Source organism: Bos indicus x Bos taurus, chromosome 2 (genome assembly GCF_003369695.1).
Source record: "Bos indicus x Bos taurus breed Angus x Brahman F1 hybrid chromosome 2, Bos_hybrid_MaternalHap_v2.0, whole genome shotgun sequence".
In the NCBI taxonomy this organism is placed as follows: Eukaryota; Metazoa; Chordata; class Mammalia; order Artiodactyla; family Bovidae; genus Bos; species Bos indicus x Bos taurus.
In genome coordinates, this window is record NC_040077.1 from 6,654,567 (window position 1) to 6,798,745 (window position 144,179).

General features: G+C 39.2%; 1 protein-coding gene and 1 pseudogene across 1 annotated transcript; one reads left to right on the forward strand and one right to left on the reverse strand.

The window, feature by feature from the left end:
• The window catches only part of LOC113880724, a 2,215-nt pseudogene extending 294 nt beyond the window's left edge, over positions 1-1,921 (forward strand).
• A 32,376-nt stretch (positions 1,922-34,297) lies between these two features.
• WDR75 (WD repeat domain 75) lies at positions 34,298-75,170 on the reverse strand. The gene is made up of 21 exons (XM_027555651.1): positions 75,048-75,170; positions 68,581-68,710; positions 67,737-67,802; positions 66,795-66,885; positions 64,497-64,621; positions 56,716-56,786; positions 53,316-53,435; positions 52,777-52,865; positions 48,557-48,715; positions 47,618-47,677; positions 47,412-47,527; positions 46,071-46,246; positions 44,763-44,920; positions 44,111-44,291; positions 42,945-43,039; positions 41,696-41,791; positions 40,931-41,100; positions 40,358-40,417; positions 36,262-36,411; positions 35,821-35,912; positions 34,298-35,541 (listed from the first exon to the last, which is right to left on the reverse strand). The coding sequence occupies exons 1-21, from the start codon at positions 75,131-75,133 to the stop codon at positions 35,337-35,339; spliced, it is 2,496 nt and encodes an 831-aa protein (XP_027411452.1). The 5' UTR covers positions 75,134-75,170; the 3' UTR covers positions 34,298-35,336.
• Between the last annotated feature and the right edge of the window lie 69,009 nt (positions 75,171-144,179).

Consider the following 144,179-nt stretch of genomic DNA (forward strand, 5'->3'; position numbering starts at 1 on the left):
TCATTCTTAGAAAAACCCTCTATGATGTTGAAGTCTGTTCATTTTATGAGTAGTGAGACAAATTGTTCATACAGGCAGTTTGAACTCTTTACAAAGTCAGTCTCAAAGGAAGACATAAAACAGAATGCCTTAGTCAGGAAAAAAAAAATTCTTGGTGCTATGCTCCTGCAGAATTTCTCAGTGTTGGAATGAGCATCTGTGAGGAGCAGTGCAGCCTCCAAGCCAGCTAGCCGCATGAAATCAGCCTGTCCAATTAGTGCTTCCCTTTTAAACTGGCTGTCAGATCTAACCAGTAGGCATGTCCACTGGGAGGGAAAAAAAGACATATAATGAACTTAAGAGCACAGTAAAAATCCTTGATGACATTTTTCCTTCTTTGGTAAAAAATGTCTTTCTCTGATTTATGTAAGAACCTCAAGGGCACAGGACATACCTGGCATTCTATGCTCTTTACTGCTGACCGTGGGAGTAATTGCTTTCAGTACTTGCAAGATCCCAATATTAAGAGCAATTGGAATGTGTTCAGAGAGTACTGGAAACAAGGGCAACCAGCCATCATAAACTGGACACTGAATTTTGGAAACCCGACTCCTTCAGCAAAGTGTTTGGTGACCAGGAAGTAGATCTACTAAACTGTAGGACTGTTCGAGTTGCTGTAACAAAATACCATAGACTGGATAGCTTAAAAAAACCAAACATTTATTTCTCACAGTTCTGGAAGATGGGAAGTTCAAGGTCAAGGCGCCAGTAGATTTGGTATCTGGTGAGGGTCCACCTCCTTGTTCATAGGTGGCTGTCTTCATGTGTCCTCATGTGGTGGAAGGGGGTGGTGGAGCTCTCTGGGGTCTCTTTTATAAAGACACTAATCCCATTCATGAGGGCTCTGCCTTCAAACCTAAGGCCCCACCTCCAAATACCATCACACTTGGGGATTAGGTTTCAACATACAAATTTTGGGAGGACACAAACATTCAGGCTATACCAAGGAACAATGAAATCGTCACAGAAGCCACAGTAGGATACTTCTAGAATGGATTTGAAGATTTTCCAAATCTCTTGGAAAATGAAAAAGAATTAATGATGTTGATACTTAAGGACTGACTATTGAGGAAGTTCAGAGATGCCATGTCCTCCAGCTTTGATGGCCAAACCAAAGCCAGCATCCCGTTACTTGAGTATGCAGGGTGAGCTGACAATTGAATTTTGTCTCTAGGCTGCCTAACTACTTTATTTGCTCAGACTGAGGTCCCATAATGGGGTCCATAATGCTTATGGATTAATTACTCCAGAAGATTAAAAATGTGGAGCAATGTCTTTACTGAGACATCAGATACGGCTAATGTTCTGGTCTATGTGGGAATTCTCAAAGGACAGTGTGACCAGGAAGTCCTTAAAGTTGTGCAAGATGGAAATTCTCAAGAACTCACAATAAAGCAATTTATTGGAAGAGAAGCCAGGAGCCTTCTGGCAAATATATGTTAATTAAGACATGAAAAAGATATGAAGATATGAAGATTCTTTAAAAAGGCATCAAAAGAGAATGTTCAAGAAAACCCTGCAACCATGATCTTATCAGTGATTAGAGCTGGTATTTAGATTGATCACTAAGAAAATATCTTCATAAAAAATATGGAACTCAAGGCTGGGCTATTATACAGTTTATACAGTTCCTAGAGATGTGGCATTTATCCCAGCTGGAATTACATGCAAGGTTCATAACTTACATAGTCACATCAAAGTGTTTGAAGATCTTGTTTCTCCAGAGCATGTTAATGCTTCTGACTAACTAGGAATTCTGGTATCTGTCACAAACTTATACTAATCATGAAGATAAATTAAGGTGAAGAATGTTATTTACCACAGAGTGAAAGATGCACTTGCTATACTGAAGACCAGAAAATCCAGTTTGGACAAACCCTAAGGGTCCCAGAGATGCCTTAACTCCTGCACAATGAAGATAAACCCTTCAGGCAGGATTCCCCTGGACCTTGAAAGTCATGTTACTTCATCCTTTTTAAAACCTACCCAACTTTTGAAGAATACATAGACCTACCCTGTCTAACATATTTCTAGTGTTTATAGACACTAAATGTATATATGTAATTTCTATTTAAAGAGCATGCATTCTTAAACTGTGACAAAGTTTTTACTAAGTACTTAGTATAAAGCTTTTACTAAGCTGTAAAAACAAAACTTAACAGCCCGGGAGCACTGTATTTGGATTGTGTTTTGCTTTGTGTCTGTCTGATTACTCCCTCCACTGCCCTTGAGTGAAGAATAGTGAAGATGCAGTTCTCATTGTATCGCATAGGATTGGCATTATATAGAATTATATAGCAGAAATGAAATAATTCTTGGAGTTAATCATCATTGTTTAATAAATTTTTTTATTTAAATAAAGCTTCGATAATTTTAAATGCTAAGCATTTGCATTAAAGTATTCATATAATTTTAAAAATTATACAGGATACCTTTGCTTAAAAAAAAGTGATGCAGCATTAGAACATGTAAGGCATAAGCTAAGGGGGTTACAAGGAGAAATAGATGAATCCATTATCATAATTGGAGATTTCAGTGTCCCTCTATCAGAATGGACAGACCCAGAAGGCAAAAAAGCAGTAAGGACATAGTCGACCTCAATCAGTTGAACCATAGTTGAACCATCAATCAACTGGATATAATAACATCTACAGACCACTTCATCCAACAATAGTGAAATATACAAGGACTTCCCTGATGGTCCAGCGGTAAGACTGTGCTCCCAGTGCAGGGATCCTGGGCCTGGTCAAGGAACTAGATCCCACATGCCACAACTAAAGATCCTGCATGTGGCAGTTAAGACCCAGCACAGCCAAAACAAACAAACAGCAACAACAACAAAAAAACCCCACAAAAAACAAAATTAAAAAAAACCCATAAAATATGCATTCTTCTCAATCTCACAGGGAACATTCACCAAGACCACATTCTGGAATACACCTTAACAAATTTAAGAGAATAGAAATAATGAAATGTCTGCTCTTTGACTATGGTGGAGTCTACTAGAAATCAAGAGAAAAAAAAGGTAATTGAAAATTTCCAAAATATGCTATGATTAGGCACCATTTCTAAATAACACATTAGTCAAAGAAGATATCTCACAAGAATTTAAAAAACACTTTCAACTGAATAAAAATTAAAATGCAACTTATTAAAATATGTGAGATACAGTGAAAGCAGTGCTTAGAGGAAAATTTATAGTATTGAATGCACATATTAGAAAAGAATAAATTTCTATAATCAATAATCTAAGTTTCTACCTCAGAAAACCAGAAAAAGAAGAGTGAATTAAATTAGTAAGCAGAAGAAAAGAAATAATAAAAATTAGAGCAGGCATCAATGAAATTAAAAGAAGTTACTATGGAAAACTGGAGGTTTCTCAAAATATTAAAAATACAACTACCATATGATCTAGCAATTCCACTTCTGGATATTTATATGAAGAAAACAAAAACACTAATTTGGAAAGACATATGCACGCCTCTGTTCATTGCAGCATTATTTACAATAGCCAAGATACGGAAGCAACTTAAGTACCAGTTAATAGCATACATATATATAATTTATATAAATTATATATTTTATATAATATAAATACATTTATATATTTTATATAAATAATATACCAAAATATTTTATATATATATATATATATATATATAATGTTGCTCAGCCATAAAAAAGAATAAAATCTTAACATTTGCAACAAAATGGATGGGCCCCAAGGGGTATTATACTAAGTGAAATAAGTCAGACAGATGAAGACAAATACTGTATGATTTCACTTACATGTGGAATCTAAAAAACAAACATGGCAAAACAGAAAGAATCATACATACAGAGAACAAATGGGTGGTTGCTCGAGGAAAAAGGAGCGGGGAAATGGGAGAAATAGGTGAGGGAGATTAAGAGGCACAAACTTCCAGTTAGCAGATAAATGAGTCTTAGGTATGAAATGTACACTGTGGGGAATATAGTCAATAAAATGTCATATCTGTAGGAGATGACGGATATTTACTAAACCTATTGTGATAATCATTTCATGATGTATGAAAGTAGAATCATTATGCAGTACACCTTAAATTTATACAGTGCTGGATGTCAATTATAGCTCCAAAAGATCCAAAAACAGAGCAAAAATAAATGAAATTAAAAACAGGAGATCAATAGAGAAAATCAGTAAAACCAAAAGCTGTTTCTTTGAAAATATGAATAAAATTGATAAGCGTCTAGCCAGGCTAAGAAAAAGAGCACACAAATTACTAACATTAGAAATGAAAGGAGAGACATCCCATGATCATTAAAGGGATAATCAAGCAATACTATACAACTCTATGCCCTTAAATTTGATAACCCAGATGAAGTGGACCAATTTTTTGACAGACATATTCTGCTAAAACTCACACAAGTAATACAAAATCTGAATAGACCTATATCTATTAAAGAAAGTGAATAATTAATAACCTTCCAAAATGGAAAGCACCAAGCTCAAATGAGTCAACTGGTGAATTCTACCAAACATTAAGGAAGAAATTATACTAGTTGTTTATAATTTTTTTCAAAGGACAGAAATAGTGGGGATATGAAGAAATACTTCCTAACTCATTCTATGAGGTCAGCATTACCCCAATACCAAATCAGACAAGACATTATAGGAAAAGAAATCTATGGACTGATGTCTGTCATGAACATGGATGTACAAATCCTAAAAAAAAAAATAAAAAAAGAAATGAGCAAATCAAATTCAATAACATACAGTTGTGCCATAATATCCACAAGGGATTTGTTCCGGGATCCACTGCAGATACCAAAACCTATGGATCTTCAAGTCCCTTGTATAAAATTCTGTAGCATCTGCAGATAACCTGCATGTATCTTTTTGTATATTTTAAATCATCTCTAGATTACTTATAATACCTAGTACAATGTAAATGCCATATAGATAGTTGTAAATACAGCTTAAATGCTAAGTAAAGAGTTGCTGATGCCCAGAAAATTCAAGTTTTGCTTTTTGGAACTTTCTGTACTTTTTTCTAATATTTTTGGTGCCAGGGTTGTTTGAATCTGTAGATATGAAACCCATGGATATGGAGGACCAACTGTATAAATGTACTATACACCACCACCAAGTGGAATTTGTCTCACATATGCAAGACTGGTTCAACATTTAAATATTGACTAATATTACTCTGTCACTAAAAGAGAACAATCTAATGATCATATCAATAGATGGAAAAGCTTTTGACAAAATCCAATACTCATTCATGATAAAAACACTCAGTAAACTATGAATAGGGGGACCTTCCCCAACTTGATAAAGAATATCTACAAAAACAACCAAACCAATAAACACAAAATACAGCTAACAGCATACTTAATGCTGAGAAAATGGATGCTTTCTCACTAAGATTAGATATAAGGTAAGGCTTATATCTGACCACTCCTTTTCAGCATCATAAAACACTGTTATTCAAATTATAAAAGAATTCCTAAAACTCAACAGTAAGAAGATAGTTTGATTGAAAAATGAGTGAAGACCTTAATAGACACCTCACAAAGAAGAAATACTGATGGCGAATATGCATGTGAAAAGAGGCTTCACACCATAAGTCATCAGGGAAATGCAAATTAAAACAACAGTGTGATACCTCTGCACTCCTATTAGAATAGCCAAAATCCAGAACACTGACAACTTTAAGTGTTGCCTAGGATGTGGAACTTACTAGTGGGAATGCAAAACTACTTTAGAAGTCAGTTTGGTAGTTTCGTAGAAAACAAAACATTCTTTTACAATATAATCCAGCAAACACACTCCTTGGTATTTACCCACAAGAACTGAAAACTCACACAAAAACCTGCACATAGATGTTTACAGTAGCCTTACTCATAATTGCCAGATCTGGAAGCAACCAAGATGCCTTCAGAAGGTGGATGGTAAATAACCTGTGTGATAGCAAGACAAGAGCATATTATTCAGTGCTATAAAGGAATGAGCTATCAAGCTATTAAAATACACAGGGGAAAGTTAAATGCATATTACTAAGTGGAAGAAGATAATCGGCAAAGGCTGTTTAATGTGATTCCATCTATGACACAAAACTATGTAGACAGTGAGAAGATAGGCGGTTGCCAGGAATTGTCGGGAGAGGAATTAAAAATAAAGTGATGTCATCTTAGATTATCGTGTACTCTACTATCCCACTTACTGCTGCCACTTTCCAGTGTTTGACTTATGCCATATGGTAACGTTAGGACTTCAGTGAATTCTTCCACGGTTTCTTAAACTGGTCTAGTTTAAGAATTTTTAACATTTTCATGTCATCAGAACTTGGATGAGATATACTGTAACTATTGCATTAATTAACATTATGATATTATAAACATTATTGATTACTTACATAGAATTACATAGAATTCACTTTGTGAAAAGGATTCAGGTTTTGTGATCAAAGATCTGAATCAGAATTTGATTTCTATTTTTCATTCATCACTTTGGGCAAGAAACTTCACTTCTTCTGGACTATACTCTTCTGACTGATTTTTATGGAGATGAATGAGCTGTTTTACGGGCATTGCATTTTGTGAACTGCAGAGGGGTCCAGATAGATAAGTTTCTATTAATAGTACAGGTCTTCAGGCGCTCTGTGTGCAGTGACAGTGAGGCAGCAATTTTCATGTGGTTGATCTGAGGTAAAATATCTGGTTAGAATCTTTTCTTGCTATGTGACAGTTAGCCTGCCTGTATGTGATATTGATGTGTCTGCTCTGAAACTGTAAGCACTAGTTTCTAGTCCCATTGGCCTGTAATAACTTGACTGCATGCACCATTGCAAATTAGGAATAATATCTTACCTTTTCACAAAGTATAAACTCAAAAGTTTATTGAACAAAATTAATTTTTTGAACATCAGAAATTTCTAGGCACTCCTTGGGTTAGAACATGGTGAGTGTTTACAGGAAGATAAAGGTTTCCTGGCTTTCATGGTGCCCTGCAAAAAAGTCCAAGCCTCCTGGCACTTTTCCTAGACCATGTGAATTAGATCTGGATCCACCTGTCTGGGTAATTGATTTGATCTGAAGTGATAATACAATTTCTCTTATGTCCCTGAGAGAGCTGAATTGTTACAACACAGACTCGGTCCCTAGGTTGAGCCCCAGGGTGCTGGCATGACCACTGGCAGTGCTAGCTCTGGTTTGCCGTCCAGACCTTGGAGACGTCTCTAGCTCATAAATGGGGTTATGTGGCTCCTAGAGTTATTTTAGTCACATAAGGAGCAAGGACTCAGATATATTTCTAAGGAGACTATTTCAGGAAGGGAGGGGGACAGGCACTACCCTTCCTTTTTATAAGCAAAAGAGAAAAACCACTGTTCGTCATCACTCCCTTACAGAGGGTCCAGCTACTTGTGTGAGACACTTGACCTGGCTCTTACTGTAATACCCTAGGTGGGGGGTCAGTGTATTTCTTGTATGAACACTGATCCAGAATACCTCATGTTCATATTCAGGATACAATTGATAAATATTGAAAACCTCAATGGTTTTGCCGTAGTTATAAACTGATCTGCTGAGTTTCTAACCAAGCTCACTGATGATAAAGATACCCCTGGACTGTAGACGTCTCTTCATTCCGCCTTTTAAAACATGCTTCCCGGGTGGCACTAGTGGTAAACAACCCGCCTGCCAGTGTAGCAGATATAAGAGACCTGGGTTCGATCCCTGGGTTGGGAAGATCCCCTGAAGGAGGGTGTGGCAACCCACTCCAGTATTATTACCTGGAGAATTCCATGGACAGAGGAGCCTGGAGGGCTACCATCCATGGGGTTGCAAAGAGCTGGACAAGACTGAAGTGACTTAGCACACACAAACACACACATGCACACATGGCTAGTAACTTTATTTAGGGAGAAACTTAAGGGTATGGGGCAGGGTGTAAGTAGAAGCTTACAGTGAGTAAGAAGTGAAAGGGTGGAGGACTAAAGGCCAGCCAGGACTTGGGGGAAGGGGTAGAAGACCCCACTCTGTCAGGGCACACTGTGACAGATTGAAGGGGACACAGAAACCAGAGGTCAGAGGTCCTGGAGGTGAAGGCTCTTTGGTAACTTATCTGCTGAAGTTCTAGGAGTCCTGCCCCTGGATGGGAGTGGGGTGTTCCAGAGATTGAGAGGAAGGTGGGTGTGTGTCCCGTCAGGTCCAGGGAGGCTCCTCCCCCAGTAGCAGCTGGTCCTCTCAGAGAGACTGTTTTATCAGGACAGAAAGCTGCCTTTCATGGTAGGTCCTCAGCTACAGCTCTACCACCAAGGGGAGGATGTGAGCAGGAGCTCCAACTTCCAGGGGGTGGAGGGGGGATGAAGATGTAGAAACCTCAGAGTATCACTTCTGGCTCCAACATCCAAAGATGGGAACACCGGCAGCAGAGCCCAGAGTGGGAGTCAGAGTCAACCTCAAAGCCGACAAGCATCACTATCTCTCTGATGACTCCAGTTTAATAAGAGAGGAAGTCTCCATTGTTCAGAGAGTCTTCAGTCTTCTATTGTCCTCAGAGATAATTCTTGGCGGGATGTTCAGAGGCTCCTGAAAAGTTAGAGGAAGGGGCAGAGCAAGGCACTATGTAAGGGCTGGAGCTCTTACACAGCAGCCTCCCACCTTCATTCAGCAAAGGGCCAAGGCTGGGATGGCCCAGCCCACATGCTTGTCAATGTTGGGGATGATGTGGGCTCTCCAGCAGGTGGGGATTAGGGCCAGGATTGGGATGAAAAAGATAATCCCAGAGGCGAGGACCAGGAGGACCGTGGACTGCCTGTCTTCTACGAAGGTGTTATACCTGGCCCTGCTATACCTGGCAGACAAGCAGGCTCAGCAGAGCCACAAGGAAGATGGTGATGCAAAGGGGTGCGGGCAGCCTTGCACTGCCTCTGACTCCTGCTCTGTACACAGAGGACATCAATAGCCTCTCCCATACAAGCTGGGTTGGCGATGATTCTGTTTCTGAGGCAGGTGGGCACCTTCCACAGGGGCAGCATCCAAGCATTGTACCCAGGTGAGCAACATTAGGACAATTGATGCCCTGGATTTGCCAGTCCATCGAGCCTATGGTGAGTTTGGGAAGAGGTACAAAGGAGACCAAAGAGCCTCCAGTGGTACGGGCAGAAGTGGGGATTGCTAGACCACTGCACAGCCATGGAGGAGGAATAGAGGCCCCAGCTGTGACCCAGCTTCACAAGACGGAATACACCTCATACAGGAGGTGCTAAGTTTGCAGGAGGCCCCAGCGTTGTAGTGAGGAAACCCACCTGCTGGCTTTGGGGACCACAGTAGTTCTTAAAAGAGCAGGTCCTGGAGCCAAATGGAGCTTAATATCCACTCTGCCACTTACTAGTACTATGGACTTGGGAAAGTCACCTCACTTTCCTGGATTATAGTATCCCACTAAGATCCTTAGTGTTCTACTCTGAAAATTAGAGATAAAAAGACTGCATTTTAACATGTAACTAACATGCTAAGGCATGGGCTAAATGGCACGTGGTGAGCCCTAAAAAAATGCTAGGTATTCCCATGATTATACCTCTGAAGTCCCTAAGACAGAGAGGTGGAATTCTCGATGTGATTCAGTGCTTTATGTTTGACCCTCCCTGTGCCATTCTGCACCCTGCACCCTCCCAACTCCATCACCATGCAGGTGCACATGTCCAGACTAGAGCACTGGGAGGGCAGAACCTGGAGTGCGTCTCTGTGGCCTGTACAGAGGTGTATTTGTTGAATTGTGATGCCTTTTAATTGTATAGAGAATTCTGCACACCATTTGTCTGTTAGTATATTCAACAATGAATTATTGCTATCAACGCATGGGTGCTTAGGCCCTCAGTTGTGTCTGACTCTTGGTGACCCCGTGGACTGCAGCCCTCCAGGCTCCTCTGTCCACGGAGATTCTCCAGGCAAGAATACTGGAGTGGGTTGCTATGCCTCCTCCAGGGGATCTTCCCAACCCAGAGATCAAACCCAGATCTCCCACATTGTGTGCAGATTCTTTACTGATTGAGACACCAGGGAAGCCCAGGAACACTGGAGTGGGTAGCCTATCCCTTCTCCAGGGGATCATCCCAACGCAGGAATCAAACTGGGGTCTCCTGTATTGCAGGCAGATTCTTTACCAGTTGAGCTATCAGGAAAGCCCACCAAGGTATTACCATCTTAATTGTAGAAGATTTTATGTAGCATCCTTGTGATCAGGGACTGTCAGGGCTAGAAGGTATCTCAGTGATGACAGCCTTCTCCTGCCTCACTGATGAGTAAACAGATGCTTATGCAAGTTTAATATTTTGTCACTGCAAATCATTTATTAAAACAAAGCAATGCACAGTGAAAAAAATCCTATTAAACTTTTTTAGTGGGAGTAGGATGTGACAAGGAAGGTATAGGGACGGATGGAGACAGCAGAGCCAGTTGTGACTGAGTTGAGGGTTGAGCTATGCTTTCTTTGCCCTCGAAGAGCTGCTCACAGGGGAGAGTGTATAGCATCCTGAATGGGAAATACAGGTCTATAGTGACGGGCGTATAGATTACTCCTGCTGGAGATCTTCCAAATGATGCAGAGATATTCAGGGTGGCTGAAGTTCCCATTAAAAGTTGGAAGTGTTAAAAGACTGAGGTAAAATGTAAAATAGTGATTTATTGTCCTTGGTTTGAGATATTCCCAATTATTGGACATACCAATAAAGATGCACTTTCTGGTTAGTTTAGCTTCAATAGCCAATCATATCCCCATGATCCTTTATTTAAGGGACATGAACACATCAGTATATTTTGTGGTGTTCATTATTTCCTTTAAGTTGGCTTATATAGTCAATAGGATATTTTCTATCTAGGTTATGAATTGGGGGGATGAGAAGAGTTTTACACAGTTCGGATACACCAAAGGGATAGAGTGGAATGGATTTAGGCATATTCAGTTAGCAGGAGTTCCAAAGATCTTCCAGGTTTCGGGACTAGAGATAAAGCAGAAATGTAGAACGAATTATGTCACATAAGGGGAACCATTTGAGTAGGAGAGCTTAGTGCTCCTGCAGGAAAAATGGGAAAGGTCAAGATCTCAGAAGTCAACTTGGAGGATGACATCTGGTCCTAATGCAACAGAATAGGAGAGAAATGCGAAGGAGGCCAAAGGAGCAGAGAGTAAGGTGAATAAGCAAAGGTGGTGTTATCAGAGCTGAAGCTAGATAAACTGCTTAAGAGGAAATGGTGGAAAGTCATGGGTTGTAAAACTCCAGGAGAACAGAATGAACTCGTTAATTAACACACTTACCAAGTGAAGAATCTCAGTGGTTCTGGAGACAAACTAAAGATAGCTGAACAGAGCTGCAAAGATTTGGTCCTGCAATAATAGAAACAGCAGAAGTAGAAAATTTATACAATTTTAAACTTTTTTTTGTATTTTCATTTTGAAAGCTTTCAACCTATGAAAAATTTGCAAGAAAAATACATCGAGTATCCACATACTCTTTATTAGATTTATTATACAATGGTTAACATTTTACTAGATTTGCCTCTATCTATCACATACACACCTTTTTTTTTTTTTTCCTGAACCGCTTACATTATCTGTGAATTTTTGTCTATATCACACTTCATGCCTGAATATTTCATCATCTGTTTCTCAAGAACAAGGGCAGGGCTATGTGACAACAATTCACTTACCACTTTCAGGAAGTGTAACATGGATATAATTCCATGTCTAAAATGTGTATATATTCCAATTTCCCCAGGTGTTCCCAAAATGTCCTTTGTATCTTTTTCTTCAGTTCAGGATCTGACCAAGGGGCAGACGTTGCATTTAGTTTTGTCTGTTTTGAAAGTGAAAGCGTTAGTCACTCAGTCGTATCCAACTCTTGGTTACCCCATGGTAGCCCGCCAGGCTCTTCAGTCCATGGAATTCTCCAGGCGAGAATACTGGAGTGAGTAGCCATTCCCTTCTCCAGGGGATCTTACCCAGGTCGCCCGCACTGCAGGCAGATTCTTTATCGTTTGAGCTACGTCTGCTTTAGTCTCCTTTAATCTGCAGGAGTTGTCTGTCTTCTTTTCTTTCAAGACTGCTACTTTGGGGTCCTGAGTTCAGCTGTTCTGCAGAATCTCTGCCTGTTTTTTCATAATTGGATTTAGGTTAAACTGTTTTTGTAGGAGTACCACATAGGTGGCATGGTAGACAGCAAGCTTCGCAGTAAGTCATGATGCACCACAAAGTCCTATAAGCCTGCTGTGATTCTGCTTGCATCTTGAATATGTTTTGAAAAGAACAAGTGGGACGATTCTTCGGTGAACGAGGGATGTGCTGACAGTTGTGCTACACCTCCGTGACGTAAGTTGGATTCATCTTAAAATCCTACCTTACTCTCTGCTCCATATAGTATTTCAGGAATCAGAGGGCTGGCTTCTGTTACTGATTACCAGATCTTTTTATTCTAGAGCTATACTTTGCACTTTTGTTTTCTTAAAGGAATGGATTTGAAAAACAGATACATTTGGCAATGTACATGTCAAGTGTTAACCTCAAGTTAGATGTATTATTGATGTAATTTATCCTCCAAGTGAAACTGAAATCCTTTTGTTGTTCAAGGGGATACATTTTAAGTAGTGTGGCTAAATATACCAACTGGTTTGCTCAGCTTTTATACAAAAATTTGTATTTTTATGAAGAACTTACCATTCAGTTCCCTTCAGTCCAGTTCAGTCGCTCAGTCATGTCCAACTCTTTGCGACCCCATGGACTGCAGCACGCCAGGCCTCCCTGTCTATCACCAACTCCCAGAGTTTACCAAACTCATGTCCATTGAGTAGGTGATACCATCCAACCATCTCATCCTCTGTCCTCTTCGCCTCCTGCCCTCAATCTTTCCCAGCATCAGGGGCTTTTCAAATGAGTCAGCTCTTCGCATCAGGTGGCCGTTTCAGCTTGGAGTTTCAGCTTCAACATCAGTCCTTCCAATGAATATTCAGGACTGATTTCCTTTAGGATGGACTGGTTGGATCTCCTTGCAGTCCAAGGGACTCTCAAGAGTCTCCTCCAGCACCGTAGTTCAAAAGCATCAATTCTTCGGCACTTAGCTTTCTTTTCAGTCCAGCTCTCACATCCATACATGACCACTGGAAAAACCATAGCCTTGACTAGAAGCATCTTTGTTGGCAAAGTAATGTCTCTGCTTTTTAATATGCTGTCTAGGTTGATCATAAATTTTCCTCCAAGGAGCAAGTGTCTTTTAATTTCATGGCTGCAGTCACCATCTGCAGTGATTTTGGAGCCCCAAAATATAAAGTCTGACACTGTTTCCACTGTTTCCCCATCTATTTCCCATGAAATGATGGGACCAGATGCCATGGTCTTGGTTTTCTGAATGTTGAGATTTAAGCCAACTTTTTCACTCTCCTCTTTCACTTTCATCAAGAGGCTCTTTAGTTCCTCTTCACTTTCTGCCATAAGGGTGGTGTCATCTGCATATCTGAAGTTATTGATATTTCTCCTGGCAATCTTGATTCCAGCTTGTGCTTCATCCAGCCCAGCATTTCTCATGATGTACTCTGCATATAAGCTAAATAAACAAAGTGACAATATACAGCCTTGACATACTCCTTTCCCTATTTGGAACCAGTCTGTTGTTCCAAGTCCAGTTCTAACCATTGCTTCCTGACCTGCATACAGGTTTCTCAAGAGGCAGGTCAGGTGGTCTGGTGTTCCCACATCTTTAAGAATTTTCCACAGTTTGTTGTGATCCATACAGTCAAAGGCTTTGGCATAGTCAATAAAGCAGAAATAGATGTTTTTCTGGAACTCTCTTGCTTTTTTAATGATCCAGCAGATGTTGGCAATTTGATCTCTGGTTTCTTTGCCTTTTCTAAAACCAGCTTGAACATCTGGAAGTTCACGGTTCACGTATTGCTGAATGTTAATAACCACATGACATTGTGAGATGACTGAAGCCTCAGAGAGGAGACTAGGGTAGTCCCAAACCTTAACCACACTCACTGTCCTTTGCTTGTTGAGAGTAGTTTTCAACCACACATATTAATACACGACCTTCCTGTTTGCCTGAGAAAGGGGATTGTTTTCAGAATTGGTCACTAGAAAGATCGGGTTACCAGAGAGTTCAGATTAATTGAGATCTTGAAACCTACAACAATTTTTACAGAATGAGGGACAGTCTTAAAAATATCATCTTTATTTATTGTTTTAGTTTTATGTTACCTAATACATTAAGATACTCATTTACTCATTGAGTTCTCAAACTTCCATTTGGAACTGACTTTGCTAGATGCAGGATGACAAATTGGCTATGATACCTGTTGGAACATATGAATATTTGCATGACCTTAGATGCAAGTCTAAAGATTTAAAACAGCTTACAGAAAACATATGATTTAACAACAACAACAGAAATAAGAAAAAAGGAAGCAAGTGCAACTGGGATGAAAGAAAATGCCAACACTGACATTCGTAACATGACACAGTGTAAGCTGTGTGATTATGTTTTAAAAGTTGACAATATCAAGTGTAAGCATGTTCTTACACCAAGTGGGAAGGGGACAGTGAAAATTATAGAACAGTTGGAAGTGATGATTGCTGGGCAAGGTCCCAAGCAGACTAGAAAAAGCAAGATAAAAGCCAGGAGGGTGAGAGTAAAAAACTCAAAGATGTGCTCCTACACAGGATGAAATAGCATCCTTGTTAAAGGTCAATGTGGAAGAGAAATCAAGCTGACCTCCTCCCATCTCAGTGCTAGGGGCTCAGACATCCTGGGAAGTTCTATATTTTAAGACTGGAACATTCCATGTTCTTCTGCTAACTCCACCGCCTGACTAAAATTCATGGACTGGGCTACTTGTGTTGCAAAATATATAGTTCCTCAGTGGTTTCTGGGAGCACTTGGAGCCTGGGAAATAGATTTGATGAAACAGGGCATCTCTGGCTTTTTATTTTCACCTTGACTTTGAATATAAGTAAAAACGATAAGTGTCAGCCTGTCTTCTCTTACCTTCCTTATGGTTTCACTCAACAAATGTGAGCACCTCTTGTGTGTCACATGACCTGCTGCTCCTTCATGCCGTGCATCTTTTTTTTTTTTTTTTTTTGGCTTTTGTTTACAGTTTCTGGGAAAATTGCTGGGAGCTCTGATTCTAATCTGGTGTCTGGGGTGAGGTCTGCAGGCTTAAGCCAAGGGCATCTTGAAACTAAGCAGGTGCAGTCCTCTCTTATTCAGAAATGGAATCTGTTTGAGCTACTCTTTCCTCTTCTCCCCACCACCAGTGGATGCTGTGATGAAGCAGCCAAGCCCCACATATCTGTATGAGCAGGGCCAATAGAATTCTGGGCATTTGGAAAATTACAACTTGAGGGACAAGAATGGGCCTCAGAGGACCATCTAGGGAAACACAGTTTTCTTATTTTAGAGATTAAAAAAAAAAAATTAAGGCCTCAAATAAACTTAATACGAGAAGAAACCTAGTAGGAGGCCAAGCTGGCATGGGGGTCTTCTGACTCCTAGGGCAGTGGTCTTTCTGGCATGAAACACTGCTCACCAAATGAAGTTGGGCTAAGGGGCTCAAATTTTACAACTGCAGACAGGCATTTTTGACGGAACAAGAAGTTTATATTTATTTTCCTATGTTAGCTAGAATATAAGATCAATATTTGCATTTAAAGTGCTTATTTTCAGAGCACGTACATTCATCCTTCCGTTAAAGCAGGTGACCACTGAGTGAAAGGATTATCAAAACTCAGCCCAACAATGGGAGGAACTGGTGTGCCTTCATGTCTGGCTGTTTCATTTTGTGAACTAAGCGCTCTGATCTCCAAAGAAGTTTCCAAGCCAGAGGTATGTCATGCTTACATGTTTACATAACAGGTACCACACATTAGTATTTGTAAGACCAGATCCTTGGTGTTTTGGGGCGTGAGGTGGCGGTGGAGGCTATAAGACACCAGTCTGACATCTTAGTTCTGTGGTCAGAGTATTGCAGCTAGAAGAGGTCATTTTGCCTAATTATGAAATTTAGATGAATGAACTGTAACTCAGAGGTTAAGTGGTTTTGCTCATGGTTTTAGAAAAGCAGAAGCAATTTACACAATTTAATCACTGACTGCATCTGCATCCCTCTGCAGGCTTGTGTTGTATTCACACTCCCCACTGCGTGGTATACTATCAAATCCCAGCTCCATTTCCATTTCTCTTTAATCCCAGTGATAAGGAATCTTCCTGGGATCACATAGCCTTCCTGGGGCTTACCTTTTACCATTTCATTTAGGCCTGCATGGTGACACAGAATCTTGACTTTGGTGTGTAGGATAATCTTGCCATTTTCATGGCTATCAAGCAGCACCCAAGCTGACAGAGAAAGCACAGTTTCCTGTAGTTCAGATAAAGTAGCCTCACAGAAAAATCAGTGCCATGTACAAGACTTCAGTTAAACATAACCATTTGGTTAAAAGCAATTAATACGTTTCTTTTAAAGGCTCCATTATTGTCATACTGCAAGACCTGAAATTATTTAAGACACATTATACATATTACATTCTATAATTTCTATACTGAGTGCTAGTCTGTGAAAAGGGAACAAAAATAAAGAGGAATTGCTTCAGCATAGGAACAGTGAACCTTACCTAATTAATATGCAGCTATTTAATTAGCCTAGATTTTTCATTAAAATTTGGCATATAATCAAGTGCATAAGGGGGCTTCCTTGGTGGCTCAGACAGTAAAGAATCTGCCTACAATGCAGGAGATCCAGCTTTGATCCATGGGTCAGGAAGATCGCCTGGAGAAGGGAATGGCAACTCACTTCAGCATTCTTGCCTGAAGAATTCCATGGACAGAGAAGCCTGGTTAACTACAGTCCATGGGGTCACATTTGGAGAAGGCAATGGCAACCCACTCCAGTACTCTCGCCTGGAAAATCCCATGGGCGGAGGAGCCTGGTGGGCTGCAGTCCATGGGGTTGCACAGAGTCGGACACAACTGAAGCGACTTAGCAGCAGCAGCAGCAGCAATGACTAATACATGACCTCCCCCATGACTCAATTGCATAATCTCATACAATATCCAATTATACTTTTCCTATATTTAGAACATAATAGTACTAGCCAGACACATGAATAGGGAGGGCACACTTCATCTTACAATGGGGGAGGGGAGCTGAAGCTCAGACAGATTAAAGGACTACAGCCTGGTCTCAGAGCCAGAGAGTTCTTGTTTGCAGCTGGGACTGGCCCTCAGTTCAGTTCAGTTCAGTCGCTCAGTCGTGTCCAACTCTTTGCGACCCCATGAATCGCAGCACGCCAGGCCTCCCTGTCCATCACCAACTCCCGGAGTTCACCCAGACTCACATCCATCGAGTCAAGACTGGCCCTAAACCTGAGCTATTCATCCAAAAAAATTTTAATCACAACTCCTTCCCCATTATAGATACGTTTATAATGCTAATTAGTTGCTTAAAGTGTCTGGGAGACAATGGATTTTCTATACAGAGCATAAGATTTGGTATTTGACGGATGAGGGGCTCCTATCTTAGCCCCGCTTCCTGAGAAGGCAGTGACCTAGACACCAGGTACTTGTTCTCTATGGAGCCAGTTTTCCTCATTTGTCAAATTGGAGTAAATATCTGACATGGAGTTGGTGGAGTCCCAATGTGATGTGTGTGTGGAATACGCAGACACGGTAGGTGGTTAACATGTGGTCCACCCACAGTGAGGCTGAAGTTGTCTACTTTCTGAAGTACAGGATGCACTAATGACAGCACCGAGTAATGGATTCATGCTTTGGCAGATGAACTAGACACATGAGGGAGGCTGGAAGGTGAATAATCCTTACGGGTTTGCTTACTATCATAGGACAGAAACTGAGGGATGGTGCTACAGACTTGCTGGACCGAGATCCAGATTTTAAGCGAGATTGGCTATCACCCTTTTATCTGTATAGCTGTCTCTGGGAAAATTTTAATTTATTTCTGGTATTGGAGAATAACAAGGTTGTCATGTTTTAGTGTGAGAGATCAACTCCTTGGAAAACTCCACATTTATAAAGCAATTATTCAGATTATTTAATAATCATTTTAAAAAGCTTTTTAAATACTTTGATTTGAAAGTATGAAGCCTTTCAAACACAACTGTAAAAAATAAGCACTTCTTAAACCTAGAGGTGCCATGTCAGTGTTTAAATATGGTAAAATAATTAACTGGTAACTAGGTCAGCTCTACTCTCCAGGCTGAGAATACTGGTCACCTGGCTGGCCTTGCCCCAGATAGTTAGGGCAGAGGTTCCAAATCAGGAGAGACAAAGACGAGAGGTTACTGTCTCTGCTGTTTGTAAAGCAGAGGTGTCATTCTGACATCCAGAGAAGGGTGGCTGAGAGATTTTGCCCAGGGACAAGAGACAGCTCTTAAGGATAGAGTTCTGACATTATTTTAAATAGAGTGAAGTTCAAGCCTAAGGTATTCTTGAAAATAATGGAGATTTTGGTGGTAAGCAACTAAGGCTAGTAGCTCTAGCAGAGTAGCAAGATAATCCATAAACCAGCTAGTTTACCAAAAGGAACCAGAAGAGACAGCTAAGGAGTCCTCCCAGGAATCTCAAACACTGGCCTCAGAGACTAGCTAACCTTGCAAAGGTACCTAAATTTAATGGATCAGACTGTGGAACAATTTATGTCCTACACAATGCAAAGAATGTTAAGTAATGGAAAATGGTGCAGCTGGCTTGTAAAAATTGCTTTGTGATTCTTTAGAAAGTTAGTTACCAATTGAGTCAGTAATTTTGTCCTAGATATATAACCAGGTGAAATGAAAATAAAAAGAAATGAAAGTACTGATATCTGCTACAGGATGAATGCTAAGTGAAAGAAAGTACTAATAAAGCCCACATATTACACAAATATTTTTATGAAATATCCGGAGTGGGCAGATTTACAGACACAAACCGCTGCCTATAGTGCCATAGTGGCTGCCTATGGCATGGGGTGGCACAGGCTCGGAGTAATGGGGAGTGACTGGTAATGAGTTGAGTTTGGGGGTGATGAAAACGTTCCAAAATTGACTGTGGTGATGGTACATGACTTTGAATATACTAAAAATGGCTGAACTATACACTTTAAATGAGCAAATTGTACAGTTTGTGAGTCACTTATATCTCAGTCTAGCTGTTTAAATGAAATGCATAGGCCTTACTTGGATACTGATACAGACATAAAAAGCTACTTATAGAGAACAAGATGGCGGAAGAGTAGGTGGACATGGAGCACATCTCTCTCCACACCTTCAGACACAGAAGTGCACACAGAACACCAGCTGAGAGCAGACAGGAGTATGTGACCAGAGGAAAAGAATATATAGACCCACGCAAAACTCGGGAGGATGAAGGAACTAGGGGGGAAACAGGAGTGTTGGTAGGACCGGACCTGCCCTCGGCGGGTGGGGGAACTGAGGCAGGGGTCTGATCCCCACACTGGGGGCAATTGTCTGAGTCAGAGGAGAAACATTTAAGGCTGAGAACGAAACAGCTGCTCTGTGGCAGCCTAAATGGAATGAGAATCAGACAGTCCTTGCCGCAGCCATACCAACCCCGGACAGTGACACTGGTCCCCTGGAAGGCACAGTGGCTTGGACCTGGAGTTTAGGGGTTATGGAGCAATCCGGGGGGAGGGCTGCTGTTGACTGTGGAGAGTCAGATGGAGGGGATATGTGGGAGGAGATTGTGGGGGAAGTGCCTGTGGAGGAAAGCCAGGCATCCATGGAAGCAAGGAGATACTGCTGAGTCACGTATAGGGGGTGGAGCCATTACCATAGGCTCTCCACACATGCCCCCATCTGCAGCTGAACAATAGAGAGGCTGGCCCATCAAACGCCTGACGCACTGAACTACAGATTAGAACCCCACTCAGGGTGTCCCTTTAAGTGCTTGACGTGCGGATCTACAGAGTAGGAGCCCAGCCAGGGGGGCCCCTCTATGTGCCTGATGCACTGAACAACAGAAAAGGAGCTCTCTAAGTGCCTGAATGGAGCTATGGAGAAAGACAGGTCAAAGAGACCTTCTGATCGCCAGCTACAAGAGGCTCCAAAAAAGACTGATAGGGCCATAACTTCTGTGGCAGAGGCAGTCCGTGTCCCTGCACAGTGCCGCCAGGGACCCCGCAAGCCAAGCAGCTGAGCCACCTTCTCGCTCAACTCTCACTGGGGCAGAGCTGCCACAGGCAAAAAGTCTAGCGTCTATGCGCAGAGTCACTTTGGTCATGTCCAACTCTCTCTTTGTGACCCTGTAGACTGTGGCCTGCCAGGCTTCTCTGCCAGGATTGGGCGGGGGATGGGGGGGGGGCTTCTCCAGGCAAGAACACTGGAGCGTATTGGCCAATACTGGTTGCCATACCCTTCTAGAGCACTATATTTCCTGCTGCCCTAGCCACCAACTCCCCTGAGTACCTGGTTCTGCCAGAATCCCTGCGACCCAAGCAGCTGCACCACCTCCACACCTGACCCTCACAGGGGCAAACCCAAGTCCTCCAGGGCAGCCTCAGAGCAAACTCTGGTGGATGACCCACATGCAGAGGTGGAAATAAAACCACAATTGAAACCCAGGGGCAGTGTAGCTAAGGAAGAAGACTTAAAACCATCCCACCAGTTGTACAAGCTACAGATTAAATTGACACAATCAAACTAGGCAGACTCTGTGTCTATGGAAAATATAAAAGGTCATTGAGAGCGCTCACAAAAGAAATCACACTAGTTCTGATAGACATGGACATTGGAGGCAAGAACACACAGGACTAGGACCAGATTAGAATCTGAGCTGCACCCACAGCAGGTCCAGAGATCATCACAACGTTGAGGGCATCCTAGGGAGGTGAGGTGGACTGTGACTGCCAGCAACGGAAAGGACTCTGACAGCAGTGACTCAAGAAAAACATTTATTATTCTTATGTTTTGACTTGTTCTGTAGATTCTTTTGGGCTTTTTTCTTTTCTCCCCTACCTCTGTTGTAGTTGTTGATTTTATTGGCACTATGAAATCTATTTTAAGCTTTAGAGTTTTTTTTTTTTTTGCTCACATTTTTTTATTGTTATAAACCTCTGCTTCTATGCTGAGCTTTTGCAGTTCTGTGGTTTTCCTTTTTTTCCCTCCTTTCCTAATAATAATAGGTTTAAATATAAACCTATTAAGAATGAAGGGATGGAGCCAAAGCAAAAAGAATACCCAGCTGTGGATGTGACTGGTGATAGAAGCAAGGTCCGATGATGTAAAGAGCAATATTGCATAGGAACCTGGAATGTCAGGTCCATGAATCAAGGCAAATTGGAAGTGGTCAAACAAGAGATGGCAAGAGTGAATGTCGACATTCTAGGAATCAGTGAACTGAAATGGACTGGAATGGGTGAATTTAACTCAGATGACCATTATATCTACTACTGCGGGCAGGAATCCCTCAGAAGAAATGGAGTGGCCATCATGGTCAACAAGAGTCCGAAATGCAGTACTTGGATGCAATCTCAAAGACGACAGAATGATCTCTGTTCGTTTCCAAGGCAAACCATTCAATATCACAGTAATCCTAGTCTATGCCCCAACCAGGAACGCTGAAGAAGCTGAAGTTGAACGGTTCTATGAAGACCTACAAGACCTTTTAGAACTAACACCCAAAAAAGATGTCCTTTTCATTACAGGGGACTGGAATGCAAAAGTAGGAAGTCAAGAAACACCTGGAGTAACAGGCAAATTTGGCCTTGGAATACGGAATGAAGCAGGGCAAAGACTGATAGAGTTTTGCCAAGAAAATGCACTGGTCATAACAAACACCCTCTTCCAACAACACAAGAGAAGACTCTATACATGGACATCACCAGATGGTCAACACCGAAATCAGATTGATTATATTCTTTGCAGCCAAAGATGGAGAAGCTCTATACAGTCAGCAAAAACAAGACCAGGAGTTGACTGTGGCTCAGATCATGAACTCCTTATTGCCAAATTCAGACTTAAATTGAAGAAAGTAGGGAAAACCACTAGACCATTCAGGTATGACCTAAATCAAATCCCTTATGATTATACAGTGGAAGTGAGAAATAGATTTAAGGGACTAGATCTGATAGATAGAGTGCCTGATGAACTATGGACTGAGGTTCGTGACATTGTACAGGAGACAGGGATCAAGACCATCCCCATGGAAAAGAAATGCAAAAAAGCAAAATGGCTGTCTGGGGAGGCCTTACAAATAGCTGTGAAAAGAAGAGAAGCGAAAAGCAAAGGAGAAAAGGAAAGATATAAGCATCTGGATGCAGAGTTCCAAAGAATAGCAAGAACAGGTAAGAAAGCCTTCTTCAGCGATCAGTGCAAAGAAATAGAGGAGAACAAGAGAATGGGTAAGACTAGAGATCTCTTCAAGAAAATCAGAGATACCAACGGAACATTTCATGCAAAGATGGGCTCAATAAAGGACAGAAATGGTATGGACCTAACAGAAGCAGAAGATATTAAGAAGACACGGCAAGAATACACAGAAGAACTGTACAAAAAAGATCTTCACGACCCAGATAATCACGATGGTGTGATCACTGACCTAGAGCCAGACATCCTGGAATGTGAAGTCAAGTGGGCTTTAGAAAGCATCACTACGAACAAAGCTAGTGGAGGTGATGGAATTCCAGTTGAGCTATTCCAAATCCTGAAAGATGATGCTGTGAAAGTGCTGCACTCAATATGCCAGCAAATTTGGAAAACTCAGCTGCGGCCACAGGACTGGAAAAGGTCATTTTCATTCCAATCCTAAAGAAAGGCAATGCCAAAGAATGTTCAAACTACTGCACAATTGCACTCATCTCACACGCTAGTAAAGTAATGCTCAAAATTCTCCAAGCCAGGCTTCAGCCATATGTGAACTGTGAACTTCCTGATGTTCAAGCTGGTTTTAGAAAAGGCAGAGGAACCAGAGATCAAATTGCCAACATCCGCTGGATCATCGAAAAAGCAAGAGTTCCAGAAAAACATCTATTTCTGCTTTATTGACTGTGCCAAAGCCTTTGACTCTGTGGATCACAATAAACTGTGGACAATTCTGAAAGAGATGGGAATACCAGACCACCTGATCTGCCTCTTGAGAAATTTGTATGCAGGTCAGAAAGCAACAGTTAGAACTGGACACGGAAAAACAGACTGGTTCCAAATAGGAAAAGAAGTATGTCAAGGCTGTATACTGTCACCCTGCTTATTTAACTTATATGCAGAGTACATCATGAGAAACGCTGGACTGGAAGAAACACAAGCTGGAATCAAGATTGCCGGGAGAAATATCAATAACCTCAGATATGCAGATGACACCACCCTTATGGCAGAAAGTGAAGAGGAACTCAAAAGCCTCTTGATGAAAGTGAAGGTGGAGAGTGAAAAGGTTGGCTTAAAGCTCAACATTCAGAAAATGAAGATCATGGCATCTGGTCCCATCACTTCATGGGCAATAGATGGGGAAACAGTGGAAACAGTGTCAGACTTTATTTTTTGGGGCTCCAAAATCACTGCAGATGGTGACTGCAGCCACGAAATTAAAAAACACTTACTCCTTGGAAGAAAAATTATGACCAACCTAGACAGCATATTCAAAAGCAGAGACATTACTTTGCTAACAAAGGTTCGTCTAGTCAAGGCTATGGTTTTTCCGGTTGTCATGTATGGGTGTGAGAGTTGGACTGTGAAGAAGGCTGAGCGCCAAAGAATTGATGCTTTTGAACTGTGGTGTTGGAGAAGACTCTTGAGAGTCCCTTGGACTGCAAGGAGATCCAACCAGTCCATTCTGAAGGAGATCAGCCCTGGGATTTCCTTGGAAGGACTGATGCTAAAGCTGAAATTCCAGTACTTTGGCCACCTCATGCGAAGAGTTGACTCATTGGAAAAGACCCTCATGCTGGGAGGGATTGGGGGCAGGAGGAGAAGGGGACGACAGAGGATGAGATGGCTGGATGGCGTCACTGACTCGATGGACGTGAGTTTGAGTGAACTCCGGGAGTTGGTGATGGACAGGGAGGCCTGGCGTGCTGCGATCCATGGGGTCGCAAAGAGTCAGACATGACTGAGCGACTGATCTGATCTGATCTGATTACTTTTCTACATTTATTCCTTTGTTAGCTTTTCCTACTGTTCTTATATAAATCTTTATGTACCTCTCTAACTTTGCATATCTATTCTTTTCTTTCCTCTCAACAACTTGATAGTTTTATTCTCATTACTTTATTCCCCAATTGGGACCTTGCTTTAGTTCTGTAATCCAGTTTGTGCTTTAGTTAGTTTTGTTCTGGTAGATATAATTTTTGGTTTCCTTTGTTCGCTGGGTCAATCTATTGTACTTTTTGTTGGACAGTTTTGATTTTGTTTATGGGTGCATATGTATAGGTGTATATTCAGTCTCTTTTTATTGTTGTGATAAACCTCTGTCTCTACATTGGACTTTTGCAGTTCTGTGGAGTTTTCCTTATTTTTTAAACCTATTATATTTTTTCTACAATTATTCCTTTGTTTGCTTTTCTTACTGTTCTTTCCCCCTTGCAGTTAAACTTATATAATTTTTGATTTCCTTTGTTCGCTGGGTCAATCTACTGTACTTTTTGTTGGACTGTTTTGACTCTGCTCATGGGTGTATATGAATATGCCATTATTTTAATTATTGTTTGCCTGCCTGATTTTGTAATTGCCATTTGTCTTGGGTTCATCTTTAGTTTCTCATTTTTGGATATTTGTTTCAATCTCACATTTAATGCCATAACAAACCACTTGTGGAATCTTCATTCCTGACCAGAGATCAAGCCCTGAGCCTTTGGAGTGGGAGCACTGACTCCAAGACCCTAGACTACCAGAGAACTAATCCTAGGGAGTATCAAATAGTGAGAACTCACACAAAGGAAACCACTTGAAGGTAAGACCTGGCGTCATCCAACCACCATTAGCACCCTGTGCAGGACGCCTCCTCTAAACAAACAAAACAAAAATACAAACCCAATCATCAACAGATAGGATTACCAACTCACTCAGCCTTGCCCATCAGAGGAAAAAAACACAAAAACTCAGCACAAATCTCACCCTATTTGAAGCTTACACAAACCACTACACCAACCTTAGGAGGGCAGAAACCAAAAGGAAGAAAGAATTCAACCCTGAAGCTTGGGAAAAGGAGACCTCAAAATAATGAAAAGGCAGAGAAATACTACACAAATGAAGGAACAAAGTAGAAACACAGAAATTCAAATAAATGAAGAGGAAATAGGCAAATTGCCTGAAAAAGAATTCAGGATAATGATAGTAAACATGATCAAAAACCTTGAAAACAAAATGGAGAAAATGCAAGAATCAGTTAACAAAGACTAGGAGAATTAAAGAACAAACATACAGTATTGGTGTTTTTCTTTCTGGCTTACTTCACTCTGTATAATAGGTTCCAATTTCATCCACCTCATTAGAACTGATTCAAATGTATTCTTTTTAATGGCTGAGTAATACTCCATTGTGTATATGTACCACTGCTTTCTTATCCATTCATCTGCTGATGGGCATCTAGGTTGCTTCCATGTCCTGGCTATTATAAACAGTGCTGCGATGAACATTGGGGTACACGTGTCTCTTTCCCTTCTGGTTTCCTCAGTGTGTATGCCCGCTGGTGCACTGGGACAATCCAGAGGGAGGGTATGGGGAGGGAGGAGGAAGGAGGGTTCAGGATGGGGAACACAGGTATACCTGTGGCAGATTCATTTCGATATTTGGCAAAACTAATACAATATTGTAAAGTTTAAAAATAAAATAAAATTTAAAAAAAAAGCAACATTGAAAATTAAAAATATTTAAAATTCAAAAAAAAAAAAAAGAACATAGAGAGACAAACACATTACTGAAATTAAAAATACTCTAGAAAGAATCAACAGCAGAATATTTGAAGCAGAAGAACGAATCAGTGAGCTGGAAGATAAGAATGGTGGAAATAACTTCTGAAGAGCAGAATAAAGTGAAAAGAATGAAAAGAACTGAGGATAGTCTCAGAGACCTCTGGGACAATATCAAACGCACCAACATTCGAATTACAGGGGTCCCAAAAGAAGCAGCCCCACTGCAGTACTCTTGCCTGGCAAATCCCATGGACAGAGGAGCCTGGTGGGCTGCAGTCCATGGGGTCGCTAAGAGTCAGACAAGACTGAGCGACTTCACTTTCACGACTGAGCGACTTCACTTTCACTTTTCACTTTCATGCATTGGAGAAGGAAATGGTAACCCATTCCAGTGTTCTTGCCTGGAGAATCCCAGGGACAGGGGAGCCTGGTGGGCTGCCGTCTATGGGGTCGCACAGAGTTGGACACGACTGAAGCGACTTAGCAGCAGCAGCAGAAGAGAAAAAGAAAGGGTATGAGAAAATTTTTGAAGAGATTATAGTTGAAAACTTCCCCAACATAGAAAAGGAAACAGTCAATCAAGTCCAAGAGGCACAGAGAATCCCATACAGGATAAACCCAAGGAGAAACACACCAAGACATACACTAATCAAACTAACAAAGACTAAAAACAAAGAAAGAATATTAAAAGCAGCAAGGGAGAAGCAACAAGTAACATACAAGGGAAACCCCATATGCTAAACAGCTGTTCTTTCAGCAGAAACTGCAGACCAGAAGGGAATGGCAGGATATATTTAAAGCACCGAAAGGGGAAAATCTACAATCAAGATTACTCTACCTGGCAAGGATCTCATTCACAATTGATGGGTAAATAAAAAGCTTTCAGACAAACAAAAGTAAAGAGAATTCAGTACCGCCAAACAAGCTTTACAACAAATGTTAAAGGGACTTATATAGTCAAGAAATACAAGGGAAGGAAAAAGATTTACAAAATGAATGCCAAACAATTAAGAAAATGGCAATAGGAACATATATATCAATAATTGCTTTAAATGTAAATGGATTCAATGGTGCAACCAAAAGACACAGACTGGCTGAATGGATACAAAAACAAGACCCATATAAACACTGTCTTACAAGAAACCCACTTTGGACCTAAAGACACATATAGACTGAAAGTCAGAGGATGGAAAAATATATTCCATGCAAATGGAAAGCAAAACTAAGCTGGAGTAGCAATCCTCAGTTCAGTTCAGTTGCTCAGTCGTATCTGACTCTGAGACCTCATGGACTGCAGAACGCCAGGCTTCCCTGTCCATCACCAACTCCCAGAGCTTACTCAAACTCATGTCCAGTGAGTCAGTGACACCATCCAACCATCTCATCCTCTGTCGCCCCTTCTCCTCCTGCCTTCAATCTTTCCCAGCATCAGGGTCTTTTCAAATGATCAATTCTTTGCATCAGGTAGACAAAGTACTGGAGTTTCAGCTTCAGCCATCAGTCCTTCCAATGGACACCCAGGACTTTAGGATGGACTGGTTGGATCTCCTTGCAGTCCAAGGGACTCTCAAGAATCTTCTCCAACACCACAGTTCAAAAGCATCAATTCTTTGGTGCTCAGCTTTCTTTATAGTACAACTCTCACATCCATACATGACTACTGGAAAAACCATACCTTTGACTAGACGGATCTTTGTTGGCAAAGTAATGTCTCTGCTTTCTAATATGCTGTCTAGGTTGGTCAAAACTTTTCTTCCACGGAGTGAGTGTCTATTTGTTTCATGGCTGCAATCACCATTTGCAGTAATTTTGGAGCCCAAGAAAATAAAGTCTGTCACTGTTTCCCCATCTATTTGCCATCAAGTAATGGGACCGGATGCCATGATCTTGGTTTTCTGAATGTTGAGAGCTTTAAGCCAACTTTTTCACTCTCCTCTTTCATCAAGAGGCTCTTTAGTTCTTCACTTTCTGCATAAGGGTGGTGTCATCTGCATATCTGAAGATATGATTCCAGCTTGTGCTTCATCCAGCCCAGTGTTTCTCATGGTGTACTCTGCATAGAAGTTAAGTAAGCAGGGTGACAATATACAGCCTTGACATACTCCTTTCCCTATTTGGAACCAGTCTGTTGTTCCATGTCCAGTTCTAACTGTTGCTTCTGGACCTGCATACAGATTTCTCAAGAGTCAGGTAAGGTGGTCTGGTATTCCCATCTCTTGAAGAATTTTCCAGAGTTTGTTGTGGTCCACATAATCAAAGGCTTTGGCATAGTCAATAAAGCAGAAGTAGACATTTTTCTGGAACTCTCTTGCTTGATATCCAGCAGATGTTGGTAATTTGATCTCTGGTTCCTCTGCCTTTTCTAAATCCAGCTTGAACATCTGGAAGTTCACGGTTCACGTACTGTTGAAGCCTGGCTTGGAGAATTTTGAGCATTACTTTACTAGCACGTGAGTGCAGTTGTGTGGTCGTTTGAGCATTGTTTGGCATTGCCATTCTTTGGGATTGGGATGAAAAGTGACCTTTCCCAGTCCTGTGGTCACTGCTGAGTTTTCCAAATTTGCTGGCATATTGAGTGCAGCACTTTCACAGCATCATCTTTCAGGATTGGAAATAGCTCAGCTGGAATTCTATCACCTCCACTAGCTTTGTTCATAGTGATGCTTCCTAAGGCCCACTTGACTTCATATTCCAGAATGTCTGGCTCTAGGTTGATGATCACACCATCGTGATTATCTGGGTTGTGAAGATCTTTTTTGTATAGTTCTTCTGTATACTCTTGCCACCCCTTCTTAATATCTTCTGCTTCTGTTAGGTCCATATCATTTTTGTCCATTATTGTGCCCATGTTTGCATGAAATGTTCCCTTGGTATCTCTAATTTCTTGGAGCTCTCTAGTCTTTCCCATTCTATTGTTTTCCTCTATGTCTTTGCACTGATCACTGAGGAAGCCTTTCTTCTATCTCTGCTATTCTTTGGAAGTCTGCATTCAAATGGGTATATTTTTCCTTTTCTCCTTTGCCTTTTGCTTCTCTTCTATTCACAGCTAGTTGTAAGGCGTCAGGCAACCATTTTACCTTTTTGCATTTCTTTTTCTTGGGGATGGTCTTGATCTCTGCCTCCTGTACAATGTCACGAACCTCTATCCATAGTTCTTCAGGCACTCTATCAGATCTAATCCCTTGAATCTATTTGTCCCTTCCACTGTACAATTTGATTTAGGTCATACCTGAATGGTCTAGTGGTTTTCCCTACTTTCTTCAATATAAGTCTGAATGTGGCAATAACAGAATGATCTCTGTTTGCTTCCAAGGCAAACCATTCAATATCACAGTAATCCAAGTCTATGGCCTGACCAGTAATGCTGAAGAAGTTGAACAGTTCAATGAAGACCTTCAAGTGCTTCTAGAACTAAAACCCAAAAATGATGTCCTTTTCCTTATGGGGAAATGGAATGGAAAAGGAGACAATCAAGAAATACCTGGAGTAACAGGAAAATTTGGCCTTGGAGTACAGAATGAAGTAGGGGAAAGGCTAATAGAGTTTTGCCAAGAGAACGCACTGGTCATAGCAAACACCATCTTCCATAGCAAATACCCTCTTCCAACAACACAAGAGAAGACTACATACAGACATCACCAGATGGTCAATACTGAAATCAGATTGATTATATTCTTTGCAGCCAAAGATGGAGAAGCTCTATACAGTCAGCAAAAACAAGACCAGGAGCTGACTGTGGCTCAGATCATGAACTTCTTATTTCCAAATCCAGCAATCCTTATATCAGACAAACTAGACCTTAAAATAAAGATTATAAGAGATAATGAAGGACACTACCCAATGGTCAAGGGATCATTCTAAGGGGAAGACATAATTGTAAATATCTATGGACCCAACATACTAGCACCTCAATACATAAGACAAACACTAACAGACATAAAAGGAGAAACTGACAGTAACAATAATAGTAGGTGACTTTAACACACCACTCACACCAATGGACAGTTCATCAAAACAGAAAATTCATTAAAAACCACAAGTCTTAAATTATACATTAGATGAGATGGATCTCATTGATATCTTCAGGACATTGCATCAAAATGTAGAATACATCTTCTTCTCAAGTGCTCATGGAACATTCTCCATGATAGACCACATCTTAGGTCACAAATCAAACCTCAGTAAATTTAAGAAAATTGAAATCGTGTCAAGCATCTTCTCTGACCACAATGCTGAGACTAGATATCAATTACAAGAAAAAAACTGTAAGAAACACAAACACATGGAGATTAAACAATACATTTCTAAGTAACCAACAGGTTACTGAAGAAATCAAAAGGGAAATTTTTAAAATCTAGAAAAAATGACAATGGAAACATGACAACTCAAAACCTATGGGATGCAGCAAAAGCAGGTCTACGAGGGAAGTTTATAGCAATACAATCCCAACCTAAGAAACAAGGGAAAACATTAAATAGAGAAACTAACTTCATACCTGAAACAACTGGAAAAAGAAGAACCAAAAAAATCCCAAAATTAGAAGGAAATAAATCATAAAGATCTGAGCAGAAGTATCTGAAAAAGAAATAAAAGAAACAATAGTAAAGATAAATAAAACTAAAAGCTGGTTCTTTGAGAAGATAAACAGAACTGACAAACCTTTAGCCAGATTCATGGAGAAAAAAAGAATCAAATCAACAAAATCAGAAATGAAAAAGGAGAGGTTACAACAGACACTGCAGAAATACAAAGGATTATAAGAGACTATTATGAACAACTATATGGCAATAACATGGATAACCTGGAAAAAATGGACAGATTCTTAGAAAAGTTCAATCTTCCAAGACTGAACCAAGACATAGACATCATGAACAAGCCAATTACAAGCACTGAAATTGAAGCTATGATAAAACAAAGCCCAGGACCAGATGGCTTCACAGGAGAATGCTATCAAACACTTAGAGAAGAGCTAATGCCTATCCTTCTAAAACTCTTTCAAAAAATTTCAGAGGAAGATACACTTCCAAATTCATTCTATGAAGCCACTATCACCCTGATACCTAAACCAGACAAAGACAATATGAAAAAAGAAAATTATAGGCCAATATCACTGATGAACATAGATGCAAAAATCCTCAACAAATTTTAGCAAACAGAATTCAGCAACACATCAAAAAGCTCATACCCCATGATCAAGTTGGGTTTACTCCAGGAATGCAAGGATTCTTCAATATACAGAAATCTAGTCAATGTGATACACCATATTAACAAATTGAAAGATAAAAACCATATGAGCATCTCTATAGATGCAGAAAGCCTTTGACAAGATTCAGCACCCATTTATGATTAAAACTCTTCAAAAAACGGGCACAGAAGGAACCTACCTCAACATAGTAAAGGCCATATATGATAAGCCTACAGCAAATATTATTCTCAATGGCAAAAAACTGAAAGCATTCCCCCTAAGATCAGGAACAAGACAAGGGTGTCCACTTTCAACAATATTATTCAACATAGTTCTGGAAATCCTAGCTACAGTAATCAGAGAAGAAAAAGAAATAAAAGGAATCCAGATCAGAAAAGAAGTAAAGCTCTCACTGTTTGCAGATGACATGATACTGTACATAAAAAACCCGACAGATAGTATCAGAAAATTACTACAGCTAATCAGTGAATTTAGAAAGTTTCAGGATACAAAATCAATACACAGAAATCACTTGCATTTCTATATACTACTATGAAAAATCAGAAAGAGAAATTAAGGAATTAATCACATTCACCATGGCAACAAAAAGAATTAAATATCTAGAAATAAACGTAAGGAGAGAATAGAACTGTGCACAGAAAAGTATAAAACACTAATGAAAGAAATCAAAGATGACATAAACAGATGGAGAGATATTCCATGTTCCTGGGTAGGAAGAATCAATATTGTGAAAATGACTATACTATCAAATGCCATTTACAGATTCACTGAGACCCCTATCAAATTACTAATGGCATTTTTCACAGAACTAGAACAAAAAATTTCACAATTCATATGGAAACACAAAAGCCCAAGCCAAGGCAGCCTTGAGAAAGAAGAATGGTGCTGGAATCAACCTTCCTGACTTCTCATTACACTACAAAGCTACAGTCATCAATACAGTATGGTACTGGCACAAAACAGAAATACAGACCAATGGAACAAGAGAGAAATCCCAGAAATAAACCCATGCACCTATGGGTTCTTTATTTTTGACCAAAACAGAAATACAGACCAATGGAACAAGAGAGAAATCCCAGAAATAAACCCATGCACCTATGGGTTCTTTATTTTTGACAAAGGAGGCAAGAATATACAATGGGGCAAAGACAGCCTCTTCAATAAATGGTGCTGGGAAAACTGGACAGCTACATGTAAAAGACTGGAGAAGGGTATGGCAACCTACTCCAGTATTTTTGCCTGGAGAATCCCATGGACAGAGGAGCCTGGTGGACTACAGTCCATGAGGTCGCAAACAGTCAGACACGACTGAAGCGGCTTAGCACGCACACACGCACTTGTAAAATAACGAAATTAGAACACTTCCTAATATCATTCACAAAGATAAACTCAAAATGGATTGAAGACCTAAATATAAGACCAGAAACTATAAAACATAGGCAAACATAGGCAGAACACTTGATGACATAAATCAAAGCAAGATCCTCTTTGGCCCACCTCCTAGAGTAACAGAAATAAAAACAAAAGTAAACAAGTGGGACTTGATTAAACTTAAAAGCCTTTGCACAGCAAAGGAAACAATAAGAAGGTGAAAAGACAACCCTCAGAATGGGAGAAAATAATAGCAAACAAAACAACTGACAAAGGATTAATTTTAAAAATATACAAGCAGCTCATACAACTCAATGCCAGAAAAACAAACAACCCAATCAAAAAGTGGGAAAAAGTTCTAAACAAACATTTCTCCAAAGAAGACATACAGATGGCTAACAAACACATGAAAGAGGATCAACATTGCTCATTATTAGAGAAATGCAAATCAAAACTACAATGAGGTATCACCTCACACTGGTCAGAATGGCCATCATCAAAAAGTCTACAAACAATAAATGCTGGAGAGGGTGTGGAGAAAAGGGAATGCCCTTGCACTGTTGGTGGGAATATAAATTGATACAGCTACTATGGAAGACGGTATGGCGATTCCCTAAAAAACCAGGAATAAAAGTGCCAAATGACCCACTCCTAGGCATATACCCTGAGGAAATCAAAACTGAAAAAGACACATGTATCCCATTGTTCACTGCAGCACTATTTACAATAGCTAGAGCGTGGAAGCAAACCAGACGCCCATGACAGATGAATGGGTAAAAAAGTCGTGGTACATATACACAATGGAATATTACTCAGCCATAAAAAGGAACACATTTGAGTCAGTTCTGATGAGGTGGATGAACCTAGAACTTATTATACAGAGTGAAGTGAGTCAGAAAAAGGAAGATATAGTATTGTAATGCATATATACAGAGTCTAGAAAAATGGTACTAAAGAATTTATTTACAGGTCAGCAATGGAGAAACAGACATAGAGAATAGACTTATGGACATGGGGAGAGGGGAGGAGAGGGTGAGATGTATGGAAAGAGTAACGTGGAAACTTACATTGCCACATATAAAATAGATTGCCAACAGGAATTTGCTGTACGGCTCAGGAAACTTAAACAGGGGCTCTGTATCAACCTAGAGGGGTGGGATGGGAGGGTGACGGGAAGAAGGTTCAAAAGGGAGGGGATATATGTATACCTATGGCTGATTTATGTTGAGATTTGACAGAAAACAGCAAAATTTTGTAAAAATTATTCTTCAATAAAAAAAATTAAAAAGGAAAAAAGAATGTAATACGTTAAAGCACAATAATAAAAAAGGACTTACAATGCTATTTTTTTAAATAAAATAAACATTTGCGTGAATATTGAAAGCCACATTCAGTTGAAACAGAGATCAGAAGAGAAAATAGAGCAGAGGCTCTAAGGGAGTGAATGGCTAAGAGCAAAATGTTCAAGGACACTTCATTTCCTATGTTCTTTCCTAGTAGCTCCTTGGCCAGATACCTCAGTTCTGCCATCTTCTGCATCTTCTGACTAGAAGTGATGTATTCAATGAAGCTAATGAATTAAGTGAGACAAAAAATTAAGAAAATATAAAGGCAATTTTAAGATCACAAGCTATACCCTCAAGAAGTTGAACTGAACCTCAAAATAGAGCTTTCAACAAAATTACAAGAGGACAAGTGCAGGGATCAAGTCTGTAATCATCATTTTTCCACAACCCTTTCTGAAAAGAACTGAGCAAGGGACACTGTGTGACAAGAGAAAAAAAAGATCCATAATTGTTCTGCTTTGTACCAATTTATTCAGCAGTGTTTAGCATCCATGAAAACCAACAAAACGACCAAATAACTGGAGTGGCCATAAAGAGACATGAAAGGACGTTTAACCACCATAGTAGACAGTCAGTAGAAGACACTCTCTAAGTCCATAAATCATATAGATGTTTAAGCATATTATAGAAATTTATAAGGTTACTTTCAATGAGTACCAGTATAAAAGTGTAAACTCCAAAAACAGTAGAAATAGAATCTAAAAAAATAAAAATATTAAAAAAGCCACTTATAGCAAATTTGTGAACATTCCCTGAGATATGCACTTATGATGTGTCCACTTGTTTTTGCATTAACTTTTTAATATAGATTTTACAGAAGAGTATCATTGAATTGGAAAACTCCTAAGTGATTGTTACGTGACTCAGTAGACAACAGTAACACGGATAGAGTAACACAAGCTCTTCTTATTGGCTCTAAGGCTGTCATGAAAACTGTATTTACAAGTATAGTACAAGTATAGTAGACACCTTCTCAGAAAGGTACGGGGTCAGATGATGTGAATTTAGAATTTTTCAGATTTTAGGCAGCTTGTATTATATAACATTCTCAATGAAGTCTGTGAAATACCACCATAATCATTTCCCTAAATTTCTCTATGAAAAATATACAAGAGGGATGAAATCAAGACTGTAGAGAACCTCACATCAGTTCAAGTCATACTTGGCCACCAAATGAATTCTGAAATTAAAACACTATCTACAAAACCTTAAAAAACTTTTTATATCTCCAAATTGCAGATAATGGGACTTATGCTATTTAAGTTCAACTTCCAGCTCTCCTTTAGGGCTGATACGTGATATGGCAACTGTAAAACATGATGTAAACCCAACTTCATATTACCAGTTATTTAAAAGTAAAGCCTGTTAATATTTAACATCTTAAGAACAGAAAAAACATTTAAATAGATTTGTGGAGTATCAACATACAATGAAAACAAATCAAAACGCGAAAACAAAGTGCAGAACCCTCCCGCATCCTCCAAGGCTCAAAGAGCAGCTATCCAGCTGTAGTCTACTTTCCTAAATTTTTTCAGTTCTTTTTCTTCTGATTTTGACAACTGATATATAATGTCTTCTTCCGAATCTGTGTTATTTGTATCCTGGATCTTTTCAGTGAAATTATTTTCTTCATCTGAATCATCACTTTCTTTTTCTTCCACCATATCGACATCATCAGGATGTTCTTCAGCACTTTTAACAATAACAGAATAAAATGCAATTACTATTGAAAAATATTTCTAAACAATAACTTTCTAATTTAAGATACTTATGAAAAAAATCATATGAACAAAATTAATGAAAATTGTTGTTACTGAATACACTTTTATTTGACTTAGTAATTCTATACTCTGTAAATACAGATTAAAGCTGAAGGAGAAACACAGGGAAAGAATATTCTGATCAATGATATCACAAATCATCCTGTTTCTCAAAACAGAGTATCTGAACACATGTGATAAACTGCCTTACCTCTTAGTCTCCTTAGACAGCAGGAGTGAGTTTACAAACATGGAGCAGAGGAAAGAAGCAGATGGCAGGACATGGGCTGGAGTGCGAAGAAGCTAGAGTGAAACAGAAACAGGGTTTCATTTAAAAAGAGGAAATGCCCAGGCTTTTATCAACACCAGGTTCTGTTGATGAAAAACCAAAGAACTCCTATTTTTATGCAAACAACCCCTCCTCCAACCTCATCAGAAATCCTAAATTTTATGCCATTTAGTTTGAGAATTAAAGTTGCACAATATACAAATGATTATCCAAAAATTATTTGTTACAGATTGATTATCCAAAAATTCCAACTTCAGTTAAAGTCCTTTACTGCATTTAACCCCTGTCACATAGGTATAAGCAATTAATTTATACTGTTAGTTTCAGTATTATAATAAACTTATGTAATTAATAATTACTTACCTCACTAATTGCAGGTATGTTTTCTGTTAAGGGCAGCTGTACCAGCTCATTCTCCAAAGCTTCATTTAACTTGTCATTCTGTTGTTCCTTCCTGTGCTTTCCCAATAAGAAATAAAATGGGGTTGTTGGAAGACTTTCTTCTGCTAAGAGCTATAAGGGTTAAAGAACAGGGAAATAGTTTCAATAAAAAAGGAGGAACTGCCTCTGATCCAAGTACTACAGTAATAAAATAACAGGGATGAAAGGAATTGTAGGTTATCTTGTATGATTCTTTCACTTCACAAGTAAAGCAACTGAAACTAGTCCATTTACTCTGAGAAAAGCCAACGTGGACACTTAAGATGACTGTTGGGGGCTGGTGTGAGGCACTCCACCTGTGGCAAAGGTCATGAGGAAGGAGGCTCGACATACGCAAAGGTGGGATCGAGCCTCAGGAGTCCCCCTGGAAATCCTCAAGCATCTACCCCCATAACCAGAGCCTGCCTACTTTACTACTTTGTGCTCACCTACACCTCTGACTTTACGGGGGGCTGTCCCCCACCACCTCTTTCGGAGAAGGAGTTAACTTAGAGCTCCAGTTAATAATAATTCCTGGGCGTGATAGGAGTGTTTCAACCTACAAACTCCTCTGAAGGTTCTCTAGCCTGCCTGACAGGCTTGTCCGGCCACATGTGATTGCTCACAGCCTCCCAACCGTGAGAGGCACGGGATGCTTTAAACCTTCTAAAAACAGGTTCCTTAGAAAAGTTAGAAAACCATTAGTATAAGTATAGTTGGCTGATTAGAAATTGTATTGGTGAAGGGTTTTTCATTTGTTGAGCCAATGTTTGTTGCTAAGTCTCCACATCCCTTGCCCTTATACACATTAATGAATATATAGAAGAAATAAGTATTAACCTTTGATATTAATCACATTAGACCTTAGGCTAAGTAAATTCTTTCCTTAACTAAAACCCACTACACCCTTACCCTACAGGAATGTAACTTTATTTGGGTGGCGTCTGTTTTAAGAATAATCACCCCTGGAGAAATAAGTGTCCTGGTTGACTGACCGCCGTCACAAGGAGAGGGTCATAAATTGTCAGCAGGCCCCCTGGCCAGAAGATGATGTAACACCCCTAAGACCTCTGTATACATTTGTATGAAGCACCTGACTTTGATAAAAGTCAGGACTGCTGACCCCACGTGACTTTTGCATAACATCTCAGTGTATAAAAGTAGACCATGGAAAATAAAGAATTGGGATCAGTTTCTCGAAATACTGGTCTCCCCATGTCTCTCTCTCTCTCAAACTCTGGCTGAGTCTCCATCTGGAGCGCGGAACCCGCCATGCTTACTAATTATGCCTGGGCTTCTAAGATCTGACCGGGGAGGCCTCAGTGTCTCCTCTCCTTCAGGAGAATGGAAGGATGCCTGCGGCCTACGTAAGTGGTGCAAGCTTCTTGTCTTGAAGTTTTATTGGTCTCCTGCGTAAACCAAGCTATCAGCCTCTTTTCTCCACTGAATTTTCCTGCTGAGCTATCCTCCTTCTATTACTCTTTATATCTCTAATATCTAATTGAAGCTATTGTATCCTGATCCTCTCTGACGCCGTCCCCGCTTCGAACTCCCTGGATCAGCCGGGGCTGGACCCCGGCAGATGACAGAACAATATGTACACCTACCACTACTTCTACCCCCAGTCCTACAAAAACAGCAGCAAGGGGTTTTCAGAAGGGCACAGATCTACAGTAATAAAGAAACTGGGTGATGTGGAAAGTGGAGAGCAGGCTGAGGGGTGCTAACTGACCTAGCAGACCCAAGAGAACAGGATTCTAAGCTGGTGGTGGCCAATGCTAAGAAGCACCCCAATTTATGCTGTGGTGGTGGTTTAGTCACTAAGTTGTGTCCAACTCTTGTGACCCCATGGACTGTAGCCTGCCAGGCTCCTCTGTCCATGGGATTCTCCAGGCAAGAACACTGGAGTGGGTTGCCATTTCCTTCTCCAAATGTATGCTGTAGAATCTCACAATGCTCAAGAATTGGTACTAATAGTGCTTCTGAAAAAGGCTAAAAGAAAAAAAAGAAGAAAACCTGTTAGCCTGGTTACAGTCTATCTCTAGAGCTCTCAGATTTCCAGATCTCCTCAGCCTCAGCAGAAGGCTGGCAAAACCAAGTGTGTCTTTTGCTCCTTGAAGAGCAAAACCAAGTGTGTCTTTAGACTAGACAGCTTGGTGTGTGGAGGGTGAGGGTGGCCGCGCAGCTGAAGGCAGCTGTGGTCCATAGAGGGTGTTTCCTGCAGTGCTGGCAGTCAGGTGACGCCTTTCAGGCAGGAATTTGGAAGAAGTTTATCTGGGTGATAATGACCAGTCTAAGAGAAAAAGTTCTAAAAGTAATGACTTCAGAGATTTTCTCCTAATAGCTCAGTCAGCTAGTGGAGACCAGAGGTCAAGTTCCATCCAGGCGAACTTTCAAAGGTGACCTTGCTCACTTTTAATTAAAAGCAGACAGCCAAGAATCATCAGACTCTGATGAAAATCTCCAAAACAGATTGAAAAGAAAAAACCTAATGAAAATAAACCATACAAGAGAGACCAAAAAAAAAAAAAAAAAAACCCAAACATATACATAAAAGATCAGATGAAAAACAAGAAATCTCTCATACTATAAAAAATGGGAAAAAAAGAATTACTTTCTAAAATACTATATATTTTAATGTTTATTATCTGTACCTTCCTATTAGACTGTAACACTACAAATTTATAGAGACTTGACCCTTCCATTCACTGATACCCTAAATGTCTAGAGCATACAGTAATGATCAACAAAAAAAATGCTAAATGAATTCAATGAATTTTCAGAGACAACTAAGTCAGGTTACAGATAAAGTGTAACAGTATCTTCAAAGTTCTGAGACAAAATGATTTTCAACCTAGAATTCTACGTAACCAACCAATCAAATGAGAGAATAAAAACAAGTCCAAACCTGCAATGTCTTAAATTTACTTCCCATGGAGATATTTACCAAAGCAAAGGAGTAACCAAAGCAAGTGATAAACCACAGGATCTATTACAGGAGAGGTGACTGAACCCCCAGAATGGCAGCAAATGCAGATCCTAAGATGACCACTGTGCAGCAGGTGTTAGGTTTATAACAGGGCAATCAGTTCAGAGTAAAGCAGGTCAGAGGCTCTTGAAAACACTTCTTCAAGCCCAGCATACCTAATATGAAGACCATGAGAGGACGCACACACTGGGGGAACTAGGTGCCCCCAGTGCAGGAGGCCCAGGCTCGATCTCTGGGTCGGCAAGACCCCTGGAGGAGGGAATGGCTGCCCACTCCAGTATTCTTGCCTGGAAAACTCCATGGATAGAGGAGCCTGGAGGGCTACGGTACATGGGGTCACAAAGAACTGGGCATGACTGAGCGACTGACACTCTCACTTTCACTAGATGAGAATAGGAAACTGAGCAAATGAAAAGATAAGCAATCATTAACTCCAGATAAAAGAAGCTGGTCATAAAAGGAAAAACAACCTGTTTGTTACTGCATGGCTCAGTTATCAATGGTGTTAACATTTTTAAGGATGAACAATGATCTAAGATAAATTTATCTACACTGCAAAGATTAGGGACAGAATGTATGTGGGTGTATGTTGTGTATTTGGGGGGAGGGATGTGAAAGAAATTTCAACTTCAATAGATCAGAATTAGAAAATACCAAGTCTAATGCCTAGATGTGAAAAATCCAGAATTAGCAATATAAACATGTTTCTTAGAGACACAGAGGTAAATAAAAACTTCAACTAAAAAGTTGTGAGTGGGTATCTGTGTGGGTCATCTCACTTGGTGGTGAAGTTCAAGTTTTCTCACAAACGTCTCATAAAACTATTTGATTCTTTGGATCATAAGCATACATTACTGATATTACAAATTAAAACTACATTTTCAAAGACCACTATGACACCAAATGAAGCAAGAAGTTTCTAAGTATATAATTTAAAACTCCACTTCAGGGCAGGTAAAACATTTTTGTCATAGCTGAGTATTGAAAGATAAACTTATCTTTGCAGGGAGGCAATGTGCATGATCTGAGCGACAAGTGACCAGAACGTACCTGTTTGCTTGTGGGTGTGAGTTTCTCTTCTGGAGACTGTGTACTGAATGTCAATAAACTCTGAAAAGAGAGGTCAATTAATGATGCAAAATATAAACTGTAGATATTACAGTTAGAAAATGATGTCAACTTTTCATGCTTATATATATATGCTCACAGAAAATGTATTTAGTAACTGCTGTGACAGTTGTAAGATCGTTCTGAAAGATATATATATAGATATATATATATATATATATAAAAAAAGTCAATTGATAGATCTAATTTAAGCCACTGATTTCTTTATGGTAAATCAAATTAAAAAGTTAAAAAAAGGCCATTCTAACAAATGCAATTCAAAATACTCTAATTATCTTTTAGATCATATCTTTTTTACTGTCATGGAATGAATGAATACAAGAAAGAGCCTTTAAGGTGGGGGCTAATATACTCCCACCAATAATATGACTGTACTGAGCATACTAGATAGATGATTTGGCAGTGGGTTGAGGTGGGTAGGGAGAGAAGGGGTAATCCTTAACAATACTATTTCACATATACTAAATGACCGCCTTTTCTGAGGTGGATGGTTACCTGTGATTTTGTTAGGAAGTAAAACTGGGATCTGTTCAGCCACTGGTAAGCTTCTGAGGTGAACGATTCAGGGACATCTCGGGGAACAAACACTCCCCACAAGACTTCCTCTCTGCAGATATTCTTTTGAATATACAATGGCCTTGGCTCGCTAGGTTTAAATACAAACACTAGAGGAAAAAAAAACAGACAATAACATTTTGCTGGCAAAGGTTAGTTCTAGCCTCAGATTGGAGGCCCACACTCACCCTGGGACTTACCCCATTGAATAAATGGCCCAGGTCATGATTATTTTAGGCTTTGATTCAACAAGTATCTGTGATGCCTACTATGTGTCAAGTAGGTTAGGAATGAGGGCTTTGAAGATGGAAAAGAGAAAGAAAAATTCCTATTTCTGAGAGCAGAGCCAACTGCAGAAAACAGACACCAAAACACTACAGAAGTACTTTTTGTCTTAAGCTCTAGAACAGACATCTGTAGAGCTTTAAGATCACAGAGAAGGAATGATTAAAGCTCCTTGGGGGTTGGGGGGTGGTTTCAAAATCCTTTAAGGAGGTGAAATCTCTCTTGGATTTTGAAGACTGAGTAGGAGATGGATGACATGCTGAAAAATGAGGGACGTCCTCAAGCTGGAACTCAAGGAAGAGCAGTGGTCAGGCAAGTGGCTTCTGATCCAAAGTTAAGTTTAACTCAAATTACATTAAAGATGTTAAAAAGAAAATTTAGGGAACAGATTTCTTTTCTCAAAGAAATGTGTGTACTTACAGTCTGAACCAACAGAAGACTGAGCGATGGCAGCAATATTCTCTGAATTGGGATCAGGTTCCATAACTCTCACATTTAATTTCGTACTCCATTCCACTGGGGGAAAAAGGGATTCACTTTTAAGAAGAGGTTTACCAAAATCTTCTTAAAGTAGGTACTCAATATTTATTGGGACAATCAATTTTCTTATTCTTAGGAAGAGGGATTTTATGCTTCCAGATAACACACAGTCAACATACTGAAATTATCTGTGGAAATCTACATTAAGAAGAGGGGCAGGAAGCAAAAAAACAGTATTCTTCCACATGCAATGAAATGGTTATTATTTCAGTGCAACTATGGTCTCATGTTTTTCCATTACTGCTAAATGTGGGCAATGTTAACCAGAATTGTCATAGAGAATGTTAAAAAAGTTATAAACATTCATTACTAAGCAACTACCATGTGTTCCAAACATACTTGAATAAGTAAAATGCCACAGAGTCCATGTTTGTTAGGAGGACTGTTAATAGGCTTCATTCAAATTTAATGCTGACAGGGGCACTGCAGGTTAATATGCATTATGAATTAGAGAAACTTTCCACAAATTGTTATGAGGATGGAGAATACGGAGGGCGGCAGAGTTGTACACACTGAAGACTGGGGAAAACAGCAAGGACAATGGAAGTTGATTTGCTGAAAATTGGGCAATTTATAAACACCGCTGACCCTGAATAACACGGATCTGAACTGAGCCCGTCTGCACGTGTGTGCTCTCAGTTGTGCCCACTCTCTGTGGCCCCACGGACTGTAAACCTGCCAGGGTCCTCTGTCCATGGACCTTTCCAGGCAGGAATACCACAGTAGGGTCCCATTTCCTACTTCAGGGAATAAACCTTCTTCCAGAGAACAAGGCTGAGTCTCTTGCATCTCCTGCGTTGGCAGGTAGATTCTTTACCACTAGTGCTACCCGGGAAGCCCTTTATAAATACAGCTGACCCTTGAGTAACACGAATTTGAACTGAGCGGGTACACAAACATAGAGACTTTTAAAACAGCAAATGTTACAGCACTGTTCAACCCAAGGCTGGTTAAATCCACAGAAGGTTGTCTCTAAGTTATACGTGAATTCTTGATTGTGCAGAGGGTCAATGACCCTAACTCCTGCATCACTCAAGAGTCAACTGTAATCAAAGTCTATTATTACAGGCATAGCACTCCAAATTTTCCTATGTGCTCTGATACTACTTTATAGCAAAAAATATCTTACATGCACAACTGAGCAGATTCCAACAGCACAGAATGCCATTTTCAGTGACACCAAGAAGATACTTGGAACAAGTCAATCTCCCAAAGCAAAGGTGCCTAGATTAAAACAAGGAAGTTAACAATTTAGTTCTACCACACTCAGGTACAAAGGACTGCAGACTTTCCGCCCTACATTAAAACAAGGAGGGTAACAAGTTAGTTCTGCCATACTCAGTTACAAAGGCCTGCTGACTTCTTGCTTTATATTAAAACAAGGGAGGTTAACACGTTAGTTCTACCACACTCAGTTGCAGAGGACTGCAGACTTCTCGCCCTAGATTAAAACAAGGAAGGTAACAAGTTAGTTTTATCACACTCAGTTACAGAAGCCTGCAGACTTCCCGCCCTAGATTAAAACAGGGAAGTCAACAACAGTCAGTTCTATCACCCTTAGCTGCAAGGGACTGCAGACTTCCCGCACAGTACTAGTTTTGTGCAAGGCCGACTTTTAGATACACACGTGTTTTTATTCATAATTATCCTGCAGAAAAAGGGGGTAAGGAGCACAAAAGGAAAGGTTTATTCAGTTACTTTGTGTCTTCAGGAAAACAGATTTGACGACCAATTCTTTTCTAATATGCTGTACAGTACAGTAATTGGCACATATAGAGGACGTGTATGTGAAACATACTAAGTTACTTAAAACCTTTTATGCTTTTTTTTTGCCTCAAGAGGCAGATTTGCAATATGAATTGTGAAGTTTTATAAAGTAAATTCAGAATTAGATATGTTAGAAATTAGGAACAATTAGCCATTCTGTCCTCAAATGCTCAAGTGACCTGAAATAAAATGGAAGATATTATTGTTAATTCCCTTGCCATTATTAAAAATAATGAAGTTTGAGCATAACATTGCTTTTTTGAAGATGCAGAGAAAGTAAACATTGTCTGGATCTACTGAGCTTATGCATGGCATCTACTGTTGTGTAGTACAACCGAGAAAACTAATGCACAGGGTTTACAAACACAGCATTTCTTAGCTTCCCAGTATTTTGCTGAGCTGCTGGCACCACTGACACACCGGATACCTTTGGAGAAGGCATAAATTATTACTAAAGTTTATGTAGAAAGACTTGTTGAATTAAAAAAAAAAATCCAGCAGTTTACACTCTCCCAATTATTTACCTACCTTATTTTCCCAGCTCGTTGACAAAATGTACATTTAAGTTCCCAAGTCTCTGAATCCCATATTGTAACTATTTCTTCAAAACTGACTGCTAATAACGAGCCATCTTCAGAGAAACAACAGTTAGTTGCTTGGTATTTATGATAACTACCCACAAAGTCACAGGTCCAGCCAACAGCCTTTTCTGTGGAAATGTAGAGCATAGAAATAGTATAATGCTAGATAACATTTTAGGGAATTTATTAGACACACAGATTAAAAAACAAGGAAGCAACAAAAAACTTTCCTCCCCCAAATTTAGTTACAAATCATTGACTGACATGAAATTTGTATCCCTTCCAAGAGACCTTGGCCTTCCCTCTAGTGCAACAGTAAAGGGAGTAATTACAAAAGGAGTTAACTTTTTTTTAAAACTCTTTCCTCATAAAATGGAGTAATTAGCACACAATTAATCAAGAATGTCATAAAATAAGTAAAGATTTGGGAAAGAAGGAATGTAAAAATGTTATTTCCCAAATCATTTGAAAGTAGGCAGTGGTCTACAGAATTATAGTTGAAAAAATCCTCCCAGAATGGATATAATTTTCTTGAGTTAAACATACCAATTCTTAAACTTGTACACTACATATGCATATACTATATTTAAGCAACTTACTGTATATATCAGAATCATCTGTTAATATCCACACTTTGAAGTGGCCATCTTTACTTGCTGTAACCAACGTGGAGCTTTCAGATTTTTCTGCATTACAGAAACAGAGAGCTGTGATGTGGTCCTCATGTGGCATGTTAACCTTTGTATTAAGAACAAACCTAGTAGGAAGGAAACCAATTTATTTTTATACCAGGACAATATGAGATACTATCACTGAATATTAAGAATTCCTTACAAGTTGTACATTTTCCAACAGAATCATTAAGATTAGGCAACTTATATATTACTACCCATAAGGAGCAACAATTGAGTGCTCTGTCACTAACAGACAAAAGACGCAAAGAGTTCCGGCACATTACCTCTGGCCTCGTGTAACTTACATTAACACAGACGATTACGTAGTGTCAACTTACTGGTACACAGTGAGTATAAAATAGGGGTCTGTCCAAACATGACACTTGAAAGGCTACTACCCTAAAGTACAGGAAAACTGCAGAACACATATACCTATTTTGAAAAAAAAAAAGCAAAAAAGGAAAGGGCTATAAAGCCCCTCCTTGTGGCAAGAAGGTACAGAAACACTACCTATTTCAAACTGCCCTGGTCAGTATTTAATAAGTCACCCAAACTACCTCCCAAAGTTTGTTTCTGCCTCGACAGAACACTGGTGTGAATGAAAGGAACTCATGCTAGCCCTGTTTTCTAGAATATCAGGGCAGTGGTCCTGTCTGGCTGACAGATTTTTTAAAAGTCCAGGTTATGAGAGTGGTATGGAGGGACTGTTTCCTCACCTGTAAAATGCAACAACAGGCTTATCTTGTGAAGACTCACAAGATAACTGGCACAGAGAACTAAGCCTAGGTCTTGACAAGCAAGGACTTGCTTGATAAATAGCTATTACAGCCATACTATGAGAAACTAGTGGGCTCCTTATCTAGTCGAAACTGCACCACATCACACTTCCACCACCTGCTACTGTCATTTTTCCCAAAGAAGGTAGTATAACATCAATGAAAAAGCCAAGGAACAAAGACAGCTGCATTCTAATCCTGGATCTGCCTGCAATTAGGTGTGTCCTTGGGGGTGCCACTTCTCCACGTTTCCTCATTTATGCAATGAAGTGACTCATAACTTGGAGGACACCACTGCTTTCTCAGAGCAGAAAGCTTAAAGGCTTTATTAGAAGAGTAACACTTCCTTCATTTCTCTTAATATAAATGTATCAAAAAGACCAATAATTGAAACCACAAGCTAGAAAGTCAAATAATTTTCTGCTCTGAAATTAAACAGCTATATAGGTAATCTTACCCTTGTGTTTTCTTATTATACATCCATAGTTTCATTTGCAATTCAAGCTCAGTTTCCTTTTCTTGACGTTGTTCCACCGTTGCAAGCCAATTACCATAGCAGCCAAATGCAGCCTTTGTTAGCTCAATTTGGATCAGACCAGAATCATTGATATATTCCTGCTGTATAATATCTAACTGATAGGTTAAAAAAAAATCCAAAATTTTTATTAATGTAAATATGTAAATGTTAAAGCATTCAAGGAATAATAAATAACCACATCATAAATATCTTCTGGAATCTAGAGTAACAGGCTTTTAGACAAAAATGAACTAACCATTTATGGTGATCAAAACTGCTGTTAAAAAATGAAGCATATTATATAACATAAATTCAGTGGTGATAATTTTTCAACAATCTTGAATTTTAGTAATGATTATGCTCCATTTATAGATCTTAGAACAAAATCTTAGATTACAGTAATGTTTTTCTTTTGTTTCAAATAGTTTTATATAAAATCTCAAAACTAGATTTCACATCACTAGAAACAAAGAGAGCAAAAATAAAACCTACAATTTTTAAGGAGTGAAAAAAGAACAATACTGTAAACAGACGAGCATTTATAATTGTTTCCTTTATTTCCTCATCTACATCTAAAAATGTATTCAGTGTCTACTATTTCCAGGCATTGTATTAGAATGTACAAAGATCAGTACATTCTCTTTCTTTGAGAGGTTAAAAGGTGTTGGAGGAAAAGAGACAAAGTGTTAGAGAGGCTGTAATAGAAATCTATAAAGGGTACTAAGTTGCTTCAGTCGTGTCCGACTCTGTGTGACCCCACAGATGGCAGCCCACCAGGCTCCCGCATCCCTGGGATTCTCCAGGCAAGAACACTGGAGTGGGTTGCCATTTCCTTCTCCAATAAAGGGTACTGTGGGGCACAAAAGAAAAAGTGCAAAGTCTAGACTGCATTTATTAGGATTACAGAAAGTGTTCTTCTTTAATCTACACTGAAAATTTTATCTTCAGTATGCACATATGACACTGTTTTGCCACAAAACACAGACGTGTCTGTGCTGTCAATCCACATATTCTCATATCCCATCCTTGTGACACAAAGGTAGAGATGTGTGTAACAGTTAATTAGTGTTGTCTGAAACAATAAAATAAGAGCCTACACAACAGCGCTGACTGGCTTTTACAGGCAGACTTCATCTGCAACTGTGGCTGTAAACAACTGATAATACAATGTTTGAATAACACAGGCACAACATCTTGAGAAGTCATAAAAGCTACCTGACCCCAGTGGGTGCTATAAAACTTCCACTAGTTTTAAGATTAGTTAATGCATCAAAATCTTACATTGTATAACTGTTTATCACTTTGGAGAGAATAAAACTGCAGGTGGCCAGGTTTCCCGTTCAAAACCAAAGCTTTAGTTCTTGGGTCAATCATCAAACCAGTAAAGATACTTCTGTCTGCAAAAGAAGTGATGAATAGTAGCTGAAATCAGAAAAATATTCACTCTAAAAAATGTACACCATTCCACAGCCAAAGGTCTGCAGTACCTTTTACCAGGCCTTGAATTACTGCAGACGCCTCAAGGTTTCGGTGAATGATTGTTATCTCTGTGGGTAAAAAAAACAGTTAAACATAAATGAGTCAAATTTCAAGGCAAAAAAAAAAAAAAAAAGGTGAATTTATATTCTTCTGATATATACCAGAATACAGAAGACAAGTGAGTTATGTTCTTGGGGTGTGACTGGAGAGTTAGGACTACTTTGTTATTTAACAGAAAAACCAGGGGTGTGATGAGGGCTTTTCATCCCACCTTTCAGTCCCTGTTGGAACCTCTAAGTTTTCTGCTGTGACTATGACTACACTGAAAATGTTAACTCAGAAACTTATTTGCCCCAAAAGAGATGGTTACAGTTTACTTTGAAATGAATCACTGCATTAATGGGTTGGTTGGCTATGCTCTCTGTTGAGGGGAAACCAGGCAGTGGGCTATGGGATTCACATCTCAGCTGAGTTATAACAGGATGACTAAATGTGTTGGAGGAATCACAAGACTGCCTCCATTTCTATCAAAATCCCACACTGAGATAATAGCTCTCACACTGAGATAATGGTTATACCAAAGGAAAATCTCATAGCATTCTTACAAAAATGCCATTATATTGTAAAAACACAAACGCCCATTTCAAAACCCTTCTTTCATTCCCCCAATCATCCTACATGAAAAAGATCTTTAAATGTAAGTGGCATAACAATAACTAAATACACTTAGCCATATAGTCTCATAAAAACAACTCTGGAAATGTAGGATTCTGGTGGCATCTAAGGGCAAGAAAAGGATGGAGAAAAGATGAGAAATGGAAGAGAAAAAAAGGCTGGTTAAATCCTATGCTACTCTTAGTTTGCTATTTTCCATTCCCTACAGACGCTAGCTAATTTATGACATTACACAAAATCATATTTCCTCATGACAACAAATTCAGACCTACTGTTATCGGAATGTGAAGTACAGAACAAATCCCCTGCTGGTGACACTGAGATATGTTCAATGGTAGCTCCTAAGCGGGGGAGGAACTCCTTATTCTTCTCTGCCGCCTCACGCCACTCTACGAGGACAGACTCACGGCCACCGCTCAGCAGACTGCTGCCTTCTCATCCACCCAAAGAAATGAGAAAGACAGAAAAAATACGAAGATATAATCAATGTTGTGATTTTTCCTATGTTAGAGAAAAACTATTTAAAAAAACGTGCAAACAAGTGTCTTTATATCTTTTAATAAACTTGGAAGACAAAAGATTTAAAGATCACTGATTCATGGATTTTTTTTTCTTTCTGTTTATGTCATTACTTCATTGCTGACCATTTCTGCCAATAACTAGAAAATCTGGGTAACACAAACATCCTCCAGGCCCAAATGGCTTCACTAGTGAACTTTTCCAAACATTTAAGGAAGAAATAAACCAGTTTTACTCTCTTCCAGGTAACAAAAAAAGAAAGAACACTTCCCAATTTGTTTTGAAGACCAGCATACTTCAGCACCAAAACTAGTACACTCTAAGAAAAGTGCAAGCCAATTTCTTAACAGGCAAAAACCACCACATGAAAACAGCAAGCTGAATCCAACGATACACTAAAAAGACAGGACATCATTGCAGGGTAAAGTGCACTGCAGCAATGTGAGGTTATTTTAACATCTGAAAAATAAGCCAATGTAATGAACTCTACTTAGAGATAAAGGAAAAATAAATCATCAGTATTTTACTATAGATGCAGAGAATGTAAATGATATTATTCTAGACCCATAATAAAAACTCAGTAACCAAGTAGTGAGACCTTTAAAATTTCACCAAAACACCTATAGAAAATCTACAGGTAATTTAGTGGTGAAACACTGAAAACCTTCCCCCTGTGTTGGGAACACCATACCACTTTTATTCAACGTTAACCTGAGGTCCTAGAGCACTGAAATAAAAAAGGCTTAAAGATCAGAATGAAGTAACAAATTAGATGCTAACAAGGTGGATGAACCTAGAATCTGTTATAGTTAAGTAAGTCAGAAAGAGAAAAACAAATACAGTATATTAACACATATATACAGAATCTAGAAAAAGTGATACTGATGAGCTTACTTGCAGGGAAGGAAAGGAGATGCAGATGTAGACACAGAATGGGCTTGTGGACAGTGGGGGAGGGAGAGAGAGGGATGAATGGAGAAAGTAGCATCAACACGTGTGCACTCTCGGGTGTGAGGTGGACAGCTGGTGAGAAGCTGCGTGCAGCACAGGGAGCCCAGTGTGGTGCTCTGTGATGGCCTGGAGGGATAGGATGGGGGCAGGGGAGGGGGCTAGGGAAGGCAGGGATGTATACCTGATTTGCATTGTTGTACGGCAGAAACCAACACAACATTGTAAAAATTAAAAAAAAAAAAAAATTAACGTGATTCAGCATTATTAACTGAAGTACAGATTTTGTTCACATCTCACAGAATTTTACGTTAGTGTCCATTATTTGTTTTCATACCTTATTCAAGACTCTGCTGCTGCTGCTGCTGCTGCTAAGTCGCTTCAGTCGTGTCTGACTCTGCGACCCCACAGACGGCAGCCCACCAGGCTCCCCCATCCCTGGGATTCTCCAGGCAAGAACACTGGAGTGGGTTATTCAAGACTCTACATTGTATTTAATTGCACTGAGCAGTATCAGCTGCATGCAAAAAATTCTGCTGAATTCTCTTTTCACTTTTATTCTATTAAAAATATTTTGTAATTTTCCTTGTTATGGCATCTTGGATGTACCTCTCATTCAAAAGTGGACATTTAATTTCCAAATATATGGGATTTTTAAAGGAGCTTTGCTATTCATTTCTCATTTAAAAGATTCTCTGCAATCACCCTCTGTGTTTTTTCAGTCCTCTAACTTTATTGAGTCTTTCAATGGCTAAGTCAAAGATCTCTTGGTAAAGGTCACACTGCACTTGAAGAAAACATGTGGGTTATTTTCAAATATATTTTGATATTGATCTCTAACATAATTAAACAGTAAAAAGAGAACAGACTGTATAATATCAATACTTTATGACTACAAAATTTCTGCACCTGGTCTTATGTCTGGATATATCTCCTAGTTTATAGTCTATGGGAACTTGAATAAAACTTATATCCTACTGTTGTGTGAAAATTGTATTAATCTTAATTACGTCAAATTGGTTCATAGTGCTTTTCAGGTCGTCTATATTCTTGTACTCCTCTGTACATTCATTCTAATAATTTCTGAGAGTTTGATATTGAAACTCTAACTAAAAATCTTAATTTATCGACTTAAAACAGACAATTGTAATATATATGGTGAAACTACATGTAACTTTGTTTTGTATTTTCCAGGTCTCCTGTAAATGTGTTGTTTTCATAATTTAAAAAACAATAAAACTTAGATGCTCACAGACAGCATGACTGGGTTCAAAGTGGAGCCAAAACAGTTTATACAGTTAATATTTAACCTAACTTATAAACAGTTCTAAAAACTGTTTGCACAGACAACTAATTTCTTTCTTCAGTTAACTCTTATACATATTCAGGGTCAATTCTAACATTTCAATGACAACCATGTACTATATTACTTCTTATTTACAAACATTCATGTGATTTTAAAAAATGACATCAAGAATTCAGCTCTATTAGCCAAGATGATCTGCAGTACCTCCTGTAAGAAAGCCCTGGTTCACAGTAGAGGCACTTGGTATTCGTTTTTTCTTTCTTTGAGTGCCAACTAATCTAACTATGCCTTCTTCCCTAAACCCAACCTGAAAAGGCCGATCCTGAATGTTCCAGGGCTTAAGGATAAGTAAGGCTATCAAGAAAGCTATGACTAATAACTAGCTTGACAGGCAGTGGGCAAGATGGGTAAGGACAACAAAAGAGAAAAGTCACAATGACAATATTTATCAGTTGATCTTGGTCCTGATTTGAGCAGGGGTCACAGCAGAGAAAAACAAACTGAGTAGGAAGGGCTAAAGAAACCGCCCTGGGTCAGGAAACAATAAAGACACAGCCTGAAACATTACAGACGCATACATACAAAACGCCACAAACACCCTCCTTTGTACTCTGGGGGCTGGGGTGGGGGGGGGTGGTTAAAGAAAAGGTGGCCTATGTCTTCCATCCACAGGGTTAACACCCTCTTCCTTCTCCTTTTGTTCTCAGTTCCCGTGGACTCCAGCTGTACTACTCTAAGTATCAGGCTGGGTCCCACCCTTCCACACACCACTCCCCAACCCCCAAAACCAAAAGCGCAAGTGGGCTGAGGATACCTTCTACTTCCCAAAGCTCCAGTGAGTTAAACCCAAGAAACCCTGTAGGAATCCAGAGCCCACAGTACTAAGACTTGTCCTGGCCGTCTCTAGGAAGACCTGCAGGAAGAAAATCCACTTTCTCCAGGGACATCGACCCCTGGAGCATGCAGCACCCCGTCCCCTGCATTGTTCGGAACCAGCCAAAATATGATGACATGATTTTCAGCACACAGGTGTAGGGATGCTAAAGTAACCAAAGACAAAATGTACCCCATATTTCTGTTGTAGGTCATCCTATTTCCAAGGGGGTGTTTTTACTCATTACAGCCACTCTCATGCAGCTTAAATGGAACGAAGGACTGAATTAACTTCAAACAGTGAATGTGGTGATCTTATAGGTAAAAAAAGAAACTTTTGAACTAGATCTAGGTCCAAATCGAACTTACTAGCCATGTGACCTTTTAAGCAACTTAGTTCTCAACTATAAAGCTCATTTATGGCATCTGTACGACAAGAATAAAGGTGCCTATTATTTTTGGAGTCAACGTAATGAGATAATGGATGTGAAGCATCAGCAGTCACTTGCTCTTGATAAACTGTAGTTAGACTCATGGACAACAAGCACTTGACAATGTGCACATACATTAAAACAAAAAAGTAATATAATTTAAATAGCTGTGTATTAACAAGAGGCTTTATGACAGGTGTACACTTTGATACTCTGAAGGGCTCTGAAACCTTCAGCAAATGGTACTGTGCAATAAGCGTCGTGCTAACTATGCCTAAAACACGGGTAATATATAAGCGCTTAAAATTCATTTTGCCCAGGCAATTCTAAGTCTTTCAGACTATAAATACAATGAATTAAAATACTTGGTTCACACATTTCAAAAGTTCATTTTAATTATTAAATCTGCACTTACCTGTCACTGAAAAAGCCAAATCCATAACCAAATCATGATGCCAATGTAAACATGTATATGTATATTTCTTTTCATCATCAAAATTCCTCCTGTTGGAGAAAACCAACATTCTTAATTTGGTCAAAGGGGTATGTTTATCAAGCTCACTGGTTTTAATGTGCAAAAAGAACACTTTCTATTTCTAAACCAGTCACTTCTGCAACAGGCCATCACAGTATCCTACCAGTTCAATATTCACTGTTGTTACTCTTTCCATTTTACTTAAAGGCTGACAAAAAGCTCTCTTATAGATAAAATGCACCTTTTTAACTCCTAGGGCCAAGGGTGGAAATCTTAAAATAGTAAGTGTGCAATGAAGAGTATAGTAATATACAAAAGGGAGAAAAAAAAAAGACAGGGAGGACGCCAGCAAAGCCTCATCTACTATTAGCAGCTGCTTTTCGGTTCTGTCCTTCTCCCTGTACCCAGGTATACCCCTGTTCTGCAGGACTAATCCAGAAGAAATAAATGATCATCAAGCTCTTCAAGAGTAAACCGACCAAAGACGAATTTTGCCATCCTTGTGACCAGTTGCTATGCAATCTTCCTTTGGGTGACATGTTACACATGTAAAGTTGTTCCTAGCATGTTTCTTATTTCTTGATGATGATAAGGTAAACCTAGAAGAAAAAAATTTTACCTTGATTATTAAAGACTTGGTGGGTGTGATATAGTTAAGTAAAAGGAGGTCCATCCTTATCAAGCCAAACTGGTGAGCTCTCAGAATGCACTGAATATAAATGTATGATTTTTAAGAAAAACTGTGACCAGGAATCATCAATTACATTTTATAAACATTTATTATTAAACAATATAAACTTTATGTGAATAACATTCTACCATAATTACTTATCCATGGAGGCCACTGAGAGTGAAATAAAGAATAGACAGTCCTTTCCGTGGTTTTCTACCTGGCCAAAGTTTGTTAAAATTTCTTGTTTAAGCTAAGTTTTTAGTATTAAGTATGGATAAGCCTCAGAAATTATATCTGAGACAGCTGGATAATCTGTTCAAAGATGTAAGGATCCTTCTTATACTGCAAAGGAAAACAGATGTTAATCTTCAGGCAGGGTTCAAGAGGACAGCGTCATTTGAAGAGTGACTTCTCATGCTTAGCACTGTGTTGCTGTGTGCTGGGCTCAGTCCTGTCTGACTCTTCGCAATCCCACAGACTGCAGCCTACCAGGCTCCTCTGTCCATGGGACTTTCCAGACAAGAACACTGGAGTGGGTTGCCATTTCCTTCACCAGGGAAACTTCCCAATCCAAGGATCAAACCCATGTCTCTAGTATCTCTTGCACTGGCAGACAGATTCTTTACCAATGTGCCACCTGGGAAATCCCATGCTTAGCACTAGCCTCTTTAAATATATTATCTCAGTCATCCTTACAACTCTGTTCAGTTCAGTTCAGTTGCTCAGTCGCGTCCGACTCTGCAACCCCATGGACTGCAACACACCAGGATTCTCTGTCCATCACCAACTCCTGGACTCAACTCATGTCCATCGAGTTGGTGATGACATCCAACCAGCTCATCCTTTGTCATCCCCTTCTCCCCCTGCATTCAATCTATCCCAGCATCAGTCTTTTCCAGTAAGTCAGTTCTTCGCATCAGGTAGCCAAAGTATTGGAGTTTCAGCTTCAGCATCAGTCTTTCCAATGAATATTCAGGACTGACTTCCTTTAGGATAGAATGGTTTGATCTCCTTGCAGTCGAAGGGTCTCTCAAGAGTCTTCTCCAACACCACAGTTCAAAAGCATTAATTCTTCTGTGCTCAGCTTTCTTTATAAACTCTCACATCCATAAAAGACTACTAGAAAAACCATAGCTTTGACCAGACGGACCTTTGTCAGCAAAGTATATCTTTGCTTTTTAATATGCCATCTAGATTGGTCACAACTTTTCATCCAAGGAGCAAGTGTCTTTGAATTTCATGGCTGCAGCCATCATCTGCAGTGATTTTGGAGCCCCCAAAAATAAAGTCTGTCACTGTTTCCCCATCTATTTGCCATAAAGTAATGGGACCGGATGCCATGATCTTTGTTTTCTGAATGTTGAGCTTTAAGCCAACTTTTTCACTCTGCTCTTTCACTTTCACCAAGAGGCTCTTTAGTTCTTCACTTTCTGCCATAAGGGTGGTGTCATCTGCATATCTGAGGTTATTGATATTTCTCCCAGCAATCTTGATTCCAGTTTGTGCTTCATCTAGCCCGGCATTTCATATGATGTACTCTGTATATAAGTTAAATAAGCAAGGTGACAACATACAGCCTTGATGTACTCCTTTCCCTACTTGGAACCAGTCTGTTGTTCTATGTTCAATTCTAACTGTTGCTTCTTGACCCGCATACAGATTTCTCAGGAGGCAGGTAAGGTGGTCTGGTATTCCTATCTTTTGAAGAATTTTCCACAGTTTGTTGTTATCCACACAGTCAAAGGTTTTAGCATAGTCAATATAGCAGAAGCAAATGTTTTTCTGGAGCTCTCATGCTTTTCTGATGATCCAACGGATGTTGGCAATTTGATCTCTGGTTCCTCTAAATCCAGTTGAAAATCTGGAAGTTCATGATTCACATTCTGTTAAAGCCTGGCCTGGAGAATTTTGAGCATCACTTTGCTAGTGTGTGAGATGAGTACAACTGTGCGGTAGTTTGAACATTCTTTGGCATTGCCTTTCTTTGGGATTGCAATGAAAACTGACCTTTCCCAGTTCTGGGGCCACTGCTGAGTTTTCCAAATTTGCTGGCATATTGAGTGTAGCACTTTCACAGCATCATCTTTTAGGATTTGAAATAGCTCAACTGGAATTCCATCACCTCCACTAGCTTTGTTCATAGTGATGCCCACTTAACTTTGCATTCCAGGATGTCTGGCTCTAGGTGAGTGATCACACCATTGCGGTTATCTGGTTATCTGAAGATCTTTTTTGAGTAGTTCTTCGGTGTATTCTTGCCACCTCTTCTTAGTATCTTCTGCTTCTGTTAGGTCCATACCCTTTCTGTCCTTTATTGTGCCCATCTTTGCATGAAATGTTCCCTTGATATCTCTGATTTTCTTAAAGAAATGTCCAGTCTTTCCCATTCTATTGTTTTCCTCTATTTCTTTGCATTGATCACTGAAGAAGGCTTTCTTATCTCTCCTTGCTATTCCTTGGAACTCTGCACTCAAATGGGTGTATTTTTCCTTTTCTCTTTTGCCTTTAGTTCCTCTTCTTTTCTCAGCTATTTGTAAGGCCTCCTCAGACAACCATTTTGCCATTTTTCATTTCTTTTTCTTGGGGATGGTCTTGATCACTGCCTCCTGTACAATGTCACAAACCTCCATCCATAGTTCTTCAGGCACTCTATCAGATCTAAATCCTCGAATCTGTTTGTCACTTCCACTGTATAATCGTAAGGTGTTTGATTTAGGTCATATCTGAAGAGTCTAGTGGTTTTGCCTACTTTCTTCAACTTAAGTCTGAATTTTGCAATAAGGAGTTCATGATCCCCATTTAATGGTATCATCCCCATTTAAAATGTATGTTAATCTGAAGTGCAAGGTGGTTCAATAAACTAATTTGAATCATGTTAAGCCCAGATATCCGAAAGCCTATATTCATCTCTATAGCCACAATATAAATGAGGATAATCTAGAAAAGACTTTGGAAACCACATCTCAATTCTGACAGCAGAAATCTATGTGTGGATGGAGTTTTAGGCAGACAAGCTCCCTAGGATTTTGTGTGTAATAATTTTAACTCACTGTGGATTAAAAATTCTACCTTTATATCTTGTGGTTTCATAATTTTAATATGGTATAGAAATAGCTTTGGGTCACAGGATGAATAAAATTAAGATAAATAAAATTACAATAAACTCTTGAGTAAATAAAATAAAGCTATCAAAACGGAATTCTTACCTTGTTGTTGTTTTCTTTTTGAAAAAATAAACAGACAAGTAGAAGTCCCGTACTGCAGCAACATACTCCCCCTGGTATTGCAAAGAGAAGATAACATTCACAGTTAACAGTTAACACCCTTTAAAAAGAAATATTCTCATCACAATAGTTAACAAAGCAACAAAACTGTTTTGCTGATCAAGATTAATATGAAATGATATATTACAGTTTAACAATGGAAAGGATGTGCAGTTGCTTAGTTGACTCTTTGTGACCCCCCATGGACTGTAGCCCACCAGGCTCCTCTGTCCATGGGGATCTCCAGCCAAGAATACTGGAGTGGGTTGCCATGCCCTCCTCCAGGGGATCTTTGCAACCCAAGTCTCCCACATTGCAGGCAGATTCTTTACCATCTAAGCCACCAGGGAAGCCCAAGAATATTGGAGTGTGTAGCCTATCCCTTCTCCAGGGGAACTTTCCGACACAGGAATTGAACTGGATCTCCTGGGTTGCAGGCGGATTCTTTACCAGCATGATTATTGTATGGAAAGGATACTCCTACTTTTATAATAATCAGAAACTTAAAGATTAATGTAGATCCTATATCCTAAAACTAGAGTCTCGAACTTTAAGTATAATGATTAAAACTTTTTTCTATTATGGCATAATTTATAAACAGTAAAGTGCAATGTCTGACATGTATCTAACCACGTAACCATCACCACAATCAAGATTTAGGACATTTTCTTTGCCTCAGGAGCGCTCATTTGTTCTTTATTCCAGTCAATCCCCAATGCCCCTAGCCCTGCCAGCTATCACCATGGCTTACCTCTCGGCCTGTTCTATAACAGAACGGTAAATATTAGGTTGGTGCAAAAGTAACTGTGGTTTTGTATTGTTGAACTTTGCCATTTGATATTGGAATACATTCTTAAATACACGTGGTTATGTTATACATCATTTTAATGCATATTTCTCACTTGATGTTTTTTGCTAACAACTTATTGCTTGCTGTTTATACTTATTTTTAGACTATAGAAACGGTATTAGACGAAAAGCAAATTTATGTGATTCTCTTATTTGAGTTCGAAATAGATCATAAAGCAGCAGAGACAACTCACAACATCAATAACACATCTGGCCCAGGAACGACTACTGAATGTCCAGTGCGGTGGTTGTTAAAGAAATTTTGCAAAGAAGATGAGAGCCTGGAAGATGAGGAGGGTAGTAGCTGGCCACTAGAAGTTGACAATGACCAACTGGCAGCCATCATCAAAGCTGATCCTCTTACAACTTCATGAGACTTTGCCAAAGAACTCAATGTCAACCATTCCGTGGTCATTCGGCATTTGAAGCAAATTGGAAAGGTGAAAAAGGTCAATGAGTAGGTGTCTCAAGAGCTGACCAAAAGAAAAAAAAAATATATATATATATATATGTATCTATATATACTTTTGGCACACAGAGCGCAGCCGAGAGGAGCTACCCTACGTCCGAGGTCAGGGGCAGTGGCTGAGACTGCCAGGCTGCAACTGCATAGGAACGGCCAAGAGGAGCTACCCCACGTCCGAGGTCAGGGGCAGTGGCCGAGACTGCCAGGCTGCAACTGCATAGGAACGGCCAAGAGGAGCTACCCCACGTCCGAGGTCAGGGGCGGCAGCCGAGAGGAGCTACCTCGTGTCTGAGGTCAGGGGCGGCGGCCGGGAGTGCCAGGCTGTGACAGCGTAGGAGCAGCCGGGAGGAGCTACACCATGTCCCAGGCCAGGGGGTGGAGACAAGCAACCCCAAGTCCAATGAGCGTGGGCACAGAAGGGCCTAGAGGAGCTATTCCACTTTCAAGGTCAGGAGGGGCGTAGGTGAAGAGATTCCCCTCTTCCAAGGTAAGGAGCAGCAGCTGTGCTTTGCTGGAGCAGCCGTGAAGAGATACCCCACGCCCAAGGTAAGAGAAACCCAAGTAAGACGGTAGGTGTTGCAAGAGGGCATCAGAGGGCAGACACACTGAAACCATACTCAGAGAAAACTAGTCAATCTAGTCACACAGACCACAGCCTTGTCTAACTCAATGAAACTAAGCCATGCCCGTGGGGCAACTCAAGATGGGCGGGTCATGGTGGAGAGATCTGACAGAATGTGGTCCACTGGAGAAGGGAATGGCAAACCACTTCAGTATTCTTGCCTTGAGAACCCCATGAACAGTATGAAAAGGCAAAATGATAGGATACAGAAAGAGGAACTCCCCAGGTCAGTAGGTGCCCAATATGCTACTGGAGATCAGTGGAGAAATAACTCCAGAAAGAATGAAGGGATGGAGCCAAAGCAAAAAGAATACCCAGCTGTGGATGTGACTGGTGATAGAAGCAAGGTCCGATGATGTAAAGAGCAATATTGCATAGGAACCTGGAATGTCAGGTCCATGGATCAAGGCAAATTGGAAGTGGTCTACAAGAGATGGCAAGAGTGAATGTCGACATTCTAGGAATCAGCGAACTGAAATGGACTGGAATGGGTGAATTTAACTCAGATGACCATTATATCTACTACTGCGGGCAGGAATCCCTCAGAAGAAATGGAGTGGCCCTCATGGTCAACAGCAGAGTCCGAAATGCAGTACTTGGATGCAATCTCAAAAACGACAGAATGATCTCTGTTCGTTTCCAAGGCAAACCATTCAATATCACAGTAATCCAAGTCTATGCCCCAACCAGTAATGCTGAAGAAGCTGAAGTTGAATGGTTCTATGAAGACCTACAAGACCTTTTAGAACTAACACCCCCAAAAAGATGACCTTTTCATTACAGGGGACTGGAATGCAAAAGTAGGAAGTCAAGAAACACCTGGAGTAACAGGGTAATTTGGCCTTGGAATATGGAATGAACCAGGGCAAAGAATAATAAGAGTTTTGCCAGGAAAATGCACTGGTCATAGCAAACACTCTCTTCCAACAACACGAGAGAAGACTCTACACATGGACATCACCAGATGGTCAACATCAAAATCAGATTGATTATATTCTTTGCAGCCAAAGATGGAGAAGCTCTATACAGTCAACAAAAACAAGACCAGGAGCTGACTGTGGCTTAGATCATGAACTCCTTATTGCCAAATTCAGAGTGAAGTTGAAGAAAGTAAGGAAAACCACTAGACCATTCAGGTATGACCTAAATCAAATCCCTTATGATTATATAGTGGAAGTGAGAAATAGATTTAAGGGACTAGATCTGATAGATAGAGTGCCTGATGAACTATGGACTGAGGTTCGTGACACTGTACAGGAGACAGGGATCAAGACCATCCCCATGGAAAAGAAATGCAAAAAACCAAAATGGCTGTCTGGGGAGGCCTTACAAATAGCTGTGAAAAGAAGAGAAGCGAAAAGCAAAGGAGAAAAGGAAAGATATAAGCATCTGAATGCAGAGTTCCAAAGAATAGCAAGAAGAGATAAGAAAGCCTTCTTCAGTGATCAATGCAAAGAAATAGAGGAAAACAACAGAATGGTAAAGACTAGAGATCTCTTCAAGAAAATTAGAGATACCAAGGGAACATTTCATGCAAAGATGGGCTCGATAAAGGACAGAAATGGTATAGACCTAACAGAAGCAGAAGATATTAAGAAGAGGTGGCAAGAATACACAGAACTGTACAAAAAAGATCTTCACGACCCAGATAATCACGATGGTGTGATCACTGACCTAGAGCCAGACATCCTGGAATGTGAAGTCAAGTGGGCCTTAGAAAGCATTACTACGAACAAAGCTAGTGGAGGTGATGGAATTCCAGTTGAACTATTCCAAATCCTGAAAGATGATGCTGTGAAAGTGCTGCACTCAATATGCCAGCAAATTTGGAAAACTCAGCAGTGGCCACAGGACTGGAAAAGGTCAGTTTTCATTGCAATCTCAAAGAAAGGCAATGCCAAAGAATGCTCAAACTACCGCACAATTGCACTCATCTCACACACTAGTAAAGTAATGCTCAAAATTCTCCAAGCCAGGTTTCAGCAATACGTGAACCATGAAATTCCAGATGTTCAAGCTGGTTTTGGAAAAGGCAGAGGAACCAGAGATCAAATTGCCAACATCTGCTGGATCATTGAAAAAAGAAGAGAGTTCCAGAAAAACATCTATTTCTGCTTTATTGACTATGCCAAAGCCTTTGACTGTGTGGATCACAAGAAACTGTGGAAAATCTTCAAGAGATGGGAATACCAGACCACCTGACCTGCCTCTTGAGAAATCTGTATGCAGGTCAGGAAGCAAGTTAGAACTGGACATGGAACAACAGACTGGTTCCAAATAGGAAAAGGAGTACGTCAAGGCTGTATATTGTCACCCTGCTTATTTAACTTATATGCAGAGTACGTCATGAGAAATGCTGGGCTGGAAGAAGCACAAGCTGGAATTAAGATTGCCAGGAGAAATATCAATAACTTCAGATATGCAGATGACACCACCCTTATGGCAGAAAGTGAAGAGGAACTCAAAAGCCTCTTGATGAAAGTGAAAGAGGAGAGTGAAAAAGTTGGCTTAAAACTCAACATTCAGGAAACGAAGATCATGGCATCTGGTCCCATCACTTCATGGGAAATAGATGGGGAAACAGTGGAAACAGCATCAGACTTTATTTTTATGGGCTCCAAAATCACTGCAGATGGTGACTGCATCCATGAAATTAAAAGATACTTACTCCTTGGAAGAAAAGTTATGACCAACCTAGATAGCATATTCAAAAGCAGAGACATTACTTTGCCAACAAAGGTTCGTCTAGTCAAGGCTATGGTTTTTCCTGTGGTCATGTATGGATGTGAGAGTTGGACTGTGAAGAAAGCTGAGCACGGAAGAATTGATGCTTTTGAACTGTGGTGTTGGAGAAGACTCTTGAGAGTCCCTTGGACTGCAAGGAGATCCAACCTAAAGATCAGCCCTGGGATTTCTTTGGAAGGAATGAAGCTGAAGCTGAAACTCCAGTACTTTGGCCACCTCATGCGAAGAGTTGACTCATTGGAAAAGACTGTGATGCTGGGAGGGATTGGGGGCAGGAGGAGAAGGGGATGACAGAGGATGAGATGTCTGGATGGCATCACTGACTCGATGGACCGGAGTCTGAGTGAACTCCGGGAGTTGGTGATAGACAGGGAGGCCTGGCGTGCTGCAATTCATGGGGTTGCAAAGAGTCGGACATGACTGAGCGACTGAACTGGAATATACTTTTTATTCTATGCAACAACAATGAACCATTTCTCGATCTGTGACATACGAGGAAAAGTGGATTGTATACGACAACCAGCAATGACCAGCTCTATGGGTGGACTGAGAAGCAGATCCAAAGCACCTCCCAAAGCCAAATTTGCATCAAAAAAAGGTTGTGGCCACTGTTTGGTGGTCTCCTGCCTGTCTGATCCACTACAGCTTTCTGAATCCAGGTGAAACCATTACATCTGAGGAGTACGCTCAGCAAGTTGACGAGATGCAGTGAAAACTGCAATGACAGCAGTCGGCACTGGTCAACAGAACGGGCACAATTCTAACCCAAGACAACGCCTGAGTACAGGTCACACAAACAACACTTCAAAAAATGAATGATTTAGGCTATCAAGTTTTGCCTCATCCATTATATTCACCTGACCTCTTGCCAACCAACTACCACTTCTTCTGGCATTTCAGCAACTTTTTGCAGGGAAAATGCTCCACAACCAGGAGGCAGAAAATGCTTTCTTTGAGTTGACGAATCTTGAAGCATGGATTTTTATGATACAGAAATAAGCAAACTTATTTCTCATTGGCAAAAATGTGTTGATTGCAATGGTCCCTAGTTTGATTAATAAAGATGTGTTTCACGTGTATATGTGTGGTGGATTCATGTTGTTGTATGGCAAAACCAATATAATATTGTAATTAACCTCCAATTAAAATAAATAAATTTACATTAAAAATAAATAAATAAAAAATAAAAGGAAAAAAAATAAAGATGTGTTTCAGCCTAATTATAATGATTTAAAATTCATGGCCTTATGATCCAGCAATCCCACTGCTGGGCATACACACTGAGGAAACCAGAAGGGAAAGAGACACGTGTACCCCAATGTTCATCACAGCACTGTTTATAATAGCCAGGACATGGAAGCAACCTAGATGTCCATCAGCAGATGAATGGATAAGAAAGCTATGGTACATATACACAATGGAGTATTACTCAGCCATTAAAAAGAATACATTTGAATCAGTTCTAATGAGGTGGATGAAACTGGAGCCTATTATACAGAGTGAAGTAAGTCAGAAAGAAAAACACCAGTACAGTATACTAACGCATATATATGGAATTTAGAAAGATGGTAACAATAACCCTGTGTACGAGACAGCAAAAGAGACAATGATGTATAGAACAGTCTTATGGACTCTGTGGGAAAGGGAGAGGGTGGGAAGATTTGGGAGAATGGCATTGAAACATGTAAAATATCATGTATGAAACGAGATGCCAGTCCAGGTTCGATGCACGATAGTGGATGCTTGGGGCTAGTGCACGGGGATGACCCAGAGGGACGGTATGGGGAGGGAGGAGGGAGGAGGGTTCAGGATGGGGAACACATGTATAACGGTGGCGGATTCATTTTGATATTTGGCAAAACTAATACAATTATGTAAAGTTTAAAAATAAAATAAAATTAAAAAAATAAAATAAAATTCATGGTCTGAAACTGCAATTACTTTTGCACCAATCTAATACCTCCCAATGGTAGCTCAATATCACCTTTCTGAGATTCACCCACACTCTTAAATGTATCATCAGTTCCTTTTTACTGTTTAGCAGCACCCAGTGAATGCATATGTATTACAAATCGTTGATTCTCTTATTGACGCACACTTTCTCGTACGTGTCATTTGGTGGCCACGCTTTCATGTTGCTACCTATAGGCAGAACTGCTGGGTCACAGTAAGGCACATGCTTAACTTTACCCCATATTCAGCCACCACTTGGTACTGTCACTATCTGTTCTAGTGGACGTGAAGTAGTATCTCATTGTGCTTTTAATTTGTATTTAACTGATGACTACGCTGCTGAAGAGTAATGACGTTTATAATGTTAAAAGTGTTTTCTCTAAGAAATTAAACCTTTTTAGAACAAAGCCAAAATAATGTTATAAAACTTAAGACTAAAGAAACATGCCATCACAATGATATTTAGGGGCTTTCTATGGTACTTGATTTGATAGCTAAATAAATTATTGTATGAACATCATACAGTCAGTTTCAGATAAAAATTTAAGTATACACATGCTGCAGTGCTAAGTGAAGAAAAAAAAAGATAAAGCCCTCAGATAATTATTCAGATTGGGAAGTTATTTTATACATATTTAAGAAAAAGTCTAGAAAAACATTCCTCAAATATTATTGCCTGTTGAGATTTCATTTCTTTACTTTTCTGTAAAAGCATACTATTTACAGACATGGAGGTCATATTTTCAAAAGACATATATCTATAATCAAGTGGCTACAATATCTACAATCAATTTAAGTGGCTTTTACATGGTATAGGCTAAGAAGTACAGAAAATATGTCAAACCATTGATTTTTCTGAACAATTACAGAGTTTATAAGAGCAGTAAGATAATATACAAAATAAGAATGGCCCTAAAAAAATCTATACTGCAAACATATGCTAAAGCTGCAAGACAGTTTTTTTAGCTACTAACAAAGGCACTGTAACTCAAGGCAATATTAAATGACTGTAACATAAAATACTCAGAGGAAAGATCGCAGGAAAGAGATTTTATGTACACAAAAGAAAACCAACAAAGCAAATTTTACCTCATTTCCAAAGGCAATGCACTTGGGTGACTGGTTTACGTAATCCAAAACAAAGGAGAGCTCCTTAGCTTCTATTTCCTGACTTGATGATTTTGGTAGTTTCACTGAAGCCAGCTGAAAGACATCTAGCCAAAGGCAGCTATATTAATAGAAAGCTTCTCCAGAGAAAGCATGTGTGTTTGTTCATATAAAACCGTTTATCAGAACTCCAGAGTTCACTTGATGCCAAGATCATCGTTCTAGGCTATCTGAACAAGCTGTACTCTTTATTTCAATATACAAGTTTTAACAGAAGTCTAATCTCAGAACTCATTTATGTACACAAGCATCATATGTACATTCAGAACATTTATGTACACACAAGCATCATATATGTAGAAATAGGGAACAGTTTCTTTTACTGGTGCATTTTGCTTTCCAAAGTGCTGAGATGAGCTTTAAAATGGAGACAGAATATGACATACTGGTGAAATGAGCAGCCACAAGCAACAAATCATCTGAGAGCTTTCACAAATGCTATGGACTTGCCACACATACATAGGACAAATCTTTTCTGTAAACTGGCATGCTTTTCTCTTTGCATTCTGTTAAAATAGCTTCTCCTTAACAGGAAACAGTTATATTTCACTGTACTATTTCTTCCTTGTCCTCTACCAGGGAAGCCCCCTAGATTTTATAATGAATACAAAATTCTGTAACGCGTTGATCTACTATTTTTTTCTGTTTTCCAGTCTTTCTTACAGCCTTTTCAGTCATCTCAAACTTTATATGCCTAAATCCTAAACACGTATTTTCTTTTCTAAAGTTAAGTCTTCCCCACCACTGCCCACTTCAACTGAGGAATCATGTGGTGAGTATGGGGAGTGGCTACCAAACCACAGTGATGAGCAAAGCCACCTAGGAAGACACAAAAAATGCTCACTCCTAGACCAAATCTCAGACCCAGTGAATCAGAGTTCAGAAACATGAATTTTTAAATAAGCATACACATTTAAGAATTAAGATAGACATTAAGATGCAGAAGGAAATGGCACCCAACTCCAGTATTCTTGCCTGGAGAATCCCATGGACAGAGGAACCTGGCGGGCTACAGTCCATGGGGTCTCAAGAGTCGGACACGACTGAGTGACTAAACAACAACAAGAGACATTAAGAATTCACATATTTATGTACAGGCAGAACCTAAATACTGAAAAGTGCTATTTTAAACAGTCACCTGATAAGGCAACAATCATTTTAAGAAATATATTGCCATTTCCAGATATTTTTTGAAATGTCCCTTAAAGATGGTTTATGGGCCACATAAGAAAACTCATAGCTTTTTATTCTTTCATGTCACATTTCTGATAGATAAAAACATTACTCCTTAACACGGTTGGTACCAAATGACTTCTAGCTAAAAGCGATTTCGCTTTCACAGTTGTGACTATTCTCAAGTTACTTAAAAGTCCATGACATTAGCAATCTGCAAACTGTTTCAACAAAAGAAACAACAACCCCCCTCCCAAATCCCAAAAATCTGACTATCAACACTCCCCAAAAAACAAACCAAAAATCCCCCCAAAACTTCCAAACCACCCCCATCATGGAAAGGATTACTTAGTAAATGAGTTGTGAGCCAATCTCACTGACCACCCAGTTACAAATTTAAAGCTGGTCTGTACTTTGAATTCTGAATACAACTCTATTTTAAGGAGGACGCACACAGGTTGCATTGGGATTCTTGAAGTCTGAGATTAGAAAAATGCTTTGGATATATTCTTCATATCAATGTTGGGGTATTAAACTTGCTAAAGGATAATTACTTGTAACTACTGAAGATATTCTAGATTTCCTAAAATGCTCTGAAACAGCAATTTCAGTGAATAATGTTCCAATGATAACAAAAACATAAAAATAACTTAGCCACCCTCTTAGCTGCTAATAATTTGTTTTCTATACCATTTCTTCCAGATTCAAGGTCAACAAATGGGTGGTGTTTGAGGATGGGTAAAATGATAGGGATGCTTAAAAATGACATTTGTTCAGTAGCAAGACACACTGTAGCTCAAAATAGCTTTAAAATTAGAGTTAGGTTGTCCATTATCACAACCATATTTTAAATAATCATTCCCTCATCAATACTTCAGAAAGTAATACAAACCCTCCCCCAAATGACTGCAATAATGATGAAACCAATTTAAACACCAGCTCCAAAAACTGACTTCAGACTAAAATGAAAATGTTAAATTTGAGACATTGTAAAAAGAAAAAAGCCACTCAAAGCTATATAAGTCAAAATAAATTAATTTACTGTACCTGGTTTTTCTTTATTTATTGTAACAAAGACAGAATCCTCAGCGTGGGAAAAAGTAAAAAGGGCGTGAAGTTCACACCCAACTCTGAAGGTCTGAAAGATGAAGAGCATAATATTATTTATTCCGTCCACCCCCTGCAGAAGTTTTATTAACAGGAGGGATTTTTTTAAATCATTTTGCTCACTGCTATATTGCCAACATCAGAAGAAAACTTGGCCTAGGGAGACACTCAGTATGTATTTACTAAATAACCTTTTAAGTGAATATCTCTAGATCTACCTGGTTCTTTTCCATGGGTGCACAGTATTCAATTGAATGAATATCCAATTTTAACTTGAGTAAATTCAACTTTTTTCTACCATGAACAATGTTTAATGTTTTAAGAATCATATGTACCTGGCATTATTTCAACAAGAGATTCCTAAAGGTGAGATTGCTGGAGCAAAGGTATTCATTTTCAGTTTCATATACTGACTATATACAAAAATGTATATTTCTCTATATTTTATCACTATATATTTTCAATTTGCAATTTGTCTAAACTGACAGGGAAAAATGCGGTTGTTATCTCTTAATTTACATTTAACTATTAACAAGGTTAAGAATCTTTTCATGTTTATTGGCTATTTCTTTTTAGTGTATTACATATTCCTACTCTATACCATCGTTTTTTTCCTGTGGGGTCTAGTTTTTCCTTATTGGTTTTTGGTAATTTTGTGTATCACTGATAATATCTCTTGTAAATATGTTCTTTCACTGCTCATTTTTTGGTTAAAAAAGTTTAAAATTTTATATAGTCAAATTTATCTTTTATGATGAGTGAATTTCATGACATTTTAGGAAGGCTATCTAAAAGATGAGACCTTAGAGAAGAAACAAAACACATCTGTCTTATGTTGCCATTCCTCTTCACATAATGAAAATGGAAACTCAATCCACGTACCTTTATCAAAATGCCATCTATATAGTCCCACAGTTTAATTGTGCCATCAACGGAACAAGAATACAGCTAAAAGGGTAAAAACAGTACAAAACTGATTAAGAAAAAGAACTACAATAAGATTATCAAGTAACTTAAGTGCTGATACAGAAGGTATTGCCTATTCATTAATCTATTATTAGCTTTAAAGACGTGAAGTCACTTATACTCTTTTTGCAAAATGAAAAATCTTATCACAGCTCTTTGTGGAAATGAGACCTATCAAATTTTAATTAAAAGAAGGAAAAAAGTCAACCCTCTACTTTCAAGAGGGAGATGATAAGGTACTGAGTAATAAAAAACTCTTGAGAGCTTGTGACTATTATCCCAGAGCTCAGTTCTTTACCAGCAGAACTACTTTTATCTTGCACGGGTATCAAAGGAATGTAGGGTAACAGTCAATTTCTACGTTTATCTCATTGTAACCAACAGTCTGTGGGCCAAACTCTGGTAACACCAGAATGCTTTAGTAACATGTTTTTATTTTGGTTTCAGTGGACCGAGTTTTACTAAGGTTACACTGAACTTCTGTGTGTGATATTATTGTGAAAACAATTTACAAGAAAGATGGTGGAGTACGACATGCAACTCATCTCATAAACAATGTAGTTCCAGGCTGTGAACCCATTTTAATAATTTACTTTTAATTTTAATAATTAAAAATAAGTGAAAAATACCCTGAATCAGAAAATCAAAATAGATATTTCCTTGATCATCACCTAGAAAGCTTCTCAGCCAAATTCAATTTAAATTACTCTGGCAACAGTAATGCCAATATTAAAAGATTCGATTGTGAATTGTTTAACACCTGTAGATGGTTGTTGGGATTGAGCTGGATTCCGGTCACCAGATTTCTGTGTCCTTGCAATATATGCACACATTCTTCTGTAGCTGTGCTATAAACTTTAATAAAGTCTCCAGAGACACAGAAGATATACCTGGAAATAAGAGAGAAAAACAAGATTCACTTTTCCATATAGTATAATCTGTCTATTGTCCATGAAAAACTAAAACATGCAATGCAGATTTCATTCAAAATAAAAGTTCAAGAACTATATACTCAAATTGTGCTGCTCACACCTGTAGGGACATCTAAGACCATTTAGTTCATTAACTCTCAAAAGTAGATCAATGATGCCAAAAATCACATCTCTGACCTGTGCCAGGGGCAGAGGCTATATGGCATCATCCTGCAAAAACGGCTGACCTAACCAAGCTGCCTGCTCGCTAACGGATGCAGAGACTGTGCTGTGCACCACCAGTTACTCTTCTGTGGGGTGTGGCCAACAGCAGTCTTGCCTTGTCCTCCAATACTCCATCATTCACTGTGGACACCAGTTTAAAGCACGAAGTCAAAGATTCTCTACTCAGTGAGGTCTCTCATGTAGCAAAGTGTAAAGACTTTATGGCAGTTCTTTTTCTTGCTGCTAAAATGCTGATTTTGCCTTTGTTTTTCTAGATTTGTGGCTTTCTCCCATATAGCAGAGGCTACTAAATTATTAATTGTGGTTAATCTGGGGTAATATTTGACTTTTTTCATAGTAGGTATAACCATAAGACAAAGCTCAGAACTGCAAATATTCTAGTATCAAATAAAAAATGTTTGTTCTGTGCCTATTAGATCTGACACTGTACATGCCTAATATGGTGCTTCCTCATACACTATAGAAGGTAAAAACCACAGAATCCTTAGACTGGACCTCTCTTTACTCTGTGATCCCAAATCATTTGATCTATTTTTGAATTGTGTTGAAATTCCTCATTTATCTAAATATCCGTCTCCCTTATGTAGCCATAAGCTCCTGTAGGGCAGAGGCCTTACTTATATTTGATTTCCAATGTCCAATCCAGTCTGTCAAACAGAACTTGCCCAATCTTCAAAGGTTTTATAAACTATTTAAATAAAATGAACCAGTGAAAGAATTACTACCAAATAATCAAAGGGTAAATCTATGCTGACTAGGGCTGCTACTACCCTATTTTATCATTTCTAAGACACTTGAGTTTTCACACATACATCTCTGAAATCAAGATGCCTCTTCCAAGTGCTGTGACCAGAGGACACAGTTGTGTTCAACTGTTTAATAAGATCAACAAAGAACAAGCAATGAAGCAACCGAGGCCCATGGACGCCCCTGCTGGCTGGCTCCTCCTCTCCACGCCCATGAGTACCCAGGTTCTCACCATCTTCAGCCCAGACCACTCTTTTAAGGGCCCCCTTCAGTCTCCAGGTGCGGCTCTTCAATTCACTTTTCTTATTCATTTTTACAAACTTGACCATATTATTTCCTTAAATAAAGACTAAATTAAAATCCTTCAAGGTTTTTCCACTGCTTTCAGGATATGATCCAATTCCTAAGTTTGACTCCAATCTGACTAGAACATTTTCACTTGAACAGTAGGCCAAGTGGTTCAAAATTCCAACAATCTGCCCAACCCCCCTCCCCCCCTGCATTAGCAGGTCCTTTAGGCAGTACTTCCTTGAGACGGTGGTGGGTGAGGGGGTACTGAAAACTCACCCTAGCTGATTTTGATACTCTTCTCTAGAGGAAAGTCATTTCCTCTCTCCTTGCTCCTCAGCACAGAATAATGGGTTTAACTACCAATATTTGAATACAAACCCCTAGAGGAAACATTCCATGCCTTTGCACATTCTGCTATCCTTGGAGAATGAGAACATTTTCTACATCTTTGACACTCAGTTAGGGTGTCTTTCTACTGGAAATCTTCTCTTGCGGTTGCTGCTAAGTCGCTTCAATCGTGTCCGACTCTGTGCGACCCCATAGATGGCAGCCCAACAGGCTCCCCCGTCCCTGGGATTCTCCAGGCAAGAACACTGGAGTGGGTTGCCATTTCCTTCTCCAATGCATGAAAGTGAAAAGTCAAAGTGAAATCGCTCAGTCTTGTCTGACTCTTCGCGAGCCCATGGACTGCAGCCTACCAGGCTCCTCCGTCCATGGGATTTTCCAGGCAAGAGTACTGGAGTGGGGTGCCATCGCCTTCTCCAAACCTTCCTTTATTTTGTTCCAAATCAGTGCCTGTCTTAACCTGCTTCCACAGGGTGCAGGGCTCAGCTCTACTCTGGCATTTTCCACACAGTGTTATGAGAGACCTTCCCGACCAGACTATGAGCTCTTTGAGGGGAGCAATTGTGTTTACTTATTACAAATAATAATGGAAATACAGTGTGGTAGAAAAGAATGCATTTTAAAGAAGTCAAGCCCAGATGGGTTCGAATGTCAGCTTTTATCCATGTATGGGCTGAATGATGTTGGAGAAGTTACTTAATCTCTTTAAACCTCACTGTTCTCTACTCATGGGTTATTATAAGGATTATTATAAGATTTTTATAAGGGTACATTGAGACAATGTGTGCAAGTGCAAGCTGTGCACAGACAGCTAACACTCAATAAATCTTCTGTAAAATGAGGATAACAAATACCTAAACCATGCAGACAGGAGTGCACATAAAGCACCACCACAGTGCCTGTCACAGGGGACTCCAGTCATCTTTGTTGATAAAGTGTTGACGAAATTAATGATGTTTTCAAGCAGGAAACAGGATTTATATGAGATTTTGAAGAATGTATGATTAAAGGGCTGGGAAAGAAAAACGATGCTGCTAAAATGCCACGATTCTGTCATTTCATTTACTATTTCAGCTTTTTTGATAAACTCTTTGAAGTAAAATACAACATTTCCTTATTCCTTTTTGTATAAGTTAGCCAACTCCTTGTAGTAGCTTTTAGATAATATTCAAGTCCTCAGCGATTTCATTATAACCCTGTTAATTTGCTAGAAAACTGGCTTTAATTATTAGCTTATATATATATATATATATATACATGAAAAAAAGTTATCTCTAAATCTTGACCAAGTTCCTATTTTGAATTTCTACCTAAACACCTGCTACATTCACATTTATTTTCAAGGTACTTTAAACTCAAGAGTCCCGGTATGAACCCAACATCTTTTCCGTGTTAATCCTATTGGCTAAAGCACTCCAAAGCTCTGTCTTTTCTCTTCACCTTCAACAGTATCTTAATTTTGGCCAAAGTCATCTCTTGCTTGGATGCCTGGATTAGCCTTCGGAGCCCTGGTCTATAACCTTCTAGACTCTTCTCCCACCACTTCCCTTCACCCTATGCTGCAGATATACTGACCCCACAGCCATGATAACCCTCTACCTATTCCAATTTAAGTTGTTTGCTTTGCTTGATCTCCCTGCCTCCCAATATATCACAGAAGGAGCAAACTCCTACTGGTTTTGCAAGATCCTACTGCTGAAGGGAAACTTTCTCACTGTGTAACTCCCTCTTCTATGCCAGCTTGTACCTTGAGTATGCTTTCCTACTCTCTTCCATCTCTCCACCATGTATTATACAGCCTTATGCTTTTGAACTCTGGTGTTGGAGAAGACTCTTGAGAGTCCCCTGGACTGCAAGGAGATCCAACCAGTCCATCCTAAAGGAGATCAGTCCTGGGTGTTCACTGGAAGGACTGATGTTGAAGCTGAAACTCCAACACTTTGGCCACCTGATATGAAGAGCTGACTCACTGGAAAAGACTCTGATGCTGGGAAAGATTGAGGGCAGGAAGAGAAGGGGACGACGAGATGGTTGGATGGCATCACTGACTCAATGGACATGGGTTTGGGTGGACTCTGGGAGTTGGTGATGGACAGGGAGGCCTGGTGTGCTGCAGTTCATGGGGTCGCAAAGAATTGGACACAACTGAGTGACTGAACTGATACATTTTTCAGATTCATATTCTGAAACACAATCTTATGTTATCACCCCCTGCCTGAGTATACCTTATCTAGAGAACTAAAAAAACACACTCTCTTTGGACCAAACAACAACCAAGAACTGATTCTACATTTTCTTTCGAAACTAACATCCCCAGCTCTCTCCATACACCATTTCTACTAGCTAACTGTACCACAGTTCTCATGCTTATACTGTGCCCCCTATCCCATCTTCCATCTATATCCTCTAGTCAAAATACCATCCATTTGTTGTAGTTCAGTCGCTCAAGTCGTGTCCAACTCTTTGCGACCCCTTTGCCTGCAGCAAGCCAGGCTTCCCCATGGTTCACCATCTCCCAGAGTTTGTTCTATCCCTGTCTAGCCTAAACATCACTTCCTCATCAACCTTCTCCATCCTTTTGGTCTGAAACACTGTTTCTTATGGGCTTCCAAAGACGCTTACTCCTTGGAAGGAAAGTTATGATCAACCTAGATAGCATATTCAAAAGCAGAGACGTTACTTTGCCAACAAAGGTCCGTCTAGTCAAGGCTATGGTTTTTCCTATGGTCATGTATGGATGTGCTGAGTGCCGAAGAACTGATGCTTTTGAACTGTGGTGTTGGAGAAAACTCTTAAGAGTCCCGTGGACTACAAGGAGATCCAACCAGTCCATTCTGAAGGAGATCAGCCCTGGGATTTCTTTGGAAGGAATGATGCTAAAGCTGAAACTCCAGTACTTTGGCCACCTCATGCAAAGAGTTGACTCACTGGAAAAGACTCTGATGCTGGGAGGGACTGGGGGCAGGAGGAGAAGGGGACGACAGAGGATGAGATGGCTGGACGGCATCACTGACTCGATGGACGTGAGTCTGCGTGAACTCCAGGAGTTGGTGATGGACAGGGACGTCTGGCATGCTGCGATTCATGGGGTCGCAGAGAGTCGGACACGACTGAGTGACTGAACTGAACTGAACTGAAAGTGCCACTGTATGAAACATGTTACTGGTTATCTTCTTTTCCTCATTAGGTTTGAAATTCTTGAAGGTAGGATCAATCCTGGAATTATCTTAGTTTTTGAAATATCAGTTTGTTACTAACACATAGATGGTAAACACTTAAAAATTAACTGCACAACTAAGGAAGTGAAAAACATTAGATCCCAATATAACGAATAACTTGTAGAAATAGTACACTGGAGGAAGAAACTGGATATAAGTCCAAAGTGGCAGAACTTTGGCAATCTCTTGAAGCCTCAGTTTCCTCCTGACTCACAAGTTGAGTATCAACAAAGCCCTTTGTATTGTAAAGACCAAAAGATTTTTTTTTTTTGCCTCTAAGGCAATTTACAGAAGTTTCTTTAAGTCATGCATGCATTCAATAACTATTGCCATACACCCATAAGATATTGTGGCAATATAAACTTTCGAAAGATACTACCTCTGCTTTTCCAAGACAGAAAGGGTGTTTGATAAGTGTCTATCCCTGAGTGACTTGGAAACCTTTTTATATTGTATCATTTCTAAATGATGTTCACAATATAGCAATGATGGTAAGAGCTGACATACACCGAGCCATTCAACGACAAGCATTGTTTGACATGTTCTATATATACTTTGGCCACCTCATGTGAAGAGCCATTGGAAAAGATCTTAATGCTGGGCAAGACTGAGGGCAGGAGGAGAGGCGGGGTGACAATGGATGAGATGGCTGGATGGTATCATCGACTCAAACGACATGAGTTTGAGCAAATTCCGGGAGACAGTAAAAGACAGGGAAGCCTTGGTGTGCTGCAGTCCATGGAGCCGCAAAGGGTCGGACACGACTGAAGGACTGAACAATATGTATTAAGGTATTTCATCCTTTTATAACAACCCTATGAAATGAACTACTAAATATCATTCCCGGTTATAGATGAGGCAACTGAAGCGAAGATTAAGAACCTCGCGAAAAGCACACAATAGATGAACCGGGCTTAGTTACGCTTCCAGCTACACTGAACTCCTGAGCAAGGCCATCAGGGCTTACGCATATATTTATCTCACACAGAATCTAGTATCAGTTTTTAGAGAGAGCTCCAAAAAGGCTATCAAAACGCATTTTTTTAGGTGATAGGGAAGTGCAAAGAAATCGGAACCTGCAGTAATCCAAGTCACGATTCGGTCCGAAAGAAGGCTGTTTACTCCTGGTTTTTCAAGAGTAGCGGCGTACACATCTGTGCCTGAACTATGTTCCAGCCTCTCCAATGCAGAGCCTATTCTAGACACAAGGGTCAGCCCGGGGGCCCCCTCAACCTATCTGCAGGTCCAGGGAGCCAGGAAGCGAGCGCGCCCCAGCCTGCGGTGCCTCTGGATTAAGGGGCTTCCGACTCCTCTTGCAGCACCCGGACCCCGGCTCCCTCCCGCGCGCGCCGCTTCCTCGAGCCAGAAGCGCCGGCTGGCCGGTCCAGACGCGCCCGGCAGTTCTCGCCCCCCACCACCCGTGGACTCACGCCCCTCAGCCGGGCCGGCAATTACCCATGGCCTCATACTTAGAATCCGCAGAGAACACCGCTCTCCTGAAGTTCAACTCGCTGCCGCCACAACGAACCACGCGGATGCCCTCTTCCTCCACCATCTTCGCGCACGCGCAAGGACTCTCTACCGCCGGGCCAGCCACGAGCTTCCTCAACGGAAGCCGGTGGATAGGGAGTCTGTCCCGGCCCACAGGCCGCCAAGAGGGGGCATTCTAGGACTCAGTCTCTATGGTAGGTTTCTACGGTAAGACCCAGCGCCTGTGCGGCCATCTTTGGCTTGGGCAAGTAACATTGAAAAGTGAAAGTGAAGTCGCTCAGTCGTGTCCGACTCTTTGCGACCCCATTGACTGTAGCCTACCAGGCTCCTCAGTCCCTGGGATTTTCCAGGCAAGAGTACTGGAGTGGGTTGCCATTTCCTTCTCCAGGGGATCTTCCTGACCCACATTAGGACATGTGTAAAAGGTAAATGAGTTTGAATAAACTCCGGGAGTTGGTGATGGAAAGGGATGCCTGGCGTGCTGCGATTCATGGGGTCGCAAAGAGTCGGACACGACTGAGCGACTGAACTGAACTGAAAAGGTAAAAGCGAAACAGAGACATAGACACAATGTATTTATATTAGATTCCTCTAAACTGTTGCTTATTATAGATACATTTCTCTCCTGCTTTGTTAACCCTTCTCTATAGTTTCTTCCGCCGGAAGAGAAAGGAGGCCCAAAGTGTCAAGTGACCTCCAGTCTTTCCCCAAACTCTTCCAGTCTTTTTTGCCTTTCTCTTACCTCTGATTTGGGCGCTGCAAGATGACGCCAGCGTTTCAAGCCAACAGCTTGCTTGGTCGCGCAAATTGAGTTCTTGGGTGGAAACGTAGCGTTCTGTATTTTGCACAGCTGTTAGGACCTCTCGTTAGTCGTCCCGTAGTCGTCTTCCTCTGAGCATACATTCCTACAGAACCCTTATAGCTTCATGAGCCTGGCTTTTTCCTTTGGACACCTGGCTCCTACCCCATCTCTCCCACGTTCATTAAATCTTCTCGGCTTTACCCTGGCTAAGGGCTTTAGCCTGCCCCCTGGTTGCTGCTGTTTCGCTCGAGTTTCTGTGGTTTTAGCTTCCCCAGTTAGTCAACCGAATCCCTGAACTCTGAGAATGTTTATGCCTCTCATCTCCATTCCCTTTTGTAAGCTTATATGTTACATATTCGTGGTCCCTATATATTAGGGGGTGCTTCTCTTCGTTGTTTCATTCATTCAATAAACATTTACCAATCTCCTCTGTAATTCTCTTAAGTGTAAAGAGCCACAGACAGCATAACTATAACAGGAACAGGAACAGGAACTGCGTTGATTCTGTAGAAAATTACCACATCCCTCCAGTCTTTGTGGAGGCAAATAATTATTGAGAGCCTTCTATATGTGAGACACAATTCAAGACAGATGTGATCCCTGTCCTGTTACCTTCGATGGGAGCAAGGCAAAAATCTTTAACAAACAAAATTATCACAGATTGTATACTGAAGAAAATAAAATAGGAATATAAGAGAGAGAATAGTTTTCTCTGAGGAGGTTTAGGATTGACCTGATGAATATGTGTTAAGGTTGTATAGTTTAAAAGGTAATAGTTTAACAATTCAATGGTAATACAAATTTGGTATAAAACCAGTGCAGAAATAGAATGGTCCCTCTTGATCCTATTCTCTGTTGCAGAAAGGGGGACCCCTTCCAGGGTTTGAATGGGGGCTCTTGTCTAACACTCGGAAATGAATTGTCTGAGGAGACACACATGCTGATAAAGCGGAGGCTTTATTGGGAGGAGGCACCCAGGTGGAGAGCAGTAGGTAAGGGAAACTGGGAGGACTGTTCTGTCACATGGCTGATGGTTTTCTCTGTCCAATCATTCTGAGTAGGGTCCTTCCTGTTGGCGCATGTATTGCTCAGCCAAGATGGATGCAAGTGAGAAGGATTCTGGGAGGTTAGAGGACGCGTGACATCTCCTTTTTCCCTTTCCTTAACTCTTCCACTTGGTGGCTTATCAGTTCCCATGTTCCTCAACAGGACCTTCTGTCATAAAATAAGGCATGGAAGTAGTTACTATGGTGCTTGGCTGGAGTGGGCAGTTTCAGTCAGTTTCCCCTAATATCTCCACCATAAAAAGTTTGGTGTATGTGCTTCTTGATATTTTTATAAGCATACATAGATCAGATCAGATCAGATCAGTTTCTCAGTTGTGTCCGACTCTTTGCGACCCCATGAATTGCAGCACGTCAGGCCTCCCTGTCCATCACCAACTCCCGGAGTTCACTCAGACTCCGGTCCATCGAGTCAGTGATGCCATCCAGCCATCTCATCCTCTGTCGTCCCCTTCTCCTCTTGCCCCCAATCCCTCCCAGCATCAGAGTCTTTTCCAATGACTCAACTCTTTGCATGAGGTGGCCAAAGTACTGGAGTTTCAGCTTTAGCATCATTCCTTCCAAAGAAATCCCAGGGCTGATCTCCTTCAGAATGGACTGGTTGGATCTCCTTGCAGTCCAAGGGACTCTCAAGAGTCTTCTCCAACACCACAGTTCAAAAGCATCAATTCTTTGGCGCTCAGCCTTCTTCACAGTCCAACTCTCACATCCATACATGACCACAGGAAAAACCATAGCCTTGACTAGATGGACCTTTGTTGGCAAAGTAATTTCTCTGCTTTTGAATATGCTATCTAGGTTGGTCATAACTTTCCTTCCAAGGAGTAAGCGTCTTTTAATCTCATGGCTGCAGTCACCATCTGCAGTGATTTTGGAGCCCCAAAAAATAAAGTCTGACACTGTTTCCACTGTTGCCCCATCTATTTACCATGAAGTGATGGGACCGGATGCCATGATCTTCGTTTTCTGAATGTTGAGCTTTAAGCCAACTTTTTCACTCTCCACTTTCACTTTCATCAAGAGGCTTTTTAGTTCCTCTTCACTTTCTGCCATAAGGGTGGTGTCATCTGCATATCTGAGGTTATTGATATTTCTCCCGGCAATCTTGATTCCAGCTTGTGTTTCTTCCAGTCCAGCGTTTCTCATGATGTACTCTGCATATAAGTTAAATAAACAGGGTGACAATATACAGCCTTGACGTACTCCTTTTCCTATTTGGAACCAGTCTGTTGTTCCATGTCCAGTTCTAACTGTTGCTTCCTGACCTGCATACAAATTTCTCAAGAGGCAGGTTAGGTGGTCTGGTATTCCCATCTCTTTCAGAATTGTCCACAGTTTCTTGTGATCCACACAGTCAAAGGCTTTGGCATAGTCAATAAAGCAGAAATAGATGTTTTTCTGGAACTCTCTTGCTTTTTCGATGATCCAGCGGATGTTGGCAATTTGATCTCTGGTTCCTCTGCCTTTTCTAAAACCAGCTTGAACATCAGGAAGTTCACGGTTCACATATTGCTGAAGCCTGGCTTGGAGAATTTTGAACATTACTTTACTAGCGTGTGAGATGAGTGCAATTGTGCGGTAGTTTGAGCATTCTTTGGCATTGCCTTTCTTTGGGGTTGGAATAAAAACTGACCTTTTCCAGTCCTGTGGCCACAGCTGAGTTTTCCAAATTTGCTGGCATATTGAGTGCAGCACTTTCACAGCATCATCTTTTAGGATTTGAAATAGCTCAACTGGAATTCCATCACCTCCACTAGCTTTGTTTGTAGTGATGCTTTCTAAGGCCCATTTGACTTCACATTCCAGGATGTCTGGCTCTAGGTCAGTGATCACACCATCGTGATTATCTGGGTCGTGAAGATCTTTTTTGCACAATTCTCCTGTGTGTTCTTGCCATCTCTTCTTACTATCTTCTGCTTCTGTTAGGTCCATATCATTTCTATCCTTTACTGAGCTCATCTTTGTGTGAAATGTTCCCTTGGTATGTCTAATTTTCTTGAAGAGATCTCTAGTCTTTCCCATTCTGTTGTTTTCCTCTATTTCTTTGCATTGATCACTGAGGAAGGCTTTCTTATCTCTTCTTGCTATTCTTTGGAACTCTACATTCAGATGCTTATGTCTTTCCTTTTCTCCTTTGCTTTTGGTTTCTCTTCTTTTCACAGCTATTTGTAAGGCCTCCTCAGACAGCCATTTTGCTTTTTTGCATTTCTTTTCCATGGGGATGGTCTTGATCCCTGTCTCCTGTACAATGTCACGAACCTCAGTCCATAGTTCATCAGGCACTCTATCTAGTTTCCTTAATTAAAAATAATCTAATCTGACTATCTGCCCTCTTTGTTGCAAACTTCTATGTAAGCTGACTCCTTCCTCTGCCTCCTCGGAGCAGTTTCTTAGGCTACTTGAAATTCTGTCTCCCAGGCTTGAAGTACTAACAATTGCCACCAAATAAACATACAGCTCTCAACTTTTAGGTTGTGTGTGTGTGTTTTCAGTTGAGAAAGCTAAAAGAATTTCACGATTTAATGAGGACTGTTCACAGATTTGCAGATACCACTCTAATGGCAGAAAGTGAAGAGGAACTAAGGAGACTCCTGATGAGGGTGAAAGGAGAGTGAAAAACCTGGTTTAAATCTTCAAAAAAATGAATATCACCCCACCTGGTCCCATCACTTCATGGCAAATAGATGGGGAAACAGTGGAAACAGAGGCAGATTTTATTATCTTGGGCTCCAAAATCACTTCAGTTTGTGACTGCAGCCATGAGATTCAAAGATGCTTGCTCCTTGGAAGAAAAACTGGCAAAACTAGACACCATATTAAAAAGCAGAAACATCACTTTGCCAACAAAGGTCTATACAGTCAAAGCAATGGCTTTTCCAGTAGTTATATATGGATGTGAGAGTTGGACCATAAAAAAGGCTGAGTGCCAAAGAATTGATGCTTTTGAATTGTGGTGTTAGAAAAGACTCTTGAGAGTCCCTTGGACTGCAAGGAGATCAAACCAGTAAATCCTAAAGAAAATCAGTCCTGAATATTCATTGGAAGGACTGATGCTGGAGCTGAAAATCTTAATACTTTGTCCACCTGATGTGAAGAGCCAAGTCATTGGAAAAGACCCTAATGCTGGGAAAGATTGAAAGCAGGAGGAGAAGTGGGTGACAGAGGATGAGATGATTGGATGGCATCACTGACTCAGTGGACATGAGCTTGAGCAAAATCCAGGAGATAGTGAAGGAAACGGAAGCCTGGTGTGCTGCAATCCATGGGGTTACAAAGAGTCAGACATGACTTAGTGACTAAACAAGTGCAAAATAAGCCATTAAGTAGAGTCTCAAGTCCTACCCACATAAAAATCAACTTATACAAAACACTATACTTTTAAGTACTTAGCTTTAATAAATGTTTTATGCTATTTATATCTCCAAGGGTATTCTAGCTATTCATTACAAGCTTTTACTAAATTTGCCTTACTATATATAAAGGTGTAATTAGCTACACATGGGCTTCCATCGTGGCTCAGCAGTAAAGAACCCACTTGCCAATGCAGGAGATGTGAGTTTGATCCCTGGGTTGGGAAGATCCCCTGAAGAAGGAAATGGCAACCTACTCCAGTATTCTTGCCTGGAAAATCCCATGGACAGAGGAACCCGGCAGGTTACAGTCTATGGGGTCACAAAAGAATAACTTTGCGGCTAAACAACAGCAACTACAGCAACAGAATGACCAGTCACTGACTCTGCTGAGGGCCTGATTTCATGAATCTTTTTTTGGAGCTTCTCTGACCTTAGTCCTTTTCATGTCTATTTGGTTTTGTGTTTATAAGAATTTAGTACACTACTGTGGACACATACACGCACACACGCACATATTCTTAGCCTGTGTGTATACATATATTTGGGGGTGCATTCTAAAATTGTTTCTTCAACTATTAGGGTGCAGAGTTTAACAAGATTACAACCTGGTTGCTAAGAAACAAATGTGAATATAGAGAACACTTTTGACATTTTTAATACAGTATTTATTATTTTTAAACCTGAATTCTAAATTGGTTTCCCAGATACTGCAGAACTTTAAAAAGTTCTTATTGTTTACATACAACTGATGTCTACTCTTTTGTTTCCTCATTTTTGAATTAAATTATGTTGATTAATGTATAATTCATAAAATCTGAATTAGATTAAATAATTATCCACTGATACTTGCAATCATGAAATTTAATTCAACATGTAAGATGAATTGTCTGAAAATAAATTGTGTTTCTGCATTATTCAAAGTAATGAATTTCTAAGGCCTTTTTTTTTTTTTTCAAGATACAGTGTTTTTCAACACCTTAGAGTAGACATACAGCCTTTGTGAATTAATTTAGTTTAGAAATTTGACAATTTTTGAAAAACAAGTGAAAATATAAAAACATTAAACAATTATGAAATAGTATATACTATTATATAAAGTAGTTCATCCATTTAATCTTTTAAAAATCATCTTAATAGGTGTATTCAGTTCAGTTCAGTCACTCAGTCGTGTCCAACTCTTTGTGACCCCATGAACTGCAGCACGCCAGGCCTCCCTGTCCATCACCAACTCCTGGAGTCCACCCAAACCCATGTCCATTGAGTAGGTGATCCCATCCAACTATCTCATCCTCTGTTGTCCCCTTCTCCTCCTGCCCTCAATCTTTCCCAGCATTGGGGTCTTTTCAAATGAGTCAGCTCTTCGCATCAGGTGGCCAAAGTATTGGAGTTTCAGCTTCAGCATCAGTCCTTCCAATGAACACCCAGGACTGATGTCCTTTAGGATGGACTGGTTGGATCTCCTTGCAGTCCAAGGGACTCTCAAGAGTCTTCTCCAACACCACAGTTCAAAAGCATCAACTCTTTGGCGCTCAGCTTTCTTTATAGTCCAACTCTCACATCCATACATGACCACTGGAAAAACCATAGCCTTGACTAGATGGACCTTTGTTGACAAAGTAATGTCTCTGCTTTTTAATATGCTGTCTAGGTTAGTCATAACTTTCCTTCCAAGGGTAAGCGTCTTTTAATTTCATGGCTGCAATCACCATCTGCAGTGATTTTGGAGCCCAGAAAAGTAAAGTAAGCCACTGTTTCCACTGTTTCCCCATCTATTTGCCACTAAGTGATGGGACCGGATGCCATGATCTTTGTTTTCTGAATGTTGAGCTTTAAGCCAACTTTTTCACTCTCCTCTTTCACTTTCATCAAGAGGCTCTTTAGTTCTTCTTCACTTTCTGCCATAAGGGTGGTGTCATCTGTATATCTGAGGTTATTGATATTTTTCCCAGCAATCTTGATTCCAGCTTGTGCTTTCTCCAACCCGGTATATAATTGTGTTTTAATGTATACTCTCCTAGTGACTTAAATTTTTTAAAATTAACTTTTTCTAGAGCAGTTTTAGGTTTACAACAAAAGTGAGAGGGAGGTATAGAGATTTTCCATATACTGTGCATAGAAGAGGGGGGGCTTCCGTAGGCATAGCCTCCCCTCTTATCAACACCACTCACCAGAGTTGTACATTTTTTTTACCATGGATGAACCTACATTGCCACATCATAATCATGCAAGTTCCTAGCTTACCCAAGTGTTCACTCTGACTGTTGTATGTTCTATAGTTTTGAACAAATTTGTAATGACATCTCCAGCATTATAATATCACACAGAATATTTTCACTGCCCTAAAAAATCCTTTGTGCTCTGCCTGTTCATCTTTCTTCCTCACCCCCACACTTGAAACCACTGATTTTCTTATTGCTTCCATCCCTAGCCTTTTCTAGAATATCATATAGTTGAAGTCATACAATATGTAGCATTTTCAGATTGACTTTTTTTGCTTAGTAATATTCATATGTTTCCTTCACGGTTTTTTATAGCATGATAGCACATTTCTTTTTAGTGCTGAATAATAATATTCCATTATCTGAATGTACAGTAGTTTATTTATTCATTCACTCGCTGAGGATGTGACATCTTGGTTGCATCCAAGTTTTAGCAATTATGGATAAAGCCGCTATCACATCCATGTATAGGTTTTGGTGTAGATGTAAGTTTTCAACTGCTTTGGGTAAACACCAAGGATTGCTATTACTGAACTGCTTGGTAACAGAATGTTTAGTTTTGTAAGAAACCTCCAAATTATTTCCAAAGGGGTATACTAATTGGCAACCCCACCACAATGTATGAGGATTCTTATTGCTCCATATTCTTGCCAGAAGTTTTTGTTGTCAATGTTCTGGATTTTGGCCATTCTGATAGGTGTATAATTTTATTTTTTAAATAACATATTTTGCTTCCTAATTCAACAAACATTGAATATTTAATATAAGACAGTGTCCTAGTTCCTGGGAATACAAAGATGAGTTAATAAGATACGATACTTATGTTAAGAGTCTCATATGATATTGAGGGATATGGACACAAAAGTGATCATTATGTTATGGTGTAATCAAGTGCAAGTGTCATATATACATGGTGATGTGGGTTTACAGAAGGCCCCGTGACCTGATCTGAATTTCTGAGGGAAGTGACGATTCACCTGATTCTTAAAGGATGAATAGAAGTAAGCCGACTCTGTAAAGAAAATTCCAGGTGGATGAACAGCATAAACAAGACCTCAGCTTTTCCCCATGATTTCTCACATGTGAAGATTGAGGAACTGTTATTTGAATCTCCCCCTGGAGATCTTTTATTCTTCATGGTGCTCTGTAAGTGCATGTTAAAGAACAGATCAATTATAGCATCCAGTAACATATGACCCACAATAAATTTTCTATTTTAAAAAAATTTTACATCAACCATTTGAAGAAAACTGACCTGGTGCTGGAGTCTTCACTTTTACCTGGCCATCGAAGTCTCACCTAGCAACTGTCCTAGTCCTTCATTCCTTTACCTGACTCTGCTCTTCCTCAATACACACTACATTACACTCTGCTTCCAAAGGGGCCTATGAGTCTAAATTTCTTCTCCTTCCCTACAACACTCACCCATCCACTCAGAACAGATCTCCGTAAAATACTAGGAAGAAGGTTTCATATCCCATTGGGTTCAGTCACTGTCCATTTTAGTATTAATTTTTTTTCTTTCTGGAGTGATTTATTGGTTGACTTTGGTTTCAGGGCTTTGTAATCTCAAATTACCTATTCAGAGTGCAATATTAAAGGGCCTGACTTGTTAGATTATTTTCAACTTGGGAAATAAATTATTTTCACATAAAGTAGATGTTCATATGGCAGACGGATTCTTTCTACAGTGGTAAATAAAAGCATGATAATTTGAATCAATGATTCCTTATGAGCTATAGGTAAAATCTAGGCTTCTTGATCTGGCAATGAAGTTCAGTTCTATTCAGTCATTTAGTCGTGTCTGACTCTTTGAGACCCCATGGACTGCCACACAACAGGCCTCCCTGTCCATGACCGACTCCTGGAGTTTACTCAAACTCATGAACACTGAGTCTGTGTTGCCATCCAACCACCTCATCCTCTGTTGTCCCCTTCTCCTCCTGCCTTCAATCTTTCCCAGCATTAGGGTCTTTTCAAATGAGTCAGTTCTTTGCATAGGGGGCCAAAGTATTGGAGTTTGAGCTTCAACATCAGTCCTTCCAATGAATATTCAGGACTGATTTCCTTTAGGATGGACTGGTTGGATTCTTCGGCGCTCAGCATTCTTTATAGTCCAACTCTCACATCCATACACGACTCCTGAAAAAACCATAGCCTTGACTAGATGGACCTTTGTTGGCAAAGTAATGTCTCTGCTTTTTAATATGCTGTCTAGGTTGGTCATAAATTTTCTTCCAAGGAACAAGCGTCTTTTAATTTCATGGCTGAAGTCACCATCTGCAGTGATTTTGGAGCCCCCGCAAAATAAAGTAAGCCACTGTTTCCCCATCTATTTGCCACAAAGTGATGGGACTAGATGCCATGATCTTAGTTTTCTGAATGTTGAGCTTTAAGTCAATTTTTTCACTCCCCTCTTTCACTTTCATCAAGAGGCCCTTTAGTTCTCCTTCACTTTCTGCCATAAGGGTGGTGTCATCTGCATATCTGAGGTTATTGATATTTCTCTTGGCAATCTTGATTTCAGCTTGTGTTTCATCCAACCCAGCGTTTCTCATGATGTACTCTACATATAAGTTAAATAAGCAGGGTGACAATATATAGCTTTGATGTACTCCTTTCCCTATTTGGAACCAATCTGTTGTTCCATGTCCAGTTCTAACTGTTGCTTCCTACCTGCATACTGCTTTCTCAAGAGGCAGGTCAGGTCATCTGGTATTCCCATCTCTTTCAGAATTTTCCACACTTTGGTGATCTACACAGTAGTGATCCACAAAAGGCTTTGGCATAGTCAATAAAGCAGAAGTAGATGTTTTTCTGGAACTCTCTTGCTTTTTCCATGATCCAGCGGATGTTGGCAATTTGGTCTCTGGTTCCTCTGCCTTTTCTAAATCCAGCTTGAACATCTGGAAATTCACGGTTCACGTGTTGTTGAAGCCTGGCTTGGAGAATTTTGAGCATTACTTTACTAGCATGTGAGATGAGTGCAATTGTGCAGTAGTTTGAGCATTCTTTGGCATTGTCTTTCTTTAGGATTGGAATGAAAACTGACCTTTTCCAGTCCTGTGGCCACTGTTGAGTTTTCCAGATTTGCTGGCATATTGAGTGCAGCACTTTCACAGCATCATCTTTTAGGATTTGAAATAGCTCAACTGGAATTCCATCACCTCCACTAGCTTTGTTCGTAGTGATGCTTTCTAAGGCCTACTTGACTTCACATTCCAGGATGTCTGGCTCTAGGTCAGTGATCACACCATCGTGATTATCTGGGTCGTGAAGATCTTTTTTGTATAGTTCTTCTATATATTCTTGCCACCTCTTCTTAACATCTTCTGCTTCTGTTAGGTCCCTACCATTTCTGTCCTTTATTGGGCCCATCTTTGCATGAAATGTTCCTTTGATATCTCTAATTTTCTTGAAAAGATCTACAAGAGAAGATGGACATCACCAGATGGCCAACACCGAAATCAGATTGTTTATATTCTTTGCTGCCAAAGATGGAGAACTGTAAACAGTCAGCAAAAACAAGACCGGGAGCTGACTGTGGCTCAGATCATGAACTCCTTGTTGCCAAATTCAGACTTAAGTTAAAGAAAGTGGGGAAAACCACTAGACCATTCAGGTATGACCTAAATCAAATCCCTTATGATTATACAGGGCCATCCTCAGTACCAGTGACTGGATTTCCCTGGTGGCTCGGATGGTAAGGCGTCTGCCTACAATGTGGGAGACCCGGGTACGATCCCTGGGTCAGGAAGATCCCCTGGAGAAGGAAATGACAACCACTCCAGTACTCTTGCCTGAAGAATCCCATGGATGGAGGAGCCTGGTAGGCTACAGTCCATGGGGTCGCACAGAGTTGGACATGACTGAGTGACTTCACTTTCACTATGCTTTGCTGCTGCTAAGTCACTTCAGTCATGTCCGACTCTGTGCGACCCCATAGTCTGCAGCCCACCAGGCTCCCTCGTCCATGGGATTTTCCAGGCAAAAGCAGTGGAGTGGGGTGCCATTGCCTTTTCCGAAGGCACTATGCTCAGTAAATCTTTAGTCCAGTTTTCTGTTGATGGGTGGAGCTGTGTTCCCTCCCAGCTATACCTGGGGCAAACTATGGTGGAGGTAATGAAGATAATGGTGGCTCAGATGGTAAAGCATCTGTCTACAATGCGAGAGACCCGGGTTCGAGTCCTGGGTTGGGAAGATCCCCTGGAGAAGGAAATGGCAATCCACTCCAGTACTATTGTCTGGAAAAGCCCATGGACAAAGGAGCCTGGTAGGCTACAGTGTAAGGGGTCCCAAAGAGTCAGACACGACTGAGCGACTTCACTTTCAATGAAGATAATGGAGACCTCCTTCGAAAGATCCCATGCATATACTGCTAGACACAGTGCCTCCAGCCCTGCAGCAGGCCACCACCGACCCACGCCTCCACTGGAGACTCCTGGACACTCACAGGCAAGTCTGGGTCAGTCTGTTGTGGTGAAACTGCTCCTTTCTCCTGTGTCCTGGTGCACACAAGGTTCTGTTTGTGCCCTCCAAGAGTCTATTTCCCAGTCCTGGGTTGTCCCAGAGCACAGGAAAAACCATAGCCTTGACTAGACGGACCTTTGCTGGCAAAGTAATGCCTCTGCTTTTTAATATGCTATCTAGGTTGGTCATAACTTTCCTTCCAAGGGGTAAGTGTCTTTTAATTTCATGGCTGGAGTCACCATCTGCAGTGATTTTGGAGCCCCCAAAAATAAAGTCTGACACTGTTTCCACTGTTTCCCCATCTATCTGCCACGAAGTGATGGGACCGGATGCCATGATCTTAGTTTTCTGAATGTTGAGCTTTAAGTCAACTTTTTCACTCTCCTCTTTCACTTTCATCAAGAGGCTCTTTAGTTCTCCTTCACTTTCTGCCATAAGGGTAGTGTCATCTGCATATCTGAGGTTACTGATATTTTTCCTGGCAATCTTGATTCCAGCTTGTGCTTCTTCCAGCCCAGCGTTTCTCCTGATGTACTCTTAATATAAGTTAAATAAGCAGGGTGACAATATATAGCTTTGATGTACTCCTTTCCCTATTTGGAACTAATCTGTTGTTCCATGTCCAGTTCTAACTGTTGCTTCCTACCTACATACAGATTTCTCAAGAGGCAGGTCAGGTCGTCTGGTATTCCCATCTCTTTCAGAATTTTCCACACTTTGTGGTGATCCACACAGTAGTGATCCACAAAAGGCTTTGGCATAGTCAATAAAGCAGAAGTAGATGTTTTTCTGGAACTCTCTTGCTTTTTCTATGATCCAACGGATGTTGGCAATTTGATCTCTGGTTCCTCTGCCTTTTCTAAATCCAGCTTGAACATCTGGAAATTCACAGTTCACATGTTTTTAAAGCCTGGCTTGGAGAATTTTGAGCATTACTTTACTAGTGTGTGAGAAGAGTGCGTTGTGCACTAGTTTGAGCATTCTTTGGCATTACCTTTTTTTGGGATTGGGATGAAAACTGACCTTTTCCAGTCCTGTGGCCACTGTTGAGTTTTCCAAATTTGCTGGTATATTGAGTGCAGCACTTTCACAGCATCATCTTTTAGGATTTGAAATAGCTCAACTGGAATTCCATCACCTCCACTAGCTTTGTTCATAGTGATGCTTCCTAAGACCCACTTGACTTCACATTCCAGGATGTCTGGCTGTAGGTGACTGATAACACCATCGTAATTATCTGGGTCGTGAAGATCTTTTTTTGTGTAGTTCTTCGGTGTATTCTTGCCACCTCTTAACATCTTCTGCTTCTGTTGGGTCCATAACATTTCTGTTCTTTATTGAGCCCATCTTTGTCTGAAATGTTCCCTTGATATCTCTAATTTTCTTGGAGATATCCACAAGAGAAAACTCTACACATGGACATCACCAGACGGCCAACACCGAAATCAGATTGTTTATATTCTTTGCTGCCAAAGATGGAGAACTGTAAACAGTCAGCAAAAACAAGACCGGGAGCTGACTGTGGCTCAGATCATGAACTCCTTGTTGCCAAATTCAGACTTAAGTTAAAGAAAGTGGGGAAAACCACTAGACCATTCAGGTATGACCTAAATCAAATCCCTTATGATTATACAGGGCTATCCTCAGTACCAGTGACTGGATTTTCCTGCTGGCTCAGATGATAAAGCGTCTGCCTACAATGCGGGAGACCTGGGTTCAATCCCTGGGTCGGGAATATCCCCTGGAGAAGGAAATGGCAACCCACTCCAGTACTCTTGCCTGAAGAATCCCATAGATGGAGGAGCCTGGTGGGCTACAGTCCATGGGGTCGCAAAGAGTTGGACAGGACTGAGTGACTTCACTTTCACTATGCTCTTGCTGCTGCTAAGTCGCTTCAGTCATGTCTGACTCTGTGCAGCCTACCAGGCTCCCCCGTCCCTGGGATTCTCCAGGCAAGAACACTGGGGTGGGTTGCCATTTCCTTCTCCAATGCATGAAAGTGGAAAGTGAAAGTGAAGTCGCTCAGTTGTGTCTGACTTTTAGCGACCCTATGGACTTCAGCCCACCAGACTCCTCTGTCCACGGGATTTTCCAGGCAAAAGCACTGGAGTGGGGTGCCATTGCCGTCTCCGAAGGCACTATGTTCAGTCAATCGTGAATCCAGTTTTCTGTTGATGGGTGGAGCTGTGTTCCCTCCCAACTATTTACCTGGGGTAAACTATGGTGGAGGTAATGAAGATAAAGAAGGGCTCAGACAGTAAAGCGTCTGTCTACAATGCGGGAGACCCAGGTTCGAGCCCTGGGTTGGGAAGATCCCCTGGAGAAGGAAATGGCAATCCACTCCAGTACTATTGCCTGGAAAATCCCATGGACAGAGGAGCCTGGTAGGCTACAGTCTAAGGGGTCGCAAAGAGTCAGACACGACTGAGTGACTTCACTTTCAATGAAGATAATGGAGACCTCCTTCAAAAGATCCCATGCATGTACTTCTAGACTCAGTGCCCCCAAGCCTGCAGCAGGCCACCACCCACACACACCTCCACTGGAAACTCCTGGACACCCACAGGCAAGTCTGGGTCAGTCTGTTGTGGGGACACTGCTCCTTTCTCCTGTGTCCTGGTGCACACAAGGTTCTGTCTGTGCCCTCCAAGAGTCTTTTTCCCAGTCCTGTGTAAGTTCTGGCAGCTCTATGCCAGGGTTAATGGTGACTTCCTCCAAGAGGGCTTATGCCATACTCAAGTCTGCTGTACCCAGAGCCCCTCTTCCTGTGGCAGTCCACTGCTGACCCGTACCTCCACAGGAGACGCTCAAGCACAGTTCTGTCTCAGTCTCTGTGGGGTCTCTGGGTCCTGGTGCACACGAGGTTTGTTTGAGCCCGCTGCTTGCTCTGGCACTGTGCAGCCGGCAATGAAGGACTGACACAAATTGTCCTAACTTTTTTTAATCTATCTTATTTTTCTTGCTTTTATGAACCTCACTGTGGGTATGGTCCTCCTAGCATTCCATGATGATTCTAGATCTGTACCTTTTCTTATGTTGCTTCTACCTGAAATACCGCATTCAGTTCAGTTTAGTTCAGTCGCTCAGCCATGTCCGACTCTTTGCGACCCCATGAATCGCAGCACGCCAGGCCTCCCTGTCCATCACCAACTCCCGGAGTTCACTCAGACTCACGTCCATCGAGTCAGTGATGCCATCCAGCCATCTCATCCTCTGTCGTCCCCTTCTCGTCCTGCCCCCAATACCTTCTTATTTTCATTATAAAAACTGAAATCCTTTCTAAGAGTTTTAAATCTTCTCAGTTCTCTTCCATGAATATTCTCATTTATCTTCCTACTTTTTAATCTTCTTACTTTTTCTATATGGTAGCTTGAGTTGCCTCAAGTTAATACTTGATTTGTCTGTGTTTTGGTGTTAACAGATGTATGATCTTAGAGGTCAAGACAGTATATTGTCCTTTTGGATATCATAATGCAGTGTTTCCTGCATTGTGGGTTCCTAATTACCATTTATTGGTTGATGATTTATTAGTATGTAAATTATCTTGGAACCAACCTTATATTCCTGAAGTATTTAATATTATTTGCATGCCAGAGATCTGAGCTGATTATGACTTCAGAACTAGGTATGAAAATTGATTATTAAAAAATGACTGCAAAAATACAAATATACCACGTGGTGGCACCAAAGACACATCATTATTTTTGCAGACTTTGTATTTTACTTCTACCGGAAATTATAATTACCCTATTAGCACATAGAAAAATATTTTTAATATCCAGCTGATATTTAAGCTCAGTAGAGTGTTATTGGATGAGCATTTCTTAGTATAGAAACATTCAAAAAGATCTTTGTAAATCTTTACTTGAATTTATTTACAAAAGATGTCTTTAAGTTCTAGAATTCTTCTATATTGTTTTGAAATCAGATTCCTCTTCCTTCACCATCTTATCCCTTTCTACCTAAAATTTCATGAGCATTAGAAGCTGTTCTTGACATTTGGGTTTTGGGATGGAGGTCATTGGTGGCTCACAGGACATTATATTCTGTAGAATGTGGACCTATACAAATTCCAGCTGTTGATGGTACGTGCAGTTCTTTTGCAGACAGGCTTCTTAGGCATGTTGCCTAAGTTTAATTTCCATGCGTAAAGTCATACTTAAAATATGTAAACTGAAACAGCTGTTAGTCCTCTGAGAATGCACTTGATGCACAGAAGAACAGTTCCCTAGCCTCTCATTCCACCCCCACGTTATTTTGAAACCCTTTTGAGTAGGAAAGGGCGTTTTGGAGAGCCATCTAGTGTCTTTGACCCCATTAGTGAGTAGCAGTTTATTTCTGGGAAACCATTGCACCAAATAAATGTTGGATTTTGCTTTAAACTCCTTCCTTGATAACCATAGGATTTCCTCTCCTTCTGTGTAAGCTTTGCTTATTCTTTACTTAGAAAAATATTCACTACTAATACAAGTTTTCTTAAACCCAAACTAAATCTCACTGTATTATCATTTAGTAATAGCTCTGACCTTTTATTTTCCTAAAGGTTGGCAGTATTAAAGGCAGATTTTTGTGCAACACCTATGTACCTTTTCATTGCTGTGGTATTTAAGTACTGTATTTAAAAGTATTCTAATATCTGGTTTATGTTGATGATTGCTTATAGAGTTCTAGCCACACAGAATTTGTGCTTCTAATTGTTTCCCCCTCAAGGGTAGTTATTAGTTATTAACTACTTTTGTTTTGTTTTTAATTTATTTCTTCTTCCCCCGCTCCCATTTCTCTTTTCAAAGATAATTGTTACAGGCCTAGCTCAGGTTTGTGTGTGTGTGTGTGCGTGTGTGTGTGTGTGTGTGTTAGTCACTTAGTCATGTCCGACTGTTTGCAGCCCCATGGACTGTAACCCACCAGGCTCCTCTGTCTATGGAATTCTCTAGGTCAGATTACTGGAGTGGATGGGGAGAGAGATGGGAGGGAGATTCAAAAGGGAGAGGATATATGTATACCTATCGCTGATTCATGTTGAGGTTTGATAGAAAACAACAAAATTCAGTAAAGCAATTATACTTCAATAAAAAAATAAACTAAAAAAAAAAAAAGAATACTGGAGTGGTTTGCCATTTCCTTCTCCATGGGACCTTTCCAAGCCAGGGATCGAACCTGGGTCTCCTGCATTGCAGGTGGATTATTTACCAACTGAGGTACCAGGGAAGCAAGATGGGAGGCTTAAACAGGGTTAAGACAGATCCTTTTCTTAAGGAACATTCAATATAACAGGAAAGAAGCACAGATTAGTGGTGCTGGGAAAAGTGGTCATCTACGTGTAAAAGAATGAACCTAGAATACTTTCTAACACCGTACACAAAAATAAACTGAAAATGGATTAAAGACCTAAATGTAAGACCAGAAACTATAAAACTCTTAGAGGAAAACACAGGCAGAACACTCTGACATAAATAACAGCAAGATCCTCTATGACCCCCCTCCCAGAGTAATGAAAGAAAGACAAATAAGTGGGGCCTAATTAAACGCTTTTGCACAACAAAGGAAACTATAAGTAAGGTGAGAAGACAGCACTCAGAATGGGAGAAAATAATATCAACAAAACAACTGACAATTAATCTCCAAAATATACAAGCAGCTTATGTAGCTCAGTACCAGAAAAATGAACACCCCAATCAAAGTGTGGGCAAAAGAGTTAAACAGACATTTCTCCAAAGAAGACATACAGGTCGCTAATAAACATGTGAAAAGATGCTCAGCGTCACTCATTATTAGAGAAATGCAAATCAAAACCACAACGAGATGTCATTTCACACCAGTCAGAATGGCCATACATCAAAAAGTCTACAAAAAATAAATGCTGGAGATGGTGTGGAGGAAAGGGAACCCTCTTACACTGTTGGTCGGAATGCAAACTCGTACAGCCACTATGGAGAACAGTGTGGAGATTCCTTAGAAAACTGGGAATAGAACTGCCACACAACCCAGCAATCCCACTGCTGGGCATACACCCCAAGGAAACCAGAACTGAGACACATGTACCCCAGTGTTCATTGCAGCACTGTTTACAATAGCCAGGACATGGAAGCAACCTAGATGTCCACTGGAAGATGAATGGATAAGAAAGCTGTGGTACATATACACAATGGAATATTACCCAGCTATAAAAAAAAGTGCATTTGAGTCAGTTCTAATGAGGTGGATGAAACTGGAGCCTGTTCTACAAAGTGAAATAAGTCAGAAAGAGAAAGACAAATACTGTATATTAGCATATATATGGCATTTAGAAAGATGATGCCAGCGATTCTACATGCAGGATATCAAAGGAGACACAGATGTAAAGAACAGACTTTTGGACTCCGTGGGAGAAGGCGAGGATGGGATGGTTTGGAGAATAGCACTGAAACATGTGTATTATCATATGTAAACTAGATGAGCGCAAGTTCAATGCATGAAGCAGGGCACCCAAAGCCAGTGCTCTGGGACAACCCAGAGGGATATGGTTTGAAGGGAGATGGGGGCGGTTCAGGATGAGGGGGACACATGTATACCTGTGGCCAATTCATGTTGATGTATGGCAAAAACCATTGCAATATTGTAAAGTAATTATCCTCTAATTAAAATAAATTAATTAAAAAAATTTTTCTGACCACATAGAAGAGCCAACAACATAAGCTAGGGTAAATAAAGAAGACTTTATCAAGGAGATGTTATTGGAGGTAAGTGTTGAATGATAGAAGGAATTTCTCTAGGCAGTGAAGGGTAAAGCAGATTTTTGAGGCAGCAGAATGGAATGAGCACTAGGGTGATGGGTTTGTGGACATAAGGACTCATTTGGTTTTCTTTCAGATACATGGAAGGATAGGTGGTGAGAAAGAACAGAAAAGAAAGGAGATTCCCTGGGGTCCAGTGGTTAGGACTGTCCTTCCACTCGCTGGCAGATGTCTGGATTCACTCCCTAGTCGGGGTACTCTATAAGCCCCATGGTATGGCCAAACAAACAAAAGAGAACCAAAAATCCAAAAAGAAAATGCCCCCAAATGCCTGCACTACTTGGTGCTACCCCTTCCCCTCACAAAAAAGAGAATTGAAAAGAAGCGTGAGACTAGATTTACTTTTACTTAAAGGTTTGGAAATATAAATGCAAAATTTTTTAAAATAAAAAATTTGAGATTATAATTGTAAAGTTTTTATATATGTTTTGACTTATGAAAAGTTTTGATTTATGTTATTTTAAGGTGATAATATATGACTGTTTTTTGCATAGTAAATATTTAATAGGTTTCATAACAGCTGATGTTAAAGTTAGTGGTTCTATGTGAACCAGTAAAATACATCATTGACTAAAAATTTATGCAATTCCAGGTATATTCATATATTTTTGCTTTGTTAAGTAAACATAAAAAAGCATCGTTGAATTTGTCATTGTATTTAATCAAGTCCATAGATATTTAGCTTCTAGATTAAAAAATGAAGCTTTAGTGAAAAGTGTGTCTAATGCATTTGTAGACTTATAATGTAGAAAAGTTAGTCGCTTTCTTATCCATTCATCTGCTGATGGACATCTAGGTTGCTTCCATGTCCTGGCTATTATAAACAGTGCTTCGATGAACATTGGGGTACACATGTCTCTTTCCCTTCTGGTTTCCTCAGTGTGTATGCCCAGCAGTGGGGTTGCTGGATCATAAGGCAGTTCTATTTCCAGTTTTTTAAGGAATCTCCACACTGTTCTCCATAGTGGCTGTACTAGTTTGCATTCCCACCAACAGTGTAAGAGGGTTCCCTTTTCTCCACACCCTCTCCAGCATTTATTATTTGTAGACTTTTGGATCGCAGCCATTCTGACTGGTGTGAAATGGTACCTCATAGTGGTTTTGATTTGCATTTCTCTGATAATGAGTGATGTTGAGCATCTTTTCATGTGTTTGTTAGCCATCTGTATGTCTTCTTTGGAGAAATGTCTATTTAGTTCTTTGGCCCATTTTTTGATTGGGTCGTTTATTTTTCTGGAGTTGAGCTGTAGGAGTTGCTTGTATATTTTTGAGATTAGTTGTTTGTCGGTTGCTTCATTTGCTATTATTTTCTCCCATTCTGAAGGCTGTCTTTTCACCTTGCTAATAGTTTCCTTTGATGTGCAGAAGCTATAAGAAAGCTGTGGTACATATACACAATGGAGTATTACTCAGCCATTAAAAAGAATACATTTGAATCAGTTCTAATGAGGTGGATGAAACTGGAGCCTATTATACAGAGTGAAGTAAGTCAGAAGGAAAAACATAAATACAGTATACTAAAACATATATATGGAATTTAGAAAGATGGTAACAATAACCCGGTGTACGAGACAGCAAAAGAGACACTGATATATAGAACAGTCTTATGGACTCTGTGGGAGAGGGAGAGGGTGGGAAGATTTGGGAGAATGGCAATGAAACATGTGAAATATCATGTAGGAAACGAGTTGCCAGTCCAGGTTCGATGCACGATGCTGGATGCTTGGGGCTGGTGCACTGGGACGGCCCAGAGGGATGGTATGGGGAGGGAGGAGGGAGGAGGGTTCGGGATGGGGAACACATGTATATCTGTGGCGGATTCATTTTGATATTTGGCAAAACTAATACAATTATGTAAAGTTTAAAAATAAAATAAAATTAGAAAAAAAAAAAAACTCAATATTCAGAAAACGAAAAAAAAAAAAAAAGAAAAGTTAGTCGCACAAGTGAGTTAGTCGCTCACTTGTGTCTGACCCTTTGTGACCCCATGGACTGTAGCCCGCCAAACTCCTCTGTCCATGGGATTCTCCAGGCAAGAAAACTGGCATGGTTGCCATACCCTTCTCCAGAGGATCTTCCCGACCCAAGGATCAAACCCCAGTATCCTGCGTTGCAGGCAGATTCTTTACCATCTGAGCCACCAGGGAAATCCGTTCTTATGAAACATATGTATAATTATATTTTTGTGTTGGTAATTGTTAATTTAGCCTTTATTAATGGCCGCAAAGAGTCGGACACAACTGAGCGAATGAACTGAACTGAACTGAATGGCCAACTTAGATGGCTAAATGATAGCTCTCATGTATATTAAATGTAACAGAAATAACAATTCTCTGGATAGTGTTTTCCTCACAAAAACAAATTCAAAATGAATGTGGAGAAACTTATATTCAAAAAATAAATTCTATGCTATTTTTGTCTAGCTAGCTTTTAGAATCATTGAGAGATGTTTCAGGAGCTCTGTGTTTCTTTGATACATAATGCTGTTTTACTATTTCTATAAAAATAAGTTAAATTTTCCTAATTCTGGTTTTAGTATTTGTTTTATTCTCAAATATACATCTTTTGGTCTTGCCATTATAGTCTATAGTTGCATGGAAATAGATGATGTTATTTATTGGGATGTATGTGGATATTGGAATCTGCCCTGAAAGTATTTTATGTATATTATTTTTCTACTGGAACAGCATAAAACATACTTCTAATTTAAGAGAGAATCATTCATATTGCTCTCTTACATTTAATGCCTGATATTGAACTTGCTCTTTTTTTCAGCCTGAATTATAGTTCTAAAACAAATAGATTCTTAGTACTTTATTTTCCATTTTAAAGTTTCCCTCAAACTGTGGTTAGGGAGTGGACAGAAAACTATTATGACATTCTGTATGTTTTCTAGTCTGTTTGAGAGACCATAAACAGTAAAACTTCAGTAGTTTCATTTATGGAAGTCAATTGAAAAAAATAATGGCCTAGTAATTTAGTCACAAATTCAGTCTTATAAAAGGGTGTTACAGAGATGGTATTTTTATTTTAATATTAAAACAATTCTATTTTCAGAGTAACGTTAATAGTTTTTAAGGAATTAAGTAATAGTTTTAATCTGAATTTTTCCAGTGACTTAAGGTTTCCCACTTCACCTCCCAATTAGTAGAATGTAAATCTCATTTCCAGATCTTCTTCAGAAAGTATTAAGGAGAAACTAAAGCTAATTTCCTTGTTTCATTAATCTCTTGCACAATATTGTAAGATGAACAGTGCTAACTGAGCAGTTAAACTTGCATTTCTGATTGACTAGGGCATATATCCTGCATTGAGGGAGTATAAAAAAATCAATAAAATGTAAGGGTATTTCTATAATTCTGTGAGTAGAATCTATCTTGTGTCATTTTGTGAGTGTAATTTTCTGTTGAAACAAAGAAATACTGGTGACTTTCAGAAAGAAGTTTTACTAAACAAGAGTAAATGCCATGAAGTGAAAATTTTATAAACACAGCATCAAATAAGAGTGGATGCATGCTATTTTTCAAGTGAAAGACTGTAGTCATAAAAACTTAAGCTTCTGAAGTACTCAGACCTTCAGTTATTTTATTTTCCTTTGATTGCTTCCAACCTGGGCTTCCACAATCAAAGTAAAGAGGACCAGTTGAATAAATGATCCAGTTCGTTACATCAAAACATCTGAAAGATTTATAAATATTCCTGGATAACTCAGGATAATATGATTAAATGATTATGTCTGAATTTACATGGAGTACCTTTCATCCCTATATTCCACTGTGGTTCAGATCTACATGAGGTCAAAGGAATAGCAGAGATGGTGATTGTTTCTTGTATGGCTTCTATCTAGTGTTTCGAAAGATGATTCAAAGTAAGACCAGTGATAAAAAGAAAAATCAGTGTATCTGAATAATTTTTATTATATTCCAATGCCTATTGATATAAAAGTTCCTATTTACTTTTTGAGATGTAATTGACTTGTAACATTGGGTACATTTAAAATGTACAGTGTGATTGGATACATTTATATTATATTCCAATTTAAAGAATGACTATTAAGAGTCACTGTGGTCACTGAATTATGTACTCTGGGTTGCTTTCCTTCTTAGGCTTTATATCCTTTTATCAGACCAGTATTAAGAATTGATAGCCACAGAATTTTTTAAGAACAGCTTCATTAAGGTATAATAGACAAATAAAGTATATATATTTAAGGTGATGTTTTTGATAGTCACACATGTTTTTCTGAGTCAAATTTGAATAAAATATGTCAAGTCTATTTACATAATAATGCTTTGTACTTTGTTTTGACATCACACCATTGAGAGGCAAAGGCAAAACTGTGCACATGTCCGCACACTCTAATTTGTAATACAATGGGCAGCATATGAATGTCTGTGAGACTGAGTTAATTTTCCTTGAGTTTCAGCTTTAGCTGTTGCCTCTTATTTCAAATAAGTATTAGTATTACTTTTACTCAGATTTGTGTTTACTCACCTTTATCCTTCACTCAGAAAGAACGTTGGCTTCCTCGCTTGGAATCAATCCCTTGTGCTAAATAATTGACTAGATAATAAGCACATTTTTTACAATCCCAGGCATTAGAGTGGATTTCATCTTGATCAGCAAACTGAGCACACGGTGGCCAGGTAAACAGAACCAGTCTTGAACAGTCTTAACGTACTCTACTTTCTCCATCCAAAATACTGTGTCCATCCTCAGTGAAAGATCTTTAATCTGCCATCACAGGATTTGGAGTTTATGTTGCTATTACTAGAAAGGCAACTCTAATATTTTTTTTCCTCCAGAAAATGAAAGACAGAACTCATTTCCTGACTATATGTCTTAAAGCAAAGAAAATGGAGCCTGTCTTTGCTCAGTGCAGTAGTGCTAGTAAAGAAGTGTTGCCTTGCTGCAGTGTTCCTGCAAGATCATTTATTTGTTGCTTTAGAAAGAAATTCTGTTTCCATTAAAATTATGTCTCTGGGTAGGTGATTCATAAGCAGGGGACCTGGAAGTGGATTCAGTCTCTTGAGCCTATTTGCATTCTTAATCATACACAGCTGCTGAGTTGATGGAGGATTTTAGACGTTTCAAAGCAGAAAAAATCTTACCTTCTTCAATTAAAATGTTACATCATGGTCCATTAAACCAATACCAAGCAACATAATACCTTAGAAAACTAAGTTTTGGAGAAGGTGACTATCCCATTCAATATATGGTGAACCTCTTTTTAGGTATTTGAATTGGCTTTTAGTACATAATGATACAAAACAGCTGTAGCTATGTTTTGAGTGGTATAAAGATTCCACTTCACCTCCTTATTCTTACACTTTTCAGGCTCAAGGCAAAGGATTTAAAAACTTTTCAGTTTCTTTTCATCATGCATTTCCTACAATTATTTGCCTTTTTAACTAAATAAACTTTTATAAAGAACCTTTTACAGAAATGGAGTTTGAATGCTGCGTGCTCACTTGTGTCCAACTTTTTGACACGATGCACTGTAGCCCACCAGGCTCATTTGAAAGTTTACTTGAAGCAAAATAACCTAAAAATGATTGAAAAATATAATCATTTTCTTCACAATTTAGTGTAATCTTAAAGCATCTTCCTATAGGATAGCTATTAATAAACTTTCAAATGCATTTTATTCTGGGGAAGAACTTGGCCAGCACAGACAATACAAGTTAAGACATGTTCAACAGATATTTGGGTTGAAGCAGGCAAACTAATTATACTTCTTTTCTCTTTGGATTTACAGGAAGTTATCCAGTTTCTTTAACCCCTATAAATTATAGCTCCATCTTTCTTGCTTTTGTGATGATTTGTCTATGGGCTCTTTGTCTGAATAATATTGAGATCTTACATCATCATTGATGAATTTCCCACACCTTAGAAACAGTGTTAACGAATTAATAGCTTTTTCTTGGCAACTTGTATTTGAATAACATCATGCACAAGTGCTTTTTAATATATAAGCAATCCAGTATAAACCAATTTTCAAGCAGTTTTCCTAGTCACATGGCTAGAGGTTAGAGTTGGGTCAATCACGTTTAATTATGGAACTTTTTCTGTACTGAAATTTTCTTCCAATATCTCAAGGAGTACATTTTCTTGTGATGCTTAAGAAGGGGAATGAACTTGATTTTAGACTAAGGAAAAATGCAAGGATAATGTTGTAATTTGTGCAGGAAATAGGCACTAAAACTAATTTTTAAGGTTTTAGCAATATGTGCTTTTTTGATGGCCTTGGATATTTCAGAACATAGCTATTAGTAGTGTGAGATAAAATTATTTCAACAGTGCAGTCTACCATGTCTTCATTTTATTTGTGAAATATATTGTTACCAAAAAGTACAGTGTTTTAGGAGAAATATATCTTAAAAAGCACTAATTCTGTGTTTTTAGAAGTATAGCTTAAAAATTACAATGGGATTGAAATTAAAATTGGCAATTTCCAACACATTATTGTTAACAGATTTTATTTGTTACATTGAACTTTTTTCTTTAATTAGTAATTCATTTTTTAAAAGACATAACATTAGCACCTAGAAATATGAAAATTAATTACTGTTTGTGAATATACTTTGATCTTAGCTGAAATAAGTTATCTGCATATTTCCCCTTAATCATTGTATGATGTGGTTGCAAATGCTCTAGAAAGAACTAAGCTATTCATATTCATTGCTTTGAAAATAAATTAAGAATTTCAAATGATGCAACAAGTTAATTTATTAGTCCAAAAAATAGTTCCTAAAGGGCCATAAGTATTGACTAAGTTTTGGTAGTAGTTTTAGAAGTTATCAAAGAAACCTTGGGACAGCAGAGATTTTTGACTCAAATGCACTATAGTTCTACATCAGGTTCATGCTTATAGATACTCAGCTGGTTTTACACGCACTGTGAGCATGAAATGATGTGCAAGCGTTTGTCTGTTTTAATTTAGCACAGTATATACGTTATCCTTTAACCAGGTTCTTTTGGGTTTCTATTTCCTATCTATTGCCTCCCCACTGGCCAATATGTAGAATGTTCTATAGAGTGCAATAATCTTAAATTCGGTGACACTAAACTTTGTTAAAGGGTAATTTAATTGCAAATGAATATCCTATGTCTTTTTTTTTTTTTTGGTGTGTGTTTCTTTTTATTCATTTCTATTCAATTAATTTGAATATTTTCTAGTTAGTAATAAATATATTGATGCTGCTGCTAAGTCACTCTAGTAGTGTCTGACTCTGTGGGACCCCATAGATGGCAGCCCACCAGGCTCTCCCGTCCCTGGGATTCTCCAGGCAAGAACACTGGAGTGGGTTGCTATTTCCTTCTCCAATGCATGAAAGTGAAAAGTGAAAGTGAAGTCGCTCAGTCGTATCTGACTCTTAGCGACCCCATGGACCGCAGCCTACCAGGCTCCTCCATCCATGGGATTTTCCAGGCAAGAGTACTGGAGTGGAGTGCCATTGCCTTCTCTGAAATATATTGATAAAAATGGCTAATACTTATAGAGAAACCTCCTGTATGCCAGCAGATTTTGCTGGATTATCTGATTTATTTCTCACAGTTAACCTATAAAGTAGACACAGTTATTATCATTTTGTAGGCAAGAAAACTGAGACACACAGATATTAAATAATTCATCCAAAATTGTATACTTAGCAAATGGCAGAACCAATGTTTGTATCCAGACGATCTGTCTCCAGAGCCTTTGCTTAGGCTCTGTTAATAGGAAAAAATTGAAAAGAAGTAAATATTTGATAATTAAATTAGTGTGAATCACCTGTGTTCTTAGACACAAAACATAAACAAGAAAAGCAAGTAATTTGGCTAAAATAAAACAGTTTGTAAAAAGCAGAACACTCAAGTTCTACATTTCTTTTTAGAATTTCTTTTGGATAAAAAAGGCAGTACATACATGTAAATGAAAAACCAGACATTTAACAAAAATTGCAAATAACTATAATCCATCTGAAAAACACTGTTAGTACAAATACTATATCTCTGTAGGGCTTCTCAAGTGGCTCAGTGGCAAAGAATCTGCCTGCCAATACAGGAGACATGGGTTCGATCTCTGGGTTGGGAAGAAATCTGGAGAGAAAGTGGCAACCCTTTCTGGTACTCTTGCCTGGAAAATCCCATGGACAGAGGAGCCTGGTGGGCTACAGTCCATACTGTTGCCAAGAATCAGACATGACTGAGCACACATGTACATATCTCTTTAGATACCCTATATGTATATATTTTATATATTATTGACGTTTTACAAATACAGAACCTTGCCATGTATGTTTTATAATTTGCAGTATTTTCTCAAACATTTCATTATGTCAGAACAGCTCAGACTGATACATAAACTTGGCCAACTTAGGATAATGTGGTTAATTGTTTGTGTTAATCTTTAACTGGAGTGCCTTTCATTACTGCACACCATTGTGGTTCTATTCTACATGAGATCAAGATGGTGATTGTATCTTATATGGAAGATAATTAGATGAATTTTTATATCTACTATACCTCTATTAACTAATTAGATTGTTTCAATTTTATTATAGCAAAAAGTGTGATTAATTACTAAAATATATATGAAAACATCTAAAAATGCAAAATACTTTAATATACTTAAAGTGTTATAAAACTTTATGCAGATATGCAGTTGACACCACCCTTATGGCAGAAAGCAAAGAGGAACTAAAGAGCCTTTTGATGAAAGTGAAAGAGGAGAGTGAAAAAGTTGGCTTAAAATTGAGCATTCAAAAAACTAAGATCATGGCATCTGGTCCCATCACTTTACGGCAAATAGATGGAGAAACATTGGAAACAGTGACAGACTTTATTGTTTTAGGCTCCAAAATCACTAAGATGGTTACTGCAGCCATGAAATTAAAAGACACTTGTTCCTTGGGAGAAAAGCTATGACCAGCCTAGATAGCATATTAAAAAGGAGAGACATTACCTTGCTGACAAAGGTCCATCTAGTCAAAGCTGTGGTTTTTCCAGGAGTTATGTATGGATGTGAGAGTTGGACTATAAAGAAAGCTGAGTGCTGAAGAATTGATGCTTTTGAACTGTGGTGCTGGAGAAGACTCTTGAGAGTCCCTTGGACTGCAAGGAGATCCAGCCAGTCCATCCTAAAGGAGATCAGTCCTGAATATTCATTGGAAGGACTGATGCTGCAGCTGAAGCTCCATTACTTTGGCCACCTGATGCAAGGAGCTGACTCATTGGAAAAGGCGCTGATGCTGGGAAAGACTGAAGGCAGGAGGAGAATGGGACAACAGAGGATGCGATTGTTGGATGGCATCACTAAGTCAATGGACATGAATTTGAGCAAGCTTTGGGAGATGGTGAAGGACAGGAAGCCTGGTGTTCTGCAGTCCATGGGGTCACAAAGAGTTGGACATGACTGAGTGACTGAACAACAACAAAAAGTATTATAAAAGTTTTATAACAAGCACATACACAATTTGGGGATATTTATTTTATTCCAAAAGTTCTTTCACCCAAATTATTGTATCTCTAAGCTTGGTTTCCATCTTGCTTTTGAAATTATATGCTAATTATGGACCTTGTATCTATGAGACATAGTTGTGGAGAAAGAGGGGGAGGGGAAGCCCATTTCTTTCTACTATACTAGTGGTTTCCAAATTTACTGCATGTACCCTAGTGGGGTACTCAACCAAAGAAAGAAAATTTTAGAAAGGTGCAAACTGAGAATGCTGCTGCTGCTAAGTCGCTTCAGTCATGTCCGACTCTGAGCGACCCCATAGACGGCAGCCTACCAGGCTCCCCCGTCCCTGGGATTCTCCAGGCAAGAGTACTGAGTGGGGTGCCATTGCCTTCTCCGAACTGTGAATGAGAGAGGTTTAAATAATCTGAGATCACACACTAGCTTTTTCATCTAGTATACTTACTATTGGGCTTTCCTCGTGGCTCAGCAGTAAAGAATCCTCCTGCCAATGCAGAAGACACAGGCTCAATCCTTGGGTCAGAGAGATCCCCTGGAGAAGGAAATGGCAACACATTCCAATTTTCTTGCCTGGGAAATCCCATGGACAGAGCAGCCTGGCGGCCTATAGTTCATGGGTTGCAAAAGAGTCAGAAACGAGTTAGTGACTAAACAACAGCAACATTTACCATTAAGAACATATCTATACATTTCTTAAATTTGAAAGAGTTTAATAAAGCTTCCCTGATGGCTCAGATGGTGAAGAATCTGCCTGCAATGCCGGAGACCTAGATTCTATCCCTGGGTTGGGGAAAATCCTCTGGAGTAGGGAATGACAACCCACTTCAGTATTCTTGCCTGAAGAATTCCATGGACGGAAGAGCCTGGATGGAAGAGCCTGGCAAGCTACAGTCTATTGGGTAGAAAAGAGTCAGACATGCCTGAGCTACTAACACACACAAAGCTGATACCAGTAAGAAATTGGGACCAAATGGTAATAAAGTATCTTATAGCAGGACAAAATATCAAAAAGAGATATTTGAGTATATTTCTCACTCAAATATCCTAATTCCTATCTAGTAGATGTTTTATATATATTCTTTGTTACTAGTATATTCTAAATGCCAACAAAACAGCAACAAAAACATGTAGCTACCACTTTTCATGCAAAATTATGAAATTAACCAATAACCTCTTAAGAATGGCATTCTATACTACCTTTGCTCAACTTTTACTTATAGATGTGTACTATCAGCTATTATTTTCCTAAAACTGTTAATTAAAACAAATAATTTAGTAGTGACAAGAAATTCCAAGTTGCATCTGGCATCTCTAAGATAAAAACCAAAGGAGAACTTTTGGAGCTTATTGATACTTTTATTGTGTGTGTGATGAAGAACAAGCATTCACCTAGAAGTGGTTTGGGAAAATAGAAGAGAAGAGACTAAAGTTTGGTCTACAAATTGTAATGTAAAATTGGAACTATTAATTGATGAACATTCTTTCATTGCTTTCCAGCTTATATCTACATTATGCTTTTCTTTATAAATTCATTTCATTCTAATTCATTATGTAAAAATGATCATTGTTCATAGAGTCATGAAAAGTATGGAAAAATCTTAAGTGATGTTAAAAAGTGTTCAAAAAAGTATGACATAGAACTTGTCTTAGGCATTTTTGGATAGTTTCTCATCATTTATTTAAATTAAATTGTTTTTGTAGTGTTAAAGTGGAAGTAATTTTATTGACTTTGAAATTCTTTTTAGATGATCATGCTTATGATGACTCAAATTTTCCTGGTACCTTTTTAATTTAAAGAACTTTGTGGAACCTTCAATAACAAGCATTGTACTCTAAGAGAATAACAAATTCTGGAGCTGCTATAAACCATCTCATGAAAAGACAAACCTAAAATGAGTGACTAAAATAAAGTGTGTAAATCAAGACGAATTACTGTTCAGTGTAGTTTAGAGTAGTTCAGTGTCATGAACAAAATGTGACTATCTGGGATGGGAACCATTTTTAATTAGGTATTCTGTATGGAGAAGGAAATGGCAACCCACTCCAGTGTTCTTCCCTGGAGAATCCCAGGGATGGGGGAGCCTGGTGGGCTGCCGTCCATGGGGTCGCACAGAGTCGGACACTACTGAAGCGACTTAGCAGCAGCAGCAGCTTTCTGTGAGCGTCATCTCACTGTTTTGAATACCTTCCCCCTACCACCTTGACTCTCAATCTTTGTGCCTTTATAAGCCTGTAAAAGAGGAAAATATTTTATGAGTCTCTGACTTTGTCATGTGATTAGTTTGCTGAGTTTGCTTTGTTATAACAGAATACCTTAGACTAGGTGGCTTAAACAGCAAACCTGTATATCTCACAGTTTTGGAGGCTGAAATTTGAGATCAGTGTGCCAGCATGGTTGGATTCTTGGTTGAAGGTCCTCTTCCTGGTTTGCAGACAACCATCTTCTCATTGTATTTTCATATGGTAGAGACCAGAGAGGGGAACCAAGTTCTCTTGTTTCTCTTTATGAGGGCACCAATACCATCATGTGGATTTCACACTCATGACCTAATTACTTCCTAATGGTTCCATCTCCAAATAATATCACATTGGGGATTAGGAGTTTCAACATAAATTAATAAAGTTTGGGGGCGGGGCATGATCATCTCATCCATTGCATAACCCTTCCATGCTTATTTGTGTTTTAAAGAACATTTGTATGAAGAACCTTAAAGGAATTTTTTTTTTAGAAGCTTCTTGATATTCTTTAGTCTTATCACATAAATATCTCTCTTAGAGAATCACCTTCTGCAGCTGCTTTAAGCTTGATGTTGTCCAGGAACAACTTAACTTTTCCGCAAGAGGGATAAACCTTTGAAAAAAAAAAAAGCATAGCAATGACTAGTAGCAATTATAAGGATTGGTTGCTTTTCAATTTTTGCTTTATTAAGGCTTGCTTATTGGTTGCTTGTGATTGGGAGGTGTGCCCAAGAGGAGGCCTAACATAGTTTCTGATTAATATAGTTCAGCAGAGGGAACTTGCCTACTCAGCATGGGGAAATGTAAAAAATATGGCTGAGAAGGAGCTAAAATTAAGTGGACAGAATGTCTTTTCATGCATGAACAGCAGGCAGGCAGTGTGGAGCTGGTGTGTGGTGAAGGCCCTGCATGTCTTGAAGAGTCAAATAATATTTCTTGCCCCTGTAACTGAGAAATATTGAGGGAATTTTGCATAAAAGTTCATTTCTTTTGGCATTCTAGGAATGGCAGACCAAAGAGAAGCTATAAGAATGGAGGGGTCAGACCTGGTTATTAAAAGAACCACTTATCACTTTATGACTAATGTTTTTTGGTAGATTAGGAGTTTGTTTGTATCACTGTTGTCCAGGGGAATCCAACTTCAAATCTCTCTGCTATAAACAACATTCCTTAAGCCATGAACCCATCCCATCAACCATCAGACATTATACAGATGCTGCTTTGACAATGACTCACATTCCCTTTCTGGGTGGAAATGAAAGTCTTATAAAATTTAAGCAGATAGTTAGACTAGAAAGATAGGTCTCTGTAGTTCTAGCCAGTGTTTAAGCTGATAAAATAGTTTAAAAATGAATTAATAGGACTCTGTAAAACCTTTAAAATATGAAAATTTTCATTTACTATAAAATAGCATGTTGTCTAATCCTATTTTGTTATTAGTTTTATTTCAATTTACAATTAATGTTATAAATAAACATCAATGTTGCCAGACCCAAGGCTGGAAAATCATAGTACCTTTACACACAGGGAGTGAAGTCCCAGCTGGAACCAACTTCTTTTTGTATTTTTCTGTAAAAAAATTTGGAAGATTTAAAAAATGTGTCCCAAATGTGGGAGACTGTGAGTTCCAGGGTCACACATATGGTGCTAAATTGGCATTGCTAATTGGGAGCAAATTGGACTTATTTTAGCCTATTTATCCTTACAATTATACTTCTCATTTGTGGTAGAGTTCTGTGTAACAAACAGGAGTAATAAGACTACAAGGGCAACCCAGATGTAACTAGTATACAGTACCCCACTTCCTTTTTTTTTGATAGATAGATAGATGTGGCATGTCTTAAATTAATTCCCCTTGCTTGATGACAGTACTCTCAAGGTAGGTGCTTAAGCTGTTCAGGTGAGCAAATAATTTATGACCAGACCAAATACAAAGAGAGGATGCTAAACAAAGCTTCTGAGCAGGGCTAGAAAGTAGTTGCTGCTTCAAATGATTCCCAGCAGATTGGGCCACATGAAAAGTGAGATTTATTGTTGCTGATGAGTCCTACTAACACTGCAGTGAGTTCTCACTCTGTCTTACCCCTTCCTTCCCCCCATTCTGCTGCATGGCTTGGTCCAAGAGGTTTATAGTCTGGAAGAGATGGGAGGGAGGGGGACTACTCTCCTGGTGGTAAACTCAGATGATTTGCTTCTTTAGATCAGGAGATGTGGAAGCACATTGGTCTTGTAAAGTTGAAGGACCAGGGAAGACACAGTCTTTACCATGAGAGGTAGGAAAATGCAAACCCTGGTTTTGTCTTTTAAGAGTTAAAAAAGAGGGAGAGACAATCATTCGATATGAATGTTGAAGTTTGAGACAACCAAGAGCACAGGGGCACAATACCTGGACTGTTGAGAGTATGGTCAAAGTCAGTATGACATTTTTGAGAAGTATTTCCTGACTTTTTACATGAATTTCTAGTTCTGTTGGAATCCCAAGATCTATCAACAGAGTTGTAAACAAACTCTGTCGTGGTACTGCATTGGTTTTTCACATTTGCAGATTTTTCTTTCCAGGTTTATGTGGAATTTTGAGTGGTTGAATCAAACTCAGTGCCTAACTTTTAAGACATAACCTGATACATAAAAGTGGTTCTGTACTTTCCAATATTAAATTTTCTCAAATTATTTTGTTTTTAAAATGGGAATAAAGGAATATTATAATGTACTGACATGACAAGGGAATTTTTAATAAAAATTAAGCTAATATCTCCAGAGAAGGCAATGGCACCCCACTCCAGCACTCTTGCCTGGAAAATCCCATGGACGGAGGAACCTGATGGGCTGCAGTCCATGGGGTTGTGAAGAGTTGGACACACTGAGCAACCTCACTTTCACTTTTCACTTTCATGCATTGGAGAAGGAAATGGCAACTCACTCCAGTGTTCTTGCCTGGAGAATCCCAGGGACGGGGGAGCCTGGTGGGCTGCCGTCTATGAGGTCGTACAGAGTTGGACACGACTGAAGCGACTTAGCAGCAGTAGTAGCAAGCTAATATCTCAGCTGAGCATCAATAACTTACATGGACTAGTTATGTAATGGGGACACCATTTCAACATGATGAAAACTTAGTAACATTGAGATGTATAATTAATGTGAGGAAAATATATCTGTTTAAATGGAAAAATTAGGGACCTATTAGCAGTAGCATCAACACGTTATATCACCCCAGTCATCCTAGTTCTGCTTTTTGTGACCCTGAACTGTCAGCCTTTGTCTAAGGAGCCACCAGATTTGTTACTTTTGTGAAATGAGAGAAACAGGTTATCATTTAAAGTTTGTCATCATCAGTGGGATGATAGCCACAAATCAGGGATGTTCTCCATAATTCTCACTGTCATGTAGCCTAGGAACTTTTTCAGCTCTAAACTGAACGTCCTGCAGAGCATGTCTGTCAGATGTTGTATATAGAACACAGGAACCTCCATTTCAGATCTAAAACTCAATCCATCTTAAAAGATCCAGCCAAATTTGAGTCTTAGAGCATTTGTTACTTTCAGAGTAGTTTTTTAAAAAAAAATCTTTGAAAATAGCAACCACCAATTTTGCTAATGACTTACCTTTTAAGCCAACTTTAATAAACTCACATTTAAACTAAACAGACTTGACCAAAAGGAAAACTTTATTACTTTAAGAAATTAGCTTCTATTAATACAGTGAGTATCTTACCCCCAGGTGATGGTTTCAGAGCATGGCATTAGTTCAGTTTTAATGAATTCCAAAAATCAATTATCAGTGCTTTATTAATTTGTTATAAATGGATCAATTTGTTAAATAAATCCAGGAAATGGCTTCCAAGTACTGAATACCTAATCTTTTTTTTTTCTTGTATTCATTTAGACTGTAAAGAAAAGACTGCAGTTGGAAACTGGTTATTTAGATCATTAAACAATCTTGGATATAGGTGAGCATAGTCCATACCACATGCTCTTGTGACCTTTGAGAGCAAGGCAGCCAAGAGTAAGTATTTGGATAGCTTATTATCCCAATATTTTATGCCTGATTTTTCTGTCTGTAACCCTTAGCTCTTAACCTTATTTCCCCCCTTCCTCTATTCCAACCCCATGGCCCTGCTTTGCTAGGCAGCAGCAGCAAGATTTGACTTTATTCACATTAATTCTAACTTGTCTTCTGTTCCCTTCTTTTGGGGATTTTTCTCCATTAGTACACGTGGACAGTCAAGTTTACCTTTACTCTTTGATCCGGCAGAAGTTTTGCTCAAATTTGGTAGTTTCAATCATCTTGACATTTTAACTAAAAATAAATATTTTATTTACTAGATCTGTTTTTGTCCTTCTGTAAACCATTTTGGTGACTCTTGAGTCATACCACATACTTACATTCTGCTCTGACTATGCGTATTTTAGCTTGAAGGACCAAGCCATCTGGGTATGTGCTATTGTGGTCTGTGCTGGTGAGTTTCTAGGCCTGGGGTTGCTAAGCTGGTGAACCTGTAGTTAAGCGCAGAATGATCCTCTGGGGACACATTTTACAACATTATGCTTTATTTAGGCAATGTTTTGGGCTGGAATTTACAGATTTGGAGCATGCCCTGGAGAACCAGGAGGTCCATAAGAGTTCACATCTGTTCCGTGGCTCTGTCGTCTTGTTCATTAGAATAGATAGACCGGTTTGTCTCCACTGATGAAGGTGTTTTCACAATTCAAAATACTTCACAGTATTTCCAGGTTTCATGAAATTTAATGAGAGACAAAATGTGTTGATGAAATCTAGCTTCTTAATGCAATAATATCTTCTTTTCAGTTTTCAGATATATTTAGAATTACTGAAAACTTATTAATGTTGGTAGGTCACTAGAAGTTAAAATTTCCCAGTTGCAGTCATCTTCAGTTCAGATTGGAATAGCAGTTGTTTTCATTAATGATCCAGTTAATGATCACAGTATGTATGTGTTTGAGGTGTGAGGATTAGGAGCTCTAGCTGATTGTATTTTCTTCTCCTGAGGAGTCAGCAATAATGTCACAGACCCTTTACAAATTTTGAGCAGATTGTACTTGGTTGTAAAGCCAAATTGTGTTTTCCAACCTAAAACTTATAGAGTTTTATAAATATTGTACTGGCAGTAAGGATTTGGGCATTCTAAAGACACCAGATCAGATAAATTCTCTGAGGGAAAAGGTAAGAAATCTTGGGAAAAATTCCTAGAATCTTTTCCAATTTGTCCATAATGATTTCATTTAAAAGTTTATTTTTATAGTATGATGAATAAAATGTTTCCATATTTGAGTTTCCATATTTCTCTCGGCATGTTACTTCCCAAAAGTAATTTATTAAAAGCTCTTTTAAAATACCATAAAACTATCATAGATCTAAAGGACTAGATCTGATAGACAGAGTGCCTGATGAACTATGGACAGAGGTTCATGACATTGTATAGGAGACAGGGAGCAAGACCATCCCCAACAAAAAGAAATGCAAAAAAGCAAAATTGCTGTCTGAGGAGGCCTTACAAATAGCTGTGAAAAGAAGAGAAGCCAAAAGCAAAGGAGAAAAGGAAAGATACCCATTTGAATGCAGAGTTCCAAAGAATAGCAAGGAGAGATAAGAAAGCCTTCCTCAGTGATCAGTGCAAAGAAATAGAGGAAAACAATAGAATGGGAAAGACTAGAGATCTCTTCAAGAAAATTAGACATACCAAGGGAACATTTCACGCAAAGATGAGCTCAGTAAAGGACAGAAATGGTATGGACCTGACAGAAGCAGAAGATATTAAGAAGAGGTAGCAAGAATACACAGAAGAACTGTACAAAAAAGATCTTCACAACCCAGATAATCAGGATGGTATGATCACTCACCTAGAACCAGACATCCTGGAATGTGAAGTCAAGTGAGCCTTAGGAAGCATCACTATGAACAAAGCTAGTGGAGGTGATGGAATTCCAGTTGAGCTATTTCAAATCCTGGGAGATGATGCTGTGAAAATGCTGCACTCAATATGCCAGCAAATTTGGAACATACAGCAGTGGCCACAGGGCTGAAAAGATCAGTTTTCATTCCAATCCCTAAGAAGGCAATGCCAAAGAATGCTCAAACTACCGCACAATTGCACTCATCTCACATGCTAGTAAAGTAATGCTCAAAGTTCTCCAAGCCAGGCTTCAATAATACATGAACCGTGAACTTCCAGATGTGCACGCTGGTTTTAGAAAAGGCAGAGGAACCAGAGATCAAATTGCCAACCTCTGTTGGATCATCAAAAAAAGCAAGAGAGTTTCAGAAAAACATCTATTTCTGCTTTATTGACTATGCCAAAGCCTTTGACTGTGTGGATCACAGTAAACTGTGGAAAATTCTCAAGAGTTGGGAATACCAGACCACCACCTGACCTGCCTCTTGAGAAATCTGTATGTACGTCAGGAAGCAATGATTAGAATTGGACATAGAACAACAGACTGGTTCCAAATAGGATAAGGAGTACATCAAGGCTGTATATTTAACCTTATTATTTAACTTATATTATTATTTAACTGTATATTTAACCCTGCTTATTTAACTTATATGCAGAGTACATCATGAGAAATGCTGGGCTGGGTGAAGCACAAGCTGGAATCAAGATTGCTGGGAGAAATATCAATAACCTCAGATATGCAGATGACACTACCCTTATGGCAGAAAGTGAAGAACTAAAGAGCCTCTTGATGAAAGTGAAAGAGGAGAGTGAAAAAGTTGGCTTAAAGCTCAACATTCAGAAAACAAAGATCATAGCATCCCGTCCCTTCACTTCATGGCAAATAGATGGGGAAACAGTGGAAACAGTGACAGACTTTATTTTTTGGGCTCCAAAATCACTGCAGATGGTGACTTCAGCCATGAAATTAAAAGATGCTTGCTCCTTGGAAGAAAACTTATGACCAACCTAGATAGCATATTGAAAAGCAGAGACATTACTTTGCCAAGAAAGATCAATCTAGTCAAGGCTATGGTTTTTCCAGTAGTCATGAATGGATGTGAGAGTTGGACAATAAAGCTTAGCGCCAAAGAGTTGATGCTTTTGAACTGTGGTGTTGGAGAAGACTCTTGAGAATCCCTTGAACTGCAAGGAGATCCAACCAGTCCATCCTAAAGGAAATCAGTCCTGAATATTCATTTGAAGGACTGATGCTAAAGCTGAAACTCCAGTACTTTGACCACTTGATGTGAAGAGCTGACTCATTTGAAAAGACCCTGATGCAGGGAAAGATTGAAGGCAAGAGGAGAAGTGGACAACAGAGGATGAGATGGTTGGATGGCATCATGGACTCAATGGACCTGAGTTTGAGTAAGCTCCTGGAGTTGGTGATGGACAGGGAGGCCTGGCGTGCTGCAGTCTATGGGGTCACAAAGAACTGAACAGGACTGAACAATTCAACTGAACTGATCATAGAGTCATAGAATGTAGAGCCAGATGATATCTGATTGACAATATTTGATCATAGCTATTCCATGTAGCTTAAGATAGGATATTAGGTATTTTTTTTGGTAGTTCTTTCATTCATATTTCCTGGGATCAGATTGCCTAAGGCACTGGGGATGATCTTATACTCTGTTGATTAGTACCAGTGCCTAGAACATAAAATGTCCTGTAAAATGTCTGTAGAATGGATGAATGAGAGAATGAATGGAACGTAGGATGTATATACCAGATAGAGTGAAGTGCTGCTCTCTGTTTAGCATTACTCTTACTTAATTACATGAAAACAAAGGGAGCATAATTGCCTTTCAGTTGGTGAATGTACTAGGTTCCTAGTTCTTGATTTAGTTTTCTTCCTCCTTTAGCCTCCTATACCTATAATCTATTGTTTACAGAACAGTGACTTTTATTTTTATATTATTATTTTTAATTGGAGTATAGTTGCTTTACAGTGTTCTTGTAGTTTCTGCTGTACAGCAAAGTAAATCTGTCATATACATATATCCCCTCTTCCTTGGATTTCCTTCTCATTTAGGTCACCACACAGCATTGAGTAGAGTTTCCATGCTATACAGTCAGTTCTCATTAGTTAGCTATTTTATATAAAATAGTATTAGTTATGGAGAAGGGAATGGCAACCCACTCCAGTACTCTTGCCTGGAAAATCACGTGGATGGAGGAGCCTGGAAGGCTGCAGTCCATGGGGTCGCACAGAGTCAGACACGACTGAAGCGACTTAGCAGCAGCAGCAGCAGCAATATTAGTTATCTTTTTTATACATAGTACTGTATATATGCCAGTCCCAGTCCCCCAATCAATCCCCCAAACTCCTTGCCCCCTGATATTCAGACATTTATTCTGTAGAAAACAGTGACTTTTAAAAAACATAAATAATATAATGTCACACTTATGTTTTGAATTCTTCTAGTTTTCAATGTAGCTAGTACAAAATTCAACCATTTATCATGACCTGTGAATACATGTTTAGTTTGATACTTACCCAAACATATCCAATCCCATCTTCCGTGGCTCTTTTCCACTTTGGTCACATTGTGTCTCGTTCTCTTTGTAGCTGGTTTCCACCTTAGGACTGCTACCCCTGCCTGAAAGGCAGACCTTTGCATACCTGGCTTCTCTCCAGTATAGAGTTTTCGCCAAAAGTCATCATTGCAAAGAGGTCTGTCTTGACTAGTCACCCATTTCGGAACCTCCTTTAGCACTTCCTGCCAGGTCACTCTATTTTCATAGAGCAGTAATTACTTTATGATATTATCTCCTAGGAGAGCCATCTTTATGCTGTGTCCTCACTGTCTAGAACAGGAGCTGGCACAGGCTGAATGCTGTTTTTTAAGTTGTTTAAATGCTGTTTTTTTTTTTTTTTAATTGAGGTGTATGAACATGTATGGATGTGAGAGTTGGACTATAAAGAAAGCTGAGTGCCAAAGAGTTGATGCTTTTGAACTGTGGTGTTGGAGAAGACTCTTGAGAGTCCCTTGGACTGCAAGGGGATCCAACCAGTACATTCTAAAGGAGATCAGTCCTGAATATTCATTTGAAGGGCTGATGCTGGAGCTGAATCTCCAATACTTTGGCCACCTGATGTGAGGAACTGGATCATTGGAAAAGTCCCTGATACTGGGAAAGATTGAAGGCAAGAGGAGAAGGGGATGACAGAGAATGAGATGGTTGGATGGCATCACCACCTCAGTGGACATGAGTTTGAGTAAACTCCGGGAGTTGGTGATGGACAGGGAGGCCTGGTGTACTGCAGTCCATGGGGTCACAAGGAGTCGGACATGACTGAGCGACTGACCTGAACTGAATAATCAACATATAACATTATTTTAGTTTCATATGAATGTCCCACATACTGCAGTGAAGATCCTATGTGCTGCAACTAAGACTCAATGCAGCCAAATAAATAAATAAGCAAATATTTTAAGAATGAAGTATTTTTTATTACATTAAAAAACATGTCCTCCAGTTGAAGATTGAGTTTGCTCCTTGTCTGAGCTCTCAGTGTTATCTGTGTACATGTGTAGTTACCACATTACTGTACATCTTACCACTTGTTCACCATCTTTTTCATCAGTTGAATCTCCTATTTGGGATGATCTCTAGCATCTCATGTCAGTAGATTTCAGATTCTGGTCATACCAGATTTCAGTAAGTTATTTTGAAACAAGATAGGCTTAAATTTATTAGACACATGTTATGCCGCATCCAGGGCTTCCCCAGTGGCTCAACAGTGCAGGAGACGCACGAGATGTGGGTTCCATCCCTGGGTTGGGAAGATCACCTGAAGGAGGACACGGCAACTCACTCCAGTATTCTTGCCTGGAGAATTCTGTGGACAGAGGACCCTGAAGGGTTATAGTGCATAAGAGTTGGACATGACTGAAGTGATGATGACACGAGCACGATGCCACAACATACAATGAAAGCAGATATTACTTTTGGGTCTATTTATTTAAGGGTTAAGAAAACAGACTCAGAAAGTCGCACATAAATTGGGAAATGATCAAAGTGACAGAGAATGCTGATTGCTTACCTCTCCAATCCCTTTTCCCTTTCTACTTTTCTATCAACATCCTGGTTTTATTTTGGATAATCATGGGCCCAGTAGAAAGATTTCATTTCCTTGCCTCCCTTGTAGCTAGGTATAGACTGCTGCTGCTGCTAAGTCACTTCAGTCGTGTCTGACTCTGTGCAACCCCATAGACTGCAGCCCATCAGGCTCCACCGTCCCTGGGATTCTCCAGGCAAGAACACTGGAGTGGGGTTGCCATTTCCTTCTCCAATGCATGAAAGTGAAAAGTGAAAGTGAAGTTGCTCAGTCGTGTCCAACTCTTAGCGACCCCATGGACTGCAGCCCACCAGGCTCCTCCGTCCATGGGATTTTCCAGGCAAGAGTACTGGAGTGGGGTGCCATTGCCTTCTGCTGGTGTTACTGCTAAGTCGCTTCAGTTGTGTCTGACTCTGTGCGACCCTATGCACTGCAGCCTATCAGGCTTCTCCGTCCATGGGATTCTCCAGGCAAGAACACTGGAGTGGGTTGCCATTTCCTTCTCCAATGCATGAAAGTGGAAAGTGAAAGTGAAGTTGCTCAGTCATGTCTGACTCTTAGCGACCCCATGGACTGCAGCCTACCAGGCTCCTCCATCCATGGGATTTTCCGGGCAACAGTACTGGAGTGGGTTGCCATTGCCTTCTCCTGCCATTGCCTTCTATGATGTGCAAATAGATGATGCTGAGTGGGACTTTGCAAAAAGTGTTTAATGGATTAATTCAGCTCTTATTGTACCATGGTAGCTTGAAAAATTTGGTGACAATATTTTGTAGTTTCTCTCACTACTGGGTGGGGTCTGTTTCCCTATCCTTTGAGTATGTCTGGTCTGGTGACTTTCATTGTTTCTTTTTGAGTAGTATCTTTTTTTTTTTAATTTTCTAAATGGAAGTGTAGTTGATGTACAATATCACATAAATTACAGGTGTACATCATAGTGATCACAATTTAAAAGGTTGTATTCAAGACTCAGACATGACTTGGCAACTGAACATACATACACAACACATTCCATTTATAAAGTGAAAGTGTTAGTCGCTCAGTCGTGTCCAAGTCTTTGTGCTCCATGAACTGTAGCCTGCCAGGCTCTGTCCATTGAACTGTCCAGGCAAGAATACTGGAGTAGTTTGCCATTCCCTTCTGCAGGGGATCTTCCTGACCCAGGGATGGACCCCAGGTCTCCCACACTGCGGGCAGATTCTTTACTGTCTAAGCCACCAGGAAAGTCCATTCCATTTATAGTTATAGCAGCAGCAACTGACTAAATTCCCCGTGTTGTACAATACATCCTTGAAGCTTTCTTACTTACCCATAATAGTTGTGCCTCCTAATCCCCTACGCCTATCCTACATCTTTCCCCTCTTCTCTCCCCACTGATAACTGCTAGTTTGCTCTTTATATCTGTGAGCCCGTTTCTTTTTTGTTATATTCACTAATGTTTTTGGATTCCACATAAGTGACTTCATATAGTATTTGTCTTTCTCTGCCTGACATACTTCGCTCAGACTTATACATTCCAAGTCCATCCACTTTGTTGCAAGGTGCAAAATTTCATTCTTTTTATGGCTGAGTAGTATGCCATTATGATACCTTCTCTATCATTTGTCTGTTGATGGACTCTTAAGTTGCTTCTGTATCTTGGTAATTGTAAATAATGCTGCTGTGAACATTGGGGTGCATGTATCCTTTTGAATTAGTATTTTCATTAAAAAAATTTTTTTTGATATATACACAGGTGTGGAATTACTGGGTCATGTGATAGTTCTATTTTTAGCTTTTTGAGAAACTGCCATTCTGTTCTCCACATGGCTGCACCGATTTACATTCCCACCAATAGTGTATGAGGATTCCATCTGCTCCACATCCTTACCAACATGTGTTATGTGTGTTCTTTTATGTGATAGCCATTCCTGTAGGTGTGAGGTGATAGCTCATTGTGGTTTTAATTTTCATTTCTCTGATGGTTAACACTTTACCAATACCAGGCAGACACTTGATGAATTTTCAAGATAATAGATTTAAAGTCAGGCTTTTGAAGAGTTAGGAATCCCTAACCCTTCAAGTCCATTTATTATTTTAAGATTAGCTTGGAGTCCCTAGGTGTGTGTATTTCTTGTCATAGTGTGTAGTGACGGTTCCCCTAATCTCCTCTAAACGTTAACAGAGATACTCAAGTCAGAAAGGACAGAGGAATGAAGTTAGGAAAATAGAAGAAAAACTAACCCCCCTTTTGGCCTTGAGCTTCGGTAGACAGAAGGGATAACAAGAGGGAGAATATGGAGCCAGATAAATATGTGGCCTGGTTTTCCCTCGCATGGCTTTAGCCTGGGTTGAGAGAGTTTGGGCAGCTAGGATATCAGTGGCATGTGACTCTTCCTTGCTCTCCTGACCGGCACTGAAGGAGGAGGCCGAGCAGAGAAGTCCTGATCAACACGGAGAAGCGAGTAGGTTGGACACTCACATGAGAGACAGTGAGGTGAGGTGATTGACCCCGCAGCAGGGGCTGAGAAAAGGCCATCAGGCCAGGGGACTGTATGGAGGCAGTAGGGAAAACCACAAGTGTGAAGTCAATAAAGATTGCGGGAAAGCTGAATTGGAAAGAGGAAGAAGCTAGTTTCTTCTGGGAACAAAATCCAAGCCAAAGGAATAGACCATAAATTTTCTGGCTTTAATTTGTAGCAACAGAGGCCAGGGCAGCAAACTATCACCCAGAGGACGGGAGACAGTTCAGACACCAGCAGGACCAGTGCAAGGACTGACATGAGGCTGGTGGCCACCTCATCCCAACACCAGGAGACTATAATACCTAAAATGATGTGACATCACTGGGGGTTGAATAAGAGGTTCTTGTGAGACAGAATTTTTATCCATGTGGAAGACTGAGCATTACTTGAAGGGAATGTTAAATGACCTGATTGGATCAGAAATCTCTCAGAGACCCACTAGGTATTATGTGCAGAAAAAGGAAGCAGGACAGATTGCTTTTAGGCAAAATAAGGAACTTAAGTTTTTGCTGCACATCTGAGTTTTAATGTCTGTTACATTTTATAAACCTGTTTTCTTTGCTTGACTTCAAAAGGAAAATATTGGCCAAGAACCTCTGGGGTTCCTTTTAGCTTTAAACACTATGGTTTCAGCACATTTGCAGCATTTGTCAAACTCTTCCAGCAGCCTCCTTAGAGGCTTTCCTCTCACCAATAATCTTTCCTTCCATACTCTGTCTCCTGGGTTGGAACGGGAACACACTTTCCTAAATGCCTTTTTATTTATGTTATTTCCCTGCTCTGAAGCACAGTGTCTTGGAACAGATGAAAACTCCTTTCAGGGATCTTAACATTGCCTGTTGTCTGTTTTGTTTGAGGCCCTTTGCAGGATCAAATGTATTTACCATATGTTGAAAACAGTTGATTCTCCTGGTCTTGTTTTTCTTTTCTAAAAGGCAGCTCTGTCCTCCTTAAAGTTTTTCAGGTTTATGCTCAGAACTTTTCTTTTTCACACTGATGAAGCAGCTTTTGATTAGGCCCTCATTATAGTTTCAATTTCCTGGAAACAATTCCTCAGTGATGCTGGACACACATTTTTATTTGCTGCAAAAAATACTATAGTGGGTGATGTATGTAGTTCATTTTTCTTTAAATCCCTTCACACGTGTAATTGCAAAGGGACTTAATTTTCATAATTTATTTTCCCTTTAAATATGTTCTATACAGTTCTGCCCTTGGGGAAAAAACTCAAGCAGGCCCTGTAACGTTTCTTGAAACTGTTCTCTGGTTCTTTGAAATCAAATATCAGAGTTGTAGTTTAGTTGTCAAAATGCCCAGTCTCTTGTTCTAGTTAGGTTCAAAAGGGAGAGGATATATATATACCTATGGCTGATTCATGTTGATGTTTGACAGAAAACAACAAAATTCTGTAAAGCAATTATCCTTCAATTAACAAATGAATAAATTGCTGGATGGCATCATTGACTCGATGGACGTGAGTTTGGGTGAACTCCGGGAGTTGGTGATGGACAGGGAGGCCTGGAGTGCTGCGATTCATGGGGTCGCAAAGAGTCAGACACGACTGAGCAAATGAACTGAACTGAAATTAAAAAAAAAGAACAACATTAAAAAAAAAAGAAAAATTCAGTCTTATTTTGTATTTGTGTGTCTTCACGCCTTTAAGCACTAGTAATACTCAGACAGGTATTTGAGGAGAAGACGGGGATTATGGTCTGCTCCTTGCTTTTTCCTTGTTTTACTCCTTCCTTCTATCTCACCAGCCACATTTTCTGACCCTTCCAGCATGAGAGTTTTGGAAGAGAGAAGATGCAAGAAGATGCAAGAATGTTGACAGGGCATTTAGCATATATTCTTGCTTTCGAAGGATGTCATATTATATGCTTGTTCTAAAATAATATTTAAATGATTTTAAATTTAAAAAAGGCTTTCTAGAGTATGTTATGTTATTGCATACAACTAAATATAAGTAATACACATAGTGGGTTTTACCATTTTTCTTTAATTTCTTTTCCTGAAGAAACTGGAAATAGCTTTAATAATTGTATACGAAGAACTATGATTTCCAGTATGGTGGCTACCAACCACATGTAACTATTGAAATAGAAATTAATTAAAATTAAAAATTAAGGTTTTCAGGTGTACTAATAACAGTTAAGTGCCAATAGTCATAAGTAGCTTATGGTTATTATGTCAGATAGTCCAGATAGAGGACATTTACATCATCACAGACAGTTCTGTTGGACGATGTAATCATAGATTCCATATGTCCCACAAAGGGCTTATTTCACCCACTTTGAGCTTGGATGCTTCAGGAACTTGATTACTGAATTCTTATCTTTTTTGTTTTTCATTTTCTCAATAGTTTGCCTATACGGCTTTTAAAAAACAATATATTTCTTGCCTTTTATTAAATCAACCATACTGAGAAATAATTTACATATAATAAATACAGCCATTTAAAGCATGTGGGCCCTGAACGAGTTGAGGGCAGTGGTCTGGCCCGGCCTCCACCGCGCTGTCGGTGAGCCCTCAGGAGGCCCAGCGGCGGCCCCAGGCCTGCGTTCGCGCACCGGCAGATGAGGCGACGGGCGTGAGAGCTTTCGAGTTGATTGGCCGTGGATTGCATGTTAGGGAGTTTTTAATAGAAGTAGGGTTTTCATGTGCGTGAAAGGGGAAGGCCTCACCGTGTAACTGCGTGTATGCCTACCTTGTCATGGCGTGAAAGCCAGCCAACGGCAGAAACGGAGTGCCGCTTAGGGTTTAGATCTTGCTTACAGAGATCAAGTAAGCATGGCCGGCTTTACAGGTGAGAGAATGACGCCTGGAGCATAGACTGCTGCCTGTTGATTACTTACTTTCTGGGAGCACAAACGTGACCTAAGGATGTCCTTGGTGAGGAATCTGCCAGTTTGAATCTTCAGGAGTAACTTAGAGTATTTAAAATTTCCAAGTTTGCAAAAAGAATACTGCTTTTGGGAAGTTCATAAATGTACATATTAGACAGTGGGGATATAAATAAAATAATGTGCAAAAAATAAGTTAAATGTATACTTTCAAGTATTTTGGTCCCTGCAATTAAAAGAGAAAACACTTTCTTCACACAAGAAAGTTTCTTTAGGTCTGTTTAAAATTAACCACCATCTCCAGTTCTGGCCCCCACCAGGAACTATTCTACTATCTGTGGCTATACGTTAGTTTAGTCTGTTCTAAATGTCACACAAATGGGCTGATAAAATTTATGCTCTTTTGTGTCTGGCTTTCTTTCCTCAGTCTAATGTTAAGTTCTTCCATGCTACTTGATTAATTTTTAAGTTTCTGAGTAATATTACATTTTCTGAATATATCAGTTTGTTTTTTCATTTTTTCATTCATTATTTTCCCCATACATTCTTTTGGAAATCTTTAGATTTAACTTTTATGTTCAGAACTATGTGCATGGTAAATTACTTTTGTGTACAGCCTTATATAAGGAAAGAGGTTCATTTTTTTCATATATGTATTCAATTATTTCAGCACTATTAGTAGAAAAGGCTTTATTTTCTTTTTTGCTACCTTTATTGAGATCTGTGTCAAAAATCAATATACCATGAATGTGGCTCTGTATTCTATTTCACTGGCCATGAATTTATCCTTCCACCAGTACTTCACTGTTTTGATTACTGTAACTCTTTAAATCAGATTAAGTTCCCAAACTTTGCTTTTCAATTTTTATGGGTATTCTGTGTAATTTCAATTTTCATATGAATTTTAGAATCAGCTTATCAAGTTCTATAAAATTGGGCCACTGGGATTTTAATCTGTAAACATTTAAATAAACCCTTTTCTGGCTTCCCTGGCAGCCCAGTGGTGACAAATTCACCTGCCAATGCAGAAGACACAGGTTCAATCCCTGATCCAGGAAGATCCCACCTGCTTCGGAGTAACTCAGCCTGGGTGCCACAACTATTGAGCTTGTGCTCTGGAGCCCAGGAGCCACAGCTACTGAACTCACGTGCTGCAGCTGCTGCATCTCGAGCATCCTAGAGCTGTGCTCCGCAGCAAGAGAAGCCGGCAAGACGGAAAGGCCACACACTGCGACCAGAGAGTAGCCCTAGGAGCAATGAAGACCCAGCACAGCAAAATGAAACAAATAAACAAAAAAATCCCTTTATTTCTGTATCAGTTACAATCCAACCTTGCTTTAAAATTACTGGTGTTATGCTGAAAACATCATCTATCTAGTCAGTAGATTAAATTTTTTAAATGGACTTCTTTATAGGATAACTTTTAAAAACTTTTACTCATTGCAAACTGTGCTACTTAACATTTGCTAATTAACATCTTTAAGCATAAAAGTCTTAACCTGTTGGTGATTTCTTTCTGTGAGCTAGAGGCCTAGAAGTGACATTGCTGAATCAAAGTTTATGTAAATTTTCAATTTTACTGTATACAAAAATTCTAAATAACATATTAGCAAACAGAATACTACAGTACTTCCAGAGTAACATCTCATGACTGAGAAAGACTCATTCCAGGAATGCAAGCCTACTTTAATACCAGAAATTTTTGTATTTACCAATTAAAAGAGAAAGCTATATAATTATATAGTAGATACTGGAAAACCTTGAATGACAGAGAGAGGATATTCATGAAACATCTACGTATAATAAAAATAGCAGGCTATGCTTAAATTAGTAAAGGCTTATTAGAAATAAATAGCAAGTGTGAAGCATCACTACGAACAAACCTAGTGGAGGTGATGGAATTCTAGCTGAGATATTTCAAATCCTAAAAGATGATGCTGTTAAAGTGCTGCACTCACTATGCCAGCAAATTTAGTAAACTCAGAGTGGCCACAGGACTGGACAAGGTCAGTTTTCATTTCAGTACCAAAGAAAGGCAATGCCAAAGAATGTTCAAACCATCGTACAATTGCACTCATCTCAAATGCTAGCAAAGCAATGCTCAAAATTCTCCAAGTGAGGCTTCAACAGTACGTGAACTGAGAACTTCCAGATATTTAAGCTGGATTTAGAAAAGGCAGAGGAACCAGAGATCAAATTGCCAAAATCTGTTGGATCATAGAAAAAGCAAGAGAATACCAAAAAAACATCTACTTCTGCTTTATTGACTATGCCACAGCCTTTGACTGTGTGGATCACAACAAACTGGAAAATTCTGAAAGAGATGGGATTATCAGACCACCTGTCCCACCTCCTGAGAAATCTGTATGCATGTCAAGAAACAACAGTTAGAACTGGACATGGAACAACAGACTGGTCCCAAATTGGAAAAAGAGTATGTTAAGGTTGTATATTGTCACCCTGCTTATTTAACTTATATGCAGAGTACATCATGAGGAATGCTGGGCTGGATGATTGCCGGGAAAAATGTCAATAACCTCAGATATGCAGATGATACCACCTTTGTGGCAGAAGGTGAAGAGGAACTAAAAAGCCTCTTGATGAAAGTGAAAGAGGAGAGTGAAAAAGTTGGCTTAAAACTCAACATTCAAAATACTATGATCATGGCATCCAGTCCCATCACTTCATGGCAAACAGATGAGGAAACAATGGAAACAGTGACAGACTATTTTCTTGGGCTCCAAAATCACTGCAGGTGGTGACTGCAGCCATGAAATGAAAAGACACTTGCTCCTTGGAAGAAAAGTTATGACCAACCTAGGAAGCATATTAAAAAGCAGAGACATTACTTTGCCAACAAAGGTCTATCTAGTGAAAGCTATGGTTTTTCCAGTAGTCATGTATGGATGTGAGAGTTGAACTGTAAACAAAACCGAGTTTGGAAGAATTGATGCTTTTGACCTGTGGTATTGGAGAAGACTCTTGAGAGTCCCTTGGACTGCAAGGAGGTCCAACCAGTCCATCCTAAAGGAGATCAGTCCTGAGTGTTCATTGGAAGGACTGATTCTGAAGCTGAAACTGCAATACTTTTCGCCACCTGATGTGAAGAACTGACTCATTTGAAAAGACCCTGATGCTGGTAGTGATTGAAGGCAGGAGGAGAAGGGGACAACAGAGGATGAGATGGTTGGATGGCATCACCAACTCAGTGGACATGGGTTTGAGCAAGGTCCGGTAGTTGGTGATGGATAGGGAACCCTGGTGTGCTGCTGTCTGTGATGTCACAAAGAGTTGGACATGACTGAGCGACTGAACTGAATTGAACTGAGTAAGTGTGAAGAGAAAGTGCTAGTTGCTCAGTCTTGTCTGACTCTTTGCGACCCCATGGACTGTAGCCTGCCAGCTGTGTCCGTCCATGGGATTCTTCAGGCAAGAATACTGGAGTGGGTTGCCATGCCCTTCTCCAGGGGATCTTCTCAACCCAGGGATCGAACCTGGGTCCCCTGCATTGCAGTTGGATTCTTTACCATCTGAGCCACGAGGGAAGCCAAAAAAGTCTTACTTCAGGGACCACTCCACTGTCCGGTCAGCACGCCAAGCATCCCGTCTGACCTGGCATTAGCAGGTTCTACCTAGTAGGTTCCAGAATGAGAATAATGAGTTTGATTCTTTGTTTTCTTTCTTACAACTCTATCGTGAATGATATAAGAATATAGAGGGACTTCTACATCTTTCAAGATGTGTTTAATAGTCTGTTTATTATAACTTTTGAGGCACATATACTAGTGAATAGTAATTTATGCAGTGTCCCTTCTCACTAGCAATTCATAAATATGAAGTGTTTTTCAGGTGACTGATAATTGGATGCGATAGTGACAGTTTGGGCCACATGTTGATGTCCTGGAGAACATATCGATCCAAACTGGTGCTGCCGTTTGTGACAGAAAATGTTTATTTCCTCCGCCCCAGTGACAAAAATTATTTGCTGGGAGGGGGACACAGGACAGCTATTAACATAGTGAAGAAACTTCACAGGCCTAAAGAAACAATTAAAATGAAGAAGAAGACATATTTCTATCATGACACAGAATCCCACTCCCAAGAAAACACAAATAAGCCCGAATTTTTGAATCATCAGTAGGATTCAAGGCTTGTATTTTAAACGGCATTCTCATTGTTCATGTTCTCCCGGCATCTTGGGGAAACCAGGGCATCTTGGGGAAACCAGGGCAATCAGGACCTTTCTTTCCAGCATCATGCCACCAGGCATGGGAGGATAATTACAGGATTTGTGATAGCAGATCCCCAGCTCCCAAGTCAAGTATTTCCCTCCTCTCTGTTGCTGTCTCCATCCTACTTGATTCAATAAATCTTTCTGACATCCCAGAACACTTCAAAAGAAACCAGAGGAAGAAAGCTTGCTTACTTCCCTACTAGGTTCAAAGCTATTTTTTTTAGTTTGAAAAATAGTAGCATACTGTTAGACAGTGTTGGGTTGACAGGACCTACCATGAGATCCGTAGGAAAGAGGATGTGAGAAAGTGGATAAATACACAAAACTACAGAAGATTTTGTTTCTCAAACCCAGAGACTGTTCTGAAAATAAAGGTTGTTGAAAACTGATAAAACTTAAGGATCTCCTGGTCCCGTCACTTCATGGGAAGTAGATGGGGAAACAGTGGAAGCAGTGTTAGACCTTATTTTTTGGGGGGCTCCAAAATCACTGCAGATGGTGACTGCAGCCATGAAATGAAAAGACGCTTACTCCTTGGAAGGAAAGTTATGACCAACCTAGACAGCATATTCAAAAGCAGAGACATTACTTTGCCAACAAAGGTTCGTCTAGTCAAGGCTATGGTTTTTCTAGTAATCATGTATGGATGGGAGAGTTGGACTGTGAAGAAAGCTGAGTGCCGAAGAATTGATGCTTTTGAACTGTGGTGTTGGAGAAGACTCTTGAGAGTCCCTTGGACTGCAAAGAGATCCAACCAGTCCATTCTGAAGGAGATCAGCCCTGGGATTTCTTTAGAAGGAATGATGCTAAAGCTGAAACTCCAGTACTTTGGCCACCTCATGCGAAGAGTTGACTCATTGGAAAAGACTCTGATGCTGGGAGGGATTGAGGGCAGGAGGAGAAGGGGATGACACTGGATGGGATGGCTGGATGGTATCACCAACTCGATGGACATGAGTTTGAGTAAACTCCGGGAGTTGGTGATGGACAGGGAGGCCTGGCGTGCTGCGATTCATGGAGTCGCAAAGAGTCGGACACGACTGAGCGACTGAACTGAACTGAATGTGCAAAACCAGAGAATTCTTGAGTTGTAGTCCCTGGTTATGTTCCTTTTATACACAATCTATAAATTTTCCTGTAAATATAAAAAAAGGGTGGAGAAATCGTTAAACCCTGTACTTAATACAAAACACACTGAAAGGGGGGACTTGCCCATTTGGAGTCCTGTCTTAACTGATTTCTGAATTTTTTAAATAAATAGCAAATGTTATTCTAAATGATGAAACAGATATTTCTGTCACAACTAGGAAAAGAGCAGAGATGACCAGTATTTTAGTAGTGTTAAACATTATTTTGGAGGTTCTCTAAAATGCAATAGGAAAAGAAAGAAATAACAACTGAAATATTGGAAGCAAAAACATAAATTTTTTGTCTCTTTCTTTTTTTATCTATATATCTTAATATCCTTAGAAATTTCTGATGACTGAATTATGCTCCCTCTAAATGTATATGTTGAAGTCCTAACCCCAAATGTGACCTCTTTGGAGATAGAGTCTTTAAAGAGGTAAATAAGGTCAAAATAAGATCATAAGAGTATGATAAGATCATAAGAGTATCAAATATGATAGGCATCTTTATAAGAAGAGTATTTTAGGACATAGACAGCACAGATGACTATGCTAAGACACAGCAAGAAAGCTTGGCTGTCTTTTCCAAGCCAAGAAGAAAGGTCTTAGGAGAAACCAACCCTTCTGACACCTTGGTCTTGGACTCTAGGCTCCGAAACTGTGAGAAAACTAATTTCTGGAGTTTAAGCCACATATTTTGTTATGGCAGTTTTAGAAAACTAATACAGAAAACCATGACATACTCATCCTATTATAATAAAAATCTACAAATTAAATGAATTTGATTAGATGGCTGGATAGAAGATAATTATACATGAATCAGAATTTTTCTTGATGTTATATATAGCCACCTATAAGTGGAAATTAGAAAAAATTCATAAATGTAATTAACTATATGATGAAGACAAGATTTTAATATCTTGATCTTTAATTACTTAGGTAGACATTGGTTATCATTTCACTTATTTATGACTGTTAAAAGGAAATTCTTTGACTTCAACACAAAGACACTTAGTTTTATACTGCCTTCTATTTATTGCTAGCTGAAATCATTAGTCATGTAAATAATTGTCACTTGAATTATTGAAAGGAAAAGTTTAAATTACTCAGAATGTTAATTAATTGTTGAATGGTTATTTATTCTGCCTTATGATCCAGCAATCCCACTGCTGGGCATACACACTGAGGAAACCAGAAGGGAAAGAGACACGTGTACCCCAATGTTCATCGCAGCACTGTTTATAATAGCCAGGACATGGAAGCAACCTAGATGTCCATCAGCAGATGAATGGATAAGAAAGCTGTGGTACATATACACAATGGAGTATTACTCAGCCATTAAAAAGAATACATTTGAATCAGTTCTAATGAGGTGGATGAAACTGGAGCCTATTATACAGAGTGAAGTAAGCCAGAAGGAAAAACACCAATACAGTATACTAACGCATATATATGGAATTTAGAAAGATGGTAACGAAAACCCTGTATACGAGACAGCAAAAGAGACACTGATGTATAGAACAGGCTTATGGACTCTGTGGGAGAGGGAGAGGGTGGGAAGATTTGGGAGAATGGCATTGAAACATGTGAAATGTCATGTATGAAACGAGATGCCAGTCCAGGTTCAATGCACGATGCTGGATGCTTGGGGCTGGTGCACTGGGACGACCCAGAGGGATGGTATGGGGAGGGGGGAGGGAGGAGGGTTCAGGATGGGGAACACATGAGAAATAAAGGAATAAAAAATTAAAAAAAAAAAAAAAGACACTTAGTTTTATACTGCCTTCTATTTATTGCTAGCTGAAATCATTAGTCATGTAAATAATTGTCACCTGAATTATTGAAAGGAAAAGTTTAAATTACTCAGAATGTTAATTAATTGTTGAATGGTTATTTATTCAGATTATGTATAATCCATGTGAAAAAAATATTGAACATTAGCAGAAAATTATTGCATAATATCATTTTCATGTCAGTAAATTTCATCAAATAGTTTCTGAAAGTCAATCTGAAAGTAAATAATTTTTATTACATTCTAATTTAATTATCCAGTAACACATATAATAAGAACATATTTTTCAGTTTTACTAAAAATGAAAATCATAATACTTTTCTAGTTTTAATCTCAACTTTGAAATTTATTTAAAGACTCTTTGAGGTAGTAAAGATATGTCATTTTAAAATTTATTCAAGTGTTGGAAAGAATGCAAATTTATTTCAAATTTTCTCATTCAATCTTCTCTTCTGAAATTGCTGTACAATGTTTTCTATATATAGAAGAATGTGTGAGATACCTCAACTATTTATTATTTTAACATTACTGTTCCATCTTCTTTTATAATGTTTTTGTGATTTTAAGTAAAATGTTATAGAATTATTATTATTCACAGAATTGATAATACTATTTATAAACATTTAAGCAGTCCAAAAATATGCAAGAGGTAACTCCTTTTATTTTCTGCCTGGAAGGCTGGATTCATTCAGAAATGAATTCCCATATTTAATATGGAAAAGTCATCAGATGTCATAAATATACATATATATATATAATTATAGCAAGATCTATATTAATTATTTACTTGTGGTTTTATTATTTTAGAAATTAGCTTTTAAAATGGAATATCAGTTCAGTTCATTTCAGTCACTCAGTTGTGTCCAACTCTGCTGCCGCATGAATCGCAGCACGCCAGGCTTCCCTGTCCATCACCAACTCCCGGACATGGACCCATGTCCATTGAGTCGGTGATGCCATCCAACCATCTCATCCTCTGTCGTCCCCTTCTCCTCCTGCCCTCAATCTTTCCCAGCATCAGGGTCTTTTCAAATGAGTCAGCTCTTTGCATCAGGTGGCCAAAGTATTGGAGTTTCAGCTTCAGCATCAGTCCTTCCAATGAACACCCAGGACTGATGTCCTTTAGGATGGACTGGTTGAATCTCCTTGCAGTCCAAGGGACTCTCAAGAGTCTTCTCCAACACCACAGTTCAAAAGCATCAAGTCTTTCATGCTCAGCTTTCTTTATAGTCCAACTCTCACATCCATGCATGACTACTGGAAAAACCAGAGCTTTGACTAGATGGACCTTTGCTGGCAATGTAATGTCTCTGCTGTTTAATATGGAATATACCATTATAATTTTCATTTAAAAAGTAAAGCCAAAATGGGGGCAAATTTCTCTTATTTTCTGCATGATTTTTACCTGGTGTGCTGATTATTTCATACTGTTAGGTTTCAGTTCTGATTTTCTTTAAATCTTTTTTTTTTTGGCATTCTAACAACAATCTTTTTTTTTTTTAATTGAAGTATAGTTGTTTAACAATCTTGTATGAGTTTCTGGTTACAGCAAAGTGATTCAGATATATATATATATATATATATGCATATATATATGTGTGTGTATATTCTTTTTCATATCCTTTTCCATTGTTTATTACATTTATTACATTTCCATTGTTTATTACAGGATATTGAATATAGTTCTCTGTGCTATACAGTAGGACTTTGTTGTTTATCTATTTTATATCTAGTAGTTTATATCTGCTAATCCTAAACTCCTAATTTATCGCTTCTCCACCCCTTTCCCCTTTGGTAACCATAACTTTCTAACAGTTTTCTTGATTCTCTGAACCAGGAAGCATATGAAAGAACTACTAAACATATGCCTAGATTTTAATGCACTATATGATCAAGGTACTTTGCAAAACTCTGTTGCCAGGATTATTCTCACCCCACTGGTTATAACACTGAATGATTTGCCTTAAATCTTCATAGTTTTTAATGTTATTTTTACTGAATTTATTTTTAAAAATTGTAGCTTGAAATAGTTTAGTATTTTTATTTTTTAGCTCATGTAAAGGTAAGGAAGAAAAGTTTTGTGTGACAATTTTTAACTTAAGCACAGTCTATATTCCAAACAAGGGAGACTCAATGCTCTTTTTTTACCCCAGTAGGTTCTGGAACAGCTCTTTTACCTCCCCTAGATCCCATATCTTATTCCATTTATCATTGACATTCCTAGAATATTTCATGTGAGCAATTCTGAAAACCCACAGTCCAAATTCCTTGCAATAATGATAATCACTACTTTTAAATACTGAGACTATTTCTTTCACCATTTGTTATGGTTCCTTTTAAGAGGATTCCCATATTCTAAAATTCAAGAAGAACTAGTGCATATTGAACAAATCAGGTTAAATAAAAAACTACATAACTACTGAGGAAGTAGATGAGAGATTCCATTAAGGGAAGACTTCTAGCATAATGCCAGAGATGTAATATTAACCAAAAACTTGATCTTATTTACTTTTCTGGGAAGAGTTAGAATGTAGAGTTTCCCAACTCCTTCCAGTCTTAGTGTGCAAAGCAGAGTAAGGAGTAAGTAAGCTCAGAATTAACAACCTTAGATTGAATATTGATTTTGTCAATATTTTGAAACTCCAATACTTTGGCCACCTCATGCAAATAGTTGACTCATTGGAAAAGACCCTGATGCTGGGAGGAATTGGGGGCAGGAGGAGAAGGGGGCAACAGAGGATGAGATGGCTGGATGGCATCACCGACTCGATGGACATGAGTTTGGGTAAACTCCAGAAGTTGATGATGGACAGGGAGGCCTGGCATGCTGCAGTCCATGGGGTCACAAAGAGTTGGACATGACTGAGCAACTGAACTGACCTGCATATAGGTTTCTCAAGAGGCAGGTCAGGTGGTCTGGTATTCCCATCTCTTTCAGAATATTCCACAGTTTATTGTGATCCACACAGTTAAAGCCTAGCATAGTCAATAAAGCAGAAATAGATGTTTTTCTGGAACTCTCTTGCTTTTTCAACGATCCAGTGAATGTGGCAATTTGATCGCTGGTTCCTCTGCCTTTTCTAAAACCAGCTTGAACATCTGAAGTTCACAGTTCACGTATTGCTGAAGCCTGGCTTGGAGAATTTTGAGTATGACTTTACTAGCGTATATGATACTGCCTGATTTGTTTTATTAATTAAATGAAATAATGTCTGTAAAGTATCAAGGACATAAAAAGCATTCAGTATCAGCTACCATTTCTTCAGCTGCAGTAAATCTCAAATATCTCTTTGAGGACATACTGGTTTTGTCTTAGGTACCTCTGTACCCTGCCTCTCTGTTCAGTTCAGTTCAGTTCAGTTGCTCAGTTGTGTCTGACTCTTTGTGGCCCAATGAACTGCAGCACACCAGGCTTCCCTGTCCATCACCAACTCCCGGAGCTTACTCAAACTCATGTCCATCGAGATGATGATGCCATCCAACCATCTCATTCTCTGTCGTCCCGTTTAGCCTTTAATAATAAAAGTCAACTTTACATCAGTTCAGTTACCAGAGGCTAAAGATCCCCTTTCATCCAGCTATAAAAAATACCTGCAGAAACAAAAAGTGATGTTGCCTCAGCAGAGAAATACAGTTATTATAAGGAAAGTTACTATCATCAGATGAAGGAATCTTGCCCTGAGGGTTTTCAGAGTCATTCAGATTAAATATTTTAGGAATTTTAGTGAAGCTGCAGCCCTGAATCATTTACTTCTCATCTTTAATCAAAATTCATTTCTGGAATATATAGAGAAATTATTTTTAAGGCTGTCTAATCCATCTTTACACTTGTCCTTGGGAATCTATGGGTGGGTTTCAAGGAGTCAATGAGCTCCTTGAAATTGTATACAAAGGCAGGTGGGTGTGCATGTGCATTTCTGTGCTGAGAATAGTGTAGTATTCAGCAGAGTCATAAAAGTATTCAAAGCTCCAATGGAATTAAGAACCACTTTCCTAGATACTCTGACAAATGTCTTTGGAGAAATTGAGTCACAGGAAGATTATATTTTGTATCATAATAGCTTAGCCTGTTGTACAATCATCTTCACTGAGTTTTGTTTTAATAATATATCTGTAAAATATAATATGCTACTGGAGAGAGCTGATTAAATGAAAAGACCCTGATGCTGGGAAAGATTGAGGGCAGGAGGAGAAGGGGACGACAGAGGATGAGATGGTTGGATGGCATCACTGACTCAACGGACATGGGTTTGTGTGGACTCCGGGAGTTGGTGATGGACAGGGAGGCCTGGCGTGCTGTGGTTCATGGGGTCGCAAAGAGTCAGACACTACTGAGTGACTGAACTGAACTGAAAATATAATAAAATAACAGTGATATATTTTTTCTAGCAAATATTATATACATAATTGCTGATGGTAAAGTTCATTTTCTTTTTAAATTAAATTTTTTAACATCAAAATCATTTTGTATTGGGGTATAGAAGATTAACAATGGTGCGATAGTTTCAAGTGAACAGTAAAGGGACTCACATACATATACATGTATCAGTTCTCCCCCAACCCCCGCACCCATCCTGGCTGGCACATAACATTGAGCATAGTTCCATTTGCTATACAATAGATTTTTGTTGCTTATCCATTTTAAATATAGCAATCAATATTTCATATTGCATATTCAGTTCAGTTCAGTCACTCAGTCGTGTCCGGCTTTTTGCAACCCCATGAACCGCAGCATGCCAGGCCTCCCTGTCCATCACCAGCTCCCGGAGTTCACTCAAACTCATGTCTATTGAGTCAGTGATGCCATCCAGCCATCTCATCCTCTGTCGTCCCCTTCTCCTCCTGCCCCCAATCCCTCCCAGCATCAGAGTTTTTTCCAATGAGTCAACTCTTCACATGAGGTGGCCAAAGTATTGGGGTTTCAGCTTCAGCATCAGTCCTTCCAATGAACACCCAGGACTGATCTCCTTAAGGATGAACTGGTTGGATTTCCTTGCAGTCCAAGGGACTCTCAAGAGTCTTCTCCAACACCGCAGTTCAAAAGCATCAATTCTTCTTTGCTCAGCTTTCTTTATAGTCCAACTCTCACATCCATACACGACTACTGGAAAAACCACGGCTTTGACTAGACAGACCTTTGTTGGCAAAGTAATGTCTCTGCTTTTGAATATGCTATCTAGGTTGGTCATAACTTTCCTTCCAAGGAGTAAGCATCTTTTAATTTCATGGCTGCAATCACCATCTGATGTGATTTTGGATTTTGGAGCCCAAAAAATAAAGTCAGCCACTGTTTCCCCATCTATTTGCCATGAAGTGATGGGACAAGATGCCATGATCTTAATTTTCTTAATATTGAGTTTTAAGCCAACTTTTCACTCTCCTGTTTCACTTTTATCAAGAGGCTCTTTATTTTTTTTTTAATTAATTTTATTTTATTTTTAAACCTTACATAATTGTATTAGTTTTGCCAAATATCAAAATGAATCCACCACAGGTATACATGTGTTCCCCATCCTGAGGCTCTTTAGTTCCTCTTCACTTTCTGCCATAAGGGTGGTGTCATCTGCATATCTGAGGTTATTGATATTTCTCCCAGCAATCTTGACTCCAGCTTGTGCTTCTTCCAGCCCAGCATTTCTCATAATGTACTCTGCCATATAAGTCAAATAAGCAGGGTGACAATATACAGCCTTGACATACTCCTTTTCCTATTTGGAACCAGTCTCTTGTTCCATGTCCAGTTCTAACTGTTGCTTCCTGACCTGCATATAGGTTTCTCAAGAGGCAGATCAGGTGGTCTCCTTCAGAATTTTCCACAGTTTATTGTGATCAACAGTCAAAGGCTTTGGCATGATCAATAAAGCAGAAATAGATGTTTTTTTCTGGAACTCTCTTGCTTTTTTGATGATCCAGCGGATGTTGGCAATTTGATCTCTGGTTTCTCTGCCTTTTCTAAAACCAGCTTGAACATCTGGAATTTCATGGTTCACGTATTGCTGAAGCCTGGCTTGGAGGATTTTGAGCATATGAAATTTCATATATATATATTGCATATATCAAATTTCAAATGAGAACTTTGAGAGTTCAGGGCCAGAAAAACCGTTGCTTATGCTTAGTATCTATCACATTAGTTTCTTTTCCTTTGTAAATAATGAAAATAGATTACTCATTTTATCTTTCATTTGTACCTTAGCTTTCAGGCAACCCAAAATTAGAATTTAATTGAAATGACAGCATCTACATTGTTCTTATTAATATCATATTTATCTATTCCATGGCAGCTCTTTTCTAATTTTATTTTATGTGTTTTGTTATAAACTGCTTCAAATATTTTATGTAAACAGTAGGATATAAATAGATGTACATTAAAAAAGAAATTACTTCTGAAACTGGTCATGTAGAAGTCAAGGAGGGGAAGATTTCCCTTTTCACAATGATCAGGAAGTATATTCTTCAGGAAAAAGAGAGAAAAATAGCAAAAATGATAACATTTTAAAATGTAAATCATTTCTCTCCAGATTTAACTCAGATAACTCTCAAAAGGGATTTGATTAGTTGGTGGGCACCTCTTGTATCCTTAAACAGTGAGTCAGTTGTGATTTATAGACATATTTCAAGCCTCAGAATAATCTAGCTCATTTACGCAATAAAAATTATTGAATAAATGATTCACAAAAGGAAAAAAATCATGTAACTGTTGTGTTTATTCTGTAATGATGTATGAGTCTTTGAAATAATAAAAAAAAATTCTCCCTAAGGTATTTGCCACTTCTAGGGATGAGGAGATGGAGAAGGAAATGGCAACCCACTCCAGTGTTCTTGCCTGGAGAACCCCAGGGACGGGGGAGCCTGGTGGGCTGCCGTCTATGGGGTCGCACAGAGTCGGACACGACTGAAGCGACTTAGCAGCAGCAGCAGCAGGGATGAGGAGAGGGTGGAGTGATTATGACAGAGAAATACAGAAGCTGCAGGATTGTCACTTTTGAGTGAGCCTTGTTAAAAAAAAAAAAAAAAACACAAGAATTGGGTGATGGAGCAATGAGAATAGTGTGAACCTAAAAAAGACTCTTGATTGTATCCTGAATTCATTTTAGACAGTCAATGATTTGTTCAAATGTGCATTTATTCATTCAGAATATATTTTTTGGAGTCTCTACTTTGTATAGGTACTATTCAAGAAATGGGTCACAAACAGGAAAATATCAGTGTTTCCTGTCTTTGAGGATCATCTATGTAGTTTATGGCAGGTTAGTAATAGTGTCATGAAGCAGTGAGTGCAACATAACTGTGTACAAAGTGCTCTAAGAACAGAGGAGAATAATTGACAACTCAAGTTCAGAGAAGGGTTTAGAGGAGCTAATTTTGCCCTGGGTATTGTCAAGACCTACTTGTCAAGGTAGGAACTGTAAAGGAAAGGAGTAAGGGCATTGAAGGACTTTCAGTTACTAGGGATGACTTTCAAATATCTGGAGATGTAAGAAAAATCTCAAGTAAACAATCTAACCCTATACCTAAAGGGACTATAAAACAACAAACAAACCTGAAAGTTAGTAGAAAGAAGGAAATACTAAAGTTGAGAGTAGAGATGAATGAATTAGATGCTAAAGAATAATAGAAAAGATCAATGTAACTAAAAGCTGATTCTTTGAAAAGATAAAATTGATAAGCCTTTAGCCAGACTCAGTAAGCAAGTAGCGAAAGTTCCCCCCAAATTAATTCAGAAATGAAAAAGAAGTTATAATGAATGCCAGAGAAATACAAAGGATCATAAGAGAGTACTATGAACAAGTATATGCCAAATAATTGGATAACTTAGAAGAAATGGATAAATTCCTAGAGATGTACAATCTCTCAAAATTGAATCACGAAAAAGATTTGGGAGAATGACATTGAAACATGTAAAATATCATGTAAGAAACGAGTTGCCAGTCCAGGTTCGATGCACGATACTGGATGCTTGGGGCTAGTGCACTGGGACGACCCAGAGGGATGGTATGGGGAAGGAGGAGGGAGGAGGGTTCAGGATGGGGAACACATGTATACCTGTGGCGGATTCATTTGGATATTTGGCAAAACTAATACAATTATGTAAAGTTTAAAAATAAAATAAAATTTAAAAAAAAAAAAGAAAAAAAGAAAAAGTAGAAAATATGAACAGACTGATTACCAGTAGTGAAATTGTGTAAGCAATCAATAAAAAAACTCCAAACAAGCATGATTCCAGGACTGGATGGTTTCATAGGTGGGTCATACAAAACCTTTAAATAAAAGTTAATACCTATTCTTCTAAAACTATTCCAAAAAATTGAAGAAGAAAGAATGCTTCTAATCTCATTATATAAGGCCAGCATCACCATGATACCAAAACTAGACAAGGACACCACACAAAAAATTACAGACCAATATCCCTAATGAACATAGATACAAAAGTCTTCAACAAAATATTAGTAAATTCAATAATATTATATGTTAAAAGATCATACACCATAATCCAATGGGATTTATTCCAGGGATGCAATATGGTTCAAGATCTACAAATCAATGTGATACACCCCATTAACAACTTGGAGATAAAAATCATAATTATTTCAATAGAAGAATAAAAAGCTTTTGACAAAATTATCATTTATTTATGACAAAAACTCTCAATGTAGTTGGTATAGAGAGAACATACCTTAATTTAATCAGGCCATATATGACAAATCTATAGCTGACATCATACTCAATGATGAAAAGCTGAAAGCCTTTCCTCTAAGATCAGGAATAAGAAAAGGATGCTCACTCTAAGCACTTTTAATCAACATATTATTTGAAGTCCTAACCACAGCAATCAGAAAAGAAGAAAAAAATTAAGAGGAATCTAAATTGGAAAGGAAGAAGTAAAACTGTCATTGTTTGCTGATGACATGACACTATATATAGAATATCCTAGTAATGCTAACAACAAACTAATAAAATGCACCAATGAAGTTGGTAAAGTTGTTGTGGTTCAGTCACTAGGTCATGTCAGACTCCTCTGTCCTTCACTGTCTCCCAGAGTTTGCTTAAATTCATGTCTGTTGAGTTGGTGATGCTATCTAGCCATTTCATCCTCTGCTGGCCCACTTCTCCTGCCTTCAGTCTTTCCCAGCATCAGGGTCTTTTCCAGTGAGTCGACTCTTCGCATCAGGTGGCCAAAGTACTTGGGCTTCAGGTTCAGCATCAGTCCTTCCAATGAATATTCAGGGTTGATTTCCTTTAGAATTGACTTGTTTGATCTCCTTGCAGTCCAAGGGACTCTCAAGAGTCTTCTACAGCACCACAATCAAAAGCATCAATTCTTTGGCATTCAGCCTTCTTTATGGTCCAGCTCTCCCATCTGTTCATGACTACTGGAAAAATCATAGCTTTGACTTTTCAGACCTTTGTCAGCAAGATGATGTCTATGTTTTTCAATATGCTATTTAAGTTTGTTATAACTTTCCTTCTAAGGAGCAAGCGTCTTTTAATTTCATGGCTGCAGTCATCGTTTGAAGTGATTTTGGAGTCCAAGAAAATAAAATCTGTCATTGCTTCCAACTTTTCCCCTTCTCTTTGCCATGAAGTAATGAGACTGAGTGCCAAAAACCTTAGTTTTTTGAATGCTGAGTTTCAATCCAGCTTTTTCACTCTCCTCTTTCACCCTTATCAAGAGGTTCTTTAGTTCCTTTTCACTTTCTGCCATTAGAGTGGTTTCACCTGCGTATTTGAAGTTGTTGATATTTCTCCCAGCAATCTTGATTCCAGCTTGTGATTCATCCAGCCCAGCAGTTCATATAATGTTCTCTGCATATAAGTTAAATAAGCAAGGTGAAAATATCCAGCCTTATCATACTCCTTTCCCATTTTTGAACCAGTCTCTTGTTCCACATCTGGTTCTAACTGTTCCTTCTTGACCTACATACAGGTTGCTCAGGAGGCAGGGTAAAGTTACAGGGTACAAAATTAATATACAGAAATATGTTGCAAATCTATACACTAACAACAAACTAACAGAAAGAGAAATTAAGGGAACAATTCCATTTATAATTGCATCAGAAGAATAAGATACTATTCTTGTTCTTATTTCTGAATAAATCAGGAATAAATATAACCTATGAGGTAAAAAATTCAGAAAACTATGAGACACTGATGAAAGAAACTGAAGAGTATAAAAAACACATGGAAAAACAACTTATACTGTACTCATAAATGGGGAGAATTAATATTGCTAAAATGACCCTACTACCTATACACAATCTATAGATTCAATGTAAATCCTATCAAAATAAAATGGCATTTTTCACAGAACTAGAACAAATAATTTTAAAATCTGTATGGAAATACCTGTTGTTGTTTAGTCAGTAAGTCTTCTCTGATTCTTTGTGACCCCCATAGAGTGTATGAAGAACACAAATAGCTAAAGCAATCTTGAGAAAAAAGAACAAAGCTAGAGGTGTTACACTTCCTGATTTCAAACCATACATTGAACTATGGTAATGAAAGCGGTATGGCACTGAAACCAAAACTGACCAATAAATCAGTGGAACAAATAGAGAGCCAAGAAATAAGGCCACACTAGTATGGTTAATGAAAGAAGGCAAGAATGTATAGTAGGGAAAAGACAGCCTTTTAAATAAATGGTACTGGGAAAACTGCACAGGTACATGTAAAAGAATCTATCTGAGGTACTTTCTACACCACATACGAAGATAAACTCAAACTGGATTAAAGAATTAAATGCAAGACCTGAAACCATAAAGCTCTTAGAAGAAAACCAAACAAGATAATATAGGTGGCCAACAGACACATAAAAATATCCTCTATATCATTGATCATCAGGGAAATGCAAATCAAAACCGCAATGAGATCTCATCTCTTTGTGAATTGCTATTATCCTAAAGTCAACAAATATGTTTTGGGAAAGATAGAGAGAAAAGTGAACACTCATGCACTGTTAGTGAGGCTGTAAACTGGTGCAATCTCTGTGTCAAACAGTGTGGTGTTTCCTCTAGAGAGTTAAAGTAGAACTGCCATACGATCCAGCAACTTTACCTCCAGGTATTCATCTAAAGAAAATAAAAACTCTGACTCAAAAAGATGTATGTACCCATAGGCTTCCCTTGTGGCTCAGCTGGTAAAGAATCCGCCTGAAATATGGGAGACCTGCGTTTGATCCTGGGTTGGGAAGATCCCCTGGAGATGGGAAAGTCTACCCACTCCAGTATTCTGGCCTAGAGAATTCCATGGACTGTAAGAATGTTCAAACTACCGCACAATTGCACTCATCTCACATGCTAGTAAAGTAATGCTCAAAATTCTCCAAACCAGGCTTCAACAATACATGAACTGTGAACTTCCAGATGTTCAAGCTGGTTTTAGAAAAGGCAGAGGAACCAGAGATCAAATTGCCAACATCTGCTGGATCATTGAAAAAGCAAGAGAGTTCTAGAAAAACATCTATTTCTGCTTTATTGACTATACCAAAGCCTTTGAATCACCACAAACTGTGGAAAATTCTTAAAGAGATGGCAGTTCTAGACCACCTGACCTGCCTCTTAAGAAACCTGTATGCAGGTCAGGAAGCAACAGTTAGAACTGGACATGGAACAACAGACTGGTTCCAAATAGGAAAAGGAGTACGTCAAGGCTGTATATTGTCACCCTGCTTATTTAACTTATATGCAGAGTACATCATGAGAAATTCTTGGCTGGATGAAGCACAAGCTGGAATCAAGATTGCTGGGAGAAATATCAATAACCTCAAGTATGCAGATGACATCACCCTTATGGCAGAAAGTGAAGGAGAATTAAAGAGCCTCTTGATGAAAGTGAAAGAGAGTGGAAAAGTTGGCTTAAAATTCAACATTCATAAAACTAAGATCATGGCATCCGGTCCCATCACTTCATGGGAAATAGATGGGGAAACAGTGGAAACAGTGTCAGACTTTATTTTTCTGGGCTCCAAAATCACTCCAGATGGTGACTGCAGCCATGAAATTAAAAGACACTTACTCCTTGTCAGTAAAGTTATGACCAACCTAGACAGCATATTACAAAGCAGAGACATTACTTTACCAACAAAGGTCCATCTAGTCAAAGCTATGGTTTTCCAATAGTCATGTATGGATGTGAGAGTTGGACTATAAAGAAAGCTGAGCATGGAAGAATTGATGCTTTTGAACTGTGGTATTGGAGAAGACTCTTGAGAGTCCCTTGGACTGCAAGGAGATCCAACCAGTCCATCCTAAAGGAAATCAGTTCTAAATATTCATTGGAAGGACTGATGTTGAAGCTGAAACTCCAATACTTTGGCCACCTGATGCGAAGAACTGATTCATTAGAAAAGACCCTGATGGTGGGAAAGATTGAAGGTGGGAGGAGAAGGGGACCACAAAGGATGAGGTGGTTAGATTGCATCACTGACTCAATGGACATGAGTTTGAATAAACTCTAGGAGCTGGTGATGGACAGGGAGGCCTGGCGTGCTACAGTCCATGCGGTAGCAAAAAGTTGGACATGACTGAGCAACTGAACTGAACTGAACTACTCCTTGAAAGAAAAGTTAGGACCAACCTAGACAGAATATTAAAAATCAGAAACATTACTTTGCCAACAAAGGTCCATCTAGTTAAAGCTATGGTTTTTCCAGTAGTCATGTATGGATGTGAGAGTTGGACTATAAGGAAAGCTGAGTGCCGAAGAATGGATGGTTTTGAACTGTGGTGTTTAAGAAGACTCTTGAGAGTCCCTTGGAGTGCAAGGAGATCCAACCAGTCCATCCTAAAGGAAATCAGTCCTGAATATTCATTGGAAGGATTGATGCTGAAGCTGAAATTTCCATACTTTGGCCACATAATGGGAAGAACTGAGTCATTAGAAAAGACCCTGATGCTAGGAATGATTGAAGGCAGGAGGAGAGGGGGACGGCAGAGGATGGGATGGTTGGATGGCATTACCGACTCAATGGATGTGTTTGAACAAGTTCTGGGAGATGGTGAAGGATGGGGAAGCCTGGTATGCTGTATTCCATGGGGTCACAAAGAGTTGGACACAACTGAGTGACTGAATAATAATAACATAAGCATAAAAAATTCAAGTATTTACTAAAGGGAAAGTCAAAGAATAAAATAAAGCATAATATTTTATTGATGCCATAAAGGTAGACTTTGCTTACCCGCATTGTGGAAAAGTCTCAGTGTATGCCAGAAAATTAGAAAAGCGCAGAGAGATTTTACTCTCCTTTTGTAGGATGAGAAAAATGAGAGCCATTTTGAAGTTTGGGTTTAGTTGAAAGCTCATCAGGAAGACTTGGAAATTTTTTTCCATTATTCTGACCTCTGCTAATCTTAGACCTTTATTAACATGCTAGTAGAAAGGGTCATGAAGTATAAACTAGTTTTTCCTTTTTATTTACTGTCTTCTGAATTCCAGATGTCTATGTAATTAGTTTCAAATATGACAGTTTTATTAAGTTGTGTTCTTTATTCACCATTTGAACTTACCTTGAGGCAAGAACTTGGACCAGTTAGGTAGAGATCCCTTCTAGACCTCCTATATAAGAAATAGTACTGTACTGGGCAAAATGTAATTTGGGAAAGTAATAGTCTGTATATAAGAATTTAAACATTGATAAATAATGTATAACATATGCAACAAACAAAACATAGACATCATATTAGTTGACAGAAGAAGCCATTACCTCCATTTTGTGTTAAACAAACATGAAATCAATAGTTATTTATAATCTATGCACAGTATTGATTAATAAAATAGGACCTTCAAGCTATCCAGCAAAATATAGTTATGAAGTAATGCTATTTGATAAAGGAAATTTGAGTAGAAATAAAAAAATAGTTTATTCAGTAACTCTTTTATCTTCATTTTCGGCTACCCTAGTGTCTCAGTGGTAATGAATCTTCTTGCAATGCAGGAGCCACAGGAGACGTGGATTCAGTCCCAGGGTGGAGAAGATCCCCTGGAGGAGGGTATGGCAACCCACTCCAGTATTCTTGCCTGGAGAATCCCGTGGACAGAGGAGCCTGGTCGGCTATAGTCCATAGGCTTGCAAAGAGCTGGACATGACTGAAGTGACTTAGCACAGCAAAGCACAAAGTAGGTCTTTACATTTTACACATCAATTTACTTTTGTAGGGCCATTTTGGAATACAGACCTTTTGAATGCCTGTTTCCCATTTTTGTTAGTTTTAGGTATGAATTTTCTCCATGTACTTCATATATGTGAATACACATGTATACTCTATATTTGGATACACTCATGTTCTGGCATATAATATTTTGCTTACATTATGTTCTGTGCATATGGGACAATTCAATCTACGAGGCAGTCAAATTTCCTATTAACTTTAAGGTGCTTTCATTTTCATTTGTTTAGAAACTATTTTTAAAGAGATCTATAGTGTGAAAGAACAGTTTATAAACTATTATGCCCTGAAGATTTATGCATTTATATTAACCTATTCATTCATGTCTTCCTTAGTTCACATGTCCCTTGACCTGAATGCACACTTTCAATGGAGAATAATATATCATATAATACTAAGGAAAAAGTGGATCTTTTATAATTATTTTGAAGCAATGCATCTTTTAACAGTTATGTTTTCTATAAATATAGCTCTTGAGTTATTCCATTAAATTGATTCTCTAGCAGTCATTTATTTAAACATGATATGTAAAATTTATTAAAGATTATTTTGAGGTCATGATCAATTTCTTCCTAAGTGATTTTAAAACTAAAAAACAGTAAAATTGGGCTTCAACAACCATAGGAATCTGAATCTTTCTTCCTCAATAAAGCTATGTAAACTTTGAGATTTCCCTAGGTAAGAAAAAATATATGAAAATGATAATTTAATAATTCAGTATTTAGTGAATTTTGTGCCCAACCCATACCTTATCACTCATGCAGTATGCAATTGTCATTTCACTTTTCATATTATGTTTTCTTTACAGTATTCTCTTCTAATTTGTAATTGTCTTTTGACCTGATACTTCTTTTATGGCTTTTTTCTTAGACAGGGTTTGTGCAGGTTACTTTCTATTTCTTCATGGGACATTTTCTTGAAAAAAAAAAGAAATCAATTTCAAGGATAAGTTCTTTTCACTTGTGTGTTTTCACAGCAAAAATCAATGACATATTGTCCCATTGCTTAAAAAAAAGTTCAAAATGGGATCTGTAAGCCATGCCATGACCTTAGTCAAGTGGGAGATAAAAGGCATTTCCTGAGTTGGAGATACTTCCGTGTGCAGTGTACAGGAGTTACAGAACTGATTTAGTTTTCATATTCTTTACCTCACTTCTTTCCTTTTCTCTCTTTTTTTTTTCTGTATCAGCTATGTCCTTTCTTGTTCTCTTAGAATTTAAGCTTCTCATATCAAATTTTGTTTCACATGAAGCTGAAACTCTTATGTCCCTGCCATATTTCTTCCCAGGCCTTTCTCACTGCTGTCATTCACAAGGAATATTATTTTGAGTCAGATTATTCATAACTATTTGGAAAGTCTAGCACAAAGAAAGGTCTAAAGGGATTTTTACCAAGTAGGAATGTATAATTGAATTAGAATTAAATTTAAACTGATAAATTTAAACTAAAGAGTATATATTTATTTTGAAAAGTAGAAATGAGAGAAGTTTTTGTCTGTTGTGGGTCCTTAGTCTTCAGTGATCGTATTGAAATTCTCTTTAGATATCTCTTTTAGTTGATGAATATTTCAAACAGCAGAGAACATAGCTTTCTTTGTTAGTCTTGAGCTTTATCCAGTTTGTGGTATATAAAATGATCAATACATGTTTGTTGAACTGAACTGTAAAGAACATTTTCTGGTTAGTAAATAGTAACTGTAACCAATAATGTAATGTTTGGGACCAAAAAAACTATTATTTAAAAAGTCATATTCTCCCTGCTGAGATATTAATGTCTACTTAACTGGAATAGAAAAAAAAATGGCATCCTTTGGAGGAAAAAGTGAAGTAATACAGAAATTAATTTTGCCACGAAATGATCCAGAACAATATAGGGCCTTCTGAAGTTATGCCAAATGTAGTATGTGAAAAACTTTTAAAACATATGTCAACTTTCCCAAAATATGAAGTCATTGCCTTTGATATTAACTGACTGGCTTGCAAAATTCACCCTCTGTAACAGTCCTAACATCAAATGTGAGAGATGTAATTTCATGAAAAGCATTCAAAAA

Coding starts and splice junctions, on each gene's coding strand:
- WDR75 (XM_027555651.1), bottom strand. CDS start 75,133: ATGGTGGAGGAAGAGGGCATCCGCGTGGTTCGTTGTGGCGGCAGCGAG. Junction 47,678..48,556: donor TACTTCACATTCCGATAACA/GTAGGTCTGAAT, acceptor TTTTACCCACAG/AGATAACAATCATTCACCGA. Junction 40,418..40,930: donor ACTTCCTAACAAAATCACAG/GTAACCATCCAC, acceptor CTCTCTTTTCAG/AGTTTATTGACATTCAGTAC.